Raw genomic sequence first — 114,165 nt, 5'->3', positions numbered from 1 at the left:
TAGATCTTTTTGAATGTGCATGTTTAAGTAACCCCCTTCACTTCTGATTATTGAAAGAACAGATTGAAAGAAATGAAATGCCTCTACATAATCAGGTATCCTTCACAAAATGGAACCACGTACAAAGGGATAATGTGATGCAGGGAGGAAAAAAAGGAGGGTGAAGACCTGGGTGTTTTTAAAAGGGGAATAGCAGAAAGATGGAAAGAAGTCAAAGAGAAGGCAGTAAAAAAACACCAGATGCAGCTTGACTCAGCACTGGGGATACACTAGCTTGAAACTCCTCTGGGAATGTTTTTGATCTGCAAGTTGGCTGAAAGGATTCTGAAAACTGTAAGCAAAGAAGTTGGCCTCTGCTGTAGGATTTCTACTGGATTCAGTGCAACAGGGTTTTGTCCACCTTTTGTAAACAAACGGATTTCTGTCACGGATCCCCAATTCCACCATCAGTTTCTCCTTCTGGAGGAACAGCCAAAGGAGCCTTGACTGCAGGGGATGGCTCTGATCAGACAGGCTAATGATATACTGAGCAAATTCTCATTTCGCTGTGGGAACATTCATGGGCTGAGAGAGGAAAGGGCTGGAAGGGACTCCACAAGGTCAGTCTCACAGCTTATATGCAGGATCAGTTGTACTTAACCCCTCCTGACAGATGTTACTTCAGCTTGTTCTCAAAAACTTTCCCTGCTGGAGCTTCTCTGTTTTTCTCAGGCAAACTGGTACAGAGCCTTGTCCAAAGCTCATTAGAAAGCTTTCCTCCCAACTAACCTAAATCTTCCCGTGAGGCCATTAATTCTTCCTCCGTGCCCTAAGCACATGAAGAGCAGTTTATGTTTTCCTCTGTGCAGCTACCTTTCATGCATTTGAAGACTGCTGGCGTCTTTCCCTTCATTTTCTTTTCTTTAGTCTAAATATTTTCATTTCCTCCAAGACTTCCTCACAAGTCTTGTTTCTTAGACCTGGTTCTCGTTGCCCTCCTCTGAAACATTATCCAGTTCACACCTTTCTTAGAGAACTGTCCCTAAAAACTAGACAAAGTAGTCCAACCAAAATCTTCACAACCAGACCCAACAGGGTAAGGGGATTATTTTTGATTGTATTATGCACGGCATTCCTGTCCATATCTCTCACTGCTGGGTGCTTTCTTCTCAGCAGTTTGTCATTACAGATCCAAGATCATCCTGTAATCACTAAACCATCCAACCTTTTTGCTGGATTGCAACTAACATTTCTCCAGATTGGTTCCCCAGCTGGACAAGATTAATCTATATTCTGTGCCAGTCCTTGAGATGGCTTACAGTCTTGCACAGTTTTGTAGTATCTGCATATTTGTAAGTGTCCTATCGATCTCATCAGCCATTACGGAAAATATTGAGTAGCATGGGCTCCAGGAGAGATCCCTGGAGAACCCAGCTGAGCACAGTCTCCCAGGTTGATAGTGAATGACTGAGATCTATTATCTCACTGTCTTCCCTTTCTTCCTCTGCTGTAGGCAGATGTCAAGGCCTTAGCCCTGGCCTAGTTAAATTAACAGAACAGGACATGAAAATTACTGGTGAGGACATGAAAAATTTCTGGACCCGAGAGATAACATATGAGAAACTGGCAAAAGTTGCAGGTAGTGCCCATTAGCAGTGGCTGGATTTTGCAGGTGATTTAAGGAGGTGTTAGTTAGTAATGGCCCAAATTCACAGATACCTGGAGGGAAGCACCGGGGAGTCTTTGGGGAGTAGGACCTTGCAAGGCCAACAAGATATAAGGACATATTACCCAGATACTAATATCAGAAATATTAAAATTGGTACAGATGAACCAAAACTGGGCCAAATGAAGAAAAAGTATTTAGTGACGGTTTTGGAAGAAGCCTGGAGTGGAGAAAGGGAGGAAAAACCACAGCCAAAAGGAAGGTCAGTACATGAGAAAGGGGAAAATAAGATACACGAATCATGCGATTGGGCTTGCACATAAGGCTTGTTTACAGCTCATGCAAGGCAGAGTACCAAACCCACTTCCCTAATCACACCATGCAAGTGAAACCTTCCTCTGCGGTAAGGAGGATGGGGATAAGGATTATATGAAGCTAATCAGAGAACATTTAAACATCAAGCATCTTGGTGTCACCAGGTCCATGCCCATTCCAGGGCTGACAGCATCACCATCTTGCCAACAAATTCCCCTAGAACTTTTCTTTTTTAACCCATCAGTTATTTGAGTGTGTTTACAGCATGGCTCCACAAACAGTTGTAACAATGAAGTACGGGAACAGTGTGCTGCTGCTCAGGAGTGGAAATATGAGGCCAGGAAAGGCACCTATTTAAGTCAATATTGTCACTAAAGCCTCCGTTCCATCAAACCTTGGCCTGAGAATAAAAGAAAATGATTTTACGCTATAGCCCTCTCCTAGCCAAGATTCAGACCCTTCTGAGTGAAAAGTTATGTGCTTCTGCCTCTCATTTCCTCTTTCTCCTTTTATTCAGACATTTATTTATCATCCAGAACCAGAAACCTGGGGATTAACTTATTCCTTACACTGTGTTTTTCTTCCAGATCTTCCACATGACTGGGAGAGAATATTTGTTAACTCTTAATTCATCCCTGTTCTATTTATGTTTGCGTTCTTTCTTTCTGCGATTGCTACTTTACTTCACCTTTTGACGTTTTATAGGTCCAAAATGGGAAACTCAGGCCCCACTGACGTGAAGAGGAATTTAGCTATTAATTTCACTGAAATTGCAATTTCAAACAGTGACCTGACAGACTGCAAAAAGCTATGCCCGGCCTCTCTGCATGCAGGGGGCTGTCACCCTCATCACACATCACTTTTATTTTCCTCTTATCCATCTCTAGGCCCAGCTCAGAATCAGTAACAGACTGGAAAGATATGAGCCTTGATATTAACTATCTGCTTATGTAGTTTCTCTGATGCTGGCTTCAGTTACCCATAACTGGGGGTCATGCTTTGCTGCCAAGTCACTGAGCAACTTCCTCTGTTTAAATAGACTCTGTAAGCCCTACTCTTTCCCAGGGTTCATGACTCTTTTGTAAAGTGTTTTATGATACAGTTGTTATAGAATCCACCATCACAGTAACAGCTACAGACAAGGCTTCACTGTGGGCCTGGCTTCCAGCCCACTCAATTGAATGGAAGTTTTTCCACTGCTATCAGTGGATGCATACATCAAACTGCACCATACATCCCGCTGTAATAACAACACCGCAGTGTTTTGAGGGCTATGTCTAGTCACTATTTTTCTAGGGATAACTCAGAGATCGTGAAGCTAACCCCATGCAGAGGATCCACAAAAGGCCTGTGCACCTCTGAGGTTCTTAAAATGCATTTTGAATGTGTTTTCAGAGTCTCTTTGCACTGGCACTCAGCGTAGGAGCCATGTTAAGTCATTGTGCATGAGCTCACACAAAAGGCCCCAGCTCCCTTTCTTTCCCTTCCATCCATCATTTGCAGAGGAGTTCATGTGAGATTTAATACCGACATGGAGTACTGCAAGGGGAAGCTGGATGGAGCAGTATGTGAACTGTGTGTGATACACCCTGGTACCTCAGCGATCGGTCAGGTCGGCCCCACTAAGTCATGGCCCTACTGCAGCAGGGTGAAGCCAGGCCATGGATGCTAAAGGGCTCGGGACTGCAGGCACCACTAAGTTTTGGGTAAGGATGGGACACATCCCCAGCATGTGTGCACCCTAAGTGCAACCATGCCGCAGCTTTCACAGCTGCTCTTCTGCAAATATAGCATTTTACCATGCTTCATGATGAAAGAAATACCATGATTTCACCTGGGATTTGTTCGATATAAATGCACCGTTTCCCCTGAGATTGTGTTGGGTGGCATTTAACACAGAAAGTGAAGCACCTACTGTGTAAAAGAGCATTTGGGAGATGATGCCGTTGGAGGCCATTAAGGACAAGGCAAAATCAGCATATTGTGTTGTATCTACAGTGGTGTCACATTAAAACCACAGTACCTTGTAAGGGAAGCTGGAATTCTGTGCAGATTTTGATGTGTTTTTAAGCCTCACTGAATGTATTTATTATTAGAGGAAAGCACAATGTAGGTCTCCCATACTGTGTGGACATGCATGAACCAAAGTGTATACATTTTGTTCTTGTGCATGCGGTTTAAGCTGAACACCTACAGGCAGTCAAATGAAACTTTACTGTACTGTAGAGCATACATTTTATAGAAACAATGTTGATACATCCTCATGCAAGCAGAGCTTTTTTTCTCATTTCCTTAGGTTCAGAATCATCTTTCATATTCCATCATCATTCAATGCCAGATGCTGCAGAACAAGGACTGGACAATTTTAGGACATCCTGGACAAGAGGAAATCTTTCTCCCAGTATTAGGTTGAAGCACCAGTTGGCCTAACTTCGGAAATATAAAGGGGAAGAGAAAGAAAGGCTGAACTTTTGTAACTTCTCCTTAATGTGGATCTGAAACTGAGATTTTTGTTTCCCAAATGAATACACAGATATTTTCTCTCCTTTTTAAAATAATAATGAAAAAATGACTGTGAAACAAGGGTTTTAGGTCATGAAAAGGACAGAAAAAACCTCTGTCGTGACTGGTAGGGGAAACCAGGCTGCAGCTAATGCTGAGCGATCAGCACCCAGTTACCCTGGTCTGCTTTCCTACAGCTTCTCTGAGTGCTCCTCATATGGGAGTATCTGGGTTTCCAGTGGTAACTGCTATTGCCTGGGCCTGAGGGAGTTGGGCAAATTAATTCAATTGCTCAATTTTATTTCCTTTGTTTCTCTTTTTAAAGCAAAACAGCCCATATTTCAAAATCCCTTTGTAATGGATAAAAAACTAAAGAGAGTCCCTCGAAGTCCGTACTAACATGCCAATTCAATTACAGTGTAATTAGCCAGAACTGTTACTTGTTGAAATCCTGTCAACAAAAATAACTTGCCATTCCCCTTCAAATTGCTCCAGCGCCTTCATTTTCTTGACAAGGATTTTGAAAGAGAGACCACCTTCCCCCCACACCGACCCTCCAGACTGAAGGGAGGGAATGAAATACAGATGTGCTAGGCATTATAAACCCAGGAATAGTGGAAAATGGTGGAAAAAAAAGGAGGACAAAGCCAGTCAGTCCAAACCGTGGCCACCCTTCCAGAGCAGGGTGGGACCCTCGGGCAGGCAGGCAGCACATGTGGGGCAGGCTGGACCCCACTTTGCCCCAGTGTGATGTTGCAGGCTGCTGCTGCTGTCCCTGATTTATGCCAGCATGGACAGAAGGAGGCCCACTCCTGGCAAGCTTTATCTGCAATTCATTTAGGAAAGAGGCAGGTCCTCTCTTCTGACCTAATTGGAAACAGGCAGCCTTCTCCTAATTGTGCACTCCAACTGGTTCATGTGTATTAGCGGAGGAAATTGGAGAGGAATGGGGTTCTGAGCTGTCATTAATTTCCCGGACTCGAAGGTCCATACATTGGGAATGCCGTCTGTTTACATATATATCATTCACACTGTTCTCCTTTATGTAGAAACTTGACCTCAGGTAAAATACAAGCATCATGATTTCTTTTTTTTCCACTCAAATTCTAGGCAAGTATGTACAGAGATAGCGTATTTCCAAAAGGCAACTCATAACCTGTTTTATTCTGATCAAAAAAAAAAAAAAAAAGTCAAAAGATAGCCCCAAAGTTCATATTGACATAATTTCACTCTTTTTTTCTCAGAAGTCCCTTTTCATGTCTGGTTGTGTCCACCTGCAAGGAATACTATAAGAAAGTGTCTGTTTCAGTTAAAATGCTGCCTAAACATCAATTAGGGACAGTGGCAGCAGAAAGTGGCTGTGCAGGGCCACCACTCTCCTCCAGGCAGGGTGGTGTTAGTGGGGTGAAAACCCCATCCCCTGCCTTTGTGTTGAAGGCACCTTGCTACTCAGCAAAGCCCACATGGGAAAGCCCTGCGGAGGCAGCCAGTCACTCCTTCTTCAGGCCAAACTTGGGACATACAAATGTGCTTGAATATTTATGTAAAATGTTCTTGCTCCTTCAACATTAACCCTCTTTTAATTTAGGACAGCAAGGAACTTAGGCACTGCGTTGCTTGAACTTGAACCCTACAACTTTGGAAAGCTGGCTCCATGCACCCTGAAGCCTTGAGAGACTTCAGGACCTGGTACAGCCAGCCCGGATGAGCACCAAACCACAGGGACCTGGTCCCGGCAGCTCCTGTGCACAGTCCTGCACTGCAGAGTGGGGTTCACGACATCTTTGGGACCTCCCGCTGCATTTCCCAGTTTTCTACGATGGAAGGCACCACCGCTCAGAGCTGCACATGGAGCTAAGCTGTGTTTGTTTATATACCTACCCAATAAAGGCTGTTACCGGGATCCCAGCTGCATCTTTATGGTTTCCTCATGCTACTAACCAGAAAGACTTCCTTAGCAGTGTGCTATTAGTTGCTATCAAGGCTGGACAAAAAATAAATGCACAGCTCATAGGTAGGAATTACACACACCTGATTTAAAGAGATAACAACATGTGCTGTCCTTCAGACTTAAACTCACAGCTGGGTAAAGATATGAGGCTGTACCAAATTCTTCTAGTCTCTGCCAGTACTGAAAGGAAAGAAGGTTGGAGAAGAAAAGTTTGGACTGTCAGGGAAAGTTTTCTGCAGTAACAATAGCCTGAAATTGTATATGCTTTTTTCATTAAGTGAATATTCGATAGAAAAGATTTTTTCCAGTGAAACTTTAAATAACTTTGGTCCAAATCTCTTCTGCCTACAATTTAGAGCCTTCAGTAAATAGCCAACAGGATGAGGATGAGAGATCCCTTCTTCAGTCAGCAGCTTTAAGAGGTTTACATCCCACGAAGTCATATGTGTTCTGAATACAGAGTTACATTAAAGTAATACAAAAACAGCAATAAAACTTCCAGACAGTATTTTAAGTCTGTGTTTGCATTTTCAGTGTTTCCCTGTCTATACAGGTCTCAGTCCTGGAACTCTCACACATGGGAATAACTAAAAGTTATCTGAAAGTCACCATAGGACTTGGAATCTTGACTGTACATATGTAGTTATACACTGAATGTGCTTAAGCAGAAATAGAAATTACTGTTTAATTGCAATTAGGTGACTAGACATACCTAAAGTCACCACGGTATGCTGAGCAGGACGCTTGTGTCCCCCAGCATATGCTGATGCAGTGGTACTGAGATGGAGAGAAAGACAGAGACCGCTCTACTCTGCACTGGTGCGGTCTCACCTCGAGCACTGTGTGCAGTTCTGGGCACCACAGTACAAGAAGGACATTAAACTGTTGGAGAGTGTCCAGAGGAGGGCGACGAAGATGGTGAAGGGCCTAGAGGGGAAGACGTATGAGGAGCGGCTGAGGTCACTGGGCCTGTTCAGCCTGGAGGAGAGGAGGCTGAGGGGAGACCTCATCACGGCTTACAGCTTCCTCACGAGGGGGAGCAGAGGGGCAGGTGCCGATCTATTCTCCTTAGTCACCAGTGATAGGACCCACAGGAATGGTGTCAAGCTGAGGCAGGGGAGGTTCAGGAAGAGGTTTTTCACTGAGAGGGTGGTCGCACACTGGAACAGGCTCCCCTGGGATGTAGTCACTGCACCAAGCCTGTCGGAGTTTAAGAAGCATTTGGACTGTGCTCTTAGTCATATGGTCTGAATTTTTGGGTAGACCTGTGTGGTGCCACGAGTTGGACTCGATGATCCTTGTGGGTCCCTTCCAACTTGGGATGTTCTATGATTCTATAATTCTATGATATTTTCTGAGCAGAAAAACACAAAAGACGAAATCCTGAACTTCACTGAATGCGGTAGAAGTTTGTAATCCAGCCTCATGCCCAGCCTCACCCAGTGCTGCCATGTAGCAGCCAGGCCCTGGGAGCTGCCTCCTGCCTCCCTGTGGTGTGCACAGGGGCTCCCAGCCATGTGAAAACTCCGCTGCAGCGACAGAGGACACCCCACAGCTCCTCTCACAGTCTTTGCTGACTTTTCTAGGAGTTTATTCAGCGCACCGAGTGGTTTTGCAGCGAGCATGCAGAGTTGGAGCCTTTCAGAAAGTCGCTGCTTATCGGGTGGTATTTCTGGAACCCGGTGCAACCCGGGGGCCTCTTTTGGAGGTGTGAGGGGACCACCAAAATGGATGGTGCTTGAATTATTACCTGTGCTCTTTCCAGGTCCTCTAGTGCATGTGAGAAAGGGAACCTGCATGCACTGTTATGGTTAAGTGCAGAGTTATTGATGGGAATTTTAAAGCTGTTTGTCAGGCAGAGGTTTGGGGAACCAAAAGGGGCAAAGATTTAAAGCAAGTCTGCTGGGTGCTGGCCAATTATGTAGACCAAGGATTGAAAGTGGGTGGTCTTGGAATAGAGCCAGTCGAAATAGGGCCAGGAGATGGTGTCATCCTTGACTCAAGCACACTCATATTTTGGCTTTCTAGCGAGGGTTATTTCTTCTCTTTATTCTGCAGCTCAGCACAAACATCTCTCCCATTTTCTACAGTCTGTGGGATGATGTGTTCCACCCGCCAGGTGCAACATAGTTGACCAGAAAAATCACAGCAAATTACTAAAAAGACCATGAATAAACCCAGGAGAAAGAGTCACACCTGCTAAGTCATGCCACTAGGAGAAATGTTGGCATTAGACTCTCAGAAAGGTGAGTGAAAGAATCTCGAGAATTACAGAATAAAGCAGCTCAGCATCAGTAGGACCTGCTCACACACTGAACTTTTAACCCCATCTTAAAATGCTTGTGGGGCTGGAGTACAGTGGGTGTGAGGTTTCAGCATCATTCCCTTAGCTGCCACCAAGGTTTTAAGCAGAGCAGCTTGACATCTTCCTAGCAGTAGGAAGGGTTTTTAAAATTTTTTAGTTTCTATTTATTCTTCTTGTTTTCAGTGTCAGTTGGGCAAGTGCATATAGGTTTTGTAGCACTTTTGCACTGTTGCCAAGATCTGATTCCAGCTGAGGTGAGATGTGCCCTGCAGGGCACCGCAGGGCCCTTCCCAGGCCATGGAGTTCCAGGTGCACCTCCCACTAGTCGGTTTTGCCCTGGGTTACAATCACATTTTAAAGATTTTAGACTATGTTGCAAAGGTAGGTGATGCAGCCGTCCTTGTAAGCACGGTCACTTGCTATGACTTGCTTGACTTGCCAGGATTATGATTAACCAACCAAAGGTGCAAGCGCTTGACTCTAACCTCACACTTTCTCCACAAATGGTTTCAACTTAACATACATCACCTTGAAAACCTCAGTGTTTCACTGGTGTTCGAGCATGATAGAAATTTTGATTTGTTTTCATAATCGATGCCACTCCAGTTTCTTGTTACTTTACTACTGTCATGCGATAAGGATTTCAGGGTAGACACCTATATTAATTGTAGGGCTGATCTGGATTCCATATCATCCTGAGCAGGAAAACATTGCATGGTATGTTAAATGTTATCCGTGTGTTTTTTGGAAGGGTGCAGCTACAACTGTACCGGCTACAAGTATGCAAAGCTGTCAAAGGCAGAGGATTGGCAATTAAAATGTAAATGTAATTGTAAGAGCAAAATGTTCCTTTATCTTTTTAATTCTTCAGATTCACCATTAAATGATGAGACTAGATACAGAGCATTGCCAAAGAGCTCACTGAATGCTGCTTAGGGCTAAGAAAATAAAAGTGATTTTTTTTCAGTACATCAGCCAAACAAAGCAAATCATCTGAAAATCCCTCTGGATTGAACTAAGTTATGAAAGATTTTCAAACTCTCTTCTTTTGGAAGAAAAAAAAAAAAAAAAGCATTCTTTTCTGCACAAAATAACCCATTCAACCTGAGCAAAATGCTGATTTCTGGGCTCGTGGAAGAAAAGCAAACAAAATGAAAAGCTGGGGTATTAAAAACTGCAAGAAGAAATATCTCCTTTTTTTCACCATCTCAGGGCTGAAAGGACTCGCTGGGCTGTGGGTAAATTTAGTTCTTTTCCTTCCTCTGCTTGAGGAGAGTTGAATCCCGTCTCCCAGCCTGCAGGCAGTTTTATGAATCTCTTCCCAAAATAAATGTACTTCCAGCCCAAACAGTTCTAAAGCCACTGGTGGTTCCAGAAACACTGAGGCCACATTTTTCAATGAATTTACTATTTGCCAATATATATACATGGCTCTGCCCCAGTCTCACATGGAGTCTTATAAATATCACTCATCCATGTGTTAAATGTCTGCTTTTAAGTTGCTTTCCAGTACTCTAGACAGTGAAAACAACTAAGTCCAGCAGAACTAGTGTCCATGAAGCTGGGTTTAAGATGGCTTGCTTTGACCACTGAATGTCTTCAGTGGGGCTGGAGCAGCCAGGTGCATGTGGGGTCCCAGCTCCCTCAGAAAGGGGCCAAAGGGGGACCAAATGTCCTGAGGCCACAAAGCATACATATTCCCTCACTGCAGTCCTCTGGGAAAGGGAAAAAAAATCCTGTTCTCTTACTTTGTGTGAGATTTCCATTACACTTGCATAGGAAGGAAAGAGAAAGGGAAAAGTCACCCTGCTTATAACCCCAAAATGTCTCCCCCTGGCACTGGTTTTCAAGCAAAAGCATCTTGAAATCCCTGCTGACAGGGCTGAAGGTGGGCAGTTGACCAAGGTGGTGAATCCTAAATGTTTTGCAATGTTTTCCAAATCTTTTCTGGGATAACGATGGCTATTTTCCATGTCTGACTCATGGTTTAGACTCATGGTAAAACTTCCGCCTTGGTCATATTTATGGCATTGTGTTCTTCTGGCAAAATGTGTGTTAATGGGGAAGTATTTCCCTTTGCTAGCTTTACACCTGTGGGGTCCTTGTCCAACAGTCTCTTGTTCTTCTTGTGACTGAGAGCAACACCACCAGGTAGGTGCATCTTCCTCCAGTGTGCTGTGCCCTCGTTTCATATATGGCAGCACGTATTGGATGGAAGTGATGAGGAACTAAAGCCAGGCTCTGCCTCTGGTGAGGACAGCAGAGACAAGCACACAAGGAGGAAGACAAGGAGAAACTTCAATCTCCACCTTTCCCTGCCTTGAAGGCCCTTTGCCTGCCACCTTGGAGGAGCGAGGGAGGAACACAGCAAAGTCTGCAAAGCATGATGCTCAGCCCCTGGTGGCACCCAGCTGACCAAAGAAAGGACACAACATTTATGGGCTCCTACTTGCAAAACACAGACGTGTTAGCAGAGGAGAAAGAAAAGGCTAGTTTGTATGAAAAGACAGTTTTAGTTACTGGCAGCCAAACTGGTCTTTAGATGTTGCTGAGGTATTTATAGAGCTTCTGGAAAGGGATTTGAAAATATTCTATAATTAAGCATTTGAACTGGAATAATGTTATGATAAATGATCATATGGAGGTCCCAAACACCTTAAATAGTCACTCTGTGCTCCTAAAGCAGAATGTTATTGGCTCTGATCTTGATTTAATGTCCTCAAAAGGGGTTTTAAAAACAGACCCGGGACAGAAAAGTCAAGCATTGAGTTTTTATTTCAGAATTCAAAAGCCTAATGAGGTAAGGAAGCTACCAAGAGAACTATAAAAAAGAAAGGCAAAAGGTTGAACAGTCAACTAACTTAAACAGGAGGTAGTTGCAAATGTGCATGATATACAACACAGGGCAACTGCTTAACTTTTTATTTAAATGTTAATCAAATCCTTTCAAAATAGAGGCAAGAAAAAAAAATGGATAATTCCTCTTCCTGTGCTTCATCAGTTTGCGCTGGGAGAGCCCATCAGTTGCAAAGAGCCTGATGGCTGCTGGATGCTTGCCTTCTATTCTGGTAACACAGTTTTGATGAGCAGTGCACTTTCTGCCAAAATAGTGGCATTTCTACAGTCCTTAACACAGATTTAGCTGTACTGGCGTAAAGGTGTCCATAACCACCAGTGCATCAGCCCTTAACGATTGTTTAGTAGCCATAAAATACATTTTCACTAATGTAACTTCAGCTGTATGAAGGAGTCCCTGTCACACAAATCCAGTCTCCAGCCAGCCCAGGTCTTAGCTGAATGGACAGGGCTTTGCAAACAAACGAACCTTACAAAAAGCAGCACAGATTGCATTGTGAAAACATGGCATGGGCAGTGCATCTTAAACCAGCCTCAACTTTGTATAGGTTCTCAAGTGTATGGTAGGCACAATTTCTGCGTTGCATGGTTGTACAAAACATTGTTAGCAAAAATACGCCAGTCAGAAGTATGCTAGAGTTATCACTTTGGCCTTTTTGGAAATCCTTTCCACTATAGATATGTGTTAATTTTCAAAATGACTGGGCTAAATTTGGAGGAACAAAAAATCCAAAATGCAACTGGCAACGGATAGTGAAATCTTTAACATTTTGGCATGTCCTCACTTGGCATGGCTCCTCTTCCACACTGAAGGAATTGTAACAATTCATATCTCCTAAGAGACTTCATAGACATTCTTTCTTTACCAAACAATTATGAATAACACAAAGTTTTTACTCACACTGCTTTTAGATGTGGGATAGTTGGTAGTCCCTTAGGAATCAAATGCAGTAGTGATCATGCCATGGTGAAAAAAACAGTGAATGTTCCATTGAGAGACTTTTCTCTCATCTTTTTTGCCAGCTTTTCTGACAAATTCAGGACACTTTTTAAAGTATCTGTTCACCTCTCTCTATGAGGAAAGCTGGAGCTCAGGCAGGTTGTCCTGTCCTCCAAAGACCCACTCAGAAACAGCAGACAGACTGAGGAATCCAAACGTTTCTGATAGCAAGGCATGAGCAATCTCTTTTCCCTTAATACACATACCAAACAAATACCCTGACATCATCCTCATTCACCACACACAACCTATAGCAAGTGCAAACACCCTTTTCCTTCCGGTCAGTTCAGCTCTAACTATGCAGAAGTTAATCCTACGTCACCATAGGAGACTTGTTCTGTGTATTTTGTATCTTCCTTTTCCTGTTCTTCTATAAATAAGCTGAGTTATGCATCATTGTCTATTAAACCAGCACATTTTTTCCTTAACCTCTTTGACAGGCAAGCTGGACAGGACATAGCATGCAATCACAGGGTGGATCTGCAATACTTTTACTTACAGTAAGTCCCTAATGCAGCAAGCAAAGGTTTGCAGAGCTCAGTGAGCTGAATCCTGGCACCAGATCTTGGGCTGTGCAAATGAGGATATCAAAGCACGGATCATGAGAAGACACATACCTAAAGAACATTAACACTGCTGTAAGAGTATTAAATCTGAATTCTCCTGAATTGTGTGTACAGAGTCAGTCTTTGGTTAAGTATTACACACGTGTCATTTTCATCCTGTCATTCAGACTCATAAACCAAACAGGCCAACGTGCACACACAAATGTTAAGAGCATTTTAAGTTCCTCTAAGATTTTGTAAGCAGAGGGGATAAAGCTAAATGGAACAATTATTCTAGCATAACATTATATACAGTAATGTCCTGAATAATTCCAGATGTGTGGTGTCTCAAAGAAGTGAAATCAATCAAAAGCAATTGGCCCAGTGAAATTACGAACGTGTGTGTGGAAATAATAAGACATAAGGGCCTTTGACCACGTCTGTGACTTTTCAAGAGCTGCTAGAGTTTCTTTGTTTGGGGTGGGTTTTTAAGTCAGCATCCTGGCTTCACTTGAACAGCCAGGAGACTTTCATAGGTGAATTAACGCGTCCTTTTGTAAGAAGCTGACACGGCATATTTTCATTTCCCCTTAATATGTCTGTGTATATATACGTACACATATATGTATATGTAGTTGTATAAATAAATCAAATAAATATATATATGTCAAAATGAATTTCACTGTAACATGCCATCTTGTAACTGTGACTTGACTAGGTTTCAGAACCTGGCAGGGTCTTAATCCACTCTTCAGCACAGCAATGACAGGAGATCCACTGAGCTGTGGTTCAGAGCAGCTCCATCAGTTCTTCCCCTCAGGTACAGAAGGACAAATTAATCATCTTCGTTTCCCAATGGAACTGGTTTAAATAGACTTATGTGAAGCTCACTCAACAATGTAGCCAAATGCCAGCAATCACTTGGCACTGCATCATTCCTTACTCTCCTACCTTAGCACTTCATCCAGGGCCTCCATGCCAGGAGAAAGCTTACATTTGACTTTTGGAGTTTGAAACCTCATTTTATTTTGCAAAGCTGGGTTTACACCCTTAGCCTGAATAGGTGAGGGTCTGAGAAGAGCTCAGGACTAGAGTCAAAGTCTACGTCTAGCTCTTTTTGTATGTCCAATGAAAGAGAGAGTGCAATTGCATCAGTGGTTATAAATGCATCCAGACTCCAGGGGAATTCAGGGTTCAGAGTTAATGCTGGCCCCTCTTTCCTACCGTGAGCTGAAGGAAAATCCACAAACCAGCTCTGGGACCTTGCAGGTGGCTATATTTATAATACACTTAGGAGTAACCAAATGCCATTGTGTGACTTAGATGATCATGGTGACAGCAGAAACACTCCACTTTTCCCAAGTAATGTTTATGGATCAGTGTGTCATACAACATGAGAACTGCATGAGAGAAAACACAATTTATTGGCTGTATGTTTGTCATTTATGAGCCTAAGGCTTCATAAATAATTTTAATAATTTAAATGAATGGAATCATGAATTTCCTTTTCTAGAGTGACCAGCTACTTCTTCAGTAAACACTCTCTGCACAATAGACTTTACTAATTGGACAAAGCAGACCCTCAGAGAGTGTCATCGATGTGCAGAAAGTCTGCTCAGGTCTAATCACCAAGTGCCCAGTTTTATAGATGACCCTTATGTCAGCCATTAAAAATTAGCTGGTGAATGAAAGAGGCTGGCTATGAGCATAATAAGGAAAATTATGCTAGGACTGTGTTCATCTTCCTACTGCACTTGGTGGCTTCCCACCAGGACTGTTTGATATCCTCCCCTGTGGTAGGCACGGAGCAACTGGAGGGCAGCGAGCCTGCTGCTGGAGCCAGCAGGAGCATAAAGACATGTTGCAAATTCACCAGGTTTGCTGTAGGTGCTTGTGGGGCTCTCAGAGGACAATACTGGCACGATCCCTTTGAAGCCATGCAATAGCCACGTGCGAGCCTGAAATACCAGCCTGCTGCAGGAGAGCAGTGGGAGCAGAGAGGGGAGGTAGAGCCATGGCTGTACCTTGTGCCACCAAGAGGCACTGGAAAGGGTCCAGCCATCTCACAAGCTCTCCTCCCTGCGAGCTTGTGAGTAGCATGAACTACAACACAGCCAGGTGGACAGCGCACCACTTCTGGCTCCTGGAAGATGAACAGAGGACTTGACGGGCTTCCAGCTTGCGCTGCAGTGCACAAACCATGCTGGTGTGTGAAGCATTTGGCAGGAGGAATCCCCCACAGCAAGAGTATAAACACACTGGCCTCAAGCCCTGGAGCTGATCAGAAGCAGGGGCAATGTTGAGGTGACCCCGGCTGGAGGAAGCAAAGACCCCAGCCAGGGCAGTGGTGAGAGGGGCTGGGGTTAATCCCACCTGATGATTTCTAGAAAGGCTAGTGTGATTTGGTAGCCTTTAGTGACAGGGGATTGCAGCAGCTGGAAGAAAACTGGGATGCTGCTTCAGCTGTTTAATAAGGAAGGAGATTTTGCTGTGCTTATAAACTTCATCAGCATGTGTTTGTCTCTCGGTTCTGCAATGTTTGTTGGGGAACAGGGCTCCCAGGCAAGGTGACAAAAAGCTCTGTGGGGCTACACTCATGTCTGTAGCGCTTGTGACGTTTTCTAAGCCTGCCAGAAGGGGGTCAGATGGTGGTAAGATGGTCAGTGGCAATTCTGGAAGTTGCTGTACTTCATTCATCAGAGCTGAATGGGCTTTATCTTCCCCTGTATTACCCAGCCTGTGACACAGTGTTGGTGAGATGATAACAAATGGCTTTGTTCATTCTCTGCATTAGATACCCTATCCTAGGAGCAACTTTTCTCCCCTTTTTAGTGACAAAGTTTTGAAAGGGAAGGAAAAGTAGGAGCCTGTTTGCAAGTGAGTGAACAGTGTGGAAGGAAAAATGAAAACTCTGAAAGCCAGCTCTCCCAACAGGATTTTCAAGATCAAACCAGCCCTGCCAACAGGTGAAACAATTCCCTTTTGGTCCACCCACAAAGCCCAGTGAGTGCACCAGGACTGGCAGGGGCACAGCCTAGGAGGCAGCATGGGGCAGGCCATGGGGCTGAAATGGGGCTCCCAGACCCACGGGCAAGGGGTGCATGGGGATCCCAAATGAGGTCACTCAGGGATGTTTGGGCATGCAAGGGCCCCCAGGGCCCCCCTTATGGCTGGGCTGGCTTTTGTAGCGAGGAGAGACAAATGTACAGGACCTGAGAAGACAGGTCACGAACCTGGCGCTCAGGCTCCAGTGTACAACCTGAGCCTCTGGAGGGAGGTTGGAGGGAAGTTGAGAAGCCCAGCACTGGGGGAACTTGCTCTTTCTCCAAAGATCTATGACCTGAGTTCTTTCTCTTTATGGAAAAACAGCAGTTTGCTTTGAAACTCTCATAAAGCCTCTCTGTGTCTTGAGCTGTCTTTGCAGAGCTCTGGAAGAAGTAAATTGTAAAGGAAAAGGCTCACAGTTGGGGCTAGGGTGTAGTTTGCATGCTGGGGAGGCTGAGGCTCTGGGACTGGATCTGTGGCTGGAAACAGCACATCTTGTAGATCAAACATGTAGTGTGAGTCCAAAGCAGAGGTGTTCTGTCCTGTGCTTGGACACCGGTGGTGTTGGACATGCCTCTGTGAAGGCATCAGCAGCTGTTTCTGTGCCAGCAGCCTGAGAAGCAGCGAGGGCAGCTCGAGGGCCAGTGGGGCTGCTGCAGTGACTTCAGAAAGGCAGCCCACCTCTCTTCATGGCAAGTCCTGCTGCCAGTGATGTGCAGGGACCGACCTCCATGCAGGCGTGCTATGCAGCTGGATGTTCTGATGAGACTGTCACCATTGACCTACCTTTTGTGATCAGATTAAGTTGATTTTAAGGCATTTTCAAAGCAGTAACCACAGGGTACTTTTAACTGACTTATGCTTGCAGGAAAGATATAGCCACTCCTATTTAAATACAACCTGAAATGACTCATGTCAAGTGGGATCTGTAATACCAACGTGTCCTACAAACATCATGACATATTTATGGTGAAGAGTCCATTTTATTTAAAAACCCCTCTGCTGAGCAGAAAGTGAATGGCTTTTCCACATGTTATGTTTAGAGGAGGAACACCATAAACTGATCTGGTGAAGAGGCCTCTGTTGCTTTTGATGCCATACAGTGCTGTCAAAAGCTCAGCGTGCAGCAGTTTAACCTGGGAGCCACCGGGGATGTGAAGGAGCCTGGTGCAGAGACACAGCAGGGAGGATGCTGGGATTGTCACCTCCTGGTCGTGGAAGTGACACCTTGCACAAGAAAAAAGCCCTCCACATGGAGACTTTGGGAGAGAAACCTACACCAGAAATAATTACTGGTAAACAAGGCTGCCTCCAGCCAGCCCCTGGTCATTTGTGGTGGGGTGATCTAAAAGTTTATTGCTCCTGGTCTGGAAATTGTCATCCCTGTTGCAGGGATAGAAGGGGGGGTGGTGTGCTGCTTGGTCTGATGCAATTTGCATCAGCCCCCAGGGGAGAACTGGTGGCCGAGGAGTGGCACACCACCCAGTCCACTGCCACTGCTCCAAGGGGTCTGGCAGACTAATAGGGCTGTGAGGAAATTAACTCAGCCTGGCTCACAGGAGGTCAGACAGACACGTCTCTGTGACTAGATGCCCTCACAGCAATTCATTCCTTGTGCTTGCACAGGGATACCTGCTCTTGTCAGCCAAAGGGGAAGAGCAGTGCCCTCTTGGGCTTAACGGGTAGAGCACCTTACAGGTGTAGGGTCATCCTGTGGCCACCTGGTGCTCAGGCCGTGTTCCTACTCAGTGCCTACGCTGGCTCTGCTGAGGTGGTTTATATCCATCTCGGGTCTGGCCCTGTCTTTATGCAAGCCTTCCCTGTGATTTTAACAGGATCATTGCACGTGGCTTGATGGTGCTGCAGGTTTCTCCACTGAGATTTCACACTATCCACTGATGCCAAATCGGAAAGGCTCCACCCAGGTTAGTCTTCTTGTTTGCACTGGGCTGCTCCACAGACAAAAATGTAAAGTAATAGGGACTCAACCAAAAGTAAGAGTGTGTAGTATCAGAACCTCCCACTTTAATTTGTGACTTAAAAAATAAAAAGACAACAATGAATTATGTGAACCATTGGAATTTGCATCCTTCCTCCTCCAAGGGAAGAAATTACCATCATAACAAACAAACAAACAAACAAACAAACTACTCAGAGCAATGTTGCATTCTTCTGTTAAACGCAGAATTAACAGAAAATGCCATTACGCCTGTGTTGTACCTATCATGCTCAGGAAAACATGAGGATCTGAAACAAAAATAATAAACAGATAGCAGAAATTAGCCAGAGGCAGATACAGGCACTGATGTACCATGGAGGGATTTTTCAGTCCTTGGTGACAGAAGACATTTGGATTCAGAAACATTTGCCAGGGGCCATCGTTTGCAGGGGAAGCTGAGACCATAATGCCTTTAAGTCGTCTTTCAGTGCAGGCTGGCATGTGTGTGGCCATGCGAGGCTGACACAAGTTAATGAAACAAGTGGCAGCATTTTATAATCCATGCCATCCCTGGAATTATTTTTCTAGTGTGTCCTTTGTTTCCGTATTATTGCTGCGGACTCTTTTAAAACACTAGTGCAGATCTAGACCTACTGCATCACCATTTATGAAGCCAGAGCATTCATTGTAGGAATTTTTCTGTATAAATGCCGTTTTAATACATGAGTGTTGGTTTATAAAGAAAAAAGCAAGGAGATGGGGAGGAAGAAAGGCTCAGTCTTTCATCTGCTGTGAAGGTTATTGTGGGACAGCAGAGGAGCCATGGGTGCCGAGCCGTGTGACGTGACAGCCTGCAGAGCACAGCCTCTGACAAATGGGCTTTGACAAGGACAATTGACAAAAGCAAGAGCCAGAGCCTGAATTTTAAGGACTCTTGCTTTTTTTTTCTTTTCGCTTTCAGGAAGGCTGTTGTCAGACAGCTGTTTGATGCAAAGCAGACTGATATATTACGCGGTCCCGTGGGGAGCGGAGGGAGATGAACGTAAGAGCCAGCCCACCCTCAGGCCCTGCCTCCCCTCTTCACCGCCGCACACGTGAGGCCTGGTGGTCCTGCCCGAGCCTCCCGCCTCCCTTCAGTGCTGATGGGCCGTCTCCCACCTCCAAGGAGTCTGCCAGGAGAGCTACATGCACTGCATTAGCAAGCAGGCCCTGCTTGATTTCCCCGTGGTACTTGAGGGGAAGTTCTCTGTAAAACTAATTTAGCCTTTTCCTCCTAACCCCCACATAAACACTCCCTTTAGTGGGGCCTGCAGAAACTAGGCATGGCTTCTGGCCGCTGGATGCTGAGATGACAGGTTTTCACGCTAACCAAAATTAACCCCTTGTTACTTGGTCCCTCTCCATTTATTTGCTGTAGGCTGCAGTATCCTTCAGAGAAGAGCTGTCTTCATAGCACATATTTACACAGCTCTTAGCCTAAATTCTTCACTAGTCCTTGACTAAGTCTTCCAGGCATACCAGCGACTCACGTAATACATAAAGCAACAAGCAGCTCTCTCACGGGTCTTTATTTAGGATGTGCATGCATTGTTGGTTCCTTTAAAATCCTGTTCTCTTTGGTTCCTTACAAATATTTAAACAAACAGTATATTCATTTCAGGTTCTTTAATCCTTTCCCACACCTTGTGGGATCTTCCTAAAGAAAAGTGTCAGGAGTCCCAAATCTTACTCAACTGAGTTAGCAGAGATGTGCACATGGAGGACATACACCGAGAGATTCATCTGCTCCTCAAGAGCTCCAAAAAAACATGCCCAAGGGAAATGATAGCTGCCAAGAGAGCTTGACTGCAAGACATTTTTCGGTTGGGCTATGCCTGGGTAACTTTGTGCAAAGGTAGTCCTTCATGTAGGGTTAGGATCAAGGTATGGAGGTAGCCTCACCTGCTGTGGGGTGGGTAAGGGGCTGGGCAAGGGAAGAACAGGCTGCCATGATAGCTTTCCCGTGCAATATATTTTGTCTGGGTATTGTGTGCCTAGTGTGAAGCTCAGTCATTGGTTAGCATTATGGTCAGGGCCAGGGTTAGCTTTGAAAGAGCAAGAATCAGTTCATTGCAATGGAAAGGAGCAGCTTGGGGAAAATGTGAGCTGCTAAGGGATCATCTGTGAGGTATCTTTTGCATGGAATATGTCTGGGTGACCTGTCAAAGGTTAGCCTTCATGTAGAGTTACAGTTAGGATTAAAGTTCAGAGACGAAGGTAGTGGGATGTACATTCATTATGGAGTAGGAAAGAGTAGTCTTCCAGGAGAGCTTGGCTATGAGATACTTTTTGTATGGTCTGTATCTGGAAGTCCATGTTCAAAAGCTGTCCCTCAGATAAGGGTAGGGGTAGGCCTAGAGTTGAGGGACAAAGGCCACATGGATTTGCAGCTTTTGGGGGGAGGGAAAGGGACTGCCCAAAGCAAGTGTGGTGCCAAGAGTACTAGTCTGTGTGTTAGTTTTCAATTTGGGCAATGCCTGAGGCACCTTATCCAAAGATTGATCATCAGTTAGTGTTAGGTTTGGTCTTCAGGTTGAGGTTAAGAAGGGGAAATGGCTGAAGTTGCTGTCGTCTTGGGGTGCAGAAGACATCTGTGAAAGGCAGGTTAGGCCTGCCAAGAGAGCTTGGATGCAAGGTACTTTTTATTTGATCGATGCCTGTTGCTGCATGCCTTAAGTCAATTGCAAGTTTGTGTTAGGGTTAGGACTGAGAGGGGGAGAAATCATGGAGCTGCATTTGGCATTGTTCTGGAAAGCGGCTGCCCAAAGAAAATCTGGGTTGCCAAGAGAGCTTGGCAGCAAGGTATCTTTAGACTGATTGCCCTCTCCAAAGGTTGTCCATCCGTTACTTTTCAAGTGAGGTTAGGGCTTAGGGTTCAGGGTGAGTCTGGTGCTGTGAGGCTATCAGTGTGAGGCTTGAAAGGGGCTGCCAAAGGGAAAGGTGGGCTGCAGAGAGACCTCGACTATGAGACAATTTTATCTGGGATATATCTGTGGGACCTTGTCTAGCCATCAGCTTTCCACCAGAGCTGTAGCTGAGAAAACCAAGGATTGATTTTGGAAAGGGGCTGCCTGAGGGAAGTCTTGGCTGCAAATCAAAGGCAAATAATTCAGTTTCTCGTGTTTGTGTCCTCCTTACCTGTCTGGAGCATAGTCCACGTTGAGCAACTGGTGTAAACCTGGAGCAATTCTGAACTGGTTTGGTCTACTGGTTTTGGTCTGAATGTGGAAATTACAGAAAATGGTAATGTAAGCTTGAGGCTATTTTTCCTGCTTAACCTCCTTCTAGTGTCCCAAATGTAAACATGTTCCTATGAATTGCACACAGCCCTTATCTGGATTGCAGGGCTTGTTTGAAAATAAGCATTGTTTCTCTATGTCATGATATGGGAGTGAAGGGGTGGCAGTTTTATTATCACAGATGAGCCCTACTGCCAAGCTTTAAACAATTATGCCTAAGATCAACTCATTCTGCCTCCCTCTTGCTATACCCTATCTCCACATCTAGCTCCTTTGCAGTGTTATTTGGCTGTGTCTGTCCCCTCTGATGGGAGAGCTCAGGGACTGAGCCTGGCCTGTGGGATACGGCCATACAGTCCCGTCATAGCGCATCTGGGAACAAGCTCTTCTGGAGAGTGTTTGGGGAACTTTGCAAAAAAGCATTTTCCAGAGCTGAAGCTTGAGAGATGGCCTCTTGCCCATCACACTCCCTGGGCCATGGAGTGGGGCACACTGGCATTCAATGAAACTGGAAGCTCAAGAGTTAGGAAAGCTGCTGGAAGAAGTGACTGCCAGATTCCCTCACCAGATTCAATGACTAAAATGCTACCTACTTATGCTTTGCTGCCAGCATTCTTTCCATGGGGATAAGTCACTGAATCTTTGGAGAAATGGAGAGGATGCAGCTCACCAAAGACACCACATCTGTTTGCAACTGTTATGTGCAGAACAGAGCTAACTCCTGCAAAGGTGCTAGGCAATATCCAGGCAACATTTTGGAGTGCTTCAAGCAGAGCAGCCTTTACCCATCCATCCAGCATCTCCACCTTTTAGAAGGAGTTAATCCTGTTCAGGGCTTTCAGGCTCCCCTGCAAACCAGGTTCAAGCATAACATGAAATCTATGAGCAGTACTTACACTGCAAGTGCCATGAGGCTGCCAGCAGGGTTTTCCTTAGCTGATCTTTCCACACTCCACTGCTGCTAATATCTCTACTTCGCCAGGGTGTGCATTTACCTAAAAAGTGCCATTTCACATTTTTCTATATTTTTTTTTTCCCATGGAAAGGAGAAAAAGTCCCAATCCAGTAAAGCACATGAATGTTTTGCTGGGCTGGGACATTTTCTTAGCTAGTTAGTGGCAGCCTTACATTAGTTTGGAGGATTTAGCACTCCAGTAGGATCTATTTTACAGACATGCCCTGAGGTTTTAAATTGTCTTAGTCTTTTACATAATTTGAACAAAGCCCACAAAGCTGTTGTGTGGCTCCTGCACTTCAGTTGCTTTGGGGCTGTGTCCTCCTGTGCTGAAATACCTGAGACTGAGAAAAATTGCCAAGACTCTGAGAGGTAGGAAAAACAGGAGAGAGGAGTCATTAAAATGCTTAGCACCTACTGCGCTTGCAATTTGCATCTCTGTTGAATTGTAGAAAGATTAGCTAAATTTTCACAGTGACAGTCAGGGACAAATGAGATGCATCCCTATTTTACACATGAGGAAAGGGAAATACAGGTCTTAAAAGCCTGGGTTTTAGATATAGTGGGAACTGCTGGGGGTTTACCGTTGGAAGCACCATAGGAAACACCTGGTGGAATATATGCACAGCCCAGACCCCTGAGGGAACAATGACTCAGAGTAAAATCACTCATGTAGGCATCCCCTCTGTGTTTCTAGCCCTGTTGTCCTTGCTAGATTGTATCAGCTCATCAGCAAATTGGAGACTACTCCTCGTCATCATGGAAATTCTGTTCTTCAGATGGAAATCAGAAATGCTATTTTCCTACAAGAGCTAGAATTTAGATTCGCTTGTGTGTTCCTCATGATCTCTAACGGGAAACAATGACAGACAAAATCACGCCTGACTCATGTCTTTACTGATTCATGCCTAAGGAGCCCCAGTATTGGGAAGAGACGTGCAGATAGAGAAAGTTGTTTTTCAGTGGGTTCAGGAGCGTTTGCATTTCTCTTAATACAGCCCCTTGGCATTTCCTGGCCTTTGATGGAGATAACTGTCTAACACAAAGTCATGGGGGGCAACCTAGAAGCCCTTCACACAGAAGTCACACAGCTGTTGCCAGTGAGGAGCCCCTTGCACTTTTCCTGGACAGAATATCCAGGAGAAAGGGGTGCTTAACACCATTTGTTGTTATAAGTCAGAGACCGAGGGCAAACAAGATAGTATCTGACAAGAAACTTTCAGGCCTATCACAGCATATTTACTTCCAAGTGCCAGAGGACAGGAAAGTGCCAGGTATGTATGTAGAACAGCATGGTTTGGCCCATGCATTTGCTCTGCCCTTCAGTCCCTTTTAAGCCACACTCCTGGGCCAGAAGATCTTGTAATCTAAACAAGACCAGAAATACAAACAAGACAGGGGAGGATGTCCCCTCAGGAGAGCGGCACACAGGGGTGATTGATGAGGTGAGGGGGGAGGGATTGCTCTCAAAGAAAGGTTTTATGACAGTCATTGGCCTAACAGAACTAAAATAGGACAATTTTGTATTCTGAAATCCATCAGTGATGCTTTGGGTGACCTTTGGCAAATCAATTCATCTCTGTCTGTGCCTCTGGAAAATGGGAATAATACAGCCTTGCTGTCTGGAGAACCCTTGGTAATTCTCAGATGAAAGATGCTTTATTGGTACCAGTATCATCTTTTATTGTCATTAGCATGATAACAGATCTATCACCTAGCAACAGAGCAGTAACTCACCCTGCTCTGGTTGTCCATGTATTTTTCTTGAATTTTGGCTCTCTAGCTGTCTGCTTTTCATTTGGAGCAAGTTTACAGCCTGTGACTGTTCTTTTTCCCTTAGCATTGCATGCTACAGACAGGCACAGCTGCAATGTCCCGAGCTACCCCCCTATTTCACCCCCCTTTCATACCTCCCACCAGATCCTGCCATACATGCAAGTGGTGAGAGTATCCCCATTAGCTGTATCCCCATATAAACAATATTTGCTTCTCTTAGCTAGGATCTAAGAAGTTTTGAATTTTAAAATGTAAATATTAACTTTATGTAAAATGTAAAATATAGTTATATACCTGATTTGCACTAATTGGGGGGTGGGGGTGGGGGGGAAGGAATGAATTAAAAACTGGCAATCGTGAAACTTCCTAAAATCTTGCTGAAGCAACCATTTTCACAGATACTCCAGACGTCAGTTTAAGGACAGATAAAGACAGTATGTATGTAAATAACACCAACCCTTGAAGATCAGGATTTCTGCCAAGCCTTGTGATGCCTTAGACGAGTGATAAGAGCAGTCCTTCTATCCTCAAGTGGCACACAGAGCAACCTATACCACTAGAACCATTAGCATCAGCAAAAGATTAGAGAACAAAGGGAAAGACAAAAATAGAAAAAACATTAGCCTTCCTTATCCAAGAATAGCCATTCCTAATCCTTTTTTTTTTTTTCAGAAAGTTTTTATACCTTTTCTTAAAGGAAGCAGTTAAACAAACAACAGTAAAAAAACTCTCCAATGTTTGAGTCTGGGTCAGAGCCTGAGTCCAAGATCAGATCTGTTGGTTCATGGCTGTGGCGAGCTGTGGGTTACTTTAAGTCCACTGAGTTCAGTGAAGCAGCACTGATTTCTTCCAGCTGGTATTTGAGTGAAAATACTTTTATTTATTTTGCTATTTTCTCTCTTTCTCTCTCTCTTTTTTTAATGCTCATTTCTCTGATTTAAGGGAGGATGATCCTGTAGCCTAAAGCATGGAGATACACCAGTTCTGCTTGTACTGCAAGATATTTCAAGGACTGCTATCTCACTACGCTTTGGGGGTGAGGGATCTCCTGGTTTATTTGGCTTCTCTCCCCAGGAATGACTGCTGTAAAACAGCGGTGTCCCTGGGTCATCGGTCTGACACTTCACAGGAAGATAATGTGCCAGCTGGACGTTTATTGCCCAGTAAACCCCATGCTGTTCTCTTCAGTTGCTGCTGTAATGTAAGAGTGATTGCTGGCATTCAATGCATATGCAGCTCCTTCCTACAGGAAGGAATGGCCAAACAAGACTGTGGGTTTCAGATGTTTCTGGGTGCCAGTGCTGGAGGAGAAGTGCATCCTTTCTCTCTCACAAGATGCCTATCAGGAAGAAGACAGATGTTTGTTTATGGTGCTCATTTTCCCTCCAGGTTCTGCTACATCTCTATCTGAGAAACACAATCCCCTTTCTCCTCTTAGAGGTCATCCTTGATCCATATTTGCACTCTCGCCACACCAGTCCCACCTCCTGCTGCCATAACTCCCCTTTTCACTCATGCTGCAGCAACCTCACTGACCCCAGTCTCGTCTCAAGGCCTCATGCAGCCTTTGTCTCGCTGTTAACTCTAGTCCTAGCCTTACCCTTCCAGCTCTGCCACAAAACCAACCACCTGGGGACTCTCCTGCACATTCAGCCTCACTCAACCTCCTCCATCAGGATCTGTTTCTCCTTCCTCAGCTTCCCACAGACCCTGCAAGTCACTGCTCACAGCAGCCCTTTCAGGGCCTGCCTACCTTCTCCCCTTTCTCCTTTCCCAAAGAAGTGAGAAGGAAAAGTACTGGAAGACAAGTAAAGAAGAATAAACAAAGCTTCTTCCCTCCGCCCCTTCCCGTTGTCCTGTATTCAAGCACTGCACCTTTGGAAGGCCTTTTTGCTACAAGACAGAGTATTTTTGTATTGTTTATGCAGCTATGCTTGATACGAGGAATAAAGTTGCAGGAGAAGAGGCCTGCTGTAGAGGAGGCTGAGTGCACTTGACTCAACATTGCTAAAGAAGCAGTTTTTAATAGAAGCTGCAACTTCTCTGAAGATGTATACGGAGGTACTCAGCCACCTCCCTCAGTCAGCAGAGACAGGTTGGCTCCTGCCGAGGGCAATTCAGATCACTTCAGTCATGTTCCTTCATCAGCTGACTCAGAGCAGGAGCCTGCATCTCCCCATTGACTGGGAAAGAAGCTTCTCTCATGAATTTCATGGGCTAAATGAAGTGCCTCGGTGCAGCAGTTATGAGCTTTTCCTGTAGCCTGTGCTGGCCAGCATCAGCATATGCATCTGAGGTAGAGGCCTGATGAGCAACAGAGAAGGCATTAGTCAATGTTGATCTTATCTCCCTTTTCATGACTGTTAGAATCACGGCTCCCCATCACCAGAAAAAGCGCGCCTCCCTAGGAGGCATCTTACAGCCTCACAGCTACTTGCTCCCCAAGGAATAGCTTACACAATAAATACAGGTTAGGGAGAAATACAGAGAAGTTATGCGCAAGGATTTTTAGAATCTGAATTAAAGAAAGAGAAAAAAAAAGAAGGAAAAATAAAGAAAAGAAAAATAAAAGCCCTTTCTTTTTTTTGTAGGATTTGAAAAGGATCAAGATGGCAACTGTAATTGCCAGTTGGAAGTAGCTGGTTGCATTTTAGAGGTGTGGAGATGGAGATCACTACATGAAAAAGTAAGAGTGGTAGAGTATTTGCACGAGCAGTGGGAGTAACAAAGCCAGGCCTCCCACAGACCAGTCATAGAATATCCCAAGTTGGAAGGGACCCTTACGGACCCACAGTCCCATGGCCAGTGTCTGTGGAGCCTGATGGGATGTGGGCTTTGACTGAAGCTTGCCCATGGCTCCGGTGCTCATGGCAGGCACCCAGCTGGTGTTACAAGCTGAGTGCAACCTGCAGCCCTTCTCTGGGGGACAAGCAGTGGCTCTCTCCTCTACCTCCCTGTGTATTTTCATGAAACTTCAAGGAACTACGTGATTTCTCTGACTGCTTGCATGCCTGTCTGCTGCGGCTCAGCTTGGCCAACAGTGCAGAAATGACTGGAGAAGACAGACAGACACACCGAAGGACAGAAAAAAGCTAATAATGGTGCAAGCCTGGGTGAATCAGGTAACACACCCTCACCTGTGAGTTATATATTCACATACAATAATATTTACATATAGTAAGAATGCATGAATACATGACTGTAACCCTCAAGATATATTAGTAGCTATTTAAAAAATATTCTATACTCAGTAGATCTTTAAAACTCTGAAGCAGCTCCAACACATCAGTTAATTTTTCTTTTACGGGGAAAAAACCACACAGCCCTATCATGTTTTCTGGTCAGTACCTGGGCCTAAGCAGTGTCATCACCATGGTGCTGCCTGGGACTTGAGACCTCACCGCCAATGTAATTGCCAGCAGTTTGCCTTCCTTGTCCCCAATCACTTAAGCACGACATACAAAACATAATGGTTTTAAGAAACCAACTTCAAAATTTCACTTAACATGCCTGAAAAGATTTGAGGTAAGGAGGCTCAGTGTAAAATGCTTGTAAAAAAATATTTCTAAGATGTCAGCATCCTTTTAAATAGGCTGAGTCTGATCCGTTATAATTGCCATATAATCCTATACTTCTAACATGGGATGCACAGGTAACTAATCACTTTTCTAATCTGGCTGTGAGCTAGGGATTTAGCATCTTCAGTCAGAGGATTGCAGGTAACTGAATAATGATGAGATAGGGCTCCCTGAAGATGACACGATCCATGCAAGCTGCTCTCCTGGCAACCACAACATGAGAAGCGGAAAATACCCAGAGAAAAGGATGAGCTGGAAAGAAGAGCAGTTGTCTGTGTGTGCAGATAGATGCTGGACTTTCCCAGAAGACATCTGCAAAGACAAAATAAGTGAAGGAAGTTTGTCTTATGATATCCTTTCTTCCCCATAACGGTTAGCTATCCTTGAATCATTCTCATAAGAAGCTTGCCCAAGCCCAAGTGTCCCACAGTACAGGCAGCGAGTGGTATCAGGTGGACGTCATATCCCCATCTCCTGGGATGAACGTTCAGCACATGCTGCTGCCAACACCACGAGGATTTTCATTCTCTGGTGCTGTCAGCCTGTGTCTTTGCCCCACTCACGCATTTGAATCAGATGCGGCAGGTAGGCAAGTGTTGTCTTGCATGAACTCATCCATTTGGGTTACAGAGGGAATTTTCCATCTCTGCATCAGCCCTGTGGTGCTGCCCAAACCCCCTCCTGCAGAACAGGAAAGGCTGAGGTGCAGCAATAATAAATAACACAGAACAGATGCACTGAATCAATTGTGTCTCTCCCCAGTTTTTATAAGCAAGGAGTCTTCCTGCTTCTGCATCCAATTTCCCTTGTCAAGTCACAGTGCCCTGTCTGCAAATTACAATTAATCACTATGGAGACTGTTGCAAAGTCACCAATTTGGGATTAGTGTTTCAGCTGAGCACTAAGCAACAGGTGCTGGGTGGCTTTCTGGAAGCTTTTTATTCATGCTGATGTGCATTGTCTGAAGGCAAAGACAGGTTTTCCCTCACAACTAAAAATAAGTGCACAGGCCAGGTGGGATTTCCTGCAGTGGGAAAAACCCTCACGACATGGATCAGGCCCCTGTCACTGGTGGAGGTGGTGGGAGTCTGGGCTCATTCATCGGGGAACGGCTGGATTCAGATTCCCGTGGAAGGTCTCCAATTCTTCGCCCTACAGAGGGTTTCATCCCCACAGGAAACTGTGCTATATTTAAAGCCTTGTGATGGCTCATTCAGGGACTCATTTCCACAGGCAGAGAAGGCAGTGGGAGCTGCAGGTACGCAGGGTCCCCAGGTACATCTGCGGGGGTGGGTGCAGACAGACCTCACGTTCCCATCTCAGGGCTCCCAGCTGCATCTGGACCTGAGGCCGGGTAGCAGCATCAGCACCATAACACAGGATCTGCTGAGTGAAACGCTGTGCCTTTCAGCAGCTGCGGCACGCCTGGGTGTGCAGCCCCTGGGGAGAAGCGCATCCTCTCTGGTCCAAGTGAAGAATCTGAAATGCAAGAATGAACCCAGGGAAAACCTGGGCTGAGGGGGAAGGGAGCATTTTGCTGTCCCTCGCAGGCACAGTGAGTGTGCTACATGCTCTAATCGCAGGCCCAGGCCATCTGCCAGCCTCGCTCCTCAGAAGGAGAGGCTGGAGCACAAGCATCTCTCATCACTCTACCTATTGCTCTAGGCATGAGCATTGCAGGGGTCAGGATGCAGTTCTGCTCGAACATGTTTTGGAGCTGAGGCTAGTACATACCTTAGACCCGTGACTCCTTTGCTGGTGCCTCCGCACGTGAAAACTCGGGGACTGCAGTCAGTTGTAGGTAGTTTAAAGTGCCCTTCTGGAGCGCAGACCTAAATATGTCATCTTTTCCATTTGGAAAAGAGGGAGCAGCTCTGACAAAAAGAAAACTCTGAGCATCCGTAGGATTTGCCAGATTAGAGACAAACCGTACCAAAGCACTGTCAGCTCCTTGCTGAATTCGCACAGACAGCCCTGCCCCGTCCCTGCCCCCTCCGCAAGTCAGCGTGACATCGGAGCCGGCGGAGAAGGGGAGCGACAGCCGCGGGTAACAACTGCACGGATTTATGCCTCATTTCAGCAGCCTTAAGGAGCTGAATCTACAACCTGACAGGCGCTCTGTGAAGCACCAGTGATGAATAACTGCATCCAGAGGGGTCCCAGGATAGCAAGGCATGTATTTTTTAACCAGGTGCTGCTGATGCGAAGCCATCAGCACAGCTCCATGTGAAACTCCCAGTGCTCCCAAAGGCTCTCTTCCTCACCCAGCCACCACAAAAGGACGGGGGGTCACATCCAGATGCATCCATGGATAAATATTTAAATGAAAAGTTGTGAAAGGGGTCCCTAGGGCATGGTAATATATCATGCTTGTAATGCACAAGACAACCAGTCCTGCTCTGGAGCTCTGCTTTGCCCCAGTTCCATTTCCATAGATGTACAGTAAAGACAGCAGATGTAGACCCCAAATAATCCTCCCACTTCCCTTTTCCAGTGGTTTCTTGATAGGACAGACGCTCTGAAATATCTGCCAAGATTGCTACGGTGCAGTTTTGGCTGTGAGGCATACAGAGTCCCTCCCCAAGGAGAGACTGCAGAGCCCACCTCCTCCTGCTTCTGCACAGAGGCACCTGAGCCCAGGGGACACACATGTCAGAAGAGAAACCCATAACACAGCTGCTGGAATGGATAAGGCATGGCTTTAAAAGTAGCAGTTCCACCTATTTTCCAAGCTCAGGAAGGGCAACTGGTTTTGGGAAAAGGACCAGATGCATTCTTGTTTTACCTAAATCCATGCCCTCAGATGTGGTCCATGGGTCACCGAGGTTGCAGTAGCCCCAGAAATCCTTGGGGCTTTGCCCTGCTATATGTTACTTCAAAATGAAGAGGTTGTGCAGGCATCAGAACTGGTCTAACAAAAGCCTGGGAGAGCAAAAACCACTGTTGAGGTAAGAGCTGCCTTTCTGTTATGTACTGTGATACACATACACACACAAAACAAGTGTTTTACTCCTAGTTCTGGGCAGTTTTTGCTGAGTTAAAAAAAAAAGTCTTTTTTTTTTCTCTGAATTGTACTGCTCTGTTATAGGAAATAATGACTAAATAGTAATTATTCAGACATGTTTCTGCACATGAAATTCTCTTGGCTACACAGCATCATCCGGGACACATTTTTTAGGTAGCTTTATATTCTCAAACACTCTCACTGCCCAGGCATCAACGTTTTTCTACATGGGGTTTTGTACCCAGCCACCTAGTGCAGTTGCCAGAGCCTCAAGACTGCAGAAATGTTAATAGCAGTGATACCTTTCAGAGATTTGGGAGAGAAGCACTGGTAACCTGTCACAGTTACCACCACGCACTGACAAAGCTCGGTTCCATTCCTGCCAACTGTGATTACACCTTAGCACAAGCTCGCGGTGTCCTTGTTCTCCCACACATGAGAAACAGAGTTTTTGCTGCCTCTGGGGACATGTACATGAAGGGTTGAGCAAGGTCTGCTACAAGGGCTGAGGCAGACCCCTTACTGAAGCAAGCATGTGCAGATTTGTGCTCTTTCACATCTGAAACCTGTTTTCACATTGAGACAAAGAACAAAGCCTTTGATTTCTGTTCGTGAGCTGTCCTGAAAGGTCCCACCTGGGAGAAGAGCATCTGGGGGTGCAGTTCTGCAGGACCTGGCTTTGGTCACGGGAGCTGCCTTGGCCTGCTGGTGGACAGGGGCCCCCCACTCCACCTCTGCCCTCCTGTCCCCTCTCTTAAATGAGAAACTCTCTGGGCTAAGGGAGCTGCTCTAGCTGAAAACCAGCCTGGCAAATAAGTTAATTATTTTTCAGCTGGGTCAGCTCCCGAAGTCATTCCTTGTGAAGTGCCAGAAAAACAGCCCCAGGGTGGGAGAGGGCAGAAAACAAGTCAGCAGAGCTGGAGGGGCGTGATGGGCTGGAGAAGAAAGAGTTGGATGATCCAGCTGCAGCCGTGATTTTGAGAGGTTCAAACTATGGGATAATTGCTTCTTATCTACTTGTTGTCTTCCCTCTGCCTGCCACTCTTTTTTTTTTTTTTTTTTTTTCCGAGTTAATAATTAGTGCAGTGACTCTAGGAGAGAGCAAAACATGACTGTCTCTGTCGAGATGGCTTCTGTCAAGCCTTTGCTGCATGTAATCACACACACCAGTATGGGACTTATCCATGAACACTAGTATATAGTTGGCTGAAGGCTAAAGTTACATTTTCCCCCCTAACACACAAAACAAGCCCAAATGAAGGACATCTCTACCTAAAAAGCTGGCATTCAGCAGTACTTTCAGAGACACAGATTATACCCTGAGGTCGTTTGTGCAAACACAACCTCTCTCTTCAGGACACTCAATCTCTGAGGGAAGTGTCACTTATTAACTTCTCCTTCGGCATTTCCCAGGCTCCATTTGCCTCCAGTGGCTCCTGAGGCACCATAAATGGGCTCAATTTGATGGGTAAGCGTGAGTGAGTGGTTTGCAGTGAGGACATCCCATGTCACCTGCCAAACATCACCCACCGGCCTAGACATCCACTGCTGGAAGCTGCACTTCTTGTCTAGGAGATGCCGTCCATCAGGCACTCACAGTCTGGTCTGTGGTCTTCAGTGGTGCCAGTTGCCACTGTGCTTTCTTCCCCTGTGCATATAGCACATATCAAGGTCAAGGCATGAGCTGCAGGGAGGGAGCCCCATGGAGCCCTTGTTAATTCTCTCATAGGAACAATTTGATTTTGTGCTTTCTCCTGAGGATAAGCTGCATATTCGTGCTGGGGGAGAAATGGGAAATACTGCTTTGAGCTAGCAGGAAAGTTGCCAAAAAGCATGCAGAAAGATAGGATCATAGGATCGCAGAATATCCTGAGTTGGAAGGACCCACAAGGATCATCAAGTCCAACTCCTGGCTCCACACAGGACCACCCAAAAATCAGTCCACATGTCTGAGAGCATGGTCCAAATATTTCTTAAACTCCTTCAGGCTCGGTGCCGTGACCACTGCCCTGGGGAGCCTGTTCCAGTGCCCGACCACCCTCTGGGTGCAGAACCTTTTCCTAACTCCCAGCCTGACCCTCCCCTGTCCCAGCCCCATGCCGTTCCCTCGGGTCCTGTCACTGTCCCCAGAGAGCAGAGCTCAGCGCCTGCCCCTCCGCTCTCCTCGTGAGGGAGCTGCAGGCTGCCATGAGGCCTCCCCTCAGCCTGCTCTGCTCTGGGCTGAGCAAACCAAGGGACCTCAGCTGCTCCTCATACGTCTTGCTCTCTACACCCTTCACCAACATGCTTGTTTCAAGGCCTGTTTTAGGGGTGACAAAGACCAGGAAAGTCCCTTGGAAGAGCTGCCCCCAGCACACAGTGCTGGACCACTCCCCCCAGCCTTCTGTAGATGCTGCCTGCCACGTGAGGGAAAAGAGGCTGCTTCTTCTTCCCTTCTGTCCTCTTCAAAAGAACATGAGAAAACAGCTGTGTACATTAAAATGTTGGTCACAACACCCACTATGCTGCTGTTTTCGTAAATAAAAGCTGGTTTTGTAACGTGCAATGTTACTGCATGCTTAAGTAACTGAATAAGGAGTTTTGCGTTGTGTGTGGTTATTAAGAAGGTAAGCCTTAAACCCATCAGTAAAAAGCCTGAAGTTTTTACCAATAGCCCTGGGGTTTGAAGTAAAATCTAATTAATCCATAAACCATAACAAATTGCTGGCCTCTACAGGGACTGGAGAGTTAAGCACATATTTCAGACATTTTCTGTTGGGATAGCTAAATCCTCCACTCGGAAGACATACCATGAAAATGGACATCTTCCCTCCTCTGAAACTGTTCTGCACCAACGTTTCACTTAATTGCTCCTTGGAAAGTGACAATCAATAATAGAGAGGAACTGTTGCTGGGGGAATGACGGCAAGTGCCCCGATGAAAGTATTAGTGTGGAAGATGTACCTAGTGCTACAGAGGTAGTACCCAGGGAACTTCTGGCCTGCACTGTCTTCAAGGGTGACTTCCCATTTCCCTGTGCAGGAGTTTTTGAAGGATAGGCTCATGGATGCACCTCGGGCCAGCACTCCCAAACTGCAGAGGTGGCCTCTCACAGGATGAGCTCCAGGACCCATGGGCACTTCTTGGTGTCCCTGGTGGCACTGAGCACCCTTTGCATGCAGCAACATCACTGCAGAAACTCTCTGATCATTCCTTCAAAGGCTTCGGTAGCTCGCTGTCCGCCCCCCAGCTTCTACTTGGCCATCACAGGGGGATGTGGGTGGCTCTCAGGGGGACAGACAGACAGCTTCCCAGCACAAAGGCCACCCACAGCTCCTTTGTAGTCAAAGAAAGAATCTGCAAGAGCTCATGAGCCTGGCGACTGTAAATATGTAGTCCCCCACTACACACACACACTGTCCTCGGGAGTGGCAGAAATGTTATAGCTGAATTAAAACAGTGTTTTAAAAGCAAAGACTGTAGCAGTCAAAAAAAAAGGAAAGTGATTTCAAGTGGCTAAACTTTTGGCAGTGCTCACGGCCCTGCCTGTGGTGTCACAGGGACCCTGTGGCACAGACCATGCAAGGGAGGTTTGCTACACTAGAGCCCAAGCAATAGCTCCTTCCCTTGTTGGATATCAGTATGTGTCAGATACCTTCCCGAAATAACACTCATGTCTACATGGGGTGGAAAAGGTATTTCACAAGTATATCACAGATCAGTCTGCCAATCCATCCATCAGTCTCTCCCAAATGAGGTCTGAACACTCCTGGCTGCCTTCAGCCAAAGGAGGTCTCCAAAGTTCCCACAGATCTCATGTGGCTCACTGACCAGATACAGAAGGAGACCCAAATTAGCTCGGGGAGACACACAGAAAATATGGGTTCAAGTTCATGGACAGGTAAGCAGGGAACAAATTGTCTTGGGGCAGGTAGAGGTGGAAGAGAAAAACCTTTCTAGCTAACAGTCAGCCCTGTGCTACAAGCACAAGACAATACTTCCTTCTCTGTTTCCTTCTGTGAAAGATTGAAACTATTTTGAAATAAAGCCTCTGGTGGCTTTTCTTTTCTTGTCTTTGTTTTAGATGGCATATTATCTTTACTGGTTGCAGGAAACACAATAAATTGCGGGATTTTTACATTTATAAGTAGGAGTGCTATTCATACAACATTAATAAACATATTTCTTTAGCATCTCAAAAATGCATTAGTCCTGTTTTTAGAATATTAACCAAAATTTTGAAACAAGTTTAGCACCTCACCTTTAATCAATAAAACTCTTCTTATTTCTTCTCTCTTGGGTATTTCACTGTCCCAGCATCAGCAGCCACACCGCAGGGAAGCTCATGTGAACTCTAAATCCTATTTTAGGCTCTATCCTGATACCCTTTGTTGTTAACAGCAACTAATTATTGCCTGTACCTAAATAATAGAAAGCATCATATTACAAGCTTCATTTGATACTAAATATTTAAAGGACTCAGAATGATATAACCTGTTTTCCCCCTACATACATCTGCAAGCCATCTTTGTGAAGAACAAGTACATGTAATGCACACATGTCCCAGGAAACACAATGCTAATGCCAGTGTTTTAGGAATGAATACTCAAGAAGCTTCCTTGACAGAAAGCCTGCTGCAAATAATACACACCCTCCCTTCTGAGGGAGCATGGTTCTCTTGACAAACAGTGAGGACATTAAGCTGAACCATCTCCCAGCGTCCTCCCACACTGTTCCTACTGGAGGCCGCCTGAGATGTGAACAAGCCACACAACCAGGAGGTAGAGAGCTTGCTTAAGGACCGTAGGAGTCACATCTATGAATCAATTTGCCACACGGCCGTATTTGTGCACGAGTGATTTATAGCTCTCGTTCCACAGAGCTACGATAGCTTTTTAATAGGAAAAACAGGTACTGGTGCTACACTCAGTGGTTTTGTTATGCTCAGGAAGGTATGTGGGGGAGAACAAAAGGGAAAGTTTACTGAGTATTTAAAAAAGCAGGGAAGAGGCAGGCAAATTCAAAACTACTGCACACAGAAAGAGCTTCCCTGAAATTTCTGCTTTCTTCTTGATAAACAAGGTCCAGAATCACATTAACCAGATCTGTGCCTGGCTGTCTCTGGGGTGGCACTGATAAAACCTTTTACTGGTGCAATGAGGATTGAGGAGTCATCTGAAAACACGATCCATCATCTTGCAGTTACGCAGAGGGATTTTGTTGCAAAGATCAAATGAGGTAAAGTGCAAAAGCATAAAAGGAACTGCTAGTTACTTTAAGGATTTGTAAACCTCATTATTCTGCAATTTTAATATTTATCAGGCTACCTACAAGGCAATGACAAAGAACAACACCATTAGCGACAGATGCTGTGTTCTTTGTCTTGCTGAATAAATTTGACACCAGTTTTCCTAGGCAGTAAAGTCTAAAAACCACTTTATTACTACAGATCCTGAGCTGCTGTCCGGTGATCAGTTAGTCTACAAAGCTCTTCAAGTGCTTCACCACTGGTCCACTGACTCCATTGGGTTGCGGACATAAATAGCACCTCAAAAAGGCCCCAGTAGCCACAGTGCTTTCACCTTGCACTTAAAGCTCAGAAGTGCTCTCTTTCCCCATGGGCATGACCTGAAGTGTAAGGTGTGTTTTCGGATCTGTCAAACAGGTTCATCATGGGCTTGGTGCCAAGCCTACTGCGAACATCTCAAAGAGACCTCTGCTGATTTTGGAGGTCTTCAGAATAGCTGCCATACGGAAAAAAAAAAATCAAAAAGGTAGGAGGAGGAAGAAACAGTACTTACAAGAACTGTGAGATCAACAACAGAAATGCTCAAGCTGAAGCTGTAAGCTTGATAGTCTGTTTGCATGGCTGTGCTGAACTTAGTAAAGGTCCTTACAACTCCAAGCAATATACTCTAGAGGCACAGAAAGCTGATCAACAAATACTTCTGTTTGTACCAGTGTGAATTCTTATCTGTGGGACTCACCTCAATGCCCAAGAGCTCAGGTCCCATCTGAATTCACTGACTCTATTCCCTTTCTTGTAACTCAAACAGCTAGGCACTGTTGGGGAGCAATTCATTCCCCTACTTCAAATCTCTATTTTAAGGTAAGGAGAATTGGAGTTTCCTATCAGCCTTCACTGGTGACAAACAACTTGGATAATGAACACAGATGAGATGTGCAACCTGAAGAGGGCTAATGTTACACAAGGGAAATCCCACCCTGTACTAACCATCCACCTTTTAGCTCACTCAGGGTTTATAGGCAAATCAGCAGCCCTTGCAAAGGAACAGCCTTTGACAGGAGAAGGTAAAGTCACTGGTAATCCTCTTGTCGCCTTGGTGTTTTGCTGGTTGCTTTGTACTTACATGTTCCTTGCTATATAGTGACCTCACAAACAAAGTCAGCACTCCATGGCAATCTTGTTCAAAAAGTACATATATTTAATAATGATAACAAATACATTTTTTCCCCTGGAATTTCCACTACTGTATTTCAATAAGTCCCTTACATGGTCACTGCAGTTTGACTGTACATAGCTACTGTCTAAGCTGGATACATGTTTATGTTTTAGCAGTGTAGTACTCATATATTCTCTATAAATATAATAAAAGATTTAACATTTCTGTTTTCATTCTGATTCTTACATATATTTACTGGGTTTTCACAAAAAATACATGTCTCTTTCCTGCCTCCCCCAACCTTTTATTGGGTTCCAAATAAACCTGAGTTTGTAATTCAAGTCAGTATCTGCCATCAGGTACACAAGTCTGATGCACACACACGACGGTGTTTCAGTTGTCCCTGCTCACTAGCTTTGAAGCACAAACATGTTCTTAGTGTGAAAGAAAAGAAAATGGTTTGATGTTTTTAAACAAAAGGAAGAGCAGAAATGGACCCCTGGGATACACGGATGTTCTGTACAAATAGAAGATAGCAACTTTCAATCTCAAGACAAGCAAAAGTATTTCAGGGCTTTCTTAATAAGTTAGGATTTCTATGTATATAATTTTAGAGCTGCCTTAACTACCACAGAGCGTATGTCCTCACTACCCTTGAGAGTACAGTAGGAAGCATGCAGACTACCCCATACAACCTGACAGGCTGCTTTGAAACCAAGGTGAAGGTCCCATCTGCAGGGATGAGCATTCATGCTCTGCTGTTTTTTCTAGCAAGCACTCAAAATACTGAACAGTACTGAACAGTCCAATTATCTGTGCTGTTAGTATTTGGACTGATGCCTTTTTTTTTTTTTTTTTCCCCTGCAGATTTTGGTGTTTAGCCTAAGCTACACTGAAAATGAGGAATATGCACTCAGCTATGGGCTCTGCTGGGGACCCTTTCACCACCTCTGGTGACCCTCCTCCCCCAGTCCTTTTGCACCTCACGAAACTGGAAGGAAAGCTTTTCAAACAAGGGAATCTCTTCATATTTGTACAGAAACCAAAGCAGCGGGGCTCCGTAATCATTTGCAGTAACACTGATAAAAATAGGGCGTGGGTTCCTACTGATGCAAAATCCCTATATTCCAGTAAAGACCCCAATAAGAGGGCAATGCTTCTGCTGCCTTGTTTGTGGAATGGTGAGAGGTGGGTGGGCAGCAGTGGGGTACCCAGGGGGGGACCAGATTAGTACAAGCTTTGCTGAGATTTCCCATATACACAAACACATATGCAAGCACAGTACAGACGAAATAAAAGCATAGTCTTTGGCTAAACCTTCTAGTTTATAGGAAATGGTGAGAACACAAAAACAGAACCAAAAAATGTTGCCAACCTCTCAAATGTATCATTTACTTAGAAAAACAAGACCAGTATGCAGAACATGTTGCCTTTTAAGAAACTTAATCTTCACAGCTCATAACGATACCAAATTTTTGGTAACCACTGCATTACCAATCTTGCAGTATAAAACGGCATTGGTACAGATTCACGTGTCCTTTATTAGTCTCTTTAATTCACTGCAGTCTCTCAGAAAAGCCTTCAGGTATGTCCAGTGCTCTGTTGCTGTAACAGGGGCTAATACAGTCCTGCACACAGGAGTGGAGCTAGTACAGCTACAAAAATTGGAGGTGACTGGGTTGTTTAAACACAGCGTGTTGCAGTTGGGATTACTGCCTAAAGCATCCACTTGCAAAACCGTTACATGAAATGAACGGGCCTTCTGTGTGGTAAATCACCATGTGATGTACTTGTTTTTAAATAATCGTGTTTCTTCTGAATGACATCATTAAATCATTTTCCTTAGAAAAAAATGATTCCATTATTAGCTACTTTATGTAATTAACTAAGAGCTGCTTTGACTTTCAATATTCCCCCTTTTTCTAAATGTTTAGTCACCCATGTCTTTATTCAAGCTTCTACCAACTTTATCTTCTTGGCAGTGCTTTTTAGCAAGTTGATTTTGGAAACAGCATCTCGAGTTTTTCCACTTGTCGAGCCATGTGAGCAATGCCTGTAAGAGCACAACATACAGTGTGGCACAGGCAGGTGGAGCATGGACAGTCTTACCACCAGTCCTGATGGGACCAGCACTCACGGCACCACACCGATTACCTTGATGAATCAAACCGTTAATGCTCACCGTTCTTCCAGCCTACTTACTGCAATACTAGATCACAGCAGTGAAAGCACAGACTGACATGGCTCTTCCAAGACATGTTTTACTGTACAGTCAGATGCCAAATGCTAATATTTCCTAACAGCACAAGCAGAGCCCTCTTCTTTCATCTTTATTACGTAGGACAACCCCTTCCTTACAAGCAGATTTTCTACGCTGGACAACTGTAGTGTATTATGTAGCGACGGTAACATGCCTGTGGCTTTCCCCTCTTTTTAACTATTAAAAAGGCTAGGTCCCAGACAACAGCAGTACAAATCCTGGCCTGCCAGATTAACACTGGCCGCTGACAGTGTCTGCAGCATTGAAGGTGATCTGCGTGGGGCTCATCTGCTGCAGCTGAGGCATCCGTGCTTCCAGCGGCTTGTCGCTCGCCGACTGCATCGTCTGGTTCCTCTTCCGCAGCATCTGTCCGATCCCCATCATGGGGAACCTGCCCCTGCTTTTAACACAGTTAGGGCTGCCCAAGGGGTTGTTGGAAAACAGCTGAGTAGGGGACACAGCTTCTTCCTTCGCGGGATATGCTTTTTCCTCATACGTGAAAGAGACTTGGGTGGGGTGGGCGGGGGACGTACTTCCTGGCTGAAAAAGCGGGGAGAGTGTCCTTTCACTTGAGCTTTTGTAAGGGAAATTCATGGGCGAGCCTAAAATCTTGTACTGGTGGGAGGGGGAAACCTGGTCTGTTTGGTCCTCTCTATCGACGGACTCGAACGAGTGCACAATATTCAGGATGAGAGGAGAGTCCTTGGCTCGGCTCCCGGCCCGGGCTGGCTCCTGCTGCGGGGAATCCTGCCTCTTCAGGAGCCGCGGGGTCCTGGGCAGCGGTGGCTGGACCTCCAAGTACTCCAGGGAGCTGGACGTGACGCAGCCCGTCTTGGTAACCACGGGCTCGTGGAAAGGGCTTAACCCGCCTGTGGAGTCTACAAAGCAACCAGAAAAGGAACCAGAAGAGCAAATGGCAATCAATGGCACTGCCTTCTCTGCCTGATGGCAGATAGCATCAGACATCACCTTTAACAAATTTCCATGACAAATGCACCAGCTAAAACAAACGGCCTTAGGGATACACTCAACTTGGCACCAAAGAACCTGATCCTTATTTGATACTGACGCTGTTGTTTCATGGGTAATTTATCTGCCACTTTCCTCAAATGCAGGAAGGGCACTTGAAGTGAGTAAGACAAGGACATGAAAAAGAAAACCACTGATGTCTTCAGCTGTTTGTAATAATTATATCCTCTAAGGCAATGTCTGAGAAATCTCACATTTCTCCTTTGCATGGTTTTAGCTGGGTCTGCATACTGTATTCACTGACATACCTACAGACATAGGGAACAACAGTGAGTTAATTCCTAATGTCTCTACTTGCATTTTGGAAGAAAATCTGTTCTTGGTTTCCCACATGTAAATACGGAGTAACTGCATTGGCCAGACTCAGGCTGTTACAGTTGGAACAGATTTGCTGCACTGACTTCAGCGAGAATCTTCCCCAAGCAAGGACCGAATATAAATGGAACAATCTTTTCAGGATTTGGCCCAATAATACAAAACAGCCCATGGAGAAGATCTACTCAGTTTCTACAGAATGTTGGCACTCACGCCAAGCTAGTTGCAAGAAAAAAAAACACAAAAAAACACACAAAAAAACATTTTGCTGTGTTTAGGAAAAGCTAGCCAAGGAGTCTGCTTTGCTAGATTCCCCCTAATGGAAAGAATAGCAGACTGGCAGTTCATCACTGTCCATGACTTCTCCCACCCTCACACTGAGAGAACAGGGGATAGAAAATTACTGAGGTCTGCAGCCCTCGGGTAATAGCCACAAATCTCACATGTATGTCTTTTGAAAGGGATGGTCTTGGCAGAGGTTGAGACGTCAATGGGTGTACGGGATGAAATCATGTGCATTGAGAGTAGCTTGGGAAAAGCAGGCCGGGTTTAATCTGACTAGTCTCTTTCCAAAACTGGTCCAAATTATTTGACTGCTTGATTTAACAAGCATCAAAACACAGTCTCCATAAGCAAAGAAATGCTTTAGTTGAGATCTGGGTGGTTTTCAGGTTTCAGTTCAAAAAAGCAAGGAGAAGCCTAGAGAGGAAAAAATATCAGCTGCTTACTGCCTGCTGTGCCTCCCTCCCAAAAGTAGTGACAAATTCTGAAAAATAGATTTTTTTTACCTTTTTTTTTTAAATTATTTTTTCAAAAAATTATGTCCTATTTGTGACCAGCTCTACAGATTGCTGCTGCCTTACAGCAGAGGTGCCCATGCTGCCAAATGAACACCATTTTGACACTTTACGTTGAAAGCATCAAGTGGTAAGTTATGAAGTTATGAGAAAGGCCATGAAAACACCCTAAGCCAAGGGTCTAAATAACCACTTGACACCACAATCAACATTTTAAGTCACTGTATTTCTCCGTGCTGGTCTTTAGTTACCCTCCCTTGTTCAACAGCCAGCTACGTCTCCTTCCTGCTCCCCTCTACGTCCTGCCCACATATGCACTCCTTCAGCCCCACTTTCCCTGCTGGCTGCACTTTTCCCCTCCTCCTTTGTCCTGCCATCCTCAGACCAGGTCCCACCCCGCACTCCCCAGGCTGCCTCCTCCCCTGCATTATTAATGCTTTCTCTCCTACGTCTGTCTCATCTTTTCCTGTTAATGCTTTTCCTCCTCCTTTCACTGTTTGAAATACACAATGGTCGGCAGTCCCTGCCGCTTTTCCTCTTGGCTGCCCATCTCTCTTCCCTCCACCATCAGCTGCTGCCATCAGTTCTCAAAGCAGGCCACGGGTACCAGCACTCTCCTCAGGGTCAGCAATTTCTTTCTGTGCTGCCCCTTATTCCTTCCTCTCTGAGCAAAATGCATTTGTTGGCAGAAAGAAACTTCCCTATCAGCTTTGGTTTGTCAGTGAGCAGCCCAACACTGATCTGGGGTGGGTGTTGATGCTTTCAAAGTGCCAATGTGAAGTACAGATGATTTTGTATAAGCACATAAAAATAGGAAAAGATTTTTTTATTTATTTTTTTTAAACGCAGTGGAAATTCTGTCACATAAAAACAGAAGTAAAAGTGAAGATTCATGACTGCTGAACATTGTCATGGTTTCCTCAGGATGTTTTGTTCAAAGTTTGACTACATTATTCCATCCCCGTTCACATCACCACCTCCAGAGCAGGCAGCAAATGCAAGCACACGAATATTTACTAACAACCATATGCCACGTAAGACACTCGTATTGGTACAGGCAGACCCATGCAAGCACATTCACGGGAAGGCACAAGCGCACAGAGACACGCTGGTATTTCTCTCACTGACCTTTCTCTGCACCTCCAGCCTTGGTAACTTTTCGGTCCCTCAGCAGAGCCTTGGTGTTCTGTATCTGTGAGATAAGACAGGAAGAAGGCTGTCTATATGAAACTGGACTTTTCTCAGCTTTCTTTGGGAGCTGACGGTGAAGAATCTCCCCTTTCTTTTCTTGCTCTTTGAGTTTTTTGTCCTTTAGGTTGTAAAACAAACAAGAACAATTTGGTTTACTTAAGGAAGTTTAAATGTCCTAAACCCCCCAGAGTTATAAGCACACCAGTTACTGAAGTCAGATTGAAAACAATATCTTTACAAGGAACTTGTACAGGTTACTCAAAATAACTGCATCTTCCACATCACATTTTCCTCTGACCCATTTGACATGGTGTCAGGGTCCCCATCTGCGCTGACCCACAGAGGAAAAGGTGCTTTCAGAAAATTAAGGAAAAAGGACAGCTTTCTGTTCAGAGGTCATTTGTCCTAGGAGACGTCGTTCAACCAAGTAGATGCAGATTTGTGCTCTTTCAGATCTGAAATATGCCTGCCCATTTAAACACAGAAAAAGGTCTTTGATTCCTGTTTATTGCACTTCCTCTGATATTTCCAAAGGTAAGCTGCACAGCTTTAAAGAATTTTAAACTCTCTGAGTCACTCATCTCTTCTCTGGGCAAGATCTTGAGGAACATGGCCTTTGCTGTGCATCCACAGGCTCTGATTTTACGTGTGCGTTATGCTGTAATGCAGCAATGAAGTTGGGATTGCAAACATGGACATCCGAAAACATAATTTTGATGCCCAGTGATGACAGAGAGAAAACAATACCAGGCTCCAGCTTTTGAAGAGTTGCTTTACAGTAAAAATGCACTGTATCTCTACAACAGGAATCACTAGGTTCTGTAAGCTGCGTAATGCTCCTTATTGGCCAGTGATTTCAGAGGCAGCCAAGGGTACTATTTTATTTCTAAACCTCAGGCATCCGATTTATGGCTTGTATTTTGCTATCACTCAAAGACTTCAAGAAATTCCCACTTTTCTTGAGCAAACTTGTGTGTTTTTTTTTTGTTTTAGATGTGAATCTCAAAGAAGTGGGGCTTTTGTTTTGGTTGCTTTGGGGCTGTTTCTTTAGTGGGGCATCTGTGTGATGCAAAGTAATGTGCATAAACGTGAGAGAGGGAAGTAAGGATGTGCAAGACATTTTGTTTGTTTGTTTGTTTCATCCACTAAACAACTCTGGAAACATGTTAAGACACATAAGAGGAAAATAACTAGGCAGCACACATTTTGATCACTGCCACATCAGACAGAACTGGGCACTGCGTAGATGGTGTCTGGGCACTGCTGGGCTCATTGATCTTTGAATTTTCGGAAATTACAGAGTCAGAAGGAAGAGCTTCAGGAAATGACAAACTAAGACTTTAGTTTTATTACAGAAGCTGTGAAGTAACTGGGGGGAGAGAGAGAACCAGGGACCCTCTGGGAGCTCCTCCCTGTCTTCCTCCCCTCCGTGTACTGCCACACACCCATTTTTTTCCCCAGCCTTCTCTCCACACATCCCTTATTCCCTCCAGTTTATTTTCCTTTAGCCATCTAAAGCTGGCTAACTCTTCCACAGAAAGAAACCAACACTTTCTGGAGCTGTCATTGCTTTCCTTGCGTTATACCTCCTTGTTCACCTGATGTTGTCCCCCTTGCCATTAGAGGCTGTAGCCATGTCAGGTACGGAGCATTTATTCCTCCCTGCTTGTGCTATGCCTGGAACAATGCAATGTCTGATCAGTCCCAGATGCTATCTTGGCGAGCACAGTCACTATTGATGACAATGAAATAATAACAACAGTAATAACAACAATAGCAGTAATAACAATAATGCTGTGTGAATAACAGACTATGACAATAAAGTCAGTGGGAGCTGTGCATTTAATTCTGAGCCCACCAAACTATTTTTTTGCTTTCAAGGCTGTAAAACTCTGCTGCCAAGTTCAGCAGAGACTGGGTTCTACCAACTACCTTTTTTTTAAAGGTACTTGTGAGGATGAGACCAAGTGGTGACTATTTAAAGTCTACAGGAGCCAATCACGATTGTTTAAGGGCTTTTTGCTATTTTGGATAGGCGAGGAAAGAATTTGCGTTTTGGCTGCTGCAGCATGTGTCAGAATGCAGGACATCGCAGCGCTGCAAGCATCTTAGCCTAATGGTGCGAGAGCCAAGCCAGAACTCCTCACTGCTCTCCTCTCAAACACGTGCCCCTGGCTTTGCTTTCACACTGCTGTAATGTTTTATAAGCAGTGGTAACACAGTTGTACCGTACAATTAAAGCACCGATGAAAAAGCAAATTCATACATCCGGCATTAGCAATGAATTACTTTACCCTGGATGAATGTTGTAAATAGCCTTATTTTTAAAATTTACCAAGACTGCTTCTCTTTGATGATAGTGGTGGGAGGGGAAACGGCCAAAATCCTAAACTCCCAAGGTGCTGCATGCTATTATATTTTAAAAAGGAAAGGAAGTGTTCCTTCAGGGGAGTTATAAAAGTTCAGTCCTCACCGTGCTATACGCAGCCGTGCAATGGCATGCTGTTGCACAATGAAAGAGTTGTGCCGGTATGTTATACTTGAATAGGTTCGGCATTACATCAGCCTCTGCTATTTCCTGTCCTGACCTCGACCCTAAAATCTATCCTAGTCCTGGCAACGAACTTGGAAGGAAGATAATGGGTATTTGCCTTGGCCTTGCCTAATATTGTGATAGGACAATGACACAAGTTCTTATAATTACAAATTCCTCCAGCCTGAGCCCACCAGCTACTCGGAGGGAAGCAGATAGCCCCAGTACCGGTCCCCTGGTTTTGCTGTAGGGATGACTGCTCATCACCTGAGCCCTCTGCAACAAAAAAGAGGCAGACAGACAGACAGACAGACTGCTGTCTCCTTCCATTATCCTATACTGCCCAAGTGCCCTGAGTGCTCAAGTGAAGCCAGCCTGCAAAAACACGCGTCTGCTTAGCCCTGACAGCAAGTCTCCTCACCCTCCACTCCAGCACACCAATGCTACCATGTGAATTTAGGAAACCGAAGGGAAAAGAGGGTCTGGGCACGTCTGCTGCACACGTGCCGTGCTGCCTGCCCCTACTGGCAGGCAGCCCCCAGCCCGAGGGAAAGTCCTCATTTCACATGGCGGGAGTGAGGTGGGAGAAATTCAGTCAGCTGCTTCTGCTGAACCCTACCACCTCTCTCCATGGCATTTCCATGGCAACACACAGCGATGCTTCCTTTGCATTATCTGCCCAGGGACCAGTACCTCCCAGTTCCAGTCTGGAAACAGGGGATGGTAAGGGGACCCTACCTACAGCCCACAGATTTCTCTGAGCTTATGAATTCTGCATCTCTGAGTCCCAAAGGCACCCACTGATCCCAGCAGCGCGATCCAGACACTTCCATGGCTGGGTTCCTGTCCCCCTGAAGGCATTTTAGAAGAAACGTCTCCCACAGTTACAAGTGGCAGGAGCATCTCAGGGTCTGTGTTCACCCAAGCGTGCTGTTTTAACCGTCCTGGTACAGTAAGTGTGATACAATCCCCCCATGTAAACACAGCTAAAGCGATATAAACATGCTTTATATTCAGCTATGCCTATGTAGAAAGATATTATACTGTATTATTATCACAGTGTCTGCACTGCGATTGCTTCAAGGTAACTATTTCAGGAAAGAAAGGACACCCCCTCATCCTTTAAATAGCTACACTGGGACTAACTCTGAATGCAGGAGAGGCTTTGGAGGGAGTCTTTATTCCTAACTGTGCATACAAACAAAACTGGGGTCATACAGTCACACCATCATTAGTTTTCAATGATCCTTACAGAAGCCAAACATCAGCTCCCTTCCAGGAGCATGGGGATTTCAGGAAGAGCATGAAAACAGAGCATGCATTTCTCTCCTGGCTACGTGCAGGTGCCCAGACAAGCCTCGCTGCAGAATTGCCTGCATGTGGCATGGATGCAGACACAGTGAGCCAGCCATGCAAGTAAACTGCCACAGTGTTTTGAAATACGAGATTTATCTAGTCTACCCACTGCTGACAGACGTTAAGTGAGGTGGTTCTGATTTATGTAAGGAAAGAATGAGAAGTACTTTGCCCTGATATATCCATCTGGCTTGCAATTCAGCTTTTCTATGAAATTTGGAAGCAGTCTTTAAAATAAACAAACCCAGCCATAATACAAATCTGTCCCTGCAATTAGATCATCAATCCAACATTGACAAGTAGCTTTTGAAACAGGTAAACTCTTCAGGAATACTGCTATTTATGTTGTTAGATAGGACTTGCACAATGCACACAACCCTTGTAATTTTAGTGCTCGGCAAAGAAACAGCCAAAGAAGAAAAATCCACACAAAAGAAGCTTCCTAATATCTGTTATGTATTCCTCTAATATAAATTACCTCCTCTATTGCAGGCAAAAAGACTGGAGACAGACAGAGTGAAAGGTAATCTGGTTAAATCTTTTCTCTGGCCAAGGGAAGTGTGTCACAACACAGTGGGCTAGTTCTGCATCAGTTCCGCTGAGAGGCAAAAATTTTCACCCAGACAGAGTTTTGTACTAATACAGTCTTACGTTTTCTAGTAGTCAAGTCAGGACATTGCACTCTGCTATGCAGATCTGTGGCAAGTCGCTGCGGAGAGGGAACCCTGGCAGTCACACAGCTCTCTGCCCTACACCACCAACATCTTTAGACTCAAGGCAATGCTGTTATAGTCTTCTTCAGCAACTTGCAACTCATAATGAAACTAAGGAGCCCCCTGAAGATGTTTGTGTTATTCTGCTAAACAGAGCATTTAGTTTCCTCATGAAAGCTGAAAGTTGTCTTTAAACTTCCCCCTAAGGGTCTGCTATTTGTTCCTTCAAAAAGAACTTGAGAGAATTGCCCTGTGCAGGCAAGATCACAGATCTCTTTTTTTCTTCACAGCTCCAGAAACTCATTGTCTTAATCCCAACAGCTGGGGATCCTCAAATTCAGCCTGCTTTCAAAGTACCTTAAGAAGCTTTAATGAGCTTTACCTCATAGGAGTCTTTATTTGCCTTGTACTTTTCTATCTGGTATAGCTGGTTCTTGTGGCAAATGTTGTCCTGGCCTTCAGACTTCTGTGGAGAGAGAAGCATGGAAAATTAAAGTATATAAGATAATTAGAGAAAGCTAATGTTTAGCTACTGCTTAATGGACCATATCCACATTTGGCATTCAGTAGTCTCATCAACTTATGGATGTGGTGAATTTGGTCCATTACATTTTAAATATCATTGATGGCATCATCATTAAAACATGCTTGCTAAAAGAACTGAGAAGAGAAAAACTAAGGTGCTGCTGGGGATAATTTCTCAAAGAAACAAACATGTCAAAAAGAAAACTCCAAACATAGATTCACAGAATGGTTTGGGTTGGAAGGGACCTTAAAGATCATCTAATTCCAACCCCTTCCACCAGGTTGCTCAAACAGAATACAGCCCACCCTACTGACTACACAAGTCATGCAGGAGCCTACAGACTCTTAACTGTTTAAGACTCCTCGCCAGACCACAGATAGCTGTGTGGAGAGATAGCCATGGCTGCAGCTTGCCTTGGTGCTCTTTGCCCATCCTAACACTTGAGCAAGTGCCATGCACAATGTGGCTAGGGAGCTCAGCTCCCCCAGACGTACAAGAAAGGGTGGTGTGGCAAGGTGACAGCTCCCTTTCAGCCACACACAGAGCACTCCTGCTGCAGAGGGAGGGAGCACACTGCAGCCTGGTGGCTCTCAGGGATGTCCCCTCCAGGGCCTGTGCACAAATGGGCTCCCAGCTGCATGAGCTGGGCAGTTGTGCAGCACTAGCACTGTCACTGGATTTTAAGGAGAGCAGCACTAAAGAAGAGAAAAAATGACCTGGGAGAATGCTTGCAAAGTCAAGCGGGCCAGACTGCATACCACACTAGGCACAGCCTGCACAACATCCTACCTTGGGGTGGCAACTGTACCATTAGTTTTCTATGGAAAGATCTTCAAAAGCACGAAATCATGAGACATCAAGCCTATAAGCAATTACCTCAGCAGCTGGGGGAATTATCTTTGGAAATAATGCTTTTAGTATGAAGGAATAAAAATCCAGGCAATACCTTGAGATCAAATGCCAGAGAGCAGGGAAACTTTAAGCACTTTTTTACCCTCTCACCTGCTTGTCCAAAGAATCAACACCAAGCAGCACTTACCCTAAGGCTTGCCAAATAGCGCTCCAGCTTCTTATTAAGCAGAAAGTAGATGGCAAGCGTGTGACTTGCCCTGTTTGAGAGCACAGTGTTGATGACATCGCTGTTCTTGTAGCCGAGCTTCTCAGTCATATGGAGCAGCACACTTTGACTGAGGTCCTCCAGGTGGATTCTGCAGAAAGAGAGGTGAAGCACATTGCTCGTACTGTCCTCCCAGTGACAGAGCCTTGTTAGCAGTGGCAGAGAAGTGACCTGAAAAGCTCAGTAACATGGCTGTGAGGAGAAAGGCAGACTACTTGGGAACCATGTGCACACTGTGATAGCTGAACAAACCAAGCCACAGTGGCCTCACATCCTACCATGAAATGAAATGGCACCGCGATGCCCTGGATGTCTCAATTTGTCACCCTAGATCTGACCAGTGAAGACTGTCAAGATCATCCACTTGGTTTTGAAGGAAAAGATGTAAAATCCAACTTAGATGGCTACATTTTCCTTTCTGAAATGACTCTTTTAAAGACACCACAGTGTTCAGCTTCACCCCTCACCTTTTGCACAATATTTATGTACTAGGTGGCTAGAGCATTTCGCCCCAGAGAAAGGTGACACACAGGGAGGGTTATTACAGCAGCTCCCAAAATGGTAAAACTCCTGCTATACTCATATTGGTTAGAAGCAGAAATACAACATGAGTTTATGGATGTGCTTTTCTGTAAAGTCCATAATAGACTTAGCCAAGGTGAGAAATGCAGTACAGCAGGCTGTGGAAATAGCAAAGCACTTTCACAGTGTAAGTTAAAAACAATTTTTCCAAAAAACTTTCCTCCTGTTTAGACATCTAAATATGCTGGCCAGATTCCCAGATGTACCTGTCAACTTCCACCCATCTCCAAAGAAATGCTGGATTCTGTCTGCTTTCTAAAGGATATTCTTTGCTCCCAATATCAAGCCTAATATTTGGCTAAGGCAACTAAGGGAAGCTTAGGTTATGAGCCTTTTTACAACCTGCTTTCCCCCTTCGAAAGGATAATTCTCATCCTTTCTCACCCCTGCTCTCCTATACCATTGTCCTGTACACCTGTGATGTGAGGAATGCCCAGAGAGCAGTCTGGGTCTGACATAAGGACTTAAACGAGATGAAAAACAAAATATGGAAAATCTTAAATAACTGTTTTCCTTTATTCAGCATGCTAATGAACGTTCATTCTGCAGTTAAAAAAAAAAGTTTGGGTGTTGTTTTTTTTTAAGTTCATAATCAAAACTTATCTTGGCCATTGCACATTAAGGCATTTGGATGGCAAAAAGAATTCAAGCAATTTCTACTCGAAGTGCACAGCAAAATGGGAAATATTTGTTTGCCTCTTTAACAAAAACAAGGTCATAAAAAGCCTGAGAAAATATTTGCCTGAAAATGCATTTTCTGCTGTTCTTCTACCTTATCTTCATGTTCTCCCCTTTCCTATAGTGTTGCTGCCTTGGAAACAAAGGTGGTTACCTTAAAATGGTAGAAGAGGACTGCAAGAACAGAACACAGTTTCTTGTTTGTGCTATAAAAAGCATGATTAAGAGAGAAAGTGATTCCTAGAATATTTGGTAGTTGATTTTTCAGAACAGATAATATCTTACCCATGTTTGCACACTAACAGAAACTTAAAGAAACTCTATTGAAGCTGACTCTAGCAGTACTTTTGGAGGCAAACTCAAAGGAGGCAAGTCAGGTCTTTAAATATTTCAAACTTTGCAGCATTTTCCCAATAAGGCTTTAGTAAGGCTCTATAAATTCTAGGTAGGTCAAGCTTTAGGTATAAACTAATTAAACTAATTAAATTTTAATTAAATTAAAAATAAAAAATATTATAAAAAAATGAAGGGAAAGAAAGAATCATAGCTTTTATCCTTTACAACTTCACTGACTTCATCATAAAACCTGTGTTCTGAAAGAAGTAGCTATTTTTCTCTTATTTTCAAATAGAAAAAATAAGAAAAACTATGCAATGAGAAAAAAAATGTAGCTGATTTATTTAATAGCAAAGGGTACCTCTTCACATTGACACTCCCTTTAAAAGTGCTTGTAATAGGAAAGGATTATGGTCATCACTATATCCACATATATGCATGAGCAAACGTGCTCTCTCTATAGTTCAATATTGCATTTTATTCCATTCTTACATTTCATTTGTTTGTTGTTAGGAGGGAATGATTAATGGGCACTCCATAAACAGAACTGCACAGCTATTCTACCTAATAGAGGTTGGCCTCTCTCGTAAGTCTCCGACCTAATTGCACCAGAGATCAAGCTCTAAAGTGACACCTCCACCACAGCCTGTCTAAGGGCTGATAACTTCAAGCTAAGAACTCAGAAACCAAGGCATGAAAATGTACCTAGAAACTCAAAAGAATTCTGAAATCACATTTAAACCATATTTCTTTTTTTTCCTCTTCTGCAGATAAGACACACGCAGCAAGAGAATTAAATCACCCATACAGCTCTCAGTTACACTTACATTCACTTAACAGATGCCACGTTTAGCAGATTGATTAGGCTCATTATGACAGTGATTTCATTAGCTTAACAACTCATTCAGTTTACACTTGTTTTCCCTTTCTTTAACATACAGTGTTCATATGTACAGTGCACTTCGGTACAGTCCAAAGCACCATGGAAACTCAGATTTCCTTTTGTTGTACAGCACACTACTCAAATTAACTCAATTGCCCTTAAATTTCAGGCAGTAATGTTAAGATAATGAGTCTGTCTGTTCTCTATCTTATTCCCTGCAAAACAATCATTCTTATGGGCCATTTTTATACTCTGTCCACGTAGGCCTGAGGATTGCAGGCAGCCAGCCTCACAATTGTTTCAGTGGATGGCTCTAGTGATGGCACCCGTTGGAAAACAAGCATCCAAGCTGCTCAACAACTATCCAGCCATATTCTGAGAGTGAGAGACATTATTCTCCTCAGGCCAAAGAAATGCATAGTCACAGCGATTCTCCACAATGCTATACTTAAAATGCTAACTCAGGAAGGGAAATGCCTGCTGCTAAATGAGGGCACCTCAGTTCCCTATACATATAGAGGGGACTCAGGTAGCAGACAGGACTGTGATCTATAAGACAGCAACATTGAAAGGAAAGGTCTCCAAAAATTCCTGAAGGCTGTCCTGAATTTTGGGACCCAGTTTGATCTCCTGAGCCCAGTTGTCAGCAGTATCAAGCGCTTCAGCACTAAGAGACTGGCACTGCAGGTACCTCTCAACCCCACAAGGTTTGGACCTACAGCTCTGAAACATGTTCTATTCACCTGGCTAGCAGGTGACCAGAGAGGAAGACAGATGGGGAGGCAGTTCTGTGGCCTCAAGTGAATGCTCAAGGCTGTCTGTATGCATGGTCTGAGCTTGCCTAGGCACTGAGTCTGTCAGGGCACCAACACAAAGAGATGGCCTAGTTGATGACCATGAAATCATATTGGGTAGAGGACAATGGTTCAGGCATTCACACAAAGAGAGGTTGTCTTGCCCCTAGGTGTATTCTACATCAGGTACCTGGCACTTGAGTAAACTGTGGAGTGGAAGTTAGGCTCTTCTCTTAGGGACTTGCCTCTTAGTGAGTTATGACTGAAATTTTGGGGCACTATCAGATTCTAAGCACCAAAATCAAGCTTTAAGTTGCAGTCTTTGCCTCAGTACTACTTTGGATCTTTGTCTGAGAGCTAGTAACTACTACAATGAATCCTCTGCAGGTAATAGATAGTGTGTGCTGAAGGGCTTTGATGCAGGAAGGAAGTTTTATCTGATCAAATATAGACATACATTTCTAAATGAGTTGTCTGAGGCTCTATTTACATTCATGGGAGAGAAACTCAGATCTCCTGGGCACAATGTCATCCTACTACAGGATCAAAAAGAAATCAGATGAATCATTCTGTAAAATGTGCCCTTATTTTTCTCCATTGACTGTAATGAGAGCCCATGTTGACTTAGTCATGTGAACTCTATGCTGAGGGATGTTGAAAATCAAGCAAGATTATTCCTAACCAAAGTGGACCAGAAGTATTTTTCTTTCTTCCTGTTTATTTGTTTGTTTTTCCTTAGACTGATATTTGACTAACCATGAGATTTGCTACCTGTTTGCATGTAGTCATGCATTTAGCATTGCACAGGTATTCAAGATCAACAACCAACAAATGAAGATCATTTAACTCTGACTTTTCTCACCACTGTTTGCATATTTACCTAATCCACAGAACCTCACATATGTATCACAAATAGGTATAGCCTCTACTGGAAAAGTAGCATGGGTCTACTGACAAACAAGATCAGAACCGACAAAATATCTTCACACACATCTACTCTAAGGTCTGCAGCCAATTAATCACCTGATATGTACCCCAGACTACCCCACAAATGCATCATATGCCAGCTTCTAATTTAAGGTTTGGTTTTGGTCATTTCAGGAAACACATATTTAATGGCCAATCTGAAAAAAAAATTAAGGATTGAGTCAAAAAAGCAATCCCAGAAAATGCAGTGGGACACTGTCACACAAGGAACGAAACTGCAGCACCAGAGTTGTTCACATTTTAACGAATGTACACACTGGCAGGTTTTCTCTGCTCTTTCACACAGTACCTGTTTGGATATGTTACATTAGGTGGTGCTCTCCCAGGGTAATTCTCATTAAGCCACCGATTTGCAAGTGCCTGCTGGATATTTGGTCTCTTTGCAGGATCTGGCTCTAGCAGAGATCGTAGAAAATTTATGGCCGCTGTGAAGAAATCAAGAAAAAACAAGAGCTATGTCATATGCTTTATGACTTAACAAGGTATGAGATGTTATGCTGTGTAGCCTGACCACAGAATATACTAAAAATCAACCTTTTCCTTCTAGTATGCTCAAATGTCCTTGAGAAAAAGGAAAGCCTGGTAAGAGATTAGTAACTAAAATAAACGAAGATTTATAAAGTCATAAGGAGATGAGAAAAAGAAATTTTTGTTTCAGAGCTTGTTTGAAGTTTCTGAGCATGCTAGTCAAAATTTTTGTTTGAGGACAGGAGACTGGAGTGAGATTAGAGGCAAATCACTCATACTCTGTTTAGAGTAGAAAGAGAATGACTGGGAGTGAGTGGAGGGGAGGGAAGGGATGCAGAGCTGGGAGGGAAGACATGGAGAATTGGGTTTTCTGCTCCTATTGACATGGGGAGAAATTCCCTTATGATTTCCATCCAAACTACAATCAGTTGCAGGAGATTTTAGCAAAATTAAAAGGGTACAGTAAAATTAATGGACTTTATTCTGTTTTCAAATACCATAGCTTCAACTTTCAATGACATTCCACGACACCTTGGGATTTTCTTATGAAAAGCCTCAAAAGTAATTTTCCAATATTTGTAAGTAATGTGCTTCTTATATGGTTATGAACAATGAAATCAAGTGATTTGCTAAAAGACTCACAAGAAGTGAATATCTGAGCTGAAAATAAACTCTATGTTAACTATTTCTGGTCTTTACTCCTTAAATTATCAAGGTTAGATTTAGTTTATCAGCTACAAAACAATAAAGAGTTAACTATGTCCTCTATCATTCTCTAAACAAAAGACAAAGAAACCTAATTCTGGGAAAACCAAAACCAGAATGATACAGTCCAGTGAGATGCTGAGTGCACCCTGAACAAAGTCAATGGCAAACAAAAGACACAAATGATGGTTTCCAGCAGTTTTCTCCAACTCATATGGATGGCATCTTAGAGGCTTTTTTCCACCTCATTCTGCAGTAGAGCTGCAGCTTCCCTCCCAGACTCTCCTGAGAGTGTCTCATCTACTTGTTTCCAGGCCTTGGAGACCTTGCATGGAGACCTTGGGCAGTAGCAGCACAGGACCACCACTATGCCTTGCCTGCAGCTTGGTAGGGTTTCTGAGGACTGAAAAATTTAACCCCACTTCAAGTCTTTGGATTTAACAGCGGTGTTTTAGATTAAATGGAGTCTTGTCTCATGTATAAAAGTTTTGCCAGAACTGCCTTGCTCATTAGGCATATAAAATGCACTGCTCCTCTCACAGACAGAGCCTCCGCGCAGACAAAGCACCGCTGCCTTTAAGAATAAAATTCTTTTCTTCAAGACTTCTTCACGTTTGCCTGGTTGTCCACCCAAGCATTCTCAGGTCTCCAAGCCCACCCGCAACAAGGGACAGGCTGGATGGGCTGATGTGCCAGAGCAGAGCAGCAGAAGAGGAAGGGAGGGTTTCTCATCAAATAAATCAAGGTTAGACGTGATAGGTGTTGACTCTAGGCAGCTTGGGTAACCTCTGTGTTCACCATCCTGCAACCATCAAACATCAGCCAGAGAAGGCCCTGAGAGGATATCTGTTTCAGTGCAGGCCTAGTGTTGAGAAGTTTATATTTGGAAGAGAGAGAGTTATGATTATGTATTTACCAGTTCAGCTAGGCACGAGCTCATTTTTTTTTCTAAGCTCCGTCTTCACAAATAGCTGATTTATGTGAGGTACTTCACTTTAAATCTTTCCCAACATTTTTGTTATTTTCCTATGACAGCAATATTGTGGAAACAGCAGGAAGAAACTACATCCAAGTTCATAAATCTCCTGGAAGCCAATGTTAGGACTGCTCCCTGCGTACCCTGAAAGCCCACACGTCAACACATCTTGGGCGCAGACCCCTGTTATGTGAAACAATCGCCCCATTGTTCTGCCATTTGAGTTCCTCTCTTCCCAGTGCTGCCCTGTTAGGAGCCGCATGCATCCCACGGGCTCAGAGCATGCTTCTCAGTGCAAAGCAATCCCTCTCCAAACCGACTGCCAACACCCTCAGCCCCCAAATCAGCCAACGGCTCCTTAAAAACTTTAATCTTTTTTTTCCCCTTGTCAAAAGACAGAGTAAATGAGGTCTGTGAAGCAATACAAAGCACAACAGATTCAGAGCAGGAGAAACTGATTCCAGAGAGGGGAGCCCTCCAGGGAGGTTCCCTCACCAGCCGGTCCCAGGTGATGCAGTAGGGATTTTTAACAGCACCTTTGCTCACCTGAGCTGTTAGATGGTGTGAGGAAGACTGGGTCTTTTTCAGATAGCCATGCAGCTGTAGGACAGATAAATTAATCCCCCAGGAAACAAACATGAAGATAATGAATCGATTTTTGGACCCATGGCATCTGAAGCAGCTTTTCATGCTGAACCAAGTAGCTTCGTGAACAAAGGACACTGTGAATTATCCCTCCAATGCTTCATTATGTGAGGGAATGTGAGGGCCTCATTTACAACGAACTCAAGGACGGCACTAATCTGATTAGCCAGTGACCTGCACTTGATGGAATTTTGTTTCCATGGTGTAACTTTGGGGCAAAGTTTGCTCTTTTGACAAATGACAGACCAGTACCATGAGAAAAAAAAAAACTCTCCCTTTAAACTTCCTTTAGTGTATTGAGTTCAGTAATGAACAGAAACACAGAGTGCTTCAGGTATGAACTACAAGACCTCTGCTACTTTCATTTGCTTTGACATGAACAAAAACAGCTTAGTGTCTTGTTTAGAGAATGCCATGCTTTGAGTGGGCCCTGGCTAAAATCAGGTATACAGGTGCTGCTTACACAACTGGCCAGAGAAAATGAAATAAGGTCATTTCACTTCATAAAGCCATAAGTAAGCTCAGAACTACAGACGTGGGCAGATGATTGCTTGCTGTTCTTAAGAATTTACACAGACCTCGGCTTGACAACACTGCCTCTCTGCTCCTGGCAGTGGTAACATCTAGCTGAGGTGCGGAAACTTCCCAGTACTGACTTGATTGACTGTTTGCAATTAATCTGTACTTCACAGAAGAAATATAAGTCACCAGATGACCCACGTATTCCTGGATTTTAAGTGATGGACTTCTGAATGCCCGTAAAAAGTGACACTTCATTTCTGCTCCAAAAGCATGGGATACGTGGCCACACGTGCAGTGGTTAGTGTCTGATAGGCTTTCAAAAGGGAATCACAAGAAAGTAGCGTGTCAGTCGACGCTACCTTTTAGACTCTCAGCTATGAAAGACATGGGTTTCTGTAACAAAAAAACCATCATCCATACAGAAAACTTATCAACTAAAGGAGCTAAGGATTTAAAAAACTCCTTTTTTAGAGAGATTCTTCTAGTTTCCACTGCACTACTCTGTTGCAAAAGGAAGACCATAAACACACAGAAGCAGTACATTGAGGAAAAAAAAAAGCAATGTGTGCAAGGTGAATACCAACTTCCTTAACAACTGAACTCAGCTCACCTAAAATCAATAATCAGACAGCTGTGTTGTTTAAGGAGCTTAACGAAAAACAGTTTCCTAAGTGGGAAAATCAAATACTAACCCCAAATTTTCCCTGTTGCTACACAGTTGCTTCGGGTGTCCATGGTCACACAAAACTGTAACTAATACAAATAAAATATACTCTTGTTTAGTGATAAGAATAGCTATTTTTACAACGAACCCTGCATTCAGTTGCTGTGAAATTAAATGTTGAAAGAGAATATAATGAACAAGCAAAACAGACTACTGCAAAAAATCTCTTCTGTGATCTCTGTGTGAATTAACAGAAAAAGAAAACCTGATTTAAGAAAAAGATCCATATACCTAAGGAGTTAACTAATGAAACAATTTGCAGGGCAGAGGAGATTTTCTATCTACTGACCCAAAGCCTAGCTGTGGCAAGAACAAATGTCATCTTAAGTCGCACTTTGCCATGTTGGTGAATGTGCAAGCCTGTTGACTTAAATCAAGAACTGATGGATACCTTTTTCACAGTGAGTAAAGTTTAAGATGTTTAAATCTGTTCCATTAATTTTCCATCATCTCTGAAAGTTCAAGCTGCTATTGTTCTCACAGGATAAATAAAATATTGTTTTCACTGGAGACCATATTGTTAGTGAGCCACAAATTCTACAAGGACATGACTGTTGGAAAATTTGATCCCCACGATAAAATTGTAGGATGACTGAAACAGTAAAATGAAACCTGTCAAAAGTAATGTTATCTTTTTTTGCTACACAAAGTCTGGTCTTCTACAGGCCTTTCATGGGTGATTCAGACTTTAACACAGGAGTTGTCCCTGTGAAGTCAGTGAAACCTCCCACTTAAAGAATGACTGTGGTTGAAATAAAACAATTGGGGAAACAGTACATTGGATCAAAGTGACTGTACAGTCATTTTACAACAGCTATTTTTTGGTAGAAGCCTCACTGTGGGAGGTCCATTTGGTAAAATATTTGGCAAACTTGGCAAATTTTTACTACTATATCCAAGTCCCTGAATTCAAGAGTAACTTTGCAATTGATGAAGGATTTGGCTTCCAGATCAATGCAATATGAAGCAGTCATCTGCTTTATACAGTATAATCCGCCTTTTAATTTACTCAGTGGGGCTTTAGAACATGTGCTAGAACATTAAAATAGCAATTTTGTGCAACTGAATCCTACAGGGGAGTCCTCAGAATGGAAATACCAAACACTCTAACTGCATCAAATACATGGCAAGACTTGAAGCATCCCAGCTCACTTGTAAACCTACCACTTTACAACATGCCAGCAACATGAACTGCTGGCAGAAAATATATACTTCATACAGATGCTGAGCAAATGAGAAACAACATACACCACTTGATTCACAGATAAACCATGTGAGAAAATCCTTAACTATCTACTTCTTCCACATGCAGGGAAATCTGTCCTTGGAGAACTCATCTTGTGACACAACTTTCAAAGGCTTTTTCTTATACCCCATGGCAATGGTTTGCCATTATTAGTGATCTAAGTGAAAACGTATGATCTTTCAATTTTTTCCTATTTGCAGTCTTTTAAATCTATTGAATGTCCCTTGCAAACTGTCTGCAGATAAGAACAGAAGCTCTCCATGAGCATCAAATTTAGCATACAAAAATAAAACCTAAGTACAAAACATAGTTTGTTCCAAATGCTGACACAGTCTTGCTATAAGCTGAAACATGATTCTGTTGCCTAGTGACATGGCTTTGAAGAAGGAATTAATATTTCTAATATTAATGCAATGACAATTTTGCATTTTCTGAACACACGAAGGTTATCACAGGCTACTGTCCCAAAATAACTTTCTGAGTGCATGTCATTATTCCATAATGAATGTGAGGTCAATCAAGGTAGCTTATCACTCAACTTTAATCATGATAATGCCCAGGAATGTGTTATTCCAAAATAATGAGTTCATGCATCCATACCCTACACTAAAATCATCCAAACATGCAAAACTGACCAGCTATTTTCTGAAAGCAATTTCACAGATTTTCACAGACTTGTTCCTCTCTCATATTCTGTACAACTTGGCGATTCTACAGCTTACATATAAAAGTCAAAACAAAAGGAGTTATACTACACCAACACCCCCAGATCTTTTGGAGAATAAAATGAAAAAGAACATTTTTCACGATTAGCATGCCATGCTGGTAGCATGACTCACAATCCAGAATTCAATGCAATGGTTCCAACCAACTGGATCTGAATAGGTACAAACATACTCCTTTGATTACCTGTAGAGAGCTGGGTGGGAAAAGGGTTCATTTCTTTGTCCACCATTTTCTGGTATAAAGCTCTCAAGCTGAATGGCTCCACAGTAAAAGGTAACGTTCCAGTCAACATTGCATACATGTTTACCCCACTAAAAGAAAACATACAATATAAGAAACCAAAATGATCAGGAACAAGAAAAAACTTAGTTTGAAGTTTTAGTGACTGTTTTCAGTGCCTAACAACTACTAAAAAGGATGAAAAGTGTTCTTCTTCTGTTGCACACAATGATTTGGGCAAGAGTTTACAGAGGTTTGCTCATGGAGGGTCACACAATGTGTAAGACATAAGCTGGGAGTCACAGAACCGAGTCCAGCTGTTAGGCAAGTTCTCAGCTAAATGCCAATCCACAATTATGTCTCTCCTCAGGCTGCATAAATACTTAAAGTGCTTTCAGGGGCCTTATCCTGCTGCTTCCCTGGGTGTGGTATAACTGCCCATGTCAATGGGTACATCTCAAGTCCTGGCTTGATGCCCAAAGGCTTCCACTGGCCTCTGGTGCAGCTCAAAGATCAGGTATGAACAATTACATTTTTTCATAGCAGAAAACTTATTGCTTGTTTTTACCCAGCAGAGTCAGTGATGAAAAGTGGGTTGGGTACTCTTGTTCTTCTCTCTCGCAAAAGGGCTTTAAATTCAAGTGAGTGGAATTCCTTCCTTTTGGGAATTTGTTTCCCCAGTCTGCTGAATAAACGTATGTGAACAGAAAGAATCTAAACCGGTGTGCTATTATGAACCATTGATCACAGCAAGCATTTGTTCAGCTACGAGGAAGGGTAGGGGTTAACTGTATGTTTCTTTCTTAAATTTAAAAAAAAAAAAAAAAGAGCAGGATATTATTACTGGAGAAGTTTAAATGGTTTACAGGAATGACTGTGCTCTGTTTGTCTGCATTCCAGTCCCAGTAAGAGTGCCTGCATTCCTCAGGGCTGATAATCTCCCCCTTGATGTGGAGGGATGGCCCACTGCTGGAGCGAGAAGTGAAGTAGCCATGTGATGGTTTAGGTGCAGGTCTCCTTGGAACACAGACTGCAGATCAGGCTCCCGTGGGGGAAGTTTTAAAGAGTATTAAGGTGTCACAGGGTGCTGACCAGATCAACCTGAGAGATGAAGTTGACCCAGGTCCTAGTCTCATATATAAACTATGGCCAAACTTTCTTAGCAGTAGTAGCACTTATACAGCACTTTATGTTTTCAGAGTATTCCAGAAACTTAAACTAGGGAACCACTAAAATCTATTACTTCATTTAAATTGATTTGTATTTTACTATCCCCAGTTCACTGGTGAGGGAAAATATTCAGATCCTAATACAAAAGCTAAAACTCAGCTAATCTCACCTAATTCCTCTCCGGGAGAGACAATAACTGACACCATGGCCATGGCCAGCAGGAGAGCAGTGGGAGTTACACAGTCTAAAAAAAGTACTGCAGATAAATTCACTGACTCCAGAACACATTTATAGCTTTCTCCATCTCCGGCACAGGTGATTTTAGCCTGTTCTTTTGCCTGAATGCTACTAAGTGCTCAGGCTCACAAAATTTCTGCCCATGTCTTCTTCCCTTTTAACTACTATGCTTTCAAAGGGATGACCTGACTAGATTTCACATTTCCTGCTAGATGTGACTGTGGATAATGCATGGAGACCGTGTAAAAGTTTGAAGATCCTTTGGGGAAAACAAAACAAAATGTTGTTCCTCTTGTGTGAGAGCCGTGTTTTCTACTATGTCTCAAAGTCATTGATGAAGCTGTACTTTACTGCAACCTTGCCATGCTATGTGTTCTACCAATCTATATACAGCTCTATTTTAAATCAAAATATCTGCACAACTTAGTTCACAGAGTCATGCTAATTAAACAGATTTTCTTGCTTATTTCTCATTTGAGCAATGGGTAATGATGACAAGTAACAACAATTATAAACTAGGGAAGTAACTCACATGGACCAAACGTCTATTTTGGGCCCGTATTTTTTCCTTGCCAGAAGTTCAGGGGCTGCATATGCTGGGCTCCCACACTGGGTGCTGAATGGATCAGAATAACCCAAGATGCCTGCACAGTTGCTCAGTCCAAAGTCTGTGAAAAGCATAGAGACACAGTTATGAAAGAGATAGATACAGTAAAAAAGCGCTAAAACAGCACGGAAAAAAGCATTTTTTTTTTTCAAAAGCTAAGCAATGAACTGTCTAAGAAAAAATCATTCACATGAAAAATTTTTACAATTTGTGCTAAATAAAAAGAGATTTCAACAAGCAATAAAAAACATCTTAGAACACACACGATCATCAGTTTCACAGACAAAGCAATTATGTTTCACTGGGAACTGGATGGCAGCAACTGGAGCTGAGTTTGTCTCATGCCCTCACTCCATGATGGGCATGGGGCAGAAAGCAGCCTTGGGTTGTCATGGGCTCCGTACTGCTGCTAAGAGGCCAAGCGCTGCTTCTTCAAATTTTTCCCTTAAATCTTTTAAAGGAGCCATCAGATTTAAGGCAGGGAGGTTGGTTTCTGGGACTGTTGTGGTGATTCACAAACACATGGGGTTGCAGAGTCGGCGTTTCAGCTCTGAAGCAACACAAGGGAGATTTTGGAGCAAGAAGGGGAATGTGTTGATTTGGCTCTCCCTCCCCCTCTTCTGTCTTGAATTATTGTATTTCTGGCCCCTGGGTGTATCTGATGTTCTCTGCTGGCAGTAATAGCAAGGGACTGGCAAAGGCTGGCATCATGAACTGATCAGGAACAAGACGCAGTCTCCCCGCACCAGAGGAGGCCGCAGTTTCACAAGTGCTCTCAGCCAACCCAAGCCCAGGCTGGCGCCAAGAAGGGAGCTCTCCCAACCTCCTTCATCTGCTCCAGCGCTGGTATGGCTGCAGGGTGAGCTGTTTTTAAGAAAGGATCTTAAAAATTAAACCACTCAGCAAGGAAAGAAATTTGCAGAAAGCAGCTGTGGAATGGGCTTGCAGCTCGGTCACACCAGCAGCAGAAGAGGCTGGGGGCAATGTGCAGTCAGGGGTGTGCAAGCCCGCCCTGTCTAGTGGTAGCCCACACTTGGCTTGGTAGAGAGCAATTATGAAACTACAGCTTTGGAGATGACAAGGGAAGGTGAGGAGAGGTTGCAGAGGGTCTTGAGAGAAGGCAGCAACTTGACATGATAAAGGGGAAGAAGTGAGGCAAACGGGCAAGGAAGAGGAAGATACAGGCAAAGCTGACAGGCTGGGAAGTCTGCCTTTGCAGCAGGGCATCATATCCAGGAGCAGAGGATCTAGAGGGGTCACAATCAAAGATGTTCACATTTATTAATAGCTTCCTACTGATGACAGCTTCAACAAAAATATTGTTATTAAGAATACTAACATCTGTTTGTCTCCTTTTTCATTCATCCTCTCTTCTTAAAAATTCCCCAAATGTAGGTGTGTTTAAAATGAAAATTGTCTTATACATAAACAGGGCAGTGTGGAGAAGCAGAGCACTGAATCCTGTTCCTAGAGACTCATGTCTTTTATCCACGTGTCTCATAAAACAGCCTTCTGTGTGTGCTACCCACCTGCCCGGCTGGGCTAAAAGCATTACATCCTGGAGGCCAAATATAACAGGCTACTGCTAAGCCCATGCCGCCCTCCACCCAGTCACTGGTTAGGGTCTCTGTCCCTTATCTGCCTACGTATTTTCATGAGACTTGAAGTAACGGCCTGTCCTTTAGGATTCACCCTATGCCAAATGTGGTTAAAATTAGACAAGAGTCCCTCAAGATATTAAAAGCACACTGCTGGGGTGTTCACATAAGTCTTGTTCCCTTATGAAACTGGGCTAAAAATGAATAATGTTTACCAAAAAAAAAAAAGTACAAAAACGACTATGTGGGTTGGAGTGTCCAAATGACTGCAGAGTGCTTGCTGCTTGCCTGGCTGACTCTCTGAGAGGGAGGCAAGCACAGCACCACCACATTTAAACAGCCAAAGAGGCTCAAAGGGGTTTGTTGGAGAGCACTGTAAAAACTGTAGGGAGGATCAAGGCAATTTCCTTGCCTCTGATGGAAAACAATTGTCTCTGGACACTGCTTAATCATCTCTGTTAGATATGTATTATCCCTGGGGCTTATACAAATACTTCTGAGGATCCATTTACTTAATTAATTTATTTATTAGCTATGGCCTGAGATAGGTTATGTCAGCTGTAAAATACTTTTTAAAACTAGAAATAATACCTCTGCAGGGTATTACTCATGGTCTTTACCCTACTGTGACATACCACCTCAAAATTACTTGACTGTAACATAATGCTTCACACTCAAAATACATAATGGCTATGTTCTGACCCGGTATAAACCAGCATCTGTTTATCATTATCAACAGAGGTATCCTCTAGTGAAAGTTTTCACTATCTTATTTACTTAAACTATAAACATCTCATTGACTTTTTCTCAGCCCATTCATTACAACCAGGCTGGTATACTTTTTTTTTTTTTTTGCTAGTTCCTGTTGAAATTAAAAATGCATGCAAATGCATGCATACTGGGGACGGGGATTTTATTGCAAAAGAAATGGGAATATTGTTATGAATACTTTGGCAATACATCGTGATCACAGGGTCATTTGTAGTAAGGATGCATTTTTATCATGGTAAGAATGGTATCACCACCAGCATTGATAATTTTACTGCCATTCCTGTCTCTTTCTTGGGCTTTTTTTCAATAAGCCTAGCTAATTACAGAATTCAGATCAAAGGCCACACTTGGTTTTCCAGAGTAAATATTATGACATGGGAGCTCCACCACCCCCACTCTTCATACTATCGAAGTATCGCATTGCACTACTACTTTTCAACGCCTCCAGAAAATCAACATTAAGCTATGGATACATGGCTATCTCTGAAGCTGTGACAGTTGGAATATGGAAAAAGGTATTTAACAGCACAAGCCTTAGAATAAAGTGAGAGATCGTGAACAAGGTTGACCTTTGTCTATGGCAGTAGAGCTCCACAGACCTCAGTAGAGCTACTTATAGGCAGGGTCCTTTTGGTGCCGTAGGTCCTTGAGCAGAGTGCCGAGGACTTTGCATGGCCTGTGAGTGGCCTTTTGTGGCACCTTTATCAGTCACCTACCACCATGGGATGGTAGATAAAGAGAAGTGAATCACTTCCGGCGTTGCTAATCCTGATGTTCCTCGATTTGAGACTTACCAAGCAGCTAGCAGCAAGTCCACTTAACACAGCAAATGGAATTTTTCTAATAATACTATCTAAGCACATATTCTAAACCATCTTATCACGTAGCTAAAAAGAGTAACAAAAAGCAAGGTGTCACTAAGCAGCTGTGTCAAGAAAGGGATTCAGGGGATTCAGTTCTCACTGAAATGCATGAGCAATCAGGGACCGTCAGTGTCACTTTATGCTATATTTTTCGTCTTCCATTCACCTCTTCTCTTTTCTTTGTGTTTTTATTTTATTTTTTCCTATTTTTTTTATATTACACAGCTATTACAAGAGCAACATTTTCACTAGATACTAGAGTGTTTGCTGCTGCACAAGACATGGAGACTAAGCTCCTACTGCAAAGCAGTTAATGTCATCTGGTTTTGTAGCTCAAAGTCTCTTCTTGAAAGCATGACAAGCAGCACATAACTCCTCTAAACATACTCTTTTCTAGTGAAGAACCTTCCTGGGCAGCGCTACCTGACAACACAATTGATTCATCACATTTCTAGAAAGATAGACTACATAAAATATTTTACTAAATGCGGAATAAGATGAGTGAGGGAACAGGCATGGAGGAGGAAAAGAAGTAAATTATCAGGTCTATTCCACCAGACACAGACATGTGCTGGAACATTTCCCTTGCATGAGTTGTGCAGAAGCAGGACACGGGACAGCCAGCTTGTGTGAAACATGGGAAAACAAATCCTAACTGTTTGGGGTTGTTTAATAAAATAGTGACTTCTCTGGAAAATTAGATCAGAGGTTTTCCTTTGGGAATGGGAGGAGATGAAACAATTGACTTAAGCTGACTGTTGATAAAACACAAGTGTTTGAGCAGACTGTGACTTTAAAACTGTTTTTACTTACAGTGAAATTATTACTAATAAAGCAACCTTTATTTTTTTATAACATACCCTGTTGGATGGTGCAATTTAATTGCTTTGTTTTAAAATACATACTGTGTACAATCTGCCTTGTTTAAAACATCAGGCTGCAGACCTGAGGACAATTTATCTCAGCTAGCTAGGCTACAGAAGATCTGTCTCTTTCTCTATACGTCCCACACCACCCACTGTGAGGAGACCTTTCCATGCAACTGAAGCAAACAAAACTGCAGGAACAGCTCTGAAGTTATTTTTTGGCATGTAAGTTTTAATTGTACACATATCATCTGATTAGATCTGGTTTTGGATGTCAAGTTCACATACTGTTGTGTAATCAAACACCCAATAACAGGAAAGTTATAGAAATTTTTAAAATCTATCAGATGTTCATATAGCACTGTTGCAAACCATCTGGTCTCACTTATCTGCTAAATCAAGATAATGGGTGGTATCCATCATTACTGATGAATGATTCATGGTAACATATCAGTATCCTTTGACCCGTAACTGAGGTAATGCAGCATTCTCTTTTGCTTTTATTTTCCCAGAGACATTTGATTCACTGCAGAGTAACGACTAGAAGTCATGGTAGTTCTTCTAGAGGCCAAATTCCCTGAGTAATTTTTGAGTGTTTCAAATTTCATTAACCATGCTCTTCTTGTTTGTTTCGAGATGTATGTGCTTTATACGTTACAGAGACTGTCCATTTGACCTGAATGTTAAGCGTTTTTCATCACTTTTCAGGTGATGAAACTTTTCGAAGAAAGGAAGTCAGTCAGGTGTTTTAAGTCTGCAGCCACAGACACTGCTGTTGGCAAGAGTGTAGGCATAGAAATAAATATAATCTTTTTTTTTTTTTTTAGCAAAAGGCATATTTTCTTTTCAGTGCAGACATTAACATTAATGGCAATTACACAACGGCAGTGAGAGACTATACCCACAAATGATTAATCTAAAACATCCACATAACTTGAATGAATTGAGTACTGCATACAACTGACACCCGAATACAATCAAGTCTCTATTGTCGATCTTTTTTATATTTTTAATGGCCCTCTAAAACAATTTCTTATTGGGTTCTGGAAGCAAACTTAACAAATATAAATAAAGGACCAAATTTTGCTAGATGCTAAAAATGCATGCAACTCCCACCGACTTCAGCGGAAGCATATGCATATGGGGGCAGAATCCAACTCAGTAAATGCAAAATTATAAAGATAATAAAATAAGTTACTTCTGTGGTGTCAGTTCTCTAATTCTTTACAAAGTACCTGATTTAAACAGGAAAGCCGCTGGTTAGAAGATGAAGGATTATGCCCATACCCAGTTAAAGCTGAATTATTTGGAACATTTTTTCACAAGATGCTGTCAGGAACAGCTTGATTGCTATCTATACTCTCCCAGCTCCTCTTTGCAGCAACATTAGCAGTTGTCACATGGAGGATTATGAAGTCTTAACATTCTCTTTATAAAACTACCAATTTTAATTACTGGAATTGCCGAACTAGTTTCATACCAATAAGCTTGATATTGTTGTCTTCATCTAGCAACAGATTTTCTATCTTCAAGTCTCTGAAAGAAACAAAATATTTTGAGTGAGCCTCCGAAATAATGAAGCAACTTCCCATCACTCTCATCAGTTCATTTACAAGATTCATATATATAATAACGGGTATTATGAAAGCAGTGCACACAGTTCCAAATTCAAAGCAGAAAGCCCCATGCACTGTCTCCTCTCCGTAATTACCAGTACTTTCACATACAGGTTCACACCAACTCTTCATGCACAGAATGAATTTACAAACGTTTGTCAGTAAATCCTGTAATTAATCAGATTCTTTGAATTTCTCGTGTACTTATAAGCCTGCAGAAACCTTGTACATGGGAAACATTTCAAATATGTTTTTGAATTGGAGGTCATTTTCTCATTATTCCTCATAACCAAAGTCTCTTCATTGGCTGTAGCTGGAGAATAAACTGCAGAGATTTGAGGAGCCAAATGTCTCTTCTCTGATATTGTCTACAATTCTGGGGACCAGAGTCAGCCTCCCCATGGGGATGAGACATCCAAACACTTTACAGAGGTGGTCAACACTAGAATGCTAGTATAAGGATGAAATATAGTACAAGGAAGAAATTTTTTGCAGTGAGGGTGGTGAGGCACTGGACCAGGTTGCCCAGAGAAGCTGTGAATGCCCCCTCCCTGGAAGCGTTCAAGGCCAGGCTGGATGGGGCTTTGAGCAACCTGGTCTAGTGGGAGGTGTCCCTGCCCATGGCAGGGAGGGTTGGAACTGGATGGTCTAGATGAATTAGACGGCCCCTTCCAACCCAAACCATTCCACAATTCTAAGATTCTCATGTGCTAGAGCTGAAAACTGAGGCTGAGGGGTTGAAATGGTTTGCCCAGTGCCATCATGTATGCTAGTAAGAAAGCTGAGAGAAGTCCTCACACAGGTTTTCTGAGTGCCACTTCAGTGCTTTCTCCACCATGCTACTCTGCTTGACCTTCCCAGAACCACTTCACAGACTAGGGCCCGGAACAATTTGGGGGGAGAGAGCATAAAATGAAAGCAGCCGTCTTCTACAAGACTACCAACCAGTCTGCTGACATGTATTTGTTAGCACTTAGTTCACTTTACATGTACTCTTTCATCATTTAACAATGTGGTTGTGAATTTCTAAACCATGTTCTACATAAGAAAAATATCCCAAAGATTATTCTCCCTAAAAATAAAACAATGAATAAATAAATAAATAAATGCTTTAAGTACAGTATAAGCATTAAGTATAATATGAAAAATCATTTAGGTTGCTACACAACTTGCCCATGACTTCTAGGAATTACTTGTGTCTTTCTTACAAGAATTTTTCCACAATCCAGACATAAAATATTTCTATTAGCATGCCAGGATATCAATAGCTCAGACTGCCAGTGGTGTTTCTCTCAGTACACTTCAGAAAAAAAATGGATAATAAAGCCATCAGCTATAATTATGGGAAGTCAGTGACATCCATGTTATTTTGCCTTTGTAAGGAAACGGGAGTAATGAAGAATGCCCCTGTTGCAGATGAAGATATAAGCTTAATAAAATAAGACAAGTAAACCAACCAAACCAAACAAAGCACTTTCACAGGAAAGGATCTGGGAAATGAAAATAACTGTGACCAACTCCAAGCCTTTTTTTTCAAATGTTCCTCTCCCCTCATTTTATGTCCATGCTATCTTTCAAATAAATCTAAGAAAGAAGAATATTTGCATGTAGGATGACACCCACTTCACCTGTACAATCACAAGGACCTTCTCCCTATTGAACAGATGTTTCCATACCCTAGTTAGCACTTCTTGCAGATTGTCCTTGCTTCATGCATGAAAAGAAAGAGGGGAAATGATACATAAGCCTATCGAAGAAGAATATTTTGCAAATCTCTGCTATTCGGTGGCATTCCTCTCTTTGCAGGAAACTCCATGCATTGCAACGCGCTACAAACCACCTCTCTGCCTCCTCCAAAGGGAGCTTCTGCCGTATGGTAGCCACCACGGCTGAGAAATTGCTTGGTACAAGAGTGACGTGCCTTGCCAGATGGATCCAGATCAACCCACTTCCACTTCCCCCCACTGCCAAAAAAGGGCTTATTTCTTCACGTGTCACGCCTTTATTGCTTGCAGATGGAGATTTTTCCACAGACAGGGTGATTAGCCTCTAGAAAGATATCGGGGCCAGGTATTTAACAAGAGAGAGTGCCAAAAAACAGTATGGAAAAGAAAAAAGACTTGAAAAACCAACAGAACGAAGTGGGACTTCGAGTCGTACACTGACACACTCAGTACAACCTCTCAAAGCAAGAAGCAAGGCAATTTGGAAGTTCTGAGTACATTAAACATTAGCTAAAAAGAGGTAAACTTGTAAAACTAGAGGAAAGAAAACAGAAAGATGAAAGCTGTAAGTTGAGGCGAAAAGACATGCAGGCAATTAGAATAACAAATGAGTGACAGAAGAGCTAAAAATAAACAGGATATTTAAAAGGATTCATGGTTAAAAAATAAAACTAAGGATAAATATTACAGGGAATCTTAAAGCTATCAGAGGAAAAAAAAATTAAATATAGCTTCAGTATAGAGTGCAATCAGACCTGGTTAATTTAAGCCATTCACCCATATATGTCTATTGTCAGCAGACTTGCCAGTAAGCGGTAGCTGATCTAATAGTTCATATGTACCACATTTTTGTCAGTCCACGTCAACATGAAAGCCCTTTTTTTTGGTGTGACACTGGGAACTAGGATAACATATTTTCACTCTTTGGTACAACCTAACAAGAAGATTCCATGTGAACCTGTCTCAGAAACACAAAGCAAAAGCTTTTACAAAACCAGACCAAGAAAAGCCAGACTAGACCATAGCTGGAGAACCACTGCTACACAGACATGAACTCTCCAGAGGGCTCAAGGCAGGACCACCTTGCAGCCTAATCCTGCTGGGATGGCCACCAGCAGTGCTCATGGATGGCTGGTACCAACATATGGCAGGAACCTGGCACCCATGGCCAGGGCAGCAGGAGTGCAAACACAGCCTGCTCGTCAGACAGGATAGAGGGCTTATTCTGTGAATACTTTAAGTGACTTTAACAGTACGCCAAATCACCCGCTATTTCTTTTTGACAAAAAGTGTGGTTGTACAATCTGGTTTTATGTCTGTCTTAAGATCATCCTGTAGAGACAGCACTCATTTCCCTCAAGTTCCTAAATGTTTTATTACGTCAATTCAATCTGGTTCCAACATAAGCATTTTTGTTTTTTGTTTTTTGTTTTTTAAATTATTACTATATTATTATTATCATTATTTACAGACAGGCTTATTTCAGTTGCTACTTTGTTTGAATGCTTCCATTAATTCATTGCAATGGAAAAAAATAGCACCATTACATTGAAAAGTTAGGGAACACTGAATTTCTTGCACAACATTATAAACGAGTTGACAAACGAACAAAAGCAAACATCCCACCATACGTATTCTGGAGAGATTTCATTTTGCACGTTTTTTAACGGCAGCGTACTGCAAGGCAGAATGTGAGTTGCTCGCTATGACACACATAATGCTTCAAGTCCTTCTTGGAAGTCAATGGGAAGATCCAGGGCAATTAAACGTTAGGCATATATGCAGGTCCCTGTAGACCCAGAGGTTCCTGTAATTTTGCAAGTGGCTTGCACTTTTCAACAGGACACAGCTGCTTTCTGACTGGGAGGGCCATGCAGCTGTACATGTACCACAGCATGTGGAACTGAGGTGGGGAGAAGACATGCAGTTGCTGGAGACCTTCAGTTCAGAGTGGGACGTGCTTCATAGGATGGCTCGTTTAGGTTTGGAGTTTGTTCTTCTGTTGATGGAGCTGATTTTTCCCTGGCTTTGCTTAGAGCTTCACAGACCACTTTGGAAACCCCTACTCAAGCCAGTGACTACACTGAGCAACACGAGCCTGCTTCACTTAGCAAACTACCTTAGGCTTGTGCCATCAAAAATCACATCTCAACTACCAACCCACAAGCTCACTTTGTAGGCCCATGAAAGAGCTGGGAAGGGTGCAGAGTTTTGGGTTCATCATCATGTTAACACACATTTCAAAGGCACTGCTTTGCTATCAGTGTTGTTTACTGAGCCTGATTCTTCTATCAGCCAGAAAGTCACTGAATTCAATGTGGTTGACTCTGTAAAAGCGGAATTCGTTCCATTGTCTTTACTAAAATAATGTTTAGTTTGTTTACAGCAGAGCAGTCCAAGAGAGAATGCCCAAAGGTAATTTTGAAATCTGACATAAAATAGAAAGACAAACCAGCTTTGCACTTCAAAAAGAGACTTTGTTCTGTAGTGCAGGATCTGTCATAAATACTGCATCAGCAGCCAGATTACTGGCACTTAAAATTAATGGGATGGAAGTTACCAAAGCCAACACACATCAAATTAGTGGGTACCAAAGAAGGACTCCCATAGCACCCTAAGCAACTTTATCATTATACCACCTTACTCTTCTTGGTGTGCTAGGGAAAGAGCAGAAGGGTATTATGGAAAAATATACAAACTCCACTCAAAACCTCAAGTATTTTCTTATGTCTCTCAAACTCCTGATCTGCTTTTAATTACAAAATGGCAGTGGAAGGTATGAATATACTGCCACGAAGACTGAAAAAGGGGGAACACAGAAAGCTACCTTTGCTACCAATACATTATTAAATTCTTTTCTTTGACATCCTGACAGTAATTGCACTGAATGGGATTGAATTTTGTTAAAATTACTTTAAAAGGGTTGTTGAGAATTTCCTGTGGGATGCAGTTGCAAGCACCAAGGCTTTCACTTCGTTTTCTCTGTTGTCCTCATGCTCCCGAGGGGCTTATTGTTCATCCTGCCTTTTGACAGCATGAAGGCCTGTGTAAACACCCCCTGAAAAGAGAAAGCTTCACCAGATACTGCCATTTGGGTTTGTTTTCTTCTGTCAGAGGGAAAGATAAATATTCCTACCTGATTCACAGTCGAGCTTGTTGCAAGTGTATTTTTAGCAACCAACCAGCTCTTCTGATAAAAGCAATGATACACAAGTGATTACATGGAATTATATTTAGAATAGCGGCATTTCTTTCTCCAGAAAGCGGCCACTGAAACCTGGACACTCCTCATCAAAGATGCCATTCCTACCCTAGGGTACTTGCAGCTTTCATACATCATAGGAGAAGAAATATTTATAATTTATAATACAGTCAAACTCAAATTATTTTTTTAATCTCTCTAATTAGAGTGAGGTTTCTTGAAAATTTTTTGACTGCTTGCACGTCACACTGCTTCCTAAAAGAGGCATTTCTTTTGAGTTCTGGGTCCCAGCTCTTGTCCAAAGATCAGAGTGCTTTTCTGCCGTGCCAAGTCTTGATTGTAAATCATGAAGCCGGCTGAGTAATATTCATCAAATAAAGTAACCAAATTTCATGCAACTTCTTTCTGGCTTTTTTTCCACCCTGAATTATAGAAGAGGGCAAGTCATCTAGATTATTCCCTGAATAATGCGGACAAAAATGCCGGTGACTTTTGTAATCAAAGGTTCGGTGAATACTTTTCAATGCTCTGCCTGATTCAGGGTGAATGATGAAAGCATTTTGAGAGAGGCAAACAGCAGACCGCTTCCTGGCCTACAATGCCGTGTTTTGTTTCACACACAGCGAATGTGAACACCCACAGATCACCACCTCAATGAAAGCTCTGTTATTTTTACCTGTTTTAAAAATAACAACAATAACAACAACAGAACACTGTCATTTCATCCAGGGTGAGCATGAATCAGACTTCTGCACTATTTTTTCCCCTCTTCAGTTAAGTAGTCTGTTTTTAGAACTGCCACGGTCAAATGCCCAAGAAGCTGAAGGACAACTCCTGCAGTGACTACTAGTCTTCGTCCCTCTCTTGCACATGGAGGGATGGGAGAAGAAATCTGGATTGGGCTGCCCGTGTTTTTCTTGTGTCTCTGTGCTGCTCTACATACCTTGTTAATATAGTAAGTCAAGATGCTAACAGTTAAGTCAGAGAAAATATTTTATCGGTATAACCAGAATCAGACCTGCTAGTTATCCAGATGTATAACGATGGTTTGGATCCTCTGACCAGCAAGGGAATCAAAGCCAGTCCTGCCAGCCCCGCATAAGCACACTGGACACCATGCCATTAAGCAGAGGGCAGATTTCTCCATGAGAGGTACTGCTGCTGCTGAACTCAGTGCTGCTGCTAGAAGCTCAACATCCTCATCTGTTCCTGACAGATTTTTCTCTGCCCTTCTCAGAAACTTTGACCTTTTTCTTCCCCTGCACCTCGTCTCCCTACATACAGGATATGAATTGATCCTTTAAAGCAATAAATAGACTTCTTCCTTTTCCATGCCCCAAACTGTAGGGTTAATAATTTAAAGAGATCAGCAGTTCAGCTGCTGATAGAGAACCTGCAGACAAGACCTGGCTGCTGCTCAAATATTTATAGTGCAGTGGTACCAGAAGCTTAGCTCAAGATAAGACCTCAGTGCACCCGAGGTTATAGGTGCACGTAGCACCTACCCCTAAAGAACCGCAGGGAACAAGCAGAGAGACCTTGAGAACAAAAAAAGCAGCTTTCCAGGCGTGTGGAGCTGGGCCTAGCAGCATAGGCTGGCTGTATTAAGTCCCAGATCTGCAGAAGTCCCAGATCTGCAGGTGCCTCGCTCCTGCTACCCGAGAGGGTGGGGCCTACATGACTTGCTCAGCGCCACGTGGCAAATCTGTGGGAGTTCAGACTTGACTCCCGTCATCCCGAATTTAGAAAGTGTAGTCTCCTTCTTAGACAACTTCCTATAAATACACCTAGGAACAGAATAAGAGACATACTGGGTCAGACCAAAGGTACATCAGCCCACCATCCTCCTGTCTCCATAGCAGCCAAGAGCACATAAGTGGAGAAGGAAATAGGGGCAGGCAATCATGTGTGGTATCTCCACCTGTACATTCCCAGCCTCTGCCAGGTGCTGCTCATGGGCTTCAGGCAGATGTACAGTAAGGCTATTCCTCACTCCGAAACCCTTAGCAGACCTCTATTTGATTAACTTGTCCTGTTTCCCCTTGAGCCCAGGTAAACATCTTGCTTATGCACTGATTAAAATAAAGTCCTAAAGAAAGAAACGCATCACAGAGCAGTACAGCAGCTCTGGATTTCTCCTGACAAGACACTGCAAGATGAACGGAACAGCTGCATACTCTGGATTGTACTTTCCTTTCTCCAATCTTGCGAGGTCCTGTTGGGGCGATACAATAGTGGAAAGAGCAGAGAAGCACAAGCAAGGGACTTCTGTGAATCCATTCAGGCTTCATCCTTGACAGACTTTGGGCAAATCAGTTCATCTCCCTATACTGCTGTATTTCCACCAGCAAAACAGCAGACATGACCTCCTCAAAGATACAGTGAGCCCATACATTAGTTAATGTTGGTACTGAGCTTCAAAGAAGCAAAATAGTACTAATGCAGTACAGGCCTATGTTGATGTAGTACAGGCCTATGGTTAAAGACATGGAGTTGGTGCAGCTCCTGTGCACTCCTTCTGAAGTTAAACAGTTAGATAAGTGCTTTCTAGAGATATCTTTATTGTCTAAAATATGAACAACTAAACAATATCTTAAAGATTAGCTGAAAAGCTGGCTGGAATACACTTTCAAAAGGAAGTCACCTTGTTATATAAATACATGCATAGACACCACTTTGAGGCTCTGAGGTAAATTTTTTCCAGAGAGGGTTTTAAAGATTACCTGTGGACTACTCCTGCCCGATGAAGATGTTCTACTGCCAGAATAAGCTGCCTGATGTATTTGCGTGCTTCATGCTCTTCAAGTCTTTTTTTCTCATAGATCTTGTGCATCAGGTTGCCACCAGGGCACAGCTCCATGACAAGGTAGTAGCTGTTCTCAGTTTCCAGTATATCCAACAGCTGGGCTATATTTGGGTGACGGATCATCTGCTGGATCTGCCCTTCCCGTCGCAGATTCTTGGTGACATAAGTGTCCTTTTTGGCTCTTTTCTTGTCAATTACTTTCACTGCCACCTAGTGAAAAACAGAGGAGAGGGGGGCTATGAGCAGTCACACACTGATGATTTATTGCTTTAAACCTGCACAAACAACCTCAAAAATAAAAATAAATAAATAAATAAAGGGATGCAATTCCCAGCTGATATGCCACTGTTTCAGGCACAGCTGCCCAGGTCAGAGAAACAGCTGATTTTCCAACCCCAGCCTCCACTGACAATTACCCCCTTGTGCAGTGACAGACAAAAGTTATTGCAAGGAAATAGGTAACAAAGGGAAGACAATGATCTCATTAACCACTCCCAAATACTAAGCATATTTAATGCTGGACATTTAATTTTATCTACTATCTCAAAAAGTCTCCAAGCTGGTATTTACAAGTTGTTAACTCTCATTTTTGGCTTTTCCTGGCTTAGGACATGTGACTTCAGATGATATGCTTCCATGACAAGTTCCTGAAACTATAGCCAAGTGTTAGTTTTACATGACTGGAAAGAAAAAAAAAATACTAAGAAAAACCACTGTTTTGGTACCACTCTCTTGGCACATTTCTTTTTCTCTTTTAAAACATACAGGAAAGACAATCCCCTTGTTACTTTTAAAACTGAGCAACTTTGCAAAATCCAAGAAGGCAAGACTTTTTTTTTTTTTAAATGCAGGTACTAAACTGCATACCACTCAGAGCTGTCCAAGTCCACTGAAGCCCATCGTGAAAGAACGTAATAAAAGCAAAGAGACTCTGCACCACAGCCTATGACACAGTCTAGCCCTTGTCGAAGTGCTTTCATTCCTGCTGCTGGTGCAGGCACTACATGAGAACAAAAGGACGGGACCAGTGAGGATATCACTCTTTTCTATGCTTAAAGAATCTGATTCCTTTTAATGAATTAATGGAGGCACTAAACAATTGCAATAAATTAGTATCTGCCTTTATCTGCCTCAAATTTATAGATATTTATTTATTGAGATTTCTTGTTTAGAGTGCGTGCTGCAGACTTCCAGGTCATCTGCGCCAGACAATGATTTAACAACATATGCCAGCAGAGCAACAAAAGGCACTGCTTGATCCTTCTCCCCTGCCCCTCTTTTCCTCAGAGCTCTGCAACAAAGGAAGTCCTTTAACGCATGCACCAGCCCCAACAGCTCGCTGATCATTACCCAAGTGACAGTTGTTTGTCAGGATGAGGGGAGGGAAATACAGTGCTTAGTATTCCCGTGTGATGTTGAATTTTACATGAAACTGATTGGAAAGGTTCTTGTTTGCACACATACAGGTCCAACAGAAGGCAGAAAAAATGCAACAATCCCTCTGCCCTCCCTGATGGAGGCACAAAGATGCTACACTTGCGTCTTTGCTGCGTGCCTTGATTTGGCCTTGGAGGATCTCCTGCATTACCTTACTCCTACAATGAGAAGAAATAACAAACATGGGGAAAATCTTGGAGTTTTACTGACCCAATTGCTAATTCTCAACACCCAGACAGCAGCTCAAGCCAAACAGGTTTCTTCCATCCATTTCCATCTCATACAGCATCCCTCCTCATGGCTGACAAGCTACCTACTCACAGAACGCTCGCTTCCAGCTACAGCCAACTACATCGTTAAAATCCATGGCATTGTGGGCTGCTGGTCTTGGGCAACAGGGAGACAAAGTTGTTCACAAACTGCCTAGCTGCCCTCCCCGCATGAGAAAGTGTCACATAAGGCATGTGACAGCTCCCAGTTCGGCTAGCCTCGCCTTTTTTCTACAAGAAAAAGAAAGGTTGAATTAGTAAACAATTTGGTTTTCCTTCAGAAAATTGAAGCTAAATAAATAAATGAATAAATAAATAAATAAAAATGAACCCAGACTCTTTAACACAAACTCCTTGAGTCAAAGTCAAGTTTTTATCAGCAGATGAATTGAGGAATAAAACTACAGGAGTGTGGGCTTAATAGTTTGTCTTAACAAACAGAAGTCAGCATCATGGCATTCGTTATTAGCTGGATACATTTCTGCTGTTAAAAGATGATTCTAATGAAATACCCTTGATAAGAAGGCAAGGCTAAACACCACATGCATGACAGCTGCCTGGGTGAAATGTGGAACAGCATCAGAGCCATAAATGCCTGGAAGCTACGTTCCTGACTAGTCACATTAAAGAAAGATCATTTTGTTTTAAGATAAGACAACAGGTAAATCAGAGCTTTACTTAACCATTTTTGAAAGCCTCAGGTGATTCACCAAGGAAACAGTCTTAAATTAGTATGTTCTTCAATCTAATGAAATAAGACCAAGAACACAGAGGCTCTCATGGATTATTTGGACAGCAAACCACAAAAGCTATTCTGGTGAGGACAAACAAATTCATGGGTAACAGAAACATGATATACCAGTTTGTTTGCTGGCAGCACAACACAACCTCTGCTAAAGCTGAAAACAATGCACACCAAAATGCTGCTGTTTTCCACAGCTGCAGGATATACAACATGGGTTATTAACAAAATGGAGCAGTAACCTCTTGTCCATATCAGGAAGTCATCCTGAACTCATTGACTAAAAAAAGCACATTACTAAACACATGCATATCTCCTACGCAGGCTGAGCACGGTTATGGGTAACACGGGCAAACACCTGAACCCAGGAGGCAGAGCCAACTACATGACTACTTGCCAACTTCTTCGCTATCACAAAGGATTAGCTATCTGTGTCTTAAGGATGAATCTTCTCCTTGATTTTGACAGATGCTTGGTCAGGCACCCTATCTATCTCAGCAGAGCTGCCTTCAGACCCAACGTTGAGTCTGAGCTACTTTTTCCATATCTTCAACATCGCTTGCATTGGGCCCAAGAGGTCCGCCAGCACAGCTAACAGCCAGCTGACAAAAGAGGCAATAACAGTTTTGTTTCAGCAACAGCTTTGCATAGGGGAAAGAGAAGAGTAAAACACCAACTAAGACTATGGAAAGCTTGCATTTCTCATATCAGAGAGGGCACGAGCTTCTGTGACACCTTGCTTGCTCCTGGGACAGTGCAAGCAAGACCTTGCCTCCTCTCCTAGTTCCACGTTGCAGCACAGGGTACTCCAGAAATATTTCAGATGGATGCCCCTCTCTCCATCTCAGGGACAATTCAAAAGCTTTAAAGAAACCTCCATATATCTAAAGAAAAAAATACACAGTTGACCCAACACATAAGCATCCTATTGACTGTCATACAGGTGTTCATAATTGCTTCTAGCTGTTGTGACTCTCTGTCTCTCTTCATCCCAGCTCATCTTTGTTACAACTCCTTTCATTTATTCTTTTGCTCTTCTAGTCAATGCCCTTTCCCTTGCACTGCTCTTCTTGCTTTTGTTTTCTTGTAGGATCCTTTTTCTTTCCTAAATGAAATGCATCCCATGATAGGGGGTCAGCACTGTGAGGCAGAGCTCCGGTGGTTTGGTTTGGTTTGTTGTTGTTGTTGTTGTTTTGTTGTAGGTTTTTTGTTTTAGTTTTTGTTTTTGCCTGTTTGAGTTTCTTGGATTTTTCTCCAATTTACAATTAATTCTTAAGCATACAGAGGAAATCTATGGATCAAACTGTGCGCTCAGCAACTCCAGGGTTGACTTAGCTCAATATCCCTGATTTTGAGTTCATCCAGAGTTACACTGAGGTAAGTGGAGATGGAATGTGCCCTGACACATTTAATATGCACGGACTCATGTATGGTGCCTATGCACGCATACACCTGAAATTTTCATCCATGCAGAAGGAAAAAGCATTCAGTACAGAAAATTCTGTAGATGGTAGCTAACCACAAAGCAAACACATTCAAGCTTTCATAACCTACTCAAGATATGACAATTATTCTGTTTTGCTCTCCCAAGTTTCACGTGGGGGTTCTTTGCATCACGCTTATCTCCTGACTTGAATTGCCAGCCAATATTGGCATAGAAATAAAAATAAATGATAAAGCAAGTAATTACTCTGAATATGTATCAACAGTGGCTCTTGACATTCAACACTTTGCTTTTGGCTAAATCTTTGCTGTGTAAATAAATAAATGGTTTAGGTTATTCTGTGTTATGAGATACGAAGATGAGTAATAGGCCATATTTTTGGTTCCAGAGTCCTAGAATTACTGTTGGAATGAATTACTTTCCTGAAGTTTATGGTGTGACACATCATATGAGCAATTGCTGCTTCTCTCGATCGTTGCACTAAAATAGTTCAGGCTGGGCTAAAATGTACTGGAACGGAGGTGAGGGGGAAGTGTAAACACCACTATTCTCCAAAGATAGTTGTAGGAGACGGTTGCATTGCTTGCAGAACCCAGCAGCTAAACCAACATCGGCAAATACAGGCACGTGCCATCACCCAAACAAAGGCACACGTTTGACACGCGTGGGAGGAGGATTTTTGCCACTTAGTGCTTCAGGAGGGTTTCTGAAGCTGCAAGATAGAGGCAGGGGGTGGAGCTGGCTGGCACCAGACAGCACAAAAACAGTCACAGCAAGGCCCTGAGAAAAAGCAAGAAGAGACAGTTTAAAGGACCAGATGTTGCCTGGAGAAAGCTGGGAGCAAGGGCTTCAGCATCCAGAGAAAGCACATTTTGCATGCTCTTTATAAACAGCCATACCTTCACACATAAAATTGCAACAAAGCACGGAAGGCGGCTCAGGGGAAGCGTTTGGAGTTTCCCCATGATCCCAAGTGAGGACAAACAATGCCTTGGTTCCTCCTTGCCTATTCCATCCTTCCCTTCTGCTCCTCAAACACAAGGCGGGGAAAATCTTTATTACGGAAGGAATGACTTGCCCAAAAGACAGACCCCTGCCTTCAGACCTGACAACAGACAGACCTCAGCAGACCACCCCACAAAAGGCTATCCATACCCAGTATCCTGCTGACGAAGCTCTCTCTGCCTTTCCTCCAACACACGCTGTCTCGGGCTGACCCAGCACGCGGCACACAAAGGGTTTCTGTTGGGCTCACCCTGCCATCTCCCAGGAGAAGCCCTGGGGCAGCCTGTATGTCTTTGCGAGAGACACACCGTGCAGTCCCAGCTCCCCAGATCTGCGCCCTGACAGCACACCAGGCCCACAAAACTGGGGGTGGGGATGCTGTGGTAGGAAGGAGGAACTTCCTGGTGCTTGGTGTGCTGAAGCCACAGTCATCCCTTCCCCTGCCCCTTCTAGGGCTTGTAACTCCAACAGTGACATTCAGAGAAACCATGGGTCAAGGAGTAATACTTTTGATAGGTATTCCTGCAGTGTCCTGCTGATGTGAAACCAAATGTTGGATACCACAATGAAGTTGAACAAACACACAGAACAAAAGAACATTGGAGGGGGTGGCAAGCCAAGCCTGCTATGGAGCTGATTTTCAAATATATGCAAAATTGATGGAGGGTAATAGTGTTTTTGTTTGTTTGTTTGTTTGTTTTTGTTTGTTTGTTTTTTGGGTGGTGTTTGTGCATGTGTGTTTTAAGCTACTGGGTTTTGTTTGCTTCCAAAGCTGCAAAGAGCTTTATTCAAGCTATGATTTTGCAACAAAAACCTCTCACTACCTAGCTTTTCCCTGGGGAATCTCAGGCTTTATCCAGTTAAGACACACCATCATTCCGCCCGAATTAAACTAAGTTAGCAAGCATATGACTACCAGTGACTTCAGTCACACGGTATGTTAGCACCCAGGGAACCCAGGTCCTAATTTCGCCTCAGGTTTCTTGCTTGCCAGATTGGATGCCTTTACGCAGGCTGTCTCTTGGCAGGCGGATGAATCTCAATGGAAGCAAGCCTTCCACTTTGCCAGAAAACAGGTTTTCTCAATGGCCTGTTTGCTGAGTCGAAGTCAAGAGGTCTTAAACAATACTCATGTCAGACGCTTGCAGTAACAACTGGAAGAACAGTTTCGTAGCAATAGCCCCAGCCTAGCAAAAAATGTTATAACATGTTTAACTTTATAGAGAACAGAAGACTGCACGTGACCTTGCAAAATCAGGGTATGATATTTAGAGGACTCTTAAAGAGTTTTCCCACTTATCCAGCCACTTGAATAGTTTCCTTCTGCAAATTCGCTCCTAACTTTTAATAAGAGGAAGCCAGTTCCTGCAGATCTCTGCCAAAAGGAGCTCCGGCTGAACTGAGAGGAAGCTGGTTTGAATAAGAATCCAGCAGGCACTGTGGGATTTGGCCAGAAGACCAACACAACACAAGAGGAGAAACTTCAGCTATAGACTATTGGAGGGACACCTCCTCCCCTCCCCACCTCCACAACATCCCTCCTTTTTTCTTTTTTTTTTTTTTTTCCAGGAACTACTGGTGGCAGCCCTGCTGGAGATGATGCCAAGACAGGCAACAGAGACAGTTCTCAGCACTGTCCCAGTGCACCCTGACCATTCACATGAAACTCAGAGCCGCAGGTTACTGGGTGCAGCCAGGAGGACAGTCAATGGGAAGGACTGAGCCTCCACCATAAACCAAACCTTTATTTCCTGATTTACGCTTAGAGGAGAATGAGACAAAGAGCCAGACCATGTAGATATTTCATACAGCCATAGTTAGTGTAAGTCGATCTCCACTTCTTTTTTGAGGTGCCCAAAACAACTCATGCAGTGAATTCATTTTCTTTTTTTCCCTCCTTTTGGTGACAGGTGTCTGGCATCACTTGTAGCTTGCTTGGTAATTACCACTGCTCTCACTACAAAAATCTGAGCTTAGTTTTCAAAGCTGGATGGTGATTTGGGGGGGCCAATTTAGGTCATACTAAACAGACCTAACTTTGAAGCCTGCCCAGTTCTCAGCATATTCTTGAGAGCAATCCCTTTCAGGGTATCTCAGGTTGGGCAACCAACCAACCAACCAGGCATATAATAAGTTGCTTTTCATAACTGAATCCAAGGATTAGAAAACGCTAACTTCTTTCACCGGATGGTGTTTATTCTTTGCTTAACTGTTAAAGCTTGGTAAATTTTATAGTACATCAGGGGATATTTTCATAGATCATAAGTACCAATATCCCAAGAAATAAAACATTAAAGGGTCATCCAAGTAGATGCATACCAGCAATCAATTAGCTGTACACCTTCAGAAAGGACCACGCATACTCTGGTCAGGACAGAGAGAAGTCAGAGCTTTTCTGCTACGACTGTCAGACGTGGATGAGTCCATGCACCATTTCAGAAACACAAATTTAACTTTCTCCATGGCCTGACACTGGCATTCACCAAATTACCCAGCAGCCCGTAGCAGCCAATTCAGAGGATCTGCCTGAAGTGGTCCTGGGGTGGCACTTCTGGAGGAACTCCCCTTGGCTATCCTGCTCGGCTGCCCAGTTTCTTAACAAACACCAGCATCCTTTCAAGAACTGCTCTCAAAGAAGACTGCAGAGCAATTCTAAAAGTGTTACAAAAAGATAAACGCTTGTTAACCATTCTCTTTACAGCCTAGCCATTCACTTCAAGGAAGTAAGCAATCATCCAAACCTACAGTAACGCATGAAGGCAGACTTTTCCACAAGAATGACATCTGTTCTATTTATCAAGGATAGAAAAGACCAACCATTCAACCATGACCATCTGATACCTTTTATACTTGCCTTGTGTGCTTGCTATGAATAGAATAGGAGGATCAGAGACTGAGTTAAACATGCATGCATGTACATGTACACACACTGAAAAGGCTTCTCAGTAGCAATACAATTAGAGATGCATTGAGATTTCATGTTAAACAAGCAGTATCATCTCTCTGCTTCACAGTTGAGTGGCGATGTTCAGCCTTTGATAACTTTTGTGTTTGCTCTTTGCAGGACGGCTGAATTATATATTCTGTTTCATTTGTATTTGCTCTGGAATTAGTAAAATCAACAATTAAAAAACGTAGGGAGGAGTCACTTCTGTTAAAATATTATCTTCTCTTCAGAGTCCATGACAGTGTAAGCCTGTAAGTTTGGGGTTTAGCAAGAGATAAAAACAGCTGCTGGAGAGATAAGTACAGGATAAATGTCTTAGTACGCAGGGGACCACTCTCTCTGTTGGCAGACTAGACAGTCAGGAAAGCTTTAAATCAGCCCCTAAAGGAGAATAAACTTTTATAAACAGGAAAGTAGCTCACAGTATGCTCATTTGTATACTTCAGACTGAAGGTAGCTTGAATGGAAAGAATCAAATCACTGGGAGATAAGAAAAAAATCTTACCATTACCTAAAATGCAAAGACAACAGTATCCAGCAATGTGCAAAAGGATTCAGATAAGCAAATGAACCCTCTTGATGTCACAGCTAACTTAAATGTAATCCTTAAAAGCATAAGCAGGATGTATTTGTTAAGGTAAGAAAAGGTATTAATTACACCTGTACATGGCACTGGGGACTATTATTAGATTACTATATCTAGTTCTGGCGCAAGCACTTCAAGAATGATGTTAAAAGTTTGCAAAGAGTTCTGAAAAGAGCTTCAGGAACAGTCTGAGGTCCAAGAACTTCTTGTCATAGTATCAGACTGAAGCTCAAAAATTTTAATTAAGAGAAAACTAAGCAGTGACGACGATTTTCTGCAAGTACCTGCAGGAGGAAAGGACTGCTGATAACAGGCAGCTCTTTAATAAAATAAAATTAACTGCCCAAAAGGTAATGTTGAGCAAACTCAGGCTGTAAGCACGATCCATGCTTTTTAGGTGCAGTGAAGCAGTGACAGAAACATCTTATCTTACAGAGATGAAAGTAGATTTTGAATCCCCCTGCCCCCTGAGTGTGCAATGGCTCAACAAGACATTGATACAGATACGCCCAAAGAGAATACTAGATCTTGTCTTACACAGGAGGTCAGGCCGGATGACCACCATGATCCCTTCGAGCTTTAGTGATTGTACAGGTGAGAAGAATCTCTGGTCCCAGCAGAGACAGGGGCAAGGCACAGCACGGGAAGACTGGAGTTGAGCTAGGCAAGATATTCTGGGAGCAATCAGCAGTCACATCGAGGGATGCAAGTGTTGAAAGCTCCCTCCGACATCCTTTCTTGAGCTCTGTGGCACAGAAGACACGAAGTGTCACGAGGACTCAGGCAAATATTGATGCTCCTGCAGACAGCCCTACTCGCCCACGCTGCTGCTGCTGCCTATTGCATCAGCACAGTCGAATTAGTGTTTCCATGAGGAGCCAGAGTCCAGATGTATCTAGGGACTGGTGTTTGTAAGGACATACTATGAGGCTGCTCCCACCATGCTATGTGCAAGGGCAGACCATATGAAGGCTTTAAAACAGTCAATATTGCAAGGCTGTGAGCACAGACTGGTCAGAGCTTCCTCGTGACCTACCTTCATGCCCTTTTACGTGGTACAGCATTCCCCATATTTCTGCAATGCTTCCTCCTCCTTCAGTCAGTCAGGAAGGAAACAGAGGTAACTGCTGATCTAAGACACAACTAATGCCTTGTTCGACATGGTCTATTTCCACAAAGCAGCTCAGCTTCACTGGAGGAGAGCCATTCCCAGCCATATTTCTCTTCAACATGCTTTTTACTTCATGCCATATTTACAGGTAACATCAAGCCATACTTCACAGGTAACTACAGATATCCTCTGCTGGACATACTTCTGCTCTGCTGTTTCCATAAAGCTAACTACCTCCTTCCCCCTCATCTTCTGCTTCACTCTATTTTCAAACTGAATGATATACCCTTATCTGCGAGCATCTCTGCCACCTGACACGGCCAGACCTTCAGTGACTGCCAGGAGATGGTTTTGAGGTAAGGGGCTGCAGCAATTCTGTCCTTTCCCATATGTTCTGTATGGAAATCCCCACAAATTACACTTTTTCTTGGAGCTCTATGTCCAAACCAGCAGAATGTGTATGATGTATGGATGCAGGACAGTCAGAGCCCAGCACAGGAGCCTGGTAAGCAGGAGTCCGTGCTGCTACAGCACCAGCACATCTACAGGCAGGGCACACGACTTGTCCTGAGTGGGTCACGGGTGGGATCTGCCTAGCCTTTGGCAGAAAGAAACCAATTCCAGTGACCTTTCGCTGCTCTCTTGGTCAGCTAATTAAGGGGGTAGCAATAGCAGTGTCCCCTGAGGGACGGGAGTACGTTTTACCTCGCTGGCCTCTAGCGATATCTACACAAGTCAAGAGAGATTATGCAGAGACCGATGGACGTGGCGGCGGCAGAAAGCCAGAGGCGGAGATAAACGAGGATGCGATACCGAGGTTCCCCAAAAAAACCTTACGAGCTTGTCAAAACCAGCCTTCAGGCCTGGGCCACGTGCTGTGAGAAGAAAGCGTGTATCTGAGTGCCTGAAATGGCTGGATTTGCCCAGCTGTTGAAATGTAAAAATATTTGCCTGGTATCACTTTCCAAATATTAGCTATTTTGCAGAAAAGGGCTCTTTGACATGCTAAAAGACCATCCATCACTCAATTCGAGATCTCTTTTGAGCTCAAGGTATTAACAGCTAGAGGGAAAGATGTTTTTCAGGTCCTGTTACACGAGCACATGGGGGCCTGATGTGCATCCTCTGCAGCTGAGGGAAAGCCTGCTAAGAAGAGCAACGTCCTTATTTTACATTGACCAAAGCTGATGGCTACTCACAACCAGCATGAAGGAAGCTGTGTGACAACTGCTGGGGAACCAGAGGTCCTCTTCACCCAGACACGGCCCCAGTAAGCTGCTAGGACAACAGGAAGCAGCGAGCACTGGAGCACAGCAAGGCATGCTCCATGCCTCGGTCACAAATGAACCGTATCCTATCCAGCTGCTTCTGATAAACTAAAGCTCGCTTTTTTAACGCTGAAAACGTCTTCTGTCACAGTGAGATGGATGAGGATCTCGGATTACTTGTGCGGAAACAAAAGCGGAGAAGTGATACCAAGTAACATTCCTCCAGCACCACTCCTCATAGGAGAAACCTTGCGGCTAATGCTGCTTGCCTCTTGTGTGATCATGGACCTGTGGCATGTTTCATATTAAGCAGTCCCTGCTTCACATTTTAGTGATCAAATCCATAACTGGACTTACAGAAGACCAAGTGTCCCTAATTTAAAGCGCCTTAACACCAATACAGCTTTATGATTAAAAAAAAAAGGAGGGGAAAAAAAGGGGGGAAAAAAGAAAAAATATGTTTGTTACATCAACAAGAACCACTGCTTTCAAAGCCCAGTTATAGCGATTTAAAATACAGTAGATAAAACATTTACAACCATTGGGAACCAAGAAAAGGATGTTGCCAATAAAGTTTTTTTATACATATGTTCTCTCCCTTGGTTCTGTGGACATTAATTACAGAAAATAAATTTATCCTTTGAAAAAAAAAAAAGAAAGAAAGAAAATGTTTCCATGACAATCTTCCACAACAGGCAGAAAGCAAAGGAACTTCATTATATGTAACTTATCTTTTTTTAGTTCTCTTTGTTGCAGTGATTTTCCTGGTGGCACCTGATCTCGCACCAGGAACGAGAAGAGCTTGACTGGGTCCCATGTTGGAAGTGCCAGACTTGCAGCTCGGCAGCGCAATACTGCAGCAGAGCATGCACAGAAAAGAAAGCTTTGGTTGAAGCAGCACCAGCTTTTGTAGGTGGTCTCCCTTGGGGACCACGTTAAATGCTCAACCACTCTTTCCTGAAGTGGTCTTTCCCCTCAGGAGGAGGAGGTTTGACTCTGTCCCTTACAAGCACCAACACCAAACACAATTTTGGCAGTGCTTCACCTCAACAGCTTAGAAATGGGCACCTCTGTCCTAGCACGGGCCACAGGGTCGTGCTTGTGGTTGCAGCTTCTCTCCTTCTGCAGTAAAACTTACAGAAAAAAAACTCCCTGACTCTCTTCATCAGCGCCAGCTCCATCAGCCCACTGAAAACACTGGCACCGCTAAGTTCATGCCCTCGAGGAGATTGGCCAACAGACAGCACATCAGGAAAGTAGAGCAGAAAAGGTTTTACAGAGACACAGAATGAAGAGGTTTGAGGTTTTTGCTCCTCGGCTTAGCTGAAAATAGTAGTTAAGCCAATCTGAAAGAGAAGTAGTGCAAAGTGAGACCATGCTGCCAGCAGAAGGTATTCGGGATAGCCTGCATCTATACTGGTCCAGCTGTACCCCATGCTGCCAGGGGAGCACCAACACAGCAACCCACGTAACTCTTCTTCTGGCCAATGTCTACATAACCACCGGGTATGGATGGTTTTAGATCCCTCTCTAAGGTCTCAAAGACTAGCGTAATCAGCACATGAACTTTCAGCCTATTTGTCTATTGTTGTTTATACAACACAACAGCTTGGCTTTTAGGCTATTATTACAATTCAGTCACCAGAAGGGCCATCACGTCACCTCATGACTGCTTCACTTGTGAGGTAAACAAGTTAATAACATCCACTTTCCCCAGTGCAGGCTAACAAAAAACTCACAAGGTCAGAGGGGCGAAGATGCCTAATGTGTTATGTCCACTGAAAAGCATGAAGCTATGGTAGCATTCCCCAGCTCATTAGTGTGAAAAGAGATGTAGCAAACTGCAAGACGTGTTTTAATTACTAACACTCTTGTAGGTAACACATGCCTACAAAAACAGGCTCACAGCTTTACACATCATTAAATATGTTAAAAACACAAAACTTGTGAGAACAAATACAGGGATCCAGATGTGAGTGCCACAGAAGAACTACACCTGGTATCAATTCAACCTAAACACTCAGCTTCCCTCAATCCTGCCTATGCCACTAAAATTATAACAGTCTGTATGAAAAGCAGCACATTGCTGACATGCACTGTTAGTGACGTCCTTAAAACTGCTGAATGTAAACTTGAAAGCAGATTATCTCAAGCGGATAAGCAACTGCCACATGTGCATCAATTCAGCTCATTGCAGAACAAGTTGCAAGCTACAGCTGATAAATATTAAAACAAGCTTCCTGGAAGAAGCAGACTGCAATAAGGAACAGGCTCTCTTGCCTATTCAGGCCTATTCTTGCTTACTCCAAGCATGCAACACAGAAAAGGGTTAGAGTCAAGAGTGTGGCTTTATAACAAGTGCCTGTTGCAACTGGTTATTCTCCCGATGAACCAACTGTTAGCAGGTGCTCATACAAGAGACACCAGCGGTCTGGTGTTTACTCTGCCCCGCGCTCAAATTCTTAAATGAACACGCTTCGGAGAACTTTGTGCTGACAAAGCATCTGGTTGTCTGGTCCTGCTTCCAGCCAAGTCCTTACTCATGTCACTGCAACCCTGACAGCCCCCTTGAAATCCTTCTCTGAAGTATCGCATGTTAACGAAAGCATGTGTTTAGTGGCTTCAATACAAATTATGCATCTGCGTGCACGTACACAAACCTCTGTGAAAAGAATGGTGTCAAAGCTGTGAAAGCAAGCACTTAGAAGCACAGAAATGTCAAAATTAAGGCTGCAGAAACACCCTCATTTCACTTCCTTGGTGCATATAATTAAGAGCGGCATCATAACACATCATCCAGGTGTAACAGTTGGCAGCTGTTAATAAAAATCCCAGAAGAAAGCCACAATGCAAATTTATGGTAAGTACTTTCTTAAGCAAGCTTTTTTTGGGGGTATAGATAAAATTTTAAAATATGTAGAGGAACAGCTAAGAAGAGAACTACTAATTAAATACTTACAGTGAGAGCACAAATGCATTGAGGAAACTGATATACAACTATCACTGGAGGAAGGACAATCTGCAGCCTGACAGTATTTGGGAGTAAAAACAAATGGTTGAACTGAAAGACCAATGGTCACATTAGAAACTCAACTTTTATTTACAGTGAAGTAACTTTCTGGCCCACTTGCTTGGTAAAATGGCTTGGAAGCAACCCCCATGCACACACAGCCCCCCAAACTCAAAAAGCTTATGATCCTAGAACTGACCACGTATGAGTACAAATCACATTTCTCTGTTCCCAAGCCAGCATTACTACTTGGGCAGCCCTGGATCTTGGGATACAGGCACAGCTGATGATTGCAAATCCTGATGCAGAAGTCCTTCATGTGAAGCCCCCACCAGGTTTTGGTTTCCCAAACAGGTCACAGGGGTGGCACAGCTATCGAGGGCAGGAACAAGGCAAAATCTCAACTGCCAATGCACCCAAAGGCTTTTGGCCACCAAGTCAAGCCCCAATTCCCTCAAGTCCATGGCAGAACATAAGAGGAAAAGAGTGAATTTACTCAAGGCAAATTTAACTCCATAGCATGTGTTAACTTTGCATAAAATGCAAAACATAAAATGTGTATGGCATTGTAACATCTACTGATGTGTACTGGCATTACTTCCGTCCATGTTTCTCTGTGTCCATCTGGCTATATTATCTTGAAGGGTTGGTGAGTTTCCTAGGGGACACTGCTGGAAGATAGGAATTATGCAAAACACATCACTCCAGCCTTTGCTTCTGGTAGCGAGCCCATAAGCAACTCAACAAATGTCCTCGGTGCCAGCAAGGGATTAGAAACGGGATGTTGAGACTAGGGTACAGATTGTCTGACAGCCTTCCCCGCCACAGCAAGGATTTCAGGAGCCAACAGCCTTAGCTAGTGTAGGGCAGCAACACAACCTGCCCAGCCACCTCTGCATCCCATTTTGCCTCCCTGAGGCAGCTTGAGCCCCATGGCTCAGCACCCACCGCAGAGGTGCAGAGCCGTGCAGCTCCCCCCAGCTCTTGCACCCATTGATCTGCTTCAGAAGGTGACAACAGACCATGATGTTCCAGCAGAAACGCACCCGTGATGCTGCCAGCATGTAATTCTGCAAAACGCAGGCAGAGCAATGTGCCACCAGCAGGGGACCGAGCCTGCGGGACCGCTGCCCAGGTGCCCTTTGAGAACACCTCCCCTGTTCCGTTCCTAGGGTGCAACTGCCCACGCAGCCTGCCCCGGCACTTCCAGGAATCTCAAATGCAGCTTTTTGTTTTGTTTTGTTTTTGTTTTTTTTTTTTAGCAACTTTAACACAGAAAAGCATTCTGAAAGCAAACTCTTTTGTGATAAGGCCACTTTCGATATTAATTGCTTTGCCTTCATAGAAGCTGGTAAACTGTATTTTTAGCAGCCACTTCCCACTAAGTAGCATTGTTACAGAAAACCAGAAAACCACTCGATTCACTGTAACTAAAAATGTCCCCTTTTTGAGCTTAACAATAGCGCTAAAGAAACCGATAAACACGTTTTTCAGTGGATGAGAAGTCAAATGATTCAATTTGCTTCAATGTCTTTTTTTTGTCGAGCTAAAGATTGTACCTAAAAGTAGACAAAAGCAATCTCGGGTCAAGTTTGTTTATAAAGACTCATGCTCACGCCGTTCTCTCCCCTCAACATACTGCCATCCTGTGATGCTGTATGGAGTTATTGAGACATTTCATTGGGGTCCACAGCAGGTAACACAATCCGTCTGGTCTACCAGTAGAGCATATTACCCCCCTGCATTGACAGGAACCCAATTTCAGCTGTCTGAAACTACACAAAAATATTATCTTGCGATATTGCCTGCTTTCTGCTGCCCAAAGATAGACCATGCTGAGCCTCAAGCTTGAAACAATCCGGGAGTATCTTGTGCACAGGCTGCAAAAGTTAGCTGAATAACAATACAGCTAGCTCAGCGGGGTTTCGTAGCCACAATTTAAATCTAAATTGGCCTGCTCTTCATAGAGAAACTACGTTTCCTGAGGACTGGCAATAAAGACTGCCTGAGCTGATCTGACAAATCAGCCTTTTACTCCAAAATGTTAGATTATAGGCTGTGATATTTTTGTTCAAAAGCAATGGAAAGAATAATCTGTTCAGCATTCTCCCATGCTCAGCTAAAATACACTTAATTGCATCAGGCATTACCAAACATTTTTCAAGCCCAGAAAATAATAACATGCCTTACAGTATGGTAACATAAACCACAAGAAGCACTGCAACGGATTGGATTTAAAGCCCAGCGCTGCAGACACTCGCAGCTAAGGTTTAAGATCTCACCTTAGCTCACCCTCCCATGCTCAGGCGCTCGTAAGAGCTGTTGGTTGCAGTCCCACACGCTGTACTCCAAATGCATAATCCAGCCAGCTGCCCTTGGAGCAGCTGGTAAAGCAACTAGCACTTGGCCCACAGCACACTCATGCTCTCTTGAAGACCTCTTTAGCTCCTAGCGATTTCAGGGTGAGGTAATGGCAGATTTTTGGCATTTGCTCCGCATTGCCTTGATTCTGTACAATGCATTGTGTCAGTGCAATGGATCCGAGCCTAGCTGGGGACTCATTAATCCACAGATTTCATTTCTAAATACACAATTTTCTGAAACAATAATGCGCATTAACTCCTCCAGAGTTGCTAAAGTCTGCTGCAAATCAAAACCTGGTTGGGCACCCCTGGCTGAAGTCAGATAATCTGGTGACCGTAACAGCTTGGGCTGTGCCAAGCCAGCTACCAGGCATTAGCAGTAAGACCCCTACTTCACACTGTCGCTGCAATTTTATTGAAATTCAGACAGCGCCCTTGCTTTACAAAACAAAAATCAGATGTCAATTATTATTTTTTTTTCCTCTGAAAATACATGCAGGCACTAATCCTGGAATAATAGACTCATAAAACATCAGCCTAGAAAAATGCAGTGACTGGGACGATCCAGCGGGCTGTCCGCAGGAGAAGGCTTTGTTTCCACAGCTCACTTTGCTGAACGCCACTTGCAGGCGCACTGACTACACACTCCTGCAGGTTAACTTTTCCTCTGCAAGTGAACGGACTGGAAGATAGTTTCTGGTTCACCCCAATGACCAGGGGTCAGGCCGTAACAGGGTGATGTTCTCCCCCAGCCTTGTTCCAGGGGGATGTCCTGAGCTGGGGGACGGAGGTGGGTATGGAGAGGTGGCAAAGGGTGACTGTCACATAGTCATGCGCTCCCGGGCAGCCCTGATAATGCCAGCCTGACCATGGTTTCCACCACCGATGAGGTCTGTGCTTGGCCTCTGGTGGCCTCTTCCCACAGGGCCTCCTTCCACGACCCGGTGCCGCTGATCCCAGCTCTCCCACTGCCTCATGCCTTCCCTCCCCATTCGATGCACACGCTTGCTTGCCAGCCCCAGCCTCCTCTCAAATGCACTCCCAAAGAAAGGAGCCCGGGTAAGCAGATGTTTTTCTTCTCTTCCTCATGTTACAGCCAGAGCTCTGTCGCCTGTGGTGGGCTCCGTGTAGGCAGAGCTGCCGGCAGCTGCGAGGCAGATCCAGTTTGGGCACGTTTCAGCCTCCTTTGGCTGGAGGCCACGCAAAAGCGTGGTGGAAGAACATGCCCAGAAGAGCTGAGTGTCCATCAGCTCTCTCTGCCAGGCAAGATATTGGACCTGATGATCTCTTGAGGTCCCTTCCAACCCCTACCATTCTGTGAGATCCTCACGTGGGGTCACGCGTGGGATGGAAAGCATTCCCCCCTCCGGTTAGAGGGAGGCACCTCGCTGAGATAGGGCCTCACCTGAAGGAAGTCATTAGCTGCCCTTATCTCCCATCCGTTAACTCAAATCGCTCATCCATAAATACCTGAAATTAAAGAGGTGATTTTTCTGGGCGGACCGGACGGACCCTGAATGTGTGAATTTGAAGCTATGCGACCAACCTTTTACCCACTGAAGCCGACAGCGAGCGCCTCCTTTGACCCCGCAGTACAAGATCAGGTCAGGCAGAGCTCAGAGATCATCGCACCCGGCCACAAATAAGGACACGGGGGCTCAGCAGGAGGGAAGGGTGATCCTCCTAGAGTTTCTGCTCGGCACTTTGTCATAACATGTGTTATTCAAGAAACTGGGGGAAAAAAAAAAGGAAGGCAGCAGGCCTGGGAGCTGAGACGGAGGGGCGTGTGGTGGGCCTTTTTATTTTTTCCTCTTAACAGACTGAGATAAATGTAGCAATCCAAAAAAGTGGAGGTGGGAAGGACGTGTGTGTGCATGTGCCTTTTATCAACGGGAGGATCATTGGATGTATCTGTTACCAAGGAGAAGCACACGCTTGGTAACAGAAGAGCACAAAATTATTTTCCTCTTGCGTTCCTGTATGATAATAATCACTAACATTACCATTTTTTGTCCCGATGAAATTCAGAGCCCTAACTCTAAATTTCACTCCACGACAAACTTACTGGAAGGGGAAAGAAAAAGGACCCAGGAGTGCAGGAACGCATACTACGAAGATGCAACCGTACCGACAGCATATTTAGGGTGCTGCTAGTGCAGGAGGGAATTTCTGGAGGTGCTTAGTCTTGGTGGTCCAGGGAGCTTGCAGCAGTGGTAAGGTGTCCTGCTTTAGGTAGAGCTTTGTTACATGGTCTGATCCAACAGGGCGGCTCTAACGGGAGCAGGATAACTCCTCTGCGGGTCCCAAGCCTGGTGAATCCAACTAAAGCACCCTCTGCTCTTTATTGCGCGGTGACACATCCTGATCGATGGGCAGGAGGCTCCACGAAAGGGCTGGGGAGAAGAGACGAGGAGCAGAGCCCCTCGGCGGACTTTTCTTACTAACACCCAAGGGGGGAAAAAAAGGCGGGGGGGGGGGGGGGAAGGTTTTACCGTGCCGACACTCAAAGCGGGCAACCCGGAGGGGGAAAAAGGGTCGGTGCGCCTTCAGCGGAGCATCCCCGGGAGGCAGCAGAGCGCCCCGCCGCCCTCCCCGCGCCGCTCCCCGCCGTGCCCAGCCCTCCCCGGCCGGCCGGGTACCTTCTCTCCGGTGAGCACATGCAGCCCCTCTCGGACCTTGGCGAAGGAGCCCTCGCCCAGCTTCCTGCCGATCAGGTAGCCTCCGACGCGCTTGGTGTGCTGGAAGTCGCGGAGCCGCTCCCGGGGCGCCGCGGCGCTGAGCCAGGCGGCCAGCAGCCTGCCCTCCGCCGCCACCGGACCCGGCACGGCGCCGCCGCCGCCGCCGCCGCCGCCGCCGCCGCCGCCGCCCGCCACATCGCCCAGGAGCCCGTCCCCCGCCGCCGCCGGCATCCCCCGGCCGTGCAGCCGCCCGGCAGCAAAGTTGCTCGGCGGAGGGCGCCGAGGGGAGGAGCGGGGCGAGGGGGGGGCCCCTTGCTGCCGCCCCTCTGCCTGGGGACGGCGCCTCCCTCTGCCTCCGCCTCCTCCTCCTCCTTCTCTTCCTCCTCCTGCCGCCGCCGCTTCGGACTGGCGGTAATTTCGTCCCCGAGAAGAGGGAGCGCTCGCACGGCCCGCGGGAGGGTCGCACAGCCCTGCCCCGGGGGCTGGGGGCTCGCTGCCCGCCTTCCCCGTCCGGACAGGGAAAGGGGAGGCCGGGGAGCGGGGTCCGCTTCCACTGCCACCTTTGGGATGCTCGCACCCTCCACCCTCACACCCCCAAAGACTTTGACCTGCCCGCAGCGGGGTGTCGGACGGCAAGCAGGGAGCCCTGCCTGCAGCATCCCCCCGAGGATGCTGTTGTACCTGGCCGCAGCGAAAACCCCGCCGGCGGCTCGCAGGGCTGCTTTCCCGCTAGGGGGCTTGCTCTCCCGTGCCACCTCTTTTTTTTTCTTTTATTTTTCTTTCTTTTTAGGCTCTCCTTTCACTCGTTAAAAAATGTCAAAGCGGTTTTACGCCGTGCTGCCGTCTGCTAGCCTTCGCTCTGCCTCCGCTCCACGCTGAACGCTGCTTGAGCCGAAGCCCTCTGCTCCCTTCCTCCTCCGGAGCCCAACCGCAGCGCTAATAGGATTTCGGCTGGCACAGGTGTTGATTAGCCGTGTGCTCCTCTCACACCGGCTTTCGTTGACAAGGCTACGCTGGTAAAACTTCCTAATTCAAGCCAGAGCTGAGAAACATCATAGTTTTACCCTCCCGACTGTAGCGAATGACAACTGGGAGCCTCTCCCGTGTAAGTCCAGGCTTCCAAGCCACCGGTATTCAGGACAAAAACACAGCCAGGGCTGCCTTTAGGCAAGGCAAAGTGTAGGGAAAGAGAACCAGGGAGGCAGACTCACTCTACACCCTTCTGGAGCACAGCTGGCTACCTTCCCCTACCCCACTTTAGCTCCCTTAAACTTCTATCAAAGCCTCCAGAATCGATTCCCTGTGGCTACACGCACCATGGTTCCACTTCTGGGCTGCCGGCTGCCGTGCCAGCTCGATGCTCCCAGCAGCTGGGGTCCCCTTGGATGCCACGACGTCCCTAGTTTTACCCTCAGCCGAATTTCGCGCCGTTATTGGACTGTCCCAACTCCGCTGAATCAGCTGGGGCTGGTAAATCTGTCTCCCGCCAATTGTGAGCGGTCCAGGAAATAGCTTTGTTGACGCTGCCTAAATCAAAGCTGGAAGCGGGGAGGTGCCCGGGGCGCCCCGCTCTTCACAGGGAAGGTGACCCCATCCTTCCGCAGGTCAGGACGTGGTGTGCGTGAGCTTTTTAACAACACGGATGTATGGGGGGGAAAAGTTGTACTGCAGAATGGAAGGGGAAAAATCCTTCCTCGCATACCATCCTCGGTATGCACGGAAGGAGGGCACAGTACTGCCACTGAGTCCTCGTGGGTTAGGGAAGGCGGGCAGGGACACCACGTGCCCCAAGGCATCGCCTTCAGCGCCTGCATCCCTGCTGGTGCCACCCTGCCACCGTGGGGCTCTGGCACCTGCCGAGTGGGCCCTGAGCTTGCCCAAAGGATTATGCTGAAAGACAGACAGACAGACAGGCAGGCAGAGGTACATGCCCTTGTTTAGGCTCACAGCTCTCACTCAGCTAACAGAAAGGCGGTTTTGGGCCACCGTGAAGGTTAAACAGTTGTGAACAGTAGGCTGATTTTTTTTCAGTCAAACACCTGAAAATCAGCCTCTTTTAAAAATTAAACAGGCAAGTAGTGGCCAGTGCAGAAAACGTTAGTGGAGCTCCAAAAGAACCCCGTGAATTTTATTTTTTTTTTTTTAATTTGCTCAACTTGAGGACGTAGTGAGTTGACAGTGCCCTTTTAAACAGGCGAGACTGCTCCCTTCTCACGATTTCTATCCTGTCCAGCTGTGCCCATCAGGGTGCAGTCTGGATGGAAGGGGGATCAAAGGCTGCATTCATTTCTGTCCATGCTTTAATTTAAATTTAACTCCAGTGTGCTTTATTTTGAGCCGCAGTCCTCCTAGGTAATGACATTTTCTGATTAACTGTTGAAATTACTAATGAATTAAAGGCAGTAGTCTGTCTTCAGGTTGCAAAAGCTGTAATAACAAGCTACTAAAAATAATTTAAAGCTTGATTTAAATCTGTGAAAGCAAAGAAATTCAGAGTTACCCTGACAGTATTGTCCTTGGCCGTCTGCACCATTCTAAAATACCGTAGTAAAATGCATTGTCGGTGGGCAGACGGGGAGTTTTGCAGTCCTGAGGAAGGCTGAGGCCCCCGAGCCCCATCCCCAGTGCCAAGGGCTGTGTCCTTTGTGGGGTCAAGCTCTATGGCTGTGTTCCCAGGCTCTGCTGCCACGCCAGGGGAGGATGCGGCTGGGGACAGAGCTGGAAAGTGCTGGTCCAGCAGCAGAACGTGGTCCTGCAAAAGAAATGTTCATGACCCTGAGAGCCCATCAGCAGAGCGGCTCGTCTCACCTTGCTGGTGCCTCCTCTGGTGCAGCTGCCGGTGGCAGCTTGCCAAATGCTCCTCGCTGGAGCACAGGACCGTCGCCAGGGATGCTTGAATTCTCCTTACGCCTCACCTGCGTGTGCAATCCATATTAATTGCTTTCTGGAGCGGTCTGAGAACCTTGAGCAAAGGAAGGAAGAAACTGCGTCTCTTTTCAACAGCACAATGGTAAACTAAGAAGCGGGTAAACTTGTAAACGTGCTGCACAGGAGCAATGTGTAAATTCTCTTCAGATCAAATTAAAAATGGAAAGCTCCATCTACCATCACCAGGCCTTTGGAAGGCAATGGTTAACTGCTGACTTCAGCCGGATTGCAGGAGGAACACTGGCTTAGTACCGATACCTCAGGTTAAAAAAAGTTCTGCTGCTATTGCTTATTCTCTCTTCAGCATTTCTTTCTGCTTTAAAATAGCAGCTTGGTTTTTGGGGTGCTTTTTTGGACAGGTGTCCACGTTTCTCATATTTGGGTTTCAGATATTACAGGGATATTTATTCAGAAGATTGTTTTTATTATAGTTTTTGAAGAGGGAATGTATTTCCATTTCTTCTTGACGGATTTATGGGGCATGTTTTTTGCAGTGCTCAAATCTCGGTCCAAGTTCAGGCTGCTGAGGACCTTCTACGTTTACTGGCACAGTAAAAGTCTGCAGTAGCAGATGATGCACCCAGTACAGCAAGGGTGCCCGTGCCCCTGCACGTGGCAGTGCGGACAGCAGTGAAGGACACAGCTCTTCCAGCACAGCAGTGATGGCCAGGATCGACTAATAACGTTATGACTTCTCTTCCTATGGGTGAATGCTGCAGACACTGTCTGGCTGATGTTCACAGTCATATCCCTAAATCCTTGTGGTCTTGTAATCGTAGAGAAAGATTACTTCACCTTTCAGCAGCAGCAGGAAGGGGACTTTCACAGTTAAGCTTTTGTAAGCTTAAAGCTTGTGTTTGAAAAATATCGAACAAACGTTTGTCCTCAAAAACATTCGGGACGAATATAGGTGCAAAAGTGCTTAAGTCAGTAAGCATTGAAACTATTTGCTGACTTTTACAGAAACGTGTTGGCAATGGGTTTATCTGCTGCTGTCTCTCTGAGCTCTGATCTAGCTTTCCCTGTGCTCCCACTGAAATCTTCGGCTTGCTCTCTGCCCTGCAGCCTCTTTAATGTAGCTCTGTGCAGCTGATATAAGAGTCAAGAGTGTGTGATGACTGGGAGGTATCATAAAAGAAATTGAATTTAATATCAAAGTAGGCAGCAGGGGGTAGCTGTGTTGATGTTGTTATTCTTTTTCACATTCCACTAATTAAGAAGTTCCATTTTTGAACTTAAATTGCTGTGAAGCCCTTCTTGCAGCGCATGGTGTCAAAAGCTAGCACCTCAAATTTAAGCTCCATTTATGTGTGAGGGAACGCAAGAGCATTGCATAATTATGCCTATTGGAAGTCCTTATATTTTAAAAAGCCTTTGGATATCAGTGATGGAGGACATGTAAAGGAAAAGGAAATCAGACTTCTGTAAATCTCTGGAATTAGTGTGTCTTTTCATACTGCATTTCTCCTGAAGTTCCCTGGGGTAATTTTTTCAATAACAGTAGAGAAAAAATATGTTACTCAAATACTGGACTGTCAGTACAACAACCTAGACCACCACACGTATGTGAAATTTAAAAATAAGTACAGCCAAATTCAGCTTAAGGGTCCTGCAATGCAATGGCCTTGCAGCCAAGGAGGGCTTGCAGAAAAAGGCACAAGGTATTACAAATGCTGTCAAAACCTCCACAATGGACAGCCAGGTCAATCCCTGGTGTCATGTTGGTACACTGTTAATGTGCTCCGAGAGAAATTTAAATGAGCTTGTAGTTGAAATAAAGCTTTAGATTTGAGTAGGGACTGACACTAGTCCAAATGATCCTATAAATGGTAAATGCAATGCTAGACAACATTCAAGTAAGTAACCTGCCATGAAGAAAATTCAGAATCAAGATGCCCGCAAGCCATGAGGTTGCATCTCCCTCTTCTCCTTTTCCTTGGCAATAAATCAGAAAATGTGCCAGTACTGCAGAGCGTGATTTAGGACTGGCGATTTTCCCATTGTTGCTGCAGGCTGAGCACCATCAGCCCGTGGCTGCTGTGTGCTCGCACCTACAGTAATCACTGATTTTGGGGTTGAAGCAAGTCAGCTATTTAAATGCTTTCTTGCAAGACAAGTTCCAAGCACCTTGTTTACATCAGTGCTAAAATGTGAACAAACCAGTGACTCACTCCTGAACTAAGATTTCCATGTTTTGTTTAAGCCTGAAAGAATTTCTTATGACTGAATGGATTGTTGGAAAGCACAGTTTTGCAGTGGTGAAAGTACACGTTACGCTATCACAAAACTATTATGGATATGTACTCTGTACATATGGGCTCTGGGAGGGCTTGAGGGCTCAGGGACAGGCTCTGAGGTGCTCAGGTCCAACCGGTGTCTGCCTCCGCCCGTCCTGCTTTAGTCCTGCTGCAGGCTTTGCCCCTGACTTCTCCACGGACAGGGGCAGCAAGCTGCCTATTCCTGTATGTAGCCAGGTGTGTGCAGGGGGCAACTTTGCTGTGCTCCTTCCTTCAAGGGAGGTACGGAGTGCCGTGTTAAAGCCAGGATTTCATGCAGAGCAACTCCGCACTTCTCAGCTGTGGCCCAGCTTCCTCTGTTCCTAATAGATGCAGGTTCCTTAAGGCTAAGGATCTACTAGTTATGCAGCCTGTGAACTACACAAGACTTCATCTCTGACATACAAAAGGAGTGACACACCTCCCTGATGGCATAGTGTGTCAAGGAAAAAAAAAAAAAAAGTTCATCCAGTCACCCTTCTAACTGCTGGTCATACAAATCCCATCATAAAACTGATATAAATACAAATCTTGTGGGTATAGTTAGTGTTAATTAGAATTTGGGAAACCTTACATATTTAATCAGATTAAAAACCTTGACATGAATGCAGTCTTGTATTCAGCTACGAAAATTCATCTTGGTGCTCTGAAACTGAAAATACTAATTTTCCAAGTGCCTTCCATTATATACAGATAGACTTCCTGCATGATTACTGCAAATCTCACCTGCATGTCATGGTTAACTTGCTCCAGTCATGTTGCTCTGTATGCCACTTTTCTAACTTGAAACCACACCAAAAATTCAGAGCTGGGAGTTCCAGATATGAAGTGTGCATTTTTTTAAGAGATGAATACTTTGACATACCTCCAAGACTTGGCACAGTCCTGAAACATTTCCAAAGTGATATTAGCTTAGTAATAAATAAAGAAAAAATAAACAAATTGTGAATCCTGTTTGAGTGATTTTACCTAAATGGGACTTGGTATCTGAAATTTCTAACAATTCCCAATTAGCATAATAATCTATGTGTGTCTATCTTTAACTTGCAAAATTAGTTTATTTATGAGATTTGTGTTTTGGTAGGACAGCTCATGCAGGAAAGAAGGAGAAGACCTGCCTTTTGGTCCTTGCTCTAGAGTTCTGCAAGCAGTGGAAGGCTGCAGCAGGTGTAGAGGACAAGCTGTGGAAGCAGAAACAGCGTAAGGATGGACCTGATGATGCTGCACAGGAAGCAAAAGGCCACACTGAGCAGAGGTGAATGGAGGTGAACTTGGAGGAACACGTCTGATTTCAAGTGGAAACACGGTTATACAGCATCAGGGGCTCTACAAGAGCTTTTACGTTGGAACTACGGTACTTGTGGCCTAAAGTACTTTCTAACACGTTTTGACACCTTCTGATTCCCCCTGGTTTTATATCTATGACAAAAGCCTGAAGGAGTTAATCAGTACCTGTTCACCACCCTCTATTTAGTCTACAGGTATTTCAGTCAACAGGTAACCCAGCTGGATGCCAGGCTTGCAGTGCTTAAAAGAAGGACCAACCAGAGTGAACACAAAAAAAGAGAAGAAATACATTTCTTTCTTTGTTACCTTGAAATTCTTCAAGTTTTAATAAGGGCTTTGTGTCACACAAGCTTCTTCTATTCGATGATTCAGTGTTGGTTCAATCCTGAGCATATAATGTGTGCCAGTCTGTCGTTACGGAAGTGTCTGTGAGGTGATTCCTTTGCAGGACCAAGGAAGAAGAGCCGAGGAGAGATCACGCTCTTGGTCACGCATGGAGAACCCTAGTGGCACAGGCAGCAAAAGGGGGTCCTTTCAGTGAATCTGTTTACTGTAAAATGCCCGTAAGGTTAAATTATTTTGTTTAATTTCCCTGCAGTTGTTAACTTCCAGATAGTCTGCACGCACGCAGATTGTTTAAAAAACAGACACGTAGCGCGCTGGCCACTGTTCTTCTCGCACAGACTCCCACGGGACACGTTAACCATAAGCCTCGCTGCCAGACCCTCCGGCACAGATCTGAGCAAACAGATGGGCCTTACATCGTGCCCTGAAAGTCAGCGGACTTTGGCTCTGCTAGGCCGCTGGGAGAAGTAAATTCCTGAGCTGAGCACGTTTCACAAGGAAAGCAGCGCTTACACTCTCCAGATGTGCAGATTCAGGGTGTGCCGGCGAGAGTGCTCTGGCTGCTCTCAGCTGTCAAGATAGCGCTCGGAAGAGGAGAGGAGGAAATTCCTCGGGCAGCCCCAGTCCCAGCCACACAGCTTCACTGGTCCAAAGGGGTCGTTGCAAATCCACAGCCCCAGAATCAGTGCAGGAAGCAATGATTGGAAACAAACATAGCACGCAGACAGTGTTTATTTAATGCAGGATGGTGCTCTTGATAGCGTAGTTCATGCATGATATTCTGGTGCAATTCTTTTCTAAATGATCCAAAGTTTTCCTGCACTACATATATATTCTTTGTTAGCCTTGTTCTTTTGCTCTTCCTTAGGAAAGCCTGGGGACTCTGTGCAAAGCCCTCCTTCCAAGGCTCGCTTGCATCCCACTTGCATTTCAGCCCACAGCTGAATCTCCACTGTGCCTTCTGCACACTCAAAAGGGATGTTTGCTCTGTTTGTTTTCAGCTTGTTGCTTCTCCCTTACATGGTTTGCGGTCCAGAAGTGCTAGCAACAACCTACTTCATTGTTTCTGCACAAAGATCCTGAATCTACAGACTCTAAGCAGCCTCCCAGCACTGTCAGCTCACCTCCTCGGCCATCTCACTTGCAGAGCCTGCACTAAGCTGGGCATCTAAAAACCATTACTCAGGCCTCCAAAAGTCATGAAACTGTCCTGAAAGTAAGTGCTAGCTCTTTACATTCTCCCCTCTTGGTTTCTGGCTTTTTATGTCAGTGTTGTGCAGGACATTTAGTCTAGCTCTGAACATATGTGCTCCTTCAACCATTTGTTTACATGGGTAGTCCATATTCATATGAACACTCCTGTTTAACAAAATCATACTAGTCCTTATCAGGAAGTTTTACAAATTAGGTCCTAAATATGTGTGGGATGATCAAATCCATTTTGACTATAAAAAGTTATTCACTTTTTTTTTTCTCTGCAGAGAATTTCCAGTAAGCATGTCCTTGCAAGTAATTCAATGGAAAAATTGAAGCCAATAAAGCCCTCACATTTTTACAGGTAGACTTTCTAGAGATATTGAGAAGGGAAAAAAAATAGCTATGGGTTTGTGCATTTACGTGATTGCAGCACCACTCAAAGATGTGTTTGAATATGCCAGGATATCAGGTTGACTATTACAAAACTCAGTAGATTATTCATTTCTGCACCTGTTTCTATAGCAAACACTTTCTCTCTTGAATCAGCACTCAGTTATCCACCTGGCTGATGAACACTATGTATCATGAAAGATTTGGCACGGAAGAGGAATTGCACGTGAAAGATTTGGCTTTGGTATCATTCAGACCCTGCCACTCCCTGTTTGCTCTTAACTTGAATGACCAAAAGAGAGAATGTGACTCAGGCCCTGGGTGGATATTTCTGCCTATCAAAAATAACATCTTAGTCTATATAAAGTATGGCCCATAAATGCATACACAAATGAAAAAGAAGGAGGAGGAAAGAAAGAAGTTGTTAAATTATCAGAATATCCTGCACTCATGTAACCCCATCTGGAAAACCACATCTGGTTCTGTTCTCCACAACTCAAGAAGTGGGCAGACCGAAGAAAATTCTGAAAAGAATGATTAAAGACCTAAATAATACGCTTCACAGTGGAAGAACTCAGTCCTTCTAGCCTAGCAGAAGGAGATGATGACTGTTTGTAGTCTCTATTGCTCAGAAGTATGAGTGTACACTCACAAAGCTATAATGAGATCCAGCGGTTAAGAGCTGAATCTAGACAAATTCAAGCTATAAAACAAGGCACACATTTTTAACAGTAAGGGTAATTAACCATCGCAGCAACCCAGTGAGGTGCTATGGCAAATTCTCCTTCTTTGGAATTTTTTAAATCAAAATCAGATGCTTTTTTTCTTTCTTTAAAAAAAAAAAAAAAAAAGACTTTCTATTTCAAGCAGGAAGAAGCCTGATGCTGTGTGTCAAACACGAAGGAGGGCTAGAGCATCACAGTAGCCCATCTGGCGTTACGAACCACAATTTGGAATTATTCTTTTGTAATGAACAAGATTCTCTGGGAAGAAGCAGGAGGAAGATTTGCCATTGGAATTAGAAGTTATGTTGTTGGAAGACTGACAGTGAAAAGGTGAAGCAAAGCACTATTTATAGGCAGAGACACTATCTTTCATTCAATCCACTGATACAGTTTGATCAGCTTTCACTAGCTTGCCTGGAGTTTCTTCCAGCTATATGCATTCACCTAATAAAATATTTTATCTCCTGACAAACCCAGCTTCACTTACCATGGAAAATGATTGAAGGTCTAGTCACAAGATTATCAGTATGAAATTCAAAGGGAGAGAGAAGCAGATTTACAATGAAGATGAGAAGCAGCTGTAAGACATGGAAAGGACAAAATGGACAAATCTGTGTTTATGCAAAGAATCCAGGGGCATATTTATATACCTACTGATTAGGTACACAGTCAAAAGCCAGAAATTCTTGGTTTCTTCATTGAAAAGGTGCTGAGCTCCTGAGCATGCATGGAATTTGGCACAAAAGTTTAGAAAAGGGATAATGGCTAAATTGCTTCATCTTCCTTTCAGTCAGGGATATCCACCTCATTTATGGAAAATGAGCTCTAACCTTTGAAGACCTCGTGCCTCTCTTCTTTCCCTCACGTGCATTTTAGACAGGGAGCTTGGCAAATCATCTGGAACATCTGCTCCCCCTCTCGGTCAAGGAATTGAAATCCCACATATCCTTAGACGCAGTGGTTTCAAACCATCTGGGCATGGCAAAGCGTTAGCTGCATGCACAGCAACGGGATAAATAATTTACAGAAAGACAACTACGTATGGCTACGTATAATATAAAGCACATCCTACTTTTTCGAGGCAGCCCTTTCCCACACCTGCATTATATCGTGCGAAACTCCCAACCCTTCAGAACCAAGAGTATCACAGCTTAAAATTACTGCTGTAGTAAGAGCCATCAGTAACAAGCTTGATTTTGCAGGAATGTTCGATTGCAGGACCAGGGTACCTTGAGCTGCCTTCTGGCCCCTAAAGAGACCTGAGATGGAGCAGGAAAACTGAGTGTTGAGCACCCAGAGTGCTCTAAGCTTGTTTCTGATGCCAATAATCCTGCAAGTCCCTCATAGAAGTAGTTTTACTGTGTCAGACAGTCAAGTGAGCATGAAAACCCAATCGACTGACAGACAGTGAAGATTATGTACCGGGAGGATTATAATGAAATACCTAGTTATTAAGTGCACTGCAGCATTCTGAATCACTTACAGTTATGGTATAAAATACATGCTCCTTATGTGGAGAGCCTGACTGCTAAAATACAGTAATATAGGATAAAAAAATAAGACAGCTGAAAAGAAATAGGTCTTCTTCTTGAAACAGAGTAAGCAGTTTTATGTGGATCAAAGATGTGCACAAATATGTTAAAAGCATAATATTTAAAATGAGTCCATTGTTACAAAAGTTTATTTCTAGAAGCTACCCTACTGATAGAACAGGATGATATATATATATATATATATATACACACATATATATATTTATATGTACATATATATAAGGATCAGTACTTGAGGGAGTTAAAGGTTTGGGCTCTCAATAGCCAATCAGTTAAGCAACAAGGAGGGATATAAACAAGTTATCCTCTGACTAGAGCAAAGCCTGATTTCACAAAAAATACTCAAAATAAACAAAAATGCATACAAAAAGCATAATGACATGAGCTTCAGATTCTTGGTATTCTAAATAAAATGCTAGCAAATGTCATGCTCATTCAAAGCTTAACGCATGCTTCTTCACCATACATGCAAAATGTATCTCATTTCCAGTTGGTTGGTTTCCAAATAGCGTTAATAGCAAAAATACAGAATGGTTTTAAGAATCTTTCCAAATGTCAGAAATAATTACTTCTGAAGTATGCCTCAATCACTACATTCAAGTAAAATATCTAAATAAAAATCTTATTTAGAGCCACATGTATTCAACATTAACATGTTTCCAGATCTGTAAGCTCGTGGCAAGATATTTTTCCTGGAATCCACTACAAAGTTATATTTTTACAACATACCTCATATTTGTAGATAAAGATTAATCACAGGAAAACAGAATAAAGTAACTAATATATCAGAAAATGTTTGCAACGTACATGTCTCACCACACAAAAAGCCCCAGCCATATAATCATTAGGAGAATGATGCACATTTATACATGCGTGCAGGACAAGGATCACACTGACGGAGGCAGTGTGGTTATAATTATGTTATCAGGAGAGTCTTTGCAAATATACTAAAATTAAAAGACAGAAGTTATCAATCTATTCTGGTTTAACTTTAGGATAACATTTTACATATTACACTTCTATTTATATACCCACTTACATGGTAGGTCAACAGAAAGTATTACAGTGATCTTGTGTAAATAACTCACTTCAGATAACGTACTGTGAATCTCCTTATAGAAACTCCTTAGTTGCACTATAGAGTACAAAGGACACATCTATAAGTACAAGGATGTCAGGAGTGGCCACCTGAAAACAAAGGAGCTACAAGCCAGAGCTCGCTCGAACATACAGGCTAAATGCTTTGAAGGCCTGCGGCAATGCCGGGAATGGCGCGCCGTGGGCCTACAGGGCAGCCAGTATGTCCTGTTCGTGTCAGTACTCAATTTTTACACGCTCCCTACCAAATTACACACCGTAACTCTGCAAGACCCAGGCAAGGAGGAGGAGGCTGGTTGTGGATGGTCACATCTCCAGCTTTGGGTGGCATTAATTTCTGCGTGTTGATATCATCCAAAGAAAGGGTCATGCAAATTGCTATTAGTGTTTCATCGCCTAGCAACAGCAGAGCAGAGAAACCAAAGTATTGCCAGACTATAGTTACAGCAAGCTCTCACAAGGCAAAATATTGCAAATATATAATGACTCTGCAGAGTAACAGGACAAAATAGAGTAATACTGCTCTTTTTAACAGGAAATTCAAAACAAAAATTCTGAAAAACCCAAATGTCTTAATTTCCCTGAGATGCAGGAAGGCTTGGGGCTCAGAAATGTTGACCCTCCAGCAGTTTTCCACAGGTCACCCTGGAGTCTTGCCTTCTCTGTTCTTGCTACCTGTGCTAACTGCATTAAAGCTGAGAGGGGCCTGCTTCTTTGCTTTACTGTCAGCCCCACTGCTTGCATGGTAGATGCATATCCCTACAAATAGAAACTGCAGGAGAGATGGATGGCTCAAGGAGGAACAAGCTTCATTTCCCAGATCACAATTATTGAATAAACCAGGCCAGTTCCGTACACATCAACCACCCAGGAATATCACTAGACTACCCAGGGCCCACACTGGTCAGCAACTAGCAGACACCACTTCTCATCAGGACCTACCTGATGGTGCTGGGATGCTACTCACGTATCGGTAGGTCATTCTCAGAAGAGTCTGAATGGCTTGGAGGACAAAATCCTACCTTAAAAAATATTTGAACCTACCCAGGTGGGCAGCACTGGGACATCTGACAAGGGTCCTTCTCCCAGATGTCTGTCTTGCCTCCCACAAGAAACAGCGTGTCTCATGGCCAGCTGGTTCCTGTGGACTTTTGTGGGATGCAGTCTTCTAAATACTTTTGTAGCTTCAGGAAACACTTTTGCATTTACTTCTTTTTAAAGAGAGCTTTGAGCCTTCCTTCAAAAGTAGAATTCGCCATCTCTGTAAATAACAAGTGCAGCTGAAGGATATACTGCCTGAAAATTTAATATGCCACCACTCAGGCCTGGGATGGCTACCTCTACCTATCTCCACAAAGTAACCAAAGATTACTTTACATTCACAGAAGGATTTCAAGAGTACTCTTGAACTAATCTAGGAGCTTCAGCAACCAACCAAACAACTCTCTAACTAGAACCTTCTGGTTGTCTCAGCAAAGTACATCAGCTGTGTTTCCATCCCAGCCATGGTGGCAGAACACTAGTTGTGCTATACGCACACTGTCAGGAAGTTATACTGACACAAACAATACAGCTTTTCTGCAGAAAAATAAAGGGCTCCCATCTGCAGACCCGACTGATTAGCACCCTGTATGATAACTTCACATGCTCACAATGGGATTTGTGTGTTTAAGTTAAAACAGCCTACATATGTTTTGTGGGAGGCTATGCAATTAGCTGAAAAAATCACCTCACCAGTGGATTGTTATTTTGATAGACTTAATTTCAGTTAATGGGTTCAGCAGCTGTTTTTAGACTCTACCCAGTGAAATGTAAATACATCTCCTAACATATTAAGGAGAGTCAAACACACAGCAGTATGTACTGCAGTTTCCTATTTCCTTGTTTCGCAGTGGAACACGTATAGACCTTTACATCTCTTCATAAATGCCAACCCCTCTGAGACTGTCCAAGCGAGTAATGAATTCACCCTAGAGGAACCATCAATTACATCTTACAGAAGGGTGCAAGGGCCAAGGGGCTGAGCAGTAGCACAAGGACTCTGCAGCATAGCTACAAAAAAGATGCCAGAACTGCCACAGTATCCTACCTCCCCATCTCCGTTACATACAATGCAGACTGCTATATCAGCCATTTCTTTGTAGGACTTGATTTTTTCAGAGTAGCAAGGCAAACCACATACCCATCATATAACTTGTGTGTTCTCCTTTTAAGTAGGGGAAAGAGTCACACGTGCAGAGTAACATTTATTTTGGCAAGGTCTGTTTTGATAATTATGTATATTTGAAATGACTGTATTTCTATTTTGCCAAAAAGCAGTGAGTTTTGCAAATGAAGTAACAGTTGAGCTGAACAGTTCATGGTTACAGAAGGCAGTGCATAGCACATGCATTTAGTAACAGGTACACTCACACTACCAAGTACTGTTTGAAGCCTTTGACCTAACGGAGCAAAACAGCAAAAGAAGGCTTACAACTCACTACCTAGCACCTACACACATCCAGTCAAAGTACTGAGACCTGATTTCCACAAAAAAATAAATGAAAGCATGCAGTCTGGAAAACAATTGTGCCTCATTCCAACTAAGACCCTGCTTGGGACCATCAGCAAGCCAGCCCACCCACAGTGCTTCTCACAGCCCTTCCTCCTTTGCTCAGCTCATGATCTTTCATCTCCTGCCAGTGGTCAAATATTTGACATTGGCATACAGACGACAGCAGACATTTTCCAACTGCTTTCCTGTCTGTTGATTGCAGTCTTCATACTTTCTAAGGCCCAAGACCCCTTTCCAATGGCTCATGTGCTTAGTGCTTGGATGTGGCTCTTCAAAGCTCATGCTGGGGTTCCACACTGCTTAATTTGGTCTTGAATCGCAAAACTACCATCAGTGCCAGGGAATAAACCATCTTCTGCAATTATCTTTTGCATGTAACATAGGGAATAAACTCGCTGTTAGTGGCCATGGTGCAGTACATATGTAAAATATAGGTAGACAGCTCAGGAGAACCCATATTATGAATCTTCTTACATTACATTATATACATTAAATGTTTTCAAGTTGTTAGCGAGTATTTTTCTGACCTAACCTGGATGCATGGGCTGGGGAAGCTTGAAGACAAGTTGGCATTCTCTGTTACTATGCTTACTGCTTTTACACAGAACAAAGCAAAGGGCCTGGAAGTAAATTCTAAAAATAAATCAGCAAAAAAAAATGGTAGGGGGAAGAAGGCTGTGGGTAATGGCAGGTGAAACAGACAGAATATCATGAAGGGCCTGTAAGTACGGCTATTGGTGTGAATTGAAAACATCAGTGAGCCCCTGGAAGACACTGATAAAAGGTTTATTCAAAGAGCTGTGACCCAGCCTCCCCATATCACTACCCTGTAAGACTGCCATAGGCACCAGACCAGGGAATCCACCACACCAAGCAGAGTAGGCCAGATGAACCACTCTGACTTCTGTGCTGTTTTAGATGGGCCCCGTGATCCTCACAAAAATACACTGTCAGCCTTGGGAAGCTGCCTAGATAGGTTACAGCCACTTTATATCTTCCCCCTGCTCTGGCCCTTCTCCTACATGCAAATTCAGTGCTCCAACCCTTCAAACTTGGCTACATAGAAGAGCTGCATTGTTTTAACCAGTGTAGTTTAGAGTAATACCCATGATGTTTGATGAAGTTACGCAGGGATAAATAGGTTCATACTGGAATGGCTCATCACAAACAGGTGTGAGAAATCAGTTATAATGGAAAACAGGGCAACTCAGTATCTGCTAATGATATAAATGCCTTAATTTGGGGAGGATGAGCAAGCATAAATACAAAAAATGTTAAAGGGGAAAATCATTCCTTATACCAGGTATTAACATGCTGCACAAAAACTCAGCTAGAAGAGAAGAAAGTGCTAGAAACCGTTTTTAGACTGTTTTAAACTCTCTTTAAACAACAGCAAAAAAACAAATTTTTTGTTTGATGATCGCTTTCTGAATTCAGGGGCAAATCAGATCCTTATTACTGAATAAAGAAATAAGAAGTTTCCATGTGGAGCAACAAGTTCCTGGACTTTGTTCTTGAATCTGTGCTCCTCGTGCGCTACAAGATCAAAGTGTTCTTTTATCCTGTGAGTTATCGTTTCCCTAAGATATTTACTGAAAAGAGTGAGCAACAATACTTGTCAACATATTCACCATTCAGGTAGTTCCCAGAGTTATGACCACACACACAGATATACCCTTTAGGCCTTGATCCTTCATTCAGGTCTGCATGTAAACATTTATACTTGGATAAATGTCAACAGCAACTCATATACAAGGTCAGAGATAAGTCCACGCTAATAGTATAAAAATCTGTAAATATGTATATATATATATATATAAAGATTCATGCTAACTGCATGAAACAAAACAAAATTTAAGTGAAATTTGTTTTAGACTCCTTCACCCCTTCTTCGTGGTATACAAATGCCATCTTCTGGTCACAACGGGGAATGCAAGAGAAGTGGTAAAAAAAAGTTTTGTTTGTTTTTCTTTCTTGTTTGTCTTTTGTAACGACTTGGAGTAAAGCCTGTAAAGAAAAAGAATTATTTGCTCTACAGTTAGTAGTGGAGAAAGAATAAGTGTACATAGATTTATTGTGAAGAAATTCTATCTAGAAGTTCTTCCTAAAGGTCATAGCTGTCACATCTGCAAGCATCCTTCCAATGCTCGCAGAGCAGGGAAGGATAAACACAAAGCTTTGCTTTTACAAAGATCTTAATCAAATGTTACTTGCCTCAGTTGGATGCAGCTGCACCAGTGGCCCAGAAAGTCCTTCTTACCCTGTGTTCCCAACATCAACATGCTGAAGCCTGAAATGCTCGATGTAACAAAAAAAGGATTGTGTCACTGGTATTTCTCGGAAGTATCAAGGAATCAAGTATCAAGTTCACATCCCATTTAGGGCACTTCAGTAGAATTTCAGAGAACCTGGCAGCACTGTGTTGTTAGACTATGGCAACAACACCCAATCCTACTGAAAGTAGGTATTTGAATCAAGCACGTCTCAGCAATGTATCCATGCATCTCCCATTTATACGGAGAGGACTACCTGATGCCACATTTTAGAAACTTAGCCAAGAGTCATTGTCGCTTGCATAGGATTTTTTCTCCCCTCTCAAGTATAATCAGATAAGAAGTGTTTACTAGTATATTGTACAATCTGTTTAGAAGAGATAAAATTGAATGTTACTTATCAAGCATGGCATTGCTAGTCAGTCGAGGGAAGTGATTGTCCCGCTCTACTCTGCACTGGTGCGGCCTCACCTCAAGTACTGTGTGCAGTTCTGGGCACCACAGTACAAGAAGGACATTAAACTGTTGGAGAGTGTCCAGAGGAGGGCGATGAAGATGGTGAAGGGCCTAGAGGGGAAGACATAGGAGGAGCAGCTGAGGTCACTGGGCCTGTTCAGCCTGGAGAAGAGGGGGCTGAGGGGGGACCTCATCGCAGTCTACAGCTTCCTCACGAGGGGGAGTAGAGAGGCCTGCGCCGACCTATTCTCCTTAATCACCAGTGATAGGACCCGCAGGAATGGTGTGAAGCTGAGGCAGGGGAGGTTTAGGCTAGACATCAGGAAGAGGTTCTTCACCGAGAGGGTGGTCGCGTGCTGGAACAGGCTCCCCAGGGAAGTACTCACTGCACCAAGCCTGTCTGAATTTAAGAAGTGTTTGGACTGTGCACTTAGTCACATGGTCTAAAATTTTGTGTAGACCTGTGTGGTGCCAGGATTTGGACTTGATGATCCTTATGGGTCCCTTCCAACTCGGGATATTCTATGATTCTATGATACATATGCCTCCTTATCTACTTCATGATTACATTCCCATAGTAAACACACTTACTGCTAGACACTTGTCTGCCTTAAAATCCCATCTTCTGAAGTAGCAACTACGTGATGATCTTGGGCTTTGGTAAAATAAATAAAACCAAATTTTCTCAGCAGTATATAACAAAGAAACACCAAAAAAAAAAAAGGCAAAATTCCAAAAGATAGAAATTAAATTAAAATAATTTTTTAAAAGTCTATTGTTCTTGGTGATTTTTAAGTCTCCCTCATCATACCAAGAAGAAAGGACTGGATGTGGATGTGTTTTTTTGAATGCCTGATATAGATAATATAAAATGAGGTACTTTAACACAGGTTCAACAGAATACAACACTACACACAAAAATCAGTTTAAAATCCACCACCACTTTTACCCTAGACAATATGGAGACGGAAAAAGAGAAGCTAAGAAGGAACAAAGGGTGCCATTTATTACTGTTTCTGTGTAGGATGTTTGGCACACACTCTTTTGAGACCTGAAGTAAGTATAATGGGGTTTATCATAATCATGAGGGACAAAGCCTCCAACACTTCCGATCCACAGATGCCAGTAGGAGGTTATGCACAGAGTAAAGGAACTGAGTCCCACAACAACATATCACTGAATCCTATAAAGTCCCACTGAAACCTGTGGAAGATGCATCTCAGTGAAATAACAAAGTACAGAACTTAAATAAGGACATCAAGGTTTGATCCAATGTAAAAGTTTTTTTGCTACATACGCATCAGTGCTAGAGAAGCGTATATGCCTAGGTTTTTCTCACACGAAACACAGCAAGCTGAAAGTTGATTTCATAAAGGCAGCATTTTCTGTGTCTGTTAACTGTGTAATGTGATTTTTCTTCTCCTAAATAAACAAGCAAACACACAAAACAAGAAACATAATTCCTATCCAGATAGACAAGAACAGTTTTTTGCTGCTTCTCAACTCACTTGTTGGAGGAGTGGGGAGGAAAAAACCTTCTGAAGTCAAATTTTATTGAATCCAAAATACTTTGTTGTACAACATGTAACAGGGAGGGGCATAAAGAAAGAGGACCACAAAGATGCCAGAGAAATAGGCAGAGGTTGTACTAGTGGTGAACGCTTTCACATTTATAAAATTGTTATTGCTATTGGCTTACACACATTCCTAGAAATTAACTCAAACTAAGAATGTTGATTCTTAAAAAAAAAAAAAGGTGGTTTGTGATTCCTAATAAAAGACTTGCTTTCTATTGTACAAGTTTTTGAAAACACTGAATAACTTAATGTGACAACATGAACACATTTGTTACAAACATTTGTTCTTATAAACCCCACATTGTGTCAGACAAACCGTTAAATAATCGCCACATATAGTACATATTCCTGTCTGTTCATTTGCCCTGTACCTTAAATTCCGTATGTTCACATCATGTCTTAAACCATAGCTAAACACTGCAATCTTTGTTTAATGGTTATTAGCTCTCACCAGTCTCTGTTCTCATGTGTCTGTTCTCATGTGTCTACTGGCAAAAGCAAGAAAAGTCTAGATTCCACAGAAAATGCAAATGACAGTTTGTCTTCTGTCAGGTTAATGTTCTATCCTATAGACTTTCATGTGCAAAACCTCTATTTACTTAACAAGGAGTTGCACAGAGATCTTGCCAAATGTGCTCCTTATTACTACCTTGGTGTATGGCTTGGAATCTCTGTAAATACTGGGGTAAGATTCAAGATTCCCTGGAGGTGGGGGATTAATGGGCTGTCCCATTTCCACATGGTTATCAAAGGTATGTTGTTAAAGGCGGAGGTTTCCTCTTATCCGCAAAATATTAAAATAAATGGTTACACTAAGCATCAGATACAGACAAGCCACACCCTCAGCAGTTAGATATCCATCAACAGCACTTTTAGATGTTGTCTCATCAATACTTAGAAAACAACTATTAATTATTTTTATACAAAAGTCCACAGTAGTAAAATTATGGCAGAGCATAAAAACCTAGATGATCACAACAGACAAAATTACTGAATTTCCACTGTTCTAAACTGGTTCCACAAATAGTACAAAAGTAAGCACTGACCAGAAAGAAGTATTTGCACCAGGCTCAAACCTTGGTCTTCATTAAGAATACAAGAGAAAGTCCCATAGCTAGACTATCTTAAGTGCAATCATCATAGATCCATCTGTCTACACTACAGGGCTGTCTGCAGAAACACTTTTTTATTGAAAACTAGCTCCACCCAAAGCTTATGCACACAGATCCACCCCACTGAGCAGGCAGGTAAAATGCTGTCTGTGCTATGAAGTTCCCCCAAAGGCACTCAAGCCCAATTCCACTACAGTCTGCCTGTCAGTAATACTTAAGTCTACAAACAGTAAAAAAATGGAAGAACAGCATTGATAAAAGGTTTGACTCCATCATGGAATCACAGTGCCAGCCCTACAAGTCTAATCCTTAGAGAGTACAGATAAATGGCGAGGGACAGACATACTCTTCCATCAAAGACCTATCGATTTCAGGGATATATTTTTAGTGTTGCTTGTATTTGGTGCCAACATTTAGAGAATAAGGAAATCCTTCCCCATGATGTGAGGTAGATCCACCCAGAGTGCAAATATCTATAGATCACAGTAAGCTTACGCAGTATTAGTTTAATAAAGACTACAAAACCACAGCAGTATACTGAACCTATCAAGAAAACCAGTTTTGTCTTTCTATAGAACACAGGACTTCAGGAAATAATAGTCAAAAGCAGTTGCCCCATAAACTAAGTTACACCAACAAATCATGGACATGGACATGGATCATGGACAA

At 43.7% G+C, this 114,165-nt stretch overlaps 1 protein-coding gene and 3 long non-coding RNA genes across 7 annotated transcripts; 2 read left to right on the top strand and 2 right to left on the bottom strand.

The window, feature by feature from the left end:
* Positions 1-25,999: 25,999 nt before the first annotated feature.
* Positions 26,000-28,404, bottom strand: LOC121079542. Its single transcript, XR_005825073.1, has 2 exons — positions 28,254-28,404; positions 26,000-26,416 (listed from the first exon to the last, which is right to left on the bottom strand). It is a non-coding gene; the product is annotated as an uncharacterized LOC121079542 (long non-coding RNA).
* An 8,692-nt stretch (positions 28,405-37,096) lies between these two features.
* HUNK (hormonally up-regulated Neu-associated kinase) lies at positions 37,097-94,030 on the bottom strand. 3 transcript variants are annotated; one of them, XM_040576932.1, is made up of 10 exons: positions 93,687-94,030; positions 74,783-75,075; positions 66,998-67,053; positions 61,345-61,480; positions 59,370-59,497; positions 53,464-53,599; positions 48,837-49,005; positions 47,654-47,737; positions 42,607-42,787; positions 37,097-40,215 (listed from the first exon to the last, which is right to left on the bottom strand). In XM_040576932.1, the coding sequence occupies exons 1-10, from the start codon at positions 93,954-93,956 to the stop codon at positions 39,569-39,571; spliced, it is 2,100 nt and encodes a 699-aa protein (XP_040432866.1). In that variant the 5' UTR covers positions 93,957-94,030; the 3' UTR covers positions 37,097-39,568. The 3 variants fall into 3 exon arrangements, with proteins under 3 accessions (XP_040432866.1, XP_040432876.1, XP_040432887.1); XM_040576942.1 differs by having other exon boundaries at positions 42,607-42,670; positions 93,687-94,028; XM_040576953.1 differs by lacking the exon at positions 93,687-94,030 and adding an exon at positions 90,967-91,133.
* LOC121079544 lies at positions 44,971-50,552 on the top strand. 2 transcript variants are annotated; one of them, XR_005825078.1, is made up of 3 exons: positions 44,971-46,154; positions 47,051-47,081; positions 50,299-50,552. It is a non-coding gene; the product is annotated as an uncharacterized LOC121079544 (long non-coding RNA). The 2 variants fall into 2 exon arrangements; XR_005825076.1 differs by lacking the exon at positions 50,299-50,552 and adding an exon at positions 47,562-47,637.
* Positions 94,031-100,023: 5,993 nt separating the features above from the next.
* On the top strand, positions 100,024-105,021 carry LOC121079527. The gene is made up of 3 exons (XR_005825070.1): positions 100,024-101,777; positions 102,043-102,119; positions 103,016-105,021. It is a non-coding gene; the product is annotated as an uncharacterized LOC121079527 (long non-coding RNA).
* The last annotated feature ends 9,144 nt before the right edge of the window (positions 105,022-114,165 follow it).

This window comes from Cygnus olor, chromosome 1, assembly GCF_009769625.2.
Source record: "Cygnus olor isolate bCygOlo1 chromosome 1, bCygOlo1.pri.v2, whole genome shotgun sequence".
Lineage (NCBI taxonomy): Eukaryota > Metazoa > Chordata > Aves > Anseriformes > Anatidae > Cygnus > Cygnus olor.
Note: the sequence above shows the minus strand (reverse complement) of the source record. Positions and strands in the feature narration are given on the sequence as shown.

Excerpts from the sequence above, each read along its gene's own strand:
- HUNK (XM_040576932.1), bottom strand. The coding sequence starts at position 93,956 with ATGCCGGCGGCGGCGGGGGACGGGCTCCTGGGCGATGTGGCGGGCGGC. Across the intron at positions 59,498-61,344 it reads AAAATAGACGTTTGGTCCAT|TGGGGTAAACATGTATGCAA; the intron begins GTGAGTTACTTC and ends GTTTTCTTTTAG. Across the intron at positions 49,006-53,463 it reads AATGTAACATATCCAAACAG|AATCCACCTGGAGGACCTCA; the intron begins GTACTGTGTGAA and ends CTCTTTCTGCAG.